Source organism: Pyrus communis, chromosome 17 (genome assembly GCF_041283825.1).
Source record: "Pyrus communis isolate YQ-2024b chromosome 17, ASM4128382v1, whole genome shotgun sequence".
Lineage (NCBI taxonomy): Eukaryota > Viridiplantae > Streptophyta > Magnoliopsida > Rosales > Rosaceae > Pyrus > Pyrus communis.
Window position 1 is genome coordinate 8,732,177 of NC_142581.1, and position 141,509 is coordinate 8,873,685.

At 38.3% G+C, this 141,509-nt stretch overlaps 13 protein-coding genes and 1 pseudogene across 18 annotated transcripts in view; 9 read left to right on the forward strand and 5 right to left on the reverse strand.

Annotated features, from left to right (window-relative positions):
• The first annotated feature begins 915 nt into the window (after positions 1-915).
• Positions 916-9,774, forward strand: LOC137709121 (vacuolar cation/proton exchanger 3-like; annotated as a pseudogene).
• A 595-nt stretch (positions 9,775-10,369) lies between these two features.
• LOC137707634 (uncharacterized) lies at positions 10,370-12,494 on the forward strand. Of its 3 annotated transcripts, none has more exons than XR_015958461.1 (5): positions 10,370-10,537; positions 10,625-10,724; positions 11,488-11,871; positions 11,961-12,066; positions 12,173-12,302. XR_015958461.1 is itself a non-coding variant. In XM_088689168.1 (4 exons), the coding sequence occupies exons 3-4, from the start codon at positions 11,503-11,505 to the stop codon at positions 12,299-12,301; spliced, it is 498 nt and encodes a 165-aa protein (XP_088545294.1). In that variant the 5' UTR covers positions 10,510-10,539; positions 10,625-10,724; positions 11,488-11,502; the 3' UTR covers positions 12,302-12,494. The 3 variants fall into 3 exon arrangements, 1 of the variants encoding a protein (XP_088545294.1); XR_015958462.1 differs by having other exon boundaries at positions 10,377-10,537; positions 11,958-12,066; XM_088689168.1 differs by lacking the exon at positions 11,961-12,066 and having other exon boundaries at positions 10,510-10,539; positions 12,173-12,494.
• Positions 12,495-12,695: 201 nt separating this feature from the next.
• On the reverse strand, positions 12,696-28,783 carry LOC137707795 (uncharacterized). Its single transcript, XM_088689160.1, has 6 exons — positions 28,302-28,783; positions 27,800-27,949; positions 27,619-27,720; positions 22,870-22,950; positions 22,333-22,769; positions 12,696-13,492 (listed from the first exon to the last, which is right to left on the reverse strand). Exons 1-6 carry the CDS (start codon positions 28,588-28,590, stop codon positions 12,884-12,886), a joined length of 1,668 nt encoding a protein of 555 aa, XP_088545286.1. The 5' UTR covers positions 28,591-28,783; the 3' UTR covers positions 12,696-12,883.
• Positions 28,784-38,025: 9,242 nt separating this feature from the next.
• Positions 38,026-43,576, forward strand: LOC137714612 (uncharacterized). The gene is made up of 6 exons (XM_088689158.1): positions 38,026-38,245; positions 38,331-38,395; positions 39,720-42,140; positions 42,232-42,540; positions 42,629-42,734; positions 42,837-43,576. Exons 3-6 carry the CDS (start codon positions 39,874-39,876, stop codon positions 43,527-43,529), a joined length of 3,375 nt encoding a protein of 1,124 aa, XP_088545284.1. The 5' UTR covers positions 38,026-38,245; positions 38,331-38,395; positions 39,720-39,873; the 3' UTR covers positions 43,530-43,576.
• A 2,889-nt stretch (positions 43,577-46,465) lies between these two features.
• On the forward strand, positions 46,466-48,578 carry LOC137744640 (uncharacterized). Its single transcript, XM_088689164.1, has 5 exons — positions 46,466-46,813; positions 46,922-47,140; positions 47,222-47,314; positions 47,421-47,522; positions 47,630-48,578. The coding sequence occupies exons 2-5, from the start codon at positions 46,958-46,960 to the stop codon at positions 48,419-48,421; spliced, it is 1,170 nt and encodes a 389-aa protein (XP_088545290.1). The 5' UTR covers positions 46,466-46,813; positions 46,922-46,957; the 3' UTR covers positions 48,422-48,578.
• Positions 48,579-54,338: 5,760 nt separating this feature from the next.
• LOC148689390 (uncharacterized) lies at positions 54,339-64,661 on the reverse strand. The gene is made up of 7 exons (XM_088688460.1): positions 64,561-64,661; positions 62,163-62,452; positions 61,775-61,789; positions 59,199-59,233; positions 56,128-56,223; positions 54,910-55,416; positions 54,339-54,497 (listed from the first exon to the last, which is right to left on the reverse strand). Exons 1-7 carry the CDS (start codon positions 64,659-64,661, stop codon positions 54,339-54,341), a joined length of 1,203 nt encoding a protein of 400 aa, XP_088544586.1.
• A 7,397-nt stretch (positions 64,662-72,058) lies between these two features.
• On the forward strand, positions 72,059-74,095 carry LOC148689391 (uncharacterized). The gene is made up of 4 exons (XM_088689167.1): positions 72,059-72,234; positions 72,320-72,419; positions 73,126-73,509; positions 73,782-74,095. Exons 1-4 carry the CDS (start codon positions 72,134-72,136, stop codon positions 73,908-73,910), a joined length of 714 nt encoding a protein of 237 aa, XP_088545293.1. The 5' UTR covers positions 72,059-72,133; the 3' UTR covers positions 73,911-74,095.
• Positions 74,096-76,675: 2,580 nt separating this feature from the next.
• On the reverse strand, positions 76,676-78,393 carry LOC148689392 (uncharacterized). Its single transcript, XM_088689171.1, has 2 exons — positions 77,967-78,393; positions 76,676-77,375 (listed from the first exon to the last, which is right to left on the reverse strand). The coding sequence occupies exons 1-2, from the start codon at positions 78,381-78,383 to the stop codon at positions 76,767-76,769; spliced, it is 1,026 nt and encodes a 341-aa protein (XP_088545297.1). The 5' UTR covers positions 78,384-78,393; the 3' UTR covers positions 76,676-76,766.
• Positions 78,394-82,151: 3,758 nt separating this feature from the next.
• On the reverse strand, positions 82,152-83,514 carry LOC148689393 (uncharacterized). The gene is made up of 3 exons (XM_088688461.1): positions 82,998-83,514; positions 82,469-82,618; positions 82,152-82,387 (listed from the first exon to the last, which is right to left on the reverse strand). The coding sequence occupies exons 1-3, from the start codon at positions 83,512-83,514 to the stop codon at positions 82,152-82,154; spliced, it is 903 nt and encodes a 300-aa protein (XP_088544587.1).
• Positions 83,515-89,543: 6,029 nt separating this feature from the next.
• LOC137707720 (glucose-1-phosphate adenylyltransferase small subunit, chloroplastic/amyloplastic) lies at positions 89,544-94,457 on the forward strand. Of its 3 annotated transcripts, none has more exons than XR_015958459.1 (9): positions 89,544-89,895; positions 90,014-90,310; positions 90,435-90,704; positions 90,835-91,014; positions 91,281-91,384; positions 91,502-91,613; positions 91,701-91,900; positions 92,083-92,202; positions 92,465-92,786. XR_015958459.1 is itself a non-coding variant. In XM_088689161.1 (9 exons), exons 1-9 carry the CDS (start codon positions 89,644-89,646, stop codon positions 94,440-94,442), a joined length of 1,587 nt encoding a protein of 528 aa, XP_088545287.1. In that variant the 5' UTR covers positions 89,545-89,643; the 3' UTR covers positions 94,443-94,457. The 3 variants fall into 3 exon arrangements, 2 of the variants coding, with proteins under 2 accessions (XP_088545287.1, XP_068302724.2); XM_088689161.1 differs by lacking the exon at positions 92,465-92,786 and adding an exon at positions 94,290-94,457 and having other exon boundaries at positions 89,545-89,895; positions 91,802-91,900; XM_068446623.2 differs by having other exon boundaries at positions 89,548-89,895; positions 91,802-91,900.
• An 898-nt stretch (positions 94,458-95,355) lies between these two features.
• Positions 95,356-98,091, forward strand: LOC148689394 (uncharacterized). Its single transcript, XM_088688462.1, has 3 exons — positions 95,356-95,693; positions 95,776-96,295; positions 97,865-98,091. The coding sequence occupies exons 1-3, from the start codon at positions 95,403-95,405 to the stop codon at positions 98,089-98,091; spliced, it is 1,038 nt and encodes a 345-aa protein (XP_088544588.1). The 5' UTR covers positions 95,356-95,402.
• A 23,116-nt stretch (positions 98,092-121,207) lies between these two features.
• LOC137708749 (vacuolar cation/proton exchanger 3-like) lies at positions 121,208-124,749 on the forward strand. The gene is made up of 11 exons (XM_088689170.1): positions 121,208-121,663; positions 121,756-121,823; positions 122,045-122,073; positions 122,362-122,558; positions 122,670-122,882; positions 123,037-123,171; positions 123,321-123,437; positions 123,514-123,567; positions 123,729-123,839; positions 123,981-124,083; positions 124,267-124,749. Exons 1-11 carry the CDS (start codon positions 121,208-121,210, stop codon positions 124,293-124,295), a joined length of 1,512 nt encoding a protein of 503 aa, XP_088545296.1. The 3' UTR covers positions 124,296-124,749.
• Positions 124,750-136,895: 12,146 nt separating this feature from the next.
• Positions 136,896-139,557, forward strand: LOC137708599 (uncharacterized). Its single transcript, XM_088688463.1, has 4 exons — positions 136,896-137,177; positions 137,225-137,715; positions 138,583-138,820; positions 139,204-139,557. Exons 1-4 carry the CDS (start codon positions 136,896-136,898, stop codon positions 139,555-139,557), a joined length of 1,365 nt encoding a protein of 454 aa, XP_088544589.1.
• A 675-nt stretch (positions 139,558-140,232) lies between these two features.
• Positions 140,233-141,509, reverse strand: part of LOC137709119 (uncharacterized) — a 7,214-nt gene continuing 5,937 nt past the window's right edge. For both annotated transcript variants that reach the window (XM_068448244.2, XM_088689157.1), the window contains exons 18-22: positions 141,418-141,509; positions 141,060-141,269; positions 140,778-140,972; positions 140,629-140,700; positions 140,233-140,545 (exon numbers count right to left, since the gene is read on the reverse strand). The exon at positions 141,418-141,509 is cut by the window's right edge and continues 67 nt beyond it. In XM_068448244.2, coding sequence (XP_068304345.2) covers positions 140,387-140,545; positions 140,629-140,700; positions 140,778-140,972; positions 141,060-141,269; positions 141,418-141,509 — 728 coding nt within the window. In that variant the 3' untranslated portion in view covers positions 140,233-140,386. The remainder of the gene's footprint in view (positions 140,546-140,628; positions 140,701-140,777; positions 140,973-141,059; positions 141,270-141,417) is intronic.

Here is a 141,509-nt window from a genome sequence, read left to right on the forward strand (position 1 = left end):
AGTTTTTAATAGTATTTTTCTACATCTGTGAGTTGTATGTGTTCGACTCTTAAGAATAACGAGTTGATCAATACAAAACATTATGGTTGCTTAATTATGTGGCTCTGCCAGAAATTTTTAGCTGTTAATGTAAGATATCGTGTATATTGATAGAAAATATAAAATAAAACTGCTTAATATGGCAATTTGAGAGTGGCAAGATTGGTCCGTGTCAACGGTGCAGCCTTTTTTCTGCTATGAAAACGGAATAAATTAAAGTGATTGAGTTGAAAGAAAAACAAAAGAAAGGAAGAAAGAAACCATTGCATTTGCATGTCTGAAAATAGGAAAGGAGAGATACTAATATTTGCTGGGGAGAAAATGGCGGGTTTCCCTCAGATGGTTGTGGATCACATTTCGCGTATCAATATTTGTCAAAGCTGTTTAATTTCCACTTTTATCAAAACCATCAATTTGCAAATTTGCACTTAATAGCTACCTCCTTTGTTTTTATCTTCTGCCTTCCATTCTTTTTGTTTACTTTGGAAGGAATCCCAGAACTTTTCTAGACAAAAAGTACATTTCTCATGCATGTTCTTTTGGGTCTGATTTTTTAGGGTTCACATTGGAGAATCTATATATAAACACGCATATATATATATATATATATATATATATATATATGCAATTCCATTATACCACAAGGTTAGTTCTTTACTTTCCATAATTCTGGTTCTTGTTTTGTTTGTTGGGGTTCTTATCCAAAATTTCATTAGGGTTTTGTTAGAAACAGGTAAAGAATACATACATAAATATACAAATATATATACATATATGTATGTATGTATGTATATTGATGCGTGATATTTTTTTATTAGGGTTGTTAAATTCATGTTCTTGACAAAAAAAAAAAAAAAATCATTTGGGATTTATTCTGATTCAAGGGATATTTTAATCTAGAGTAAAGAACGGGGAGGGGTATTCGAAGTTGAATTTGGGTGCTGAAGGGGAGCACGCTGCACTAATAAACTTGCTTACGCCCAGGTCTGCAATATGGGCTTTATTAAAAACAGGTAGGGTGTATATGCATAGATGTTATGTGTATGTATAGGCATACATTTTTTAGATCTCATGTTAATTGATTTCTATCATTGTATGTATGTGTGTTGATTGTGGAGAATGTGATGAAGTAGCGATGCCCGTGTTCGGAGATGGAATTCTTGTTGATTTCTTGGCATAGAGTTTTTACTTCCACCTCATGGATTCTGATAACCGTTACAACAACAATAACAACAACAACAACAACAACAACAACAACAACAACGACAACGATGGTAGGAACAACGACGCAGCTACAATAAAAATCAATTCCCATGCTGAGGTCAGTTATAAATTCTTTAGCTATATATGGTATCAAAGGCATTTTCTTTTGGTAGCAGTGATAATCTTCGGTAACAAAGATTTCGGCTCCACAGATGGGATCAATACAGCCCAAATCAGTGTTTGAGTTCGAGGATCAGAGCCAAGTTGGGGGTGAGAAACATTCATTGGATGAGGCTCCCCTCAGGGATCTTTATTCTGGTGGTGCAAATGACTGTTGTCCCCATGTCATGAAGAATAGTGTGGTCAATAGCATCAGGATTGTAGTTTTCTCTGCCAAAATTAATTTGCTCATGCCTTTTGGCCCTTTAGCAATCGTGGTTGATAAATTAACCGGCCATCATGTGAGTTTTCACTATCTTTTTCTGCGTGCGAAGGTCTCGGATCATCACACGATTGTATGCCTAGTTTATTTGATTCTTTCAAAGCATTTCAGGGTTGGGTCTTTCTTTTAAGCTTGTTGGGAATCATACCTTTGGCTGAGTGATTAGGATATGCAACGGAGTAAGATTTCTTGCACTCTCTTTGTATACTCTTTGTTTACAAACAGAAATGTTACGAGTGGAATCCAACAGCCATGTCTGAACAGCTATCCAGTTAACTTGATGTATTAGAAAACAACATTTGTTAGTGTTTTAGCGTATTAGGGTTTAATCTGCGAGCACTTGAGACGGAAGTCCATATCAACTTACCTTGCAATCAATATGCATTATTGAGTTCCTAATACAGCTTGGCTTCTTTTGATGCAGGCAACTGGCTTGCTATACTGGACCAACAGGTAAGCATGTTGTTAATGCAAATATCCGTTTTTTCCATTTCATAAGTCTTCATAAAGCTTGAAGCTTGAGTCACTGATCAATGCCAGATTCCACAAGTCTTCATATAGCTTTTAAGTTTGGTTTGAGCACTAAAATTTCCTCATCCAACCGGTACTTCACCTGCATCACATGTTTCCTTTCACATTTAACCCTAAAATTTGAAAGCGGTTGCACTAACTTTACAATTAGTATCCATTTTGTTGATCCAAAAATGTTACCCATAACTCCAATCATGACTTAATTCTGCAGTTGGAGGTCTTTTAAATGCCACCTTTGGAAACGCAACAAAATTGATAATATCAATTTATGCTCTGAAAAGAGGCATGATTCGTGTTCAACAATCCTTACTAGGCTCAATCCTATCGAACATGTTGCTTGTGCTTGGATGCGCATTCTTTGCTGGTGGACTTGTGCATTCACAGAGGGAGCAAGTGTTCGACAAGGTATATTTCGTCTGTGAAAAAAGAGGGCTTTGTTTATTTGGTTTTATTTTTGTATTCGATCTTCCATATCTTTTTCGAGCAACTAAAGTTCAAAGTTTCTATATTCTCAGGCAACTTCTGGAGTGAACTCTGGATTGCTCTTGATGGCGGTCATGGGTCTGCTCTTTCCTGCAGTACTGCACTCTACTCGGACAGAGTTGCACTATGGGAAGTATGAGTTATCTCTTTCGAGATTCACTAGCTGCATTATGCTCGTCGCCTATGCTTCATATCTGTTTTTTCAATTGAGAAGCCAGTAGAATTTATATATTTCAGTTGATAAGGTTAGTACAAGTCTTTGCCAATAAGGACCTCAAACTGTGTTACTAATTCTTTTGCTTTCACTGTTCAAGTGTGTGATGAATTTGATTAAGTGGAGTTTGTGCACTTTCTCCTATATGTGATCTAATGGTTTATATGAATTTGGTACAAAACCAGCCAGAGAATCACACCGAAGAAAATTCAGATGATGAAGAGGCTCCTGAGATCTCTAAGTGGGAATCCATAATATGGCTATCAATTCTAACCGTGGTGATTTCAGTCCTCTCAGAATATTTAGTTAATGCTATAGAGGTAATTCATCTTGTTAGATCATTGTCTTATCGTACTAGAGTTTTCATCCTATTATTTATACCTCCAATTTTAGATGATTTGAAAATTTTATAGTATTTTTGTGGGGTTTGTTGCGAGGAATGTCTTGTGTTTCTGTATTTATACCTCTCCAAACTGTTGGCATCAACGTCTCGGACATCCCTCTCCTACAGCTTCTTCGTTATTTCCTTTTCTCACTCATAAATCTTGTGCTTCAAATAAATGTTTGATTTGTCCATTAGCCAAACAAACCAGATTACCTTTTTCATTAAGTTCCATTTCTAGTCAATCTTGTTTTAAGTTAATACATATTGATATTTGGGGTGGTTACCAAGTTGGGTCTCTTTCAGGAGCCAAATACTTTCTTACTATCGTAGATGACCATAGTAGAAGCACATGGGTTTATTTGATGAAGCATAAGTCAGATACATGCACTTTCTTAGTCCAATTCATTCATATGGTCGAAACTCAATTCAATGCTAAAATCAAGATTGTGCGCAGTGATAATGGTCCTGAATTTAAACTTGCAAGTTTTTACGCCTCCAAAGGCATTCTCCATCAATCTAGCTGTGTTAACACACCTCAACAAAACGGTGTTGCTGAACGCAAACACCAGCACTTACTCAACATGGCTAGAGCATTGCTTTTCCAAGCTTCACTTCCTAAACACTTTTGGGGCGATGCCATTCTTGCTGCGACATACCTTATCAATCGAACACCAACCCCTCTTCTCCAAGGGAAAACACCATATGAAACATTGTTCCATAAACCACCCAACTACTCTCATTTGCGTGTCTTTGGTTGTCTATGCTTCGCCTCCACTCATGCCCAACGACCTTCCAAATTTGATCCTCGTGCGAGCCGTTGTATCTTTCTTGGTTACCCCTATGGTCAAAAGAGTTATCGACTCTTTGATCTCAACCTTAAGAAGGTCCTTGTTTCACGGGATGTTGTGTTCTTTGAGGATCAATTCCCTTATCAGAATCATGAACTTTCCGCTGTGTCACCACCATCCTCTTCACATCCCATATCCACTTTTCCATTGACCATTGATTCCTCTCCTCAACTTCCCTCTTCAGCGTCTTTCTCTGAAGCATTACCTACCAGCCCTAACCTACAGGAACCTACTCCACCATCCCCTACTCCACCCACCAGCCCTCCTTCTCCCTCTTCACCCTCTCCCACCCCTCCTGCTCCTTCTGCCTCTCCTCCTCTCCGACGAGGCACGCGGCCGATTAAACTATCCACGTTTTTGCAGGACTTTCACGTTGAGGCAGCCCTTCCTTCGCGTATAGCCCCCACATCCTCCACGAGCATGGTCACATCCCCAGGTACTTCTCATTCTCTTTCTCATTATTTGTCCTATGATCGTTTGTCATCTCACCATAAAGCCTTCACCACTACTCTTACCCTCCTCAAAGAACCTACTAGTTTTTAGCAGGCTGTTCAGGATCCCATGTGGCGTGCAGCCATGCAGCATGAAATTGCTGCCCTTCAAGCCAACCACACTTGGATTCTCATGCCCTTACCACTACATAAACGTCCCATTGGCTGCAAATGGGTCTATAAAGTCAAGCTTAAACCTGATGGCAGTCTCGAACGATACAAGGCACGTCTTGTGGCGAAAGGATACAGTCAAATTGAGGGTGTTGATTATAGGGAAAATTTTGCACCGGTTGCCAAACTGACCACGGTTCATGTTCTTCTCAGCATTGCTTCGATACAAGGGTGGCACTTGCACCAACTTGACGTGAATAATGTGTTCCTGCATGGTGATTTGTATGAAGATGTTTATATGTCCTTGCCGCCTGGATTTGAAAGAAAGGGGGAGACTCGTGTTTGCAAACTAAATAAATCCATTTACGGCTTAAAGCAAGCTTCGAGGCAATGGTTCATCAAGCTCTCCACTGCTCTCAAGGCTGCTGGATTTCATCAATCACGGTCTGATTATCGTTGTTCGTCCGAAGCCGTCAAGGCAGTTTCATAGCTTTATTGGTTTACGTTGATGACGTAATCCTTGCAGGGAACAATTTGCAAGAGATAGAAGACACCAAGCAATTCCTTTCCTCACGGTTCAAACTAAAGGATTTGGGACAGCTTAAATACTTCTTGGGGATAGAAGTTGCAAGATCAATGAAGGGAATCACTCTATGTCAACGCAAATATGCGTTGGAAATATTGGAAGACACGGGGTTCCTTGGTGCAAAACCCTCACGGGTTCCTTTGGAACAAAATTTATCTCTCACACAAGCAGATGGGGATATATTAAGTGATCCGTCTTCATATAGGCGACTCGTGGGCAGATTAATCTATTTGACCATCACAAGACCTGATCTCACTTATGTAGTTCATGTATTAAGTCAGTTCATGGATAAGCCACGACAGCCACATCTTGAAGCAGCACATAAAGTTCTAAGGTACATCAAGCAAGCTCCTGGACAAGGAATATTTCTTCCTTCCACAGGGTCATTACAACTACAAGCATTTTGTGACGCTGATTGGGCTCGATGTAAGGACACCAGAAGATCGATAACTGGTTATTGCATCTTACTTGGTCAAGCGCCAATTTCTTGGAAGACGAACAAGCAAAGCACTGTGTCTCGTTCCAGTGCAGAAGCAGAATATCGTTCTATGGCAACTACGTGTTGTGAAGTCACATGGTTAAAGAACATCTTGACAGATCTGAGAATAGAACATGCACAACCTGTTACGTTATTCTGTGACAACCAAGCAGCTTTGCATATCTCCTCAAACCCGGTGTTTCATGAACGAACAAAGCACATAGAGATAGACTGTCATGTAGTGCGTGAAAGGATTCAAGAAGGGATGATAAGAACAGCCTATATACGAACTGCGAACCAACCAGCTGACATGTTTACCAAGGCACTGGGTTCAGTCCAGTTTGAAGTCTTACTTACCAAGTTGGGTGTCATCAATATACACTCCAACTTGAGGGGGAGTGTTAAAGAAGATATCCTAGATTGATTAGGTCAACCATTGTAAATTGCTCATTAGTGATTTCTTTCCTTATTTAGTTCTAGTTAGCCTTGATTATAGGCAACGAACTAGGATTGTGATATACACTTTGTATATAAGAATGTAATCCGGGGTTTGAGAATAATAAGAAAGTCAATTACAATACATCTAGTTTCTTTAGAGGGTTTGTTGCGAGGAATGTCTTGTGTTTCTGTATTTTTTTTTTCCAGGGTGCATCTGTTGCAATGAGCATCCCAGTTGCGTTTATTAGTGTTATTTTGCTCCCAATTGTTGGGAACGCAGCAGAGCATGCTGGTGCTGTTATGTTCGCCATGAAAGACAAGCTTGTAAGTGATTGTCCAATCGGTAGAATCACTCATGATTTATCATTCCTTGTTGACTTTGCCTCAATGTTTCGTGCAGGATATAACTTTAGGAGTGGCAATTGGCTCATCAACCCAGATATCTATGTTTGGAGTGAGTACCAAATATCATATGTATTTAGACTGACATTTACTATGATTTGTTTTTTTGGTACATATATGTGGTGTCGTGTTGATTCTGTTCATGCTTTCATATAATTTGTCCGTTCTTCTTTCTTGCTCAACAGTTTTCCGTTTTTCCTGGATTTCTGCAGATTCCGTTTTGTGTGGTGGTTGGGTGGTTCATGGGGTGCCCTATGGACTTAGATTTCCAATTGTTTGAGACAGCGACACTTTTCATAACTGTTCTGGTGGTAGCCTTCATGCTGCAGGTTCGTCATTCAAACAAACCATAAATCTTTTCGTGGCACAAATGCAATAGAAAGACATGAATTTGTTTCCTTGTATCAGCACTGCAGCGACTACTTATCCTATACATAATGCGTATGAATGGATTGCATTTGAACTTGCAGGAGGGAACATCTAATTACTTCAAAGGACTGATGCTCATTCTTTGCTACATTATCGTTGCTGCGAGCTTCTTTGTACATAGAGATCCTAAAGTTCAAAGGACTGATGGTATTCACTAGTCCGGCTCCCAGTTCTTGTGATTTAATTGCAAGTGATTCCTTGTTAAGTAAGTCTCTGAAGCATGATATTTCTCCCATTGGGTTCGACATCGGTGTACCGTGTATGGATTTTTGGCTCACACTCTCAGATGACAGGTTGCAGCTTATGGGCCTTCGTCAGCTGTCCTTGCTTGATACCATGAAAAATGGACCTACGGTGTTTAATCCCTTGCCTGATTGTTTTGCAACTTGGAGGGTTTTCCTTCGTTGGCTCCCACGTGCTGTTTTTTTTAATGATTTCCGTGGGTGGTTTCGTAAGTATCTTGTGGGAAAATTACTTAAATGTATTTTCAGTGCAACTGACCTGTGTGATGAATTGTTGAAGAGCTGTGGTGAGGGCAATCTGGACACTCATTTGGATTTCTTATGTTCTCTCAATAATCACCTGGAATGCAATTTTGGTGCCTTGGATGTTGATCTACATGCTTCATTCATTCACCTATGCACTACTAGGCGTGAATTTCGGCCGGGATGGGATCTGGGAGATTGGTTAGCTAAAACACGAATGGTGAAGCTCTGTTTCCAGTCCCAGGAGAACCATTTTGACGACCACCCTCAATTATTGATCCCACAGCTGCACCCCATCAATCCTGCAGTGCATTCTACTTGTCTACCACTAGTGATACTTGCCATAGGTGTTACTAGAACCATTATCAGGCTTTTGGAAAAATATGCCAACTTGAAATGGCATACTGATGGGAATTTTAGACAAGAAGAGGAAGCATTTGCAGTTCTTATCCGTGGATACATAACTGATCATCTCAAAAACATGGCAGAATCACTTTCTCTTAATTTTCAAATGTTGATTTCTATGGTTCTTTCTCTAGCAGCGGGTACTGAGCAGATTGGTTGCTCTTCTTTTTCTCCTAATCTTGTTGAGATTGAGAACTTCTATTGGATGATCATTCTTCCCAAGTTGCAGCCTCCAAATGAGACTGAGCATCCTAAGCTCATGGATAATGCATTGAAAATTATCATAGCAATCTGGAATGCTACACTGGAAACTATGATATTACAGTTTTGTCTAACTTTGCCTCAATTCTTGGGTGCCGAGTCAATAGTTGTTTATTCAATTGCTATCAATGACCTTGACTAGTCACAAAAAAGCAGGAACAATATTCTCCTGGAGCAATTTGGTGCAAGAAAGGCTAGTTTAGGCATTGCTTACTTCAATTTTCATGACAATGGGATTATTGCTCTTCTCAAACTTAATCTAGATTTTTCTTCAAGGTATTTCTCTGATCTCATTCCTTCAATGGCTAGTGTGGATGTTCTCCATCATCATGATCCATATTCTTTATGGGGAAGGAATACAAACATTACTTTCACGATGTGGACAAGGGTCAAACAAGATAGAGTGGAAGAGAAATACTTATCTGATTCACTTATTCACCTACGCAGTCCAAAGTAATGAGTATGCTGTAATATGGTTCCTCACAAGTGATAGTTCATCTGCAGCTTGGATCAGACATGTTTGCTCTGTAGTAGACCAGATGACAAACCCATTTGATGGTGTGCCAAAATGTTTCGATTATTGGAAGAGTTTTGCTCATTTAGCACTCTTTTTGCAGCATAAGATGGCAATTTATATGATGCTCGGTGCCGATTCGCTGCTCTACGTCAGGGACTATCAAGGCATTCAATCATCCATGGAATCTCTCAATTGGTGGGAGATCTCTTCGACATTTTTTGGTGTATTGCGGAACAACAATTGGCCTTCACTCACTAAGCTTGGGGTATTCTTGTTCACTAAGCTTTGGGTCTGCAATTTATGGGCGCATTTGTTTACGAGCACCAACAGTGATCTCATTGTCTGTAGCGCTACAAGTGGGATTGACCACCCAATGGGAGTTACTAAGCCTAAAAATCTGAACGCCAATATTCGAAGTTGTCTACTCTTGACCACAATTACTGAGACTTGGGTACCAGCTGCACAGAATGCAGAAAACCATTTGGACATTAATTGTCATTCTTTTGGGGAGTTGGTGGTCGGTTATGCAACAAAGCTGATTGTTCTTTTGCTCAATGCTATCAAGATTAGTGTGCTCCAACTCTTTTATTCCATCTCAAAGTATTTGGCAAATCTGCATGATTTCATTTTGGCAGGATATGAGTTAATGATATTTGTTTTTTGGGTGAACACACTGAAGAAGTTTTGGAAGGACATGGTTCGTGATTTAAAGACCATACAAAAGCTAATACTGCATATAAGTATGGTACACCATTGGACAAATTGGCTGGCCTCTTTCCCGACTGCTGCATGCGTCTTTCTCAGTTTGAGAGGCTTGAGGACAAGCCTCATCTTAAGGGGGTGGGATTGATGCGACTCTAAGCTATTGTGCATCAGTTACAACTAGTTAGACCACCTATTGTCATTACTATCCACTAGGCCCATCCATACCTCAAATCCTAGCTATCTTTGGGTGTATTTAAACCTCTTTTATGATGTAAAGAGACTATGAACGAAGATATGAATTTCCTTTGATTTCCTTTTCCATTTCTTGCATTTACTTTCTTTCAATTTCCCTTTTACCATGTCTGATCCTATCAGTGTAGCACATGAAAATGGAGGTGGCAAGAAATATTTGATTATTAAATTACTACTGATCAAACCTTAAACATTACACATCTCTTTCTCATCCTCAATCCGCAATATTATTATAATTTTTTCAGATCATCAACTCCTATTGGAAGTATACATTGGTTTTGGTGAACAAATTTCGCTACTCTAGCATTATTGTTTCGAGAAAGCATCTACATTTGCAAAGATGCATTCTTTGAGTCGATCAATACGAGGTCAATCATTATATGACCCTCCACCATTTGCAGAGAAGATCACAGACGACCCTGTGACAACGAAAACCGCACAAAGCACGGTGACTTGCGTCTACCTTGCAAATATTGCGACATTTTGGCGGAAGGTGACGATCATATGGTGTAAGAACCTCATGAACCATTCCGTCAGCATTCGGGTTGATAGCTTAGACGGCGGTTTTCATTATACGTGCAAAATCGACCTAAAGCCATGGCATTTTTGGAACAATAAAAAAAACCAAAAAAATTAAAATAGATAAAAAAAAAGAAAAAAAATAAGTGGCACTCCTATATATTGCAAGTGCGCGCATCTCCGTGCATTGGTTAGAAGGAAGGGCAGAAAGAAAATCAAGGTTGGTTCGAAGGTAGTGTTTCTGCTGAGAGACTCAGAGGGCTTCGGCGATGCCATCTCAGCTGCTTTCCTCCCAAGTCCAAGCAATTATACTGTGTAAGATCTCTTCCTATCAACCCTTTTAAGTTTGAGATCAAATTCATATTATATCGATTGATTTCGATGCACCAATTTGTTGCAGAGAAGAAAGTTTCGAGCTTTCTTTGGAGCTCTATGGAATCCAAAATTGCAAAGCTTCTGGAATCCTTCGCCACTTCCTCGATCCCCAGGGCCAATATGAGGTTCCCCTTCTCTCTCCCTTTGTCTCTCATGGAATTGTTTAGGACCCAGAAACGGGTTTGTATTAGTATAGATTAGATTCTATGTGGGATTTGGGTGTTCAGAAATGGGTCGTGTATTTTCTAATGGAACGTGTTCTAGTTTTTATGGTGAAAGGTGAAATTTGTGACAATTTGGGGTTTAGATTGTTAGTTTTTCAAAACCATGTGGGGTATAAAATCGACTCGGTTTTATGAAATTGTGAGTGATCTGTGAGGTCTAAAGGGCCTTGATTGCAGGCGTTTTTCAAAGAATGCTTGTAGATTTGGTTTCTATGCCCATAGTGGTAGAAACCCATTAAATTACTTTGTAAAAGTTTTGTTCCTTTTGTGTTTCAGAACTCATGCTGTGACGATAACAGTGGAAGGTTCCACATTATTTTTTTTAATGCAGTAACCCATTAAATTACTTTGTAAAAGTTTTGTTCCTTTTGTGTTTCAGAACTCATGCTGTGACGATAACAGTGGAAGGTTCCACATTATTTTTTTTATGCAGTTTTCTGTTTTTCATAAAGTTTATTGATCTACCACTGCTCTGAAATGCTTTAGTTGTTAGGATGTGAGCCAACAGCTTTGATATTGTGTTGAAGTTTGTCGATTTATTGCTGTTGGGCTTGAGTTACTAGGACAGAGTGAATAACTATTGTATTTATCTTCTAACATATCTTGAAGATAACAAATTAGGGGAACTTTATAAAAAATTTCTCTTCAATTTTGTATTTTTCAGGTGTCTGTGCTGCTTATGGAATACTATGAACCGCCAATACTAGCCTGCGGTATTAATGAAGTTCTAGCACAATTAGCAGGGTGGAATTCATCCTCAGTTTCTACAGTCGTTGCCCCGTTTTTCCTAGAGTCATCCAAGCTAAAGGGGGAAAGTAAATCTGCAACAAAATTTGAAAGCAAATGTTCACTTTATGGTATAGAGATTGGTTCAGAAACAGCCATAAGCAAGGCTATGGCAACCAAAACCCAGAAGCCACCGCCATCCTTGCAGATTCATCATGAACATTTGGCTTGCTTTCTTCAGTTTGTCCGTATTTTGAAGTTGCCAACATATGTTCTTATCAGGCAAATAGGTCAACACATTTCTGATAAAGAAGAGTTTCAGGTATACAGCTTTTTTATTACTTTATCTAACGCAACTGTCAACATTCAGTTTACCTAGAATTGTTGTGACATATGGTTGAATTCAAGTAGGGTTTGGAGGCCATGATAGGATAGTAATTTGTATTTCTACGATTTGCTCAAGAGATGAATCGGAAAAATAGTGTATGCTCAGTTTCTCCATGTTCCACTGCTGAAAGTAAGTCGCTTAGCCTTGTTTCTTTCTCTTCCCTTTAGTTCTCTATCAATCTGTCTGTTTCCCGAGTGTACGTATATTGTCTAACTCTAGATGGTTTCTTTTTCAGATACTTTATGAGATTGGAGAACTTTTAGCAAGCACTTTGAACCTTTCCTTTTCAAGAGACAAGATCACATGGAATCCAACAAGAAAATCAAAAGACGATCGGGAGCCATGGTGTGCATTATATGGTTAAACATCTACTGTCTGTAACATTAGAGGTTGGGACAAGATCTATCGTTGGGTGCATCAGGTTGAAAAAACTTTCAGTTCTTACTGTGATTGATATATCTATGTTCAACATCATAGTGCTTAGACGTAAAACTACTTCATCTGGATTCCCAGTTTGTGAACTGGCCATGAAGGTAATGAAATAGCTTTTGCTACAATTTAAATTTACTTATGGCTTTTCGTTTCCTTTCTTTCTTGGTTTCATTAGTGAACTGGTCTATTGTCTTAAAGATGATGCGATAATCTGAATGAGTTGTTCATGTGCTCATCCTGTTGGGTGCCTTGTGGGGTTCTTATTCGAACCTGTAATGTAGTAACTACAATCATATCATTCATCAAACAACAAAAGCGAATCAGTCAACACACAAAAACAAAGACTTCACTTAGTAATACGGTCTAGTGGTGTTTCTCTTCACTTGTAAGTGAAAGGTCCCTCATAAACCACCAATTTATTCCTTAATACATAATCCATCAAATCAGTTACACCTCTAATTTTAGGATCCCACATAAACAGATACAATAAGAAATATAAAAGATTGAAATAGCTTTACAACCAACATTCCACATTCCTATTAAATATTCCTTTCCCGTAAGTAGAAATGGTAATTCTAACTAGGAGGGGGAATTGCATCCAAGCAAATAAAGTGACTGGAACACTTGAAAGAAGTATGGTTGGAATCACAATCCAAGAATGTCCACGAACTATAATTAGAAGGGCAGCAGAAAACGCAATCATCATGGTTGCAATAGCGAAGAAAAGAGTGGTAAGACCAATTATCATCTGTGTGGGTAAGGACTTTAGGAAATCATCTTCTGCGTAACGTGACGTGAGAATTCCGAGAAACGTCAACGTAGCAGTTGTGGAAGAAAAGAGTGATATAGCATCTGAAATCATAAATAACATAAACAATTTTTCATCGATGAATGCGGGAAAGCCGGTATCTTTGTTTCCTCCAGGAATTGTGATTATTGCAGCAAACATGATGGTAATAATAAGAGCACCTACAACAGTGTAAGAAGTTGCTGTCTCTTTCATCCATTTTTCTCCTTCCTTTAGCAATCCACTGTGACTCTTTGTGAATAGTTCCCTTGGTGTCAAAAATTCATCATCGTTCCTCCACTCAAGATACCTAAGAGGTATCATATCCTCTACTTCCTGCATTGCATTGAACAAGAAGTACTGACTTATGAGAGCATAAATATAATTTTCTATAATCTTTATTATATTAGGATTAACTAGGTACATTTTACATTCCAAGGTTGGTAACATGTGTTAGGTTGTGTTAATTTTAACATTTGTACTGACATATGAGAGCACCTACAATTGGTCACGATGTTCAATTTTAACATTTTACGCATTAAGGCTTTAAGATTGTGTTAAATTTACAACTTGTGTTAGGTTGAACATCTGCTTACAATAAATCGAAAAAGCAAATAACTCTCTTTCAAAATGCAGCACCTTTAATGCAAGAAACGTTTGAGGATAACAAACTAAGATTGACACCTAGGAAGTGGATAATGGGGACTTGTAATTCAGTTGGTTAAGAACATTTCCCCGAAGTGTCGAGTCCAATTCTTCCCTCCCTCCCCCAGTCCCTAATAGTTGATGCTGATTTGGGTGATTATTACAAAAAGGGAAAACAAATTCAGAACCTCCCGAATACTTAATTTGATTCTTTCAGTTTATATGTCTTTGTAGACATCGAAATTTCAGTAAAACAAATGTTCACCAATGCATTAAAGTTTTGACGTGTCAAGGCATACATGGCATACGCCACGTGTTGTACAAATTGTACACATGGCGTGTGACTCAACAAAATAGGAAGAAATACCCTTGAAGGATTAAACAAGTTTTTCTTCTCATTTTGGGCAATGACAAAGCAAGTACATTTCAATCCATTGAGGATCAAAACAAGTTTTTCTTCTCATGTTGGGCAATGACAAGGTAAGCACACTTCAATCCATTACGGATCAAAGCAAGTTTTTCTCATTTGGGCAATGACAAAGCATACACATTTCAAGTTTAAAATGGTGTTAAGTGGGAAATTAGGCCATAAGTTAGACCACTTCAAGTTTAAAATGGTATTAAGTGGGAAATTAGGTCATAAGTTACACCACTTCAATTTCAATATTGCATTAAGTGGGAAATTATGCCATAAGTTAGACCACTTCAAGTTTAAAATGGTATTAAGTGGGAAATTAGGTCATAAGTTACACCACTTCAATTTCAATATTGCATTAAGTGGGAAAATTAGGCAATGGTGCTTGGAAAGGAAAAAAATATTTTGTGGTGGTGATTCATTCTCAAAGCCTATAAATAGGCTTCTCCATCAAGGTATCAAGCATCAACCAATTCACAAATACATTTCTCTACTCCCAAATTGGAAGAGAATTCCCCAAATCCTTGAAGCTTTGAAACTCCAAAGCTTCCAACCATCCAAATTCCCAAGAAAAGCCAACACACACCAAAACCAATTCACAAATACATTTCTCTACACACCAAAACCTTGAAGCCTTAAAGTTCTAAAGCTCTCAAGAAAATCCCGAAGGATCAAGAAAGCACTCTTCGTTTCTTCGTCAAATCTTCCTTCAAGATCAAGCCCCAACGGCCCTTGAAGAACTTCCACCAACTCAAGATCAAGCCCCGACGGCCCTTGAAGAAAGTGTTCATTGTTCATCAACTGTTCATCCTAAGATCAAGCCCCAACGGCCCTTTGGATCAACAACCTCAACAAATCCACACATCCAATCGTTCTTCAAGATTAAGCCCAAAAGCCCTTGAAGATCCGCTCATCCATCAACCTTCAAGATCAAGCCCAAAAGCCCTTGAAGAAATCCACACAACCATTATTCAAGATCAAGCCCCGACGGCCCTTGAAGAAAGTGTTCATCGTTCATCCTAAGATCAAGCCCCAACGGCCCCTTGGATCAACAGCACAAACAAATCCACACATCCAATCGTTCTTCAAGACTAAGCCCAAAAGCCCTTGAAGATCCGCTCATCCATCAACCTTCAAGATCAAGCCCAAAAGCCCTTGAAGAAATCCACACAACCATTATTCAAGATCAAGCCCCGACGGCCCTTGAAGAAAGTGTTCAACCGTTCATCAATTGTTCATCCTTAGATCAAGCCCCGACGGCCCTTTGGATCAACAACTCATCCACAAACCTACACCCTACGAAGATAGAATCAGAGGACCAAATTAGAGAGAGATCGTAACCCCAAAATCATAAACACAAAAATATTATTTCATACACGTTATTCTGGTTTCTTGTTTCAAGGAATCTTTCGTGTTCACAAATTTGGCACGCCCAGTGGGACAATCTCTACCTCTCATCTCTGTCTCCGTTCAAGATATTCAAGCACAGTCCATGTCTTCAAACAAAGAACAAGTCATGACTATCGGCACTACCTCCATTGAAAGACAGCTGGTTCAGATGAAGGAAACAATTGCAAGGCTGATAAAGACTGCAGAGGAGAAAAACTTGCAAACCGCCGGACTCATCAACCGTCTAGAGGCACAGCATGGCGTCAAAGTGAAACCAAGCTCTCTTCCAACTAAGAAGACCGAAGAAGGCTTTAACCCAAATGCCTACGAACTCATGTCAAAGGCTAGGCATGACTTTGCTTCCTCTTCAAATCTTGGAAAGAAGGTTTCAAACACCGTCAACGACAAAGATCGTGACCTCACCAAAACTCAAAAGAAGTTGAAGGAGCAGGGTTACGGAGTTGACAACAACCAAAGCACACCTCCAAAATCAATGGCATCAAGCAAGGGACAAGCCGTTCTTGCAACCACCAAGGGAAGAAGCATAAGCACTTCCGCCACAAATGGAGCATCCATTGGTGCCACAACCACTCCTCAACATGCTGCTGCAAAGTTGATACCGCCAAGCAAGCAAGAGCAGCACCAAAGGCGCGAGTCGGTCATCAACCTAACCATGCTGGTGGCACCAAAACATGCTATTGAGGCGCACAAGATGACACCCGAAAACGGCCAATGGGGTTCTTCATCAGCACTATGGATGTCTGAAGGAAAGTCGTGTCTATTGGTTGCACAAGTCATGACCATCAGCGTCACCTCTGTTGAAGAACAACTGGCTCAAATGAGCGAAGCAATTGCAAAGCTTACACAGACTGTGGAAGAGAAGGATTTGCAGATCGCCGCACTCATCAACCAACTAGATGCGCAGCTCGACATGAAAGTCGACCCTAATGTTGGTCCATTAAAGAAAGAAGTCGACGAAGAAGAGGAGCCTCCAGTGGAGAAAGTCGAAGAGAAGCTGAAGCTAGACCAAGCAACGGCGTTCATGGAATCTCTCTCTATCCAGCAGCTACAGGAGATGATCGCAAGCACTGTCAAGACACAGTACGAAGGAAGCTCGCATGACTCCGTACTGTACTCAAAGCCTTACTCCAAGAAGATTGATGCTTTGAAGATGCCAAGGGGTTATCAGCCCCCAAAATTCATGCAGTTCGATGGAAAAGGCAACCCGAAGCAACATGTCGCCCATTTCATTGAAACTTGCAACAATGCTGGGACAGAGGGAGACTACCTTGTCAAACAGTTCGTACGTTCGCTGAAAAGTAACGCTTTTGACTGGTACACCGACCTCGAACCCGAGTCTATCAACAGTTGGGACCAGCTAGAAAGGGAATTCCTCAACCGTTTCTACAGCACTCGTCGTACTGTAAGCATGCTAGAGCTGACCAGTACGAAACAGTGGAGAGATGAACCTGTCATCAACTACATAAATAGATGGCGCTCCTTAAGTCTGGATTGTAAAGATCGGCTTTCTGAAACCTCTGCCATTGAGATGTGCGTTCAAGGCATGCAGTGGGGACTACACTACATCCTTCAAGGCATCAAACCACGAACATTTGAGGAGTTAGCCACCCGCGCCCATGATATGGAGTTAAGCATCACCCGTCATGGGAAGAAAGAACAGATCGCTGACTACAAGAATGACAAAGTTTTGGGGCCAAAGGTGGATAAGGCTGCGTGGAAACCCACCAAGGAAGCAATGACGGTTAACACAACTCCAGTCAAAACCCATACACGAGGCAAGGCGATTCAAACCGAAGCTTTTCGTGATCAAGAGATACGTAGACGCACTTTGAAGGAGCTTGAGGAGAAGACTTATCCATTCCCCGACTCTGACGTGGTTGCCATGTTGAAAGACTTGCTTGACAAAAAGGTGATCGACCTACCTGAGTGCAAACGACCGGAAGAGATGAACCGTACTGACAGTCTAAGGTACTGTAAATTCCACCGCTTCATTGGTCATCCGACAGAAAAGTGCTTTGTGCTAAAAGATCTCATCATGAAGTTGGCTCAGAAAGGGATCATCGAGCTAGATCTTAATGATGTGGTGAAGTCAAACTATACCACCGTCACTTCTGGCTCTTTGAACTCAAAATCTTCACCTCAACCGCTGGGGGCATGCTCCAAAACCATGTCAGTCACGTCAAGTGAAGTTGAAGGATGGACTTATGTCACTCCAAAGAAAATGCACAAGAAACATAGGTCTCCTCCACAAGTTCACCAATCGGAAAGGGGGCAAAGCAGCTACCGCCAACCTTCAAAGCTACATGAAAATGTTGAGGATGATGAAATTATGACACAAAGATCGTCCGTTGCCATCACGATGCGCGATTTCTTCCCAAAAGACTTCTTCAATCACTCGGTCAAGACTCCTTGCTATAAAGATTGCAAGGAATGCCTCTCTAAGATCGTTTGATAAATTAAAAAAAAAAAAGCTCCTCGTTCGCACGAGCCTAAAAGGTGACAACAAACGCTCCTTGCCTGCACGAGCTGAAACTGCAAACGGCACCAAAAAGCTCCTGGCCCGCAAGAGCATAAACTGTGTACGGCAAAATCATCAAAAAAAAAAAAAAAAAAAAACATCACTCATTTGAACTACGTCATGACTTGATCCCTCCTCAACCAAGGGTACGTAGGCAACTTGAAACTTCAAAACTTCAAGTACAGTCACATCATCAAAAAAAAAAAAAAAAGGGAAATAACACATCTTGGTGATGTATATGTTTTATCTGTATTTAGCACAATACACTAAATAAAATAAAGCATGTTCATTGATCTCCGAGAAATTACAAGTGCGTACAAAAAAAAAAAAAAAAAAAAAAAAAAAAAAAAAAAAGAGAGATGGAGCTTTCATAAAGGTTGTTCACGTGAAGCCCCACTACTTGGGAAAACTACAGAAGCGGGAGGCATCAAAGAAGAGGCCTCAATACTTGGTGGAACGCTAGATGAGCCAGGAAAAAGGTGCCTCTGGAAGAAAGCAGCAAGTCTTTGACGGTCACTTTGAATTCGACCATTGGATTCTTGCAGCTCATCAAGCTTCCTCTTCATGCCCGTCGAATAGTTATTTGCAAGCACATGCAAACTTCTATTCTCGTGCTTAAGCTGTTTGATCTCTTGCTTAAGAGTTTCCACCTCCGCCATCAATGATTCCACTTGGCGGGATCGAGCAAGTAGGCGTTGGCCCATGTTGGACACAGAGCCCGCACACTGAACACTGAGAGCGAGGGACTCTTGAACGGCCAACTCATTTGACCGTCCTGAAAGCAGCCTACTATCTTTGGGAGTAAGGAGGTTCCTAGCTACTATCGTAGCTGTTGTTGCATCCGTCATCACGGAGTCTTCACCTGTAAGAGGGCCATTAGAAGATAAAAAAGATGGGCACCATACCTTACCCTGACGCGGCGCACTGCTGAGACTCAAATCTAAGCAAATGTTAGATGGGTTGGCCATTTTTCAAAGGTGTTAAAAGAGAAGGGTCGGATGGAGAAAAATCTCAAGGGGCTGTTAAAACAAAATACACCGGAGATAATTTTCAGGAATGAGCAACCTTCAAGATGTGGATGTTGGAGGTAATCCATACCTCTATAAAGAGGAGAGGCGACACGACCACTGATTCAAAAATGGAAGAGACACCACTCTTCAAAATCTCAAAAGCCAGATAAAAGGCGTAAGTTAGGCGACGCTTTCTCGGCTTTTCAGAAAACGCGTTCAACTTTGTCAAAAGATCTCTGACAAAGCCGCATCCGCACTACTGTTTGCCATTCAGAAATCAAAGAGGCGCTTGCTCAAAAATCGAAGAAGCGTTTGTTCAGAAATCAAAGAGGTAACACCCTCCGAACCTCAAAAGCTAGGCTGCTTATTCAAGGATCGAAGAGTCATCACTCTCTGAATTTCAAAAGCTGGGCTCTTCCAGATTTGTCATCACCCTTCATATGCAACCCCAGCTTTGCAGAAATCACGGGCAACTTTGTCAAAGATTTCTGACAAAGTTGAGAACGCGTGAATCTTACTGTTCAATTACCCAACAGTTGTCGACAATGGTAAAGGAACAGTACCACACCTGCATAAGGAAATACCACTTCTGCAAAGGGGAGCAAGTAAGGCAAGTAAAAATGATACATCGAAGCATGTGGAGACAAGCACAACAAATATATGTGCTGATTCATTCGCTGCTTCTTCAAAAGCAAAGGTATCTCATATCATGCCTTCTCCATGTCCTTTCCTTTGTCCTTGTTCTTACTCGCATGGCAAAGTGAAGAAGCAATCAGCCGGCACTTGGAGTCAGTCTTCCGATCTGGAACCAACTGCCTGGAATCTATTCCCTGGTTGCTTACCTAGCGTTGCTCTCGAGTAGTCATCTTCAACGGTTGATACACTTCCAGAGAAGGGACCACTTATGCAAAGGGGAGCAAGTAAGGCAAGTGAAAATGATACATTGAAGCATGTGGAGACAAACAACAACTGCATATGTTGAGCTATCCTTTAACCCTCTTCAATACGAATTGGAGAGATTGAACAAAGAAACAGAAAAAAGGAGTAAAGCTCAGACCTTCGGAGGAGACCAAAAGAATCCTGCTGCCCAGTTCAAGAGTAGCACAAAGGAAAATCAAAGATTGGAGGAAACCAGAAAATCTTCCAGTCGAACTCAAGATCAAGCCTCGATGGCCCTTGAAGAAATTTCCAGCCCAGTTCAAGACTAAGCCTGTGGAAAATCAACGATTGGAGGAAACCAGAAAATCTTCCAGTCGAACTCAAGATCAAGCCTCGATGGCCCTTGAAGAAATTTCCAGCCCAGTTCAAGACTAAGCTTGTGGAAAATCAACGATTGGAGGAAACCAGAAAATCTTCCAGTCGAACTCAAGATCAAGCCTCAATGGCCCTTGAAGAAATTTCCAGCCCAATTCAAGATCAAGCCTCGACGGCCCTTGGGTTGACATCTACATTAAGGGACTTCAAAACGCATCTTCTACACGTGACAAGCACATGTCTACGACGCGCCTTGAAGTGGGGGCATTTGTAGACATCGAAATTTCAGTAAAACAAATGTTCACCAATGCATTAAAGTTTTGACGTGTCAAGGCATACATGGCATACGCCACGTGTTGTACAAATTGTACACATGGCGTGTGACTCAACAAAATAGGAAGAAATACCCTTGAAGGATTAAACAAGTTTTTCTTCTCATTTTGGGCAATGACAAAGCAAGTACATTTCAATCCATTGAGGATCAAAACAAGTTTTTCTTCTCATGTTGGGCAATGACAAGGTAAGCACACTTCAATCCATTACGGATCAAAGCAAGTTTTTCTCATTTGGGCAATGACAAAGCATACACATTTCAAGTTTAAAATGGTGTTAAGTGGGAAATTAGGCCATAAGTTAGACCACTTCAAGTTTAAAATGGTATTAAGTGGGAAATTAGGTCATAAGTTACACCACTTCAATTTCAATATTGCATTAAGTGGGAAATTATGCCATAAGTTAGACCACTTCAAGTTTAAAATGGTATTAAGTGGGAAATTAGGTCATAAGTTACACCACTTCAATTTCAATATTGCATTAAGTGGGAAAATTAGGCAATGGTGCTTGGAAAGGAAAAAAATATTTTGTGGTGGTGATTCATTCTCAAAGCCTATAAATAGGTTTCTCCATCAAGGTATCAATCATCAACCAATTCACAAATACATTTCTCTACTCCCAAATTGGAAGAGAATTCCCCAAATCCTTGAAGCTTTGAAACTCCAAAGCTTCCAACCATCCAAATTCCCAAGAAAAGCCAACACACACCAAAACCAATTCACAAATACATTTCTCTACACACCAAAACCTTGAAGCCTTAAAGTTCTAAAGCTCTCAAGAAAATCCCGAAGGATCAAGAAAGCACTCTTCGTTTCTTCGTCAAATCTTCCTTCAAGATCAAGCCCCAACGGCCCTTGAAGAACTTCCACCAACTCAAGATCAAGCCCCGACGGCCCTTGAAGAAAGTGTTCATTGTTCATCAATTGTTCATCCTAAGATCAAGCCCCAACGGCCCTTTGGATCAACAACCTCAACAAATCCACACATCCAATCGTTCTTCAAGATTAAGCCCAAAAGCCCTTGAAGATCCGCTCATCCATCAACCTTCAAGATCAAGCCCAAAAGCCCTTGAAGAAATCCACACAACCATTATTCAAGATCAAGCCCCGACGGCCCTTGAAGAAAGTGTTCATCGTTCATCCTAAGATCAAGCCCCAACGGCCCCTTGGATCAACAGCACAAACAAATCCACACATCCAATCGTTCTTCAAGACTAAGCCCAAAAGCCCTTGAAGATCCGCTCATCCATCAACCTTCAAGATCAAGCCCAAAAGCCCTTGAAGAAATCCACACAACCATTATTCAAGATCAAGCCCCGACGGCCCTTGAAGAAAGTGTTCAACCGTTCATCAATTGTTCATCCTTAGATCAAGCCCCGACGGCCCTTTGGATCAACAACTCATCCACAAACCTACACCCTACGAAGATAGAATCAGAGGACCAAATTAGAGAGAGATCGTAACCCCAAAATCATAAACACAAAAATATTATTTCATACACGTTATTCTGGTTTCTTGTTTCAAGGAATCTTTCGTGTTCACAGTCATATAGGCAACGTAATTAAGAATTATGTCGAATGAGAAATCCTAACCTTGTACCATTGCAGTTCACGCTGCATTTGCAATGCTGCCCCTGGAATACGATTAAGTTGTGCTTGTGCAGATGGGGACAACAGCCCAACCATGTGTAGCTTGGTATTACATTTGCTATCGCCAAGCTGCATCACCCGCTCTTTCGCAGAGATCCCATATAGAAGGTTATAAATCTTTTCTTGACGACATTCGATGGCAAAGGCAAATATGCCCCTTCCCTCACCATTTCTTGCCCACAGAAGTACAGGATTTGCTTTACATATATGAGTAATAAACTCCACATTCCCATTCCTAACAGCGTGGAAGATTGCATAATTCGCAGTGGGATAACTCATTTGAAGCATTTCCAAATCTTTATTTATCTCTTCGCATACGAGCTTCAAAAATGCAAGTGAGTTGACGTGGACAATCTTCATTTCATATATGCGTTTGATTCCTGAGTTCGACATTTAAAACCTAAATATTTAGAACTGAAACTGCTTTGAATAATTGATTTGAATTCCAATTTACAACAAATGAAATTGTTACTAGCATACCAAGTATCTCAACGATTTTCAAAACAAGCCCTTTCTTCTGCTTTTTTGAATGAGAAACAAGCTGTTCCACTAAACCTCCGACTGCAATGGAAAAAATGTTGGTGAAACTCATGGAGCATGTTGTTAGATGTACGACCGACCTAATGGAACTTGCATAATGGAAATCCAATGTTTGTAGACCAAGAAGGGTTTCATAACCAACAGTTGACTTTTTAACCAACATGCTTCAAGCCCTATCCTAGGATACCACTAAATATGACAGTAATTAGACCTCACACATTTAAGTTCTCATTTTTTGATAGTACATTGTCTCGGCCACGGAAACTATGAGAAGTGAGACATGTATACTTTGGCTTGATAACTTTTTGACAGAACATAAGACACAAAAACTTTTGTCTCTAAAAATAGGATCTGTTAAATAGTATATAATGTGTGACAAACGGGCTTTTGTGCCTTTACAGAAGCTACTAAACAAGGCCCTAGCGTTTAGTATATTTAAATAATATGTAAATTTTGTATAAATATATCGTGCCTGTTGTGTAAAATACAATTTATAAAAATTATGAAAAAAAAAAGTTATTAATCCTCTCTCCTCTCACCCCCTTGGAGAAGTCTCTCCTCCCTCCTGCATCCTCGCTTCCTCTTCTCTTTCACGCAACGGCGCTGCGGTCCACCGGTCACCAACGACTGTCAAATTATATCTCCATAATCCTCTTCCCGCCCTCTTTCCAAACCCCATGTTAGTTTCTACAAACTCGTAATCGAATTTCCTCAATTTTCGATCTAAGAAACGTAAGGATTTTGATCGGCTTTTATGTGTTTTGTAGGTATGGGAGCGGCGGGAAGGTGAAGAGCGGTGTTGGGGTGGCGTCGATGTGTGTGATGAGGCCGGAGCAGGCGGTGAAGTCGAGCTTGGGTATTTTCGTGTTTTCAATCTCGATACACTGCTTCAATTTGATTTAGGATTTTTTGGTGTTGTTTTGCTATTTTAATCTGTCACTGGTTGTATAGATTGCAATACAACATCAATTGGGTTGTTGAAAGGTCAAGTTTTCTTGGTGTAATTATTGTTCTAACTAGATGCTAAGAGTGAACATCGATTTGATGCTTGTATATATATATATGCGTGTGTGTATGTGTGTGCGTGCGCGCGTGTGCGTGTGCGTGTGCGTGTGCGTGTGCGTGTGCGCGTGCGCGTGCGCGTGTGCAGGTGGAGCGAAGTTGAAAGTTGACAAAGATTTTCCACAGAGACGTAAGTTGTTTGTCTATTTTCAATATATTGTTCTTAGCTCATCGCATTTTCTTTTGACTATGTTCTATAAAAGCTTTATTTTTCAATTCATAAAAGCTGTGGGACTCTTAAAAGTTATAGGCAAGAAGGGAATGTGGTAAAGTGAGCTTCATTGCATCCAACGCCTGCGAGTATTGCATTGAGTTTTCTTGGTAGTAATGCATTTTTTTTGTTTTTAATGTTTGAAAGTTTTGGTCTTGAACATCACTGGAATATGTGGTAGTTGATATCATATCTCTTCGAAGGCATTTGGCCTTACTTTTGCTAGGGGTGTTGATATCATATCTTTTCAACTGTTTCTTAATTTAAGTTTGTATTTTTTTTAATGGGTTAAACAGCTAATGATGAGAATTGAATTTTTAAGTAGAGTACTTATTTATAGGAAGCAGGGTCTTAGAGAAAATTGTAGTAAATTCAAATTCATTATTGTTATTTTCCTTTTTTCACAGGTTCCTGAAGCTTATGATCGGCCTCTCTTCTCAGGTATTGATATAACTTCATTTTAATGCAGTATGATGCTTTAAGTTTAGAGATTGTTTTGGCCAAACAATTTCTCTGTCCACACTAATAAACTATACTAAGCTTAGAGATTGTTTGGGCTGAACAATTTTTCTTTAATTTATAATGTCGATTTCTTGTTTGAGTTTCACATTCGATTGATCTACCAACAACAGAAACCAAGGTGCGCCTCACTGGTACCGAATTTCGGTCTCGTAGAATTAAATTTGCTAAATTTAAACTTATTCGTTTAATTTCATTCTCATTTTGGAGAATGGATTCAGTTTGAGTGTCCTCCTCCTTGATTCAATTGCACAACTCTTTTTCCTTTTTTTTTTTTTTTTTTTTTGTTTTTTTTTGTTTTTAATTACAGTTCTGGAGATTGGGGTTCAATAATTTGAGATTTGTTTTCTAAAATCAAAGACTGGTATATGTATCAAGAATGAAGGGAGAAAAACCAAGAAAACATAACACCGATCGAAGCTCTGGTTGGAGCTGACGTCGCTCTTCTCCTTCGTGAGGGCAAACAGGTTTCAGCCTTCTTGTTCGTGCCATTCTTTCTCGTTAAATCACAGCCGCATGATCTCATTAAGAGAGATCCAACGGTTGAGCCCATCATTCCTATTTTTTGTGTAAAATGGGGATCCTTCTTCTTAAAGAACTTGTGTGTGTGTGTGTGTGTGTGTGCAGGTGACGCAAAGGTGAAAGCTGACAAAGATGTTCGACAGAGACGTAAGTTCTTTATCTGTTTTTAGTATATTGTTCTTAGCTTAACGGGTTTTCTTTCGACTATGTTCTGTAAAAGCTTTATTTTTGAATTTATAAAAAGTTGTGGGACTCTTAAAAAAGTTAGGCAAGAAGGGAATGTGGTTAAGTGAGCTTCATTGCATGAAAAACTGTGGTCCAATACCTGCAGTGGGAGGATGGGATTCTGAAGAAAGGTTTGGTTATAAATTATGTGGGATGTATTGTGAATAACTGAAATACATGTATATAGCGTGTGCCGTCTTGATTTTATGAAAATTTTGAATTTTTTGTTTTATTTCAAATTTTTTACATTTTTTTTTAAATAAAACCTATTGGTCACGATTTGAAAGCTGTGCGTATAGTTCTGTCATCTGGCATGTTGTCAAAATTAAGGCACAAATAGGTTGCCTATTTGTGCTTAACTCTTTGAGCACAAATAACCTATTTGTGCTTAACTATTTGAGCACAAATAGCCATATTGTGCCTCTCATCAAAGGGCACACCCATAGAGGGCACATATAATAGTTTAGTTGCTGCACTGTTACTATAGATATATGGCACATACGTTGGTTCCAAATTACTTTTTGTGCGCAGTGGCCATATATTTTTTTGTAGTGAAATGAGATATCTATGCATGTTTCAGTTGTTTGTGAATTGAGAGCTAGAGGGTCGATAACATAGTGTCACAAGGTTGGGTGATAGTAAGTGTGCACCATGTAGCAATGAAATACATGTCATCATACCTGGTAAATCCGTATTGTGCGATGACTATGCATGAAGATTTATGTATCATGTAGCACTGAGGTGCATGGGATGTTGACTTGGTAAATTCGTATTAAGAGATCACTACGAATGGGATCATAACCTGGTAAAGTCGTATGTGCGATCAATATTTTCGAAAGATGATTGTGGCATGGTGAATCCAAATCGTGCAATCATCTTCTCGAGTCAGTAAGTGCTATAAAGTCAAAAAGGGTAATCATGACATGATAAATTCGCCAGCAGCCCAAGTGCTGCCAGGTCGAGGAAGGAAGAAGAATATGGGAAAATTTTCATACTTGGGTTTTATTGTGTGAATTCTCTATGCAAACCTTGAATTTTATAAGTAAGGAATTTTCGAGAATTCAAGCAATGCTTATATCCTAAATTATAAATATTCTTGGAGTCCTATTTTAGATAGGTTTAGGATTTGTCTATTATGGACTACAACCTCCCTCCCGGTTGCCTACTAGGGTTTATGTCTATAAATAGTCGTGTCAAATAGGGAAAACGATAATCGTCATTTACGTCTCAGAACTCTCTCAAGTTCATAGTTTCTCTCAAACTACTTTTTTGACTTGGGCATCGGAGGCCTTTTGGTGGATACATTCCCTCCTTTTTTGGGTGTTTGTCAATTAAATTAACGATGTTTCTTGATTTATATGTGGAATTTCGTCAATTCAACTGTACGAAATTTGCATCTATAGTGGCGATGATTATGGTAACATGGGTGAGGGTGTGGTTAACAATAAGGGTGGTGGAAATGGTGGTTATGAGGTAGTAGGATTGATGATGGCGGAGATGGTGGAGGTGGTTATGATCGTGGTGGCCCGGTGATGGGGTGGTGATGGGAGATACTAGTGATGATAGGTGTAGGATCTAGTGGCAATGATGCTGGGTGGTGGAGATATGGCGGTATGGATGCTATTTGCGAAGACCATTGTAAGGTGGTAGTGGGGGAGTACAAGATTTTTTCTCTTTTCTTAAAATTCTGACCTTGTTTTATACTTAGTTTGTGGTTTTTATCTTTTTATTATGTTATTAAATTTCACATGAAAAATAACTTTAATGTTTTACACATTCTAGGCTAATATTGTATTTTATGTTATGCATTTTATGGGTCTATTCTTAAAAACTAACACAAACGCATTTTGTATTTCTCATTACCAAACATGCACTTATGCTCCCAATAATCTCCACAAATGAAGAAAACTCGCCTAATAATCTCTCAAATTTAGCAAGGTAGGGAGGTATTAGTGATAGTAATTTAGTGTCGAACTTGTCATCTATGTGAGTTATAATTGAGACCTTCTACATACAAGTAAAGATAAATATCATGTACTCCCTTGGTTAAAGTTAATCAGGAATTCGAAGTGGATAACCCAAATTAGATCGTACCTTTTATGCAACACTTCCTAACTTGTTAATGATGGGAGAGGAAGGGGATGGCAAACCTGAGCGAATTGACCTCCTTCCGTTATTAGCTTGGGAATTTTCTTCATTTTGAACAGTTAAAGAAATATGGTTGATGCGACGAGGAGGTTGTATGTCTATGCCTATGAAGACAAGAAAATATGTCATAAAAGTGAAAGCAAATAATTAATAGAAAGCGAAGGGAGTATGTTGTACACTAACTGTCATAAATCCGTTGTTGCCAGAAATTGAGCTCCACTCCACTCCGGAGTGAAGAAGCCATTCGAGCCAAAATTTGTAAGAGGTACGCCACTCCGTCCTTCGAAGTAAAGGCCAATTTTGGGCAACGGTTAATTAAATCCCATGAGATATCTGTTTATTTTAAACATTAAGAATTTTTCAAAAATAATTAGTTTGCTATAATAATTTGTAGCTATGGGAAAAAGAGTAAACTGTAGCTAGTTTTGTAATCACGATTTTAATTTGAAAACCAAAAACTTGTTTGATAAATACTTTTAATTTTCAGGTTTCATTAAAAAAAAAAAAAAAACTGAAAGCTATTTTTTCGGTTTTCGAACTTCGAATTTCAGTTTTTTTTTTTTTTTGTTTTTTTGGAAATTTGGAAGTAGTTTACTAACAACTGAAATCATTATTAAAATAACCCTTAATTTTCATTTTTGTAGTCCTCAACAGCATGTTAGTACTCATATTTAAAAACTTTTACCAAATTCTTTGGATGGAAAACAATTGGCGATTATTGTAACGCCATTAAGTCCTTTGTCTGGCATTAAATCCTCAAGTGGAGTGACGGAGTAGAGATATCGAGCCATATGCCAATGACCATACAAATAAGCTAACACAATTGGAAGTTCGTTGTTTGAATCGGGAATGCCGAGTAATTTTTCGTTCTTTGTTACCATGCATTGAGCCATTTCGGTAATCCCCTTAATTGCAGCAATAGCAAGAGCTGTCACATCCCCTGATGCTTTTATTTCCAAATCGTCCTCTTCCATCAACGACACCAATTCTCTGACAATATCCACATGCCCAGCCTCAACTGCAAAGTGAAGAGCTGTCTGCCCGGAGAATGGATGTCTTACTCTTACTGCCTCCGGATGTTGGATGTGAAAGTCCCTTGCAGTTTCCCAACGACCAGCTTGCACAGCCTCAAAGAAAGGTTTGTACTGACTATATTCAAGTCCTGTCAAAATTTATTTTGTTTATTATTATTAATTTCCTCATACTTGTTAAGTTTTATGCTTAGTTAAAAACTTCAATCTACTTATGTCGATATTTTCATAAATTTGTATTCGATATTTCTACTTATGTCGATATTTTAAATACTAGATGACACAAATGTGACATAAAAACATAGTATCTTAGCATTTTCTTAAGAAAAAAGTATAGACGATTATTTAATTAGATAATGAAATAGGAAAGGATTTTTTTTTTTTTTCCTGTTCTTTTGGCAAGGAGAGAGACACACCTGATGGATGTAACACGCGTGACGTGGCCGCCGAAACACCTTGTGCCATGGTCTCCGAAACGCCTTGTGCCATGTTCGACCTGTGATTTGGTGGAGCATATCATATATATTATCTAAACAAACAAAAAATTAGCAAAGAAATTAATGTAGCCTAATTACTACTTATGGATTGAAAGGAATGGAAGCCAACAAACTGCAGCTAGCTAGTCAGTAAACTCTAGTAAGTATGCAAATAAAACAAAGGCTTGCGTTGGCAAACTAATAAGAAGAAAATGGAGGAAAGTGGGAAGCTACTTAGAAATGAAGAGGTGCATGGGCTGTTTTTCCTGGAATAATATTACGGATCAGCTGGACACGCAACTTCCGCTGGAATATTGGTATCATATTCCTAACATAAATGCAAAGTTGGGCAAAGCCTTGTTATTAACTGAAGAGGATTCAATAAGCAAACCTACCTAAAGGTCGAAGGAGTAATCAAATGTAACCAATACAAAATAACAAAAAGAAAAAGGGGGCAATAGCCACGCTCAGAAAGCCAGGAAAGAAAGAAAAGGGAGGTGACTTGAGTCCAGAGCCCTCACGATTGTTCCTTCAGTATTCTTGGGGTTCCTGGCAATCTATTTGTCTGTTTTTTTTAAAATATTATCTCGGTAACCAGTGATCAATGAACGCATGGTTACTTATTTTTAGATTTGATATTAAGAATGAAGAATAAATAGATATGCTTTTAGTATTTTAACCTCTACTCTTAGACCTGGTTTGGTACTGAGGTGATTCTGAAAAAAGCTGCTATCAAAAAAAGCTGGGAGCTGTTTTTGTGTTTGGTAAACACTCAGCTTCAGCTTTTTTTCACGGTTTTGGGTGAAAAAAAGCCAAAAACAAGAAACTGCAAAACCCAACTTTGAAAAACCGGCTTTTTTTCACATCTATTTTACATAAAAGTTTACCAAACACTCTAATACTGCTTTTTTTTTCAAAAGCACTTTTACAAAAAAGTTTACCAAACACTCTGCTGCTTTATTTCACAGCTGCTTATTCTCACAGCACAACAGAATCAGCTTTTTTTCAAAGCACAGCAATACCAAACCAGCCCTTAGTATCACACAGGAGAGTGACCAAGAAATTGAGACTCCAATATTTTTACTTATGTCATATATTCCTAGTTGAAAGTTGACCCATAGAGTTCGTCTTTTTTTATGTAACAATGACTTATTTAAACTAAAATCAGTAAAGGATTTAGTACATAAATTGTCATCCACAAGAGTCAATTGAAGACGAAAACTATTAGATTGTATTTCCAATTTAAAACTTGAAGGTTAAAAGTTATGAAGCCATATTTGACTATAAATGTGGTGCTGCAAGTTATTTTATATACAATGCATATGAAATCAAATTTGACTTTTAACTTTTAACTCTTGTAAATTGGAAGGAGTCTAGTCAAATTTAGAGACAAATATAATTTTTGTATCTTATGTGGTGAGAATCCCACATTTAGGGCTATATCAAATGTCAAATATGACTTTGCACTTGAATCATATATGAGTATAACTTTTCTAATACATTGGAGATATCTTATGGTTTTATTAATATATAGTAATATATATTCTCCACACCTGCAATGGCCCCGATTCATGTTAGGGAACGTTGAAGCAACCCACCTTTTATGAATGGTGTAAAATATGCTCATTGTTCAAGGTTTAATTTACACATCTGATTTGGGGCATTTTGGCCATGATTTGGAGCTTTTCACTCATACTCCCCCTCAACTTTAAATCAATCCTCCAATTAAGTTAATCTTGTACTAGTGATTAAGTTGAAAACAAAGAGGTTACTAAGAAATACAAACGATTTATTCTACTCTTAAGTTTTCATTTCTTTCTTCTTTTGTTATTCTTCTTCTTCTATGTTACTATCATGATGGTATTAACGAGCTAGTCTTGCTTGCGCATTTGATTCTGAAGATTTTGCAGTTGCACTCCAAGTAAAATGTGAGATAAAAACTAATCTTCATCCCAAGAATCTTGTTCTTCAAGCTCCCAAACCTATCGTCACACATGTTAATGATAAAAACTTGTTTTTTTTTTTTTTCATGAATTGAACATGAAATTGAAGTTTGGAGGCACCACATGAGAAATGGCATATTATACAGCCAGTCAAACCATGAGACAATTTTCAGTAGGTTTTGATTTATCTAAAAAAAATATTTAAAGCTTGATATACACTTAGCATTGTATTGATTAGAGCATACGTGTCAAGATGACCTGACCAAAATAAAACCCTGCCTGATCTGTAGGTTTGGGTTGGCTATTTCAGCCCAACAACCTTTAATTTAGTGGACGTCAAATGTTGGTTAATTATGTGGCTTATGATGCCTGGCCTCGTAGTACAACTCATCCTCACCATATCTTGTCAATGTGAATGTTTATTCACATTTGTTGGTTACAATAATGGGCTGGTCGATCGTGGATTCGTTAGTTTATAACTTCATATACATTGACCATTTTCAACTCAAAAGTAACATAATTTAGGGTTTGGTTGTTGAGCTACAGTTTGCTGATTTGGCATGGGATCTGGTTGATCTGGCCCTGTCCTTATTTCTCTGGGAGAATATACATTATCTGACTGTTTTGTGCTGAAATTCGGGTTAAATAAATAAAATCGTTTGCAGAAAATAACAAAACCATGCACAGGGAATGTTGGATGAAATTTTATAAATTTTATAAATTTTATCATATTATCCTTTGTTGGAGGCTGTTTGGTTTATGTGTTTTGAAGGAGGCAAATCCATTTTTTTAGTTTGAACTTGTGAAGCTTTGAGAGCATCTAAAGTGAAGTGCTTAAATAGGGACAATCACCGTATAAAACGAGTATAAAACAAACATAGGGACAAAATAAATCTTTAATAAATCGGAGAATGAGTCCCTAAAGTATAGTAACTCACCGAATGTTTGATGTATGTACTCACATATATTGACTGTATAGGAACTGAAATGGTAGACCCATTTTTGCAATTTGAGTGGAAAAGTTGGTAATGAAAGAACATCTACGTTTAGATGTCGTTAAAATGGCCAAAGTGAATAAATTCAAGGACCAATTCTATCGATTTCAAATCTCATAGACCAAATGCAAATTTCTGAGACCATTTTGACTAAAAAGCTTTCAAACAATAAAAAATAATGCTAAATGCACATGAATATGAATATGAATATGGTTACAAATATATGAAATTTATGGTAAAATTAGACATTATATGTCCTTGAGATAATTTACATTTTACTACAATGTTTGTGATTGATTACGTGTGTGTGATTGCAGGAGACTCATTTACCGTAAAATCTCTATATACTAATAATGTTATGACAAAACCAATTTTATAAGCATAGGAAGATTATTACTTAATAAAGGTGTATTAAAAAAATGATTTAGATATCCTTAATGAAAGTTATATGGATACAAATTAAGAACGACATTAGCAGTAGAGCATACAAATTTTGAAGATGTAGCATTGGAAAAAGAGTCACCTAATCTCTAAAAGCTAGTACATTTATGTAAGAATAAATTATTGGCTTCTTAATTGATGGGGTGTGCTATCCACACATCCCATTTTACTTCTCACACACCCTTGTTAATTTCTGCCGTTTGATATTCTTCAATTCACCAGATCCAACGGCTGAAAATTAAAAGGGTTCGTGAAATTGATTCCCCCTCCCTCCCCCCTCTTCTTCCCCTTGAAACTACCATTTAGTCTTACTTTACCCATTGAAATTGGTTTTGTCTTACTTTGCCTCTGAAACTGCCATTTTATGTCTCATTTAGGCTTAGTTCACTCTATTTTCGTACATATCAAAAAAGGTGTATTTGCAGCCGTTGGATTCATTGAGTGGATTGAATTAAATTTGAAACACAACCCATTATTTGCTTTTGTCGACGGTTACAGCTATAGCTCCACACCAATCCGTAAGAGAGACAGATGGGGTTTAAAATAGAGTTGTCAAAAATGGAATTGAGATTGTTTTAGCAGGCAAGTTGGAGGACCCAGAAACGGGTTTGTATTCGTATAGATTCTGTCTCGTATAGATTAGATTCTATGTGGGATTTGGGTGTTGAGAAATGGGTCGTGTATTTTCTAATGGAATGTGTTCTAGTTTTTAGGGTGAAAGTGAAATTTGTGACAATTTGGGGTTTAGATTGTGTGTGATTGAAATTGAAAATGATGTTAGTTTTTCGAAACCATGAGGGGTATAAAATCGACTCGGTGTTATGGTGTGAGTGATCTGTGAGATCTAAAGGGGCTTGATTGCAGGCGTTTTTCGAAGAAAGCTTGTAGATTTGGTTTCTATGCCCATGGTGGTAGAAACCCATTAAATTACTTTGTAAAAGTTTTGTTCCTTTGTGTTTCAGAACTCATGCTGTGACGATAACAGTGGAAAGTTAGACATTATTTTTTTTATGCAGTTGTCTGTTTTTCAAAAAGTTTAGCCATCTACCACTGCTCTGAAATGCTTTAGTTGTTAGGATGTGAGGCAACATCTTTGATATTGTGTTGAGTTACCAGGACAGAGTGAATAACTATTTTATTTATCTTCTAACATATCTTGAAGATAACAGATTAGGGGAACTTTAAAAAAATCTCTCTTCAATTTTGTATTTTTCAGGTGTCTGTGCTGTTTATAGAATACTATGAACCGCCAATACTAGCCTGCGCTATTAATGAAGTTCTAGCACAAGTAGCAGGTCGGAATTCATCCTCAGTTCCTACAGTCGGTGCCCCATTTTTCAGTCATCCAAGCTAAAGGGGGAAAGTAAATCTACAACAAAATTTGAAAGCAAATGTTCACTTTATGGTACAAAGATTGGTTCAGAAACAGCATTAAGCAAGGCTATGGCAACCAAAACCCAGAAGCCACCGCCATCCTTGCAGATTCATCATGAACCCTTGGCTTGCTTTCTTCAGTTGGTCCGTGTTTTGAAGTTGCTTTTTAATTACTTTATCTAATGCAACAGTCAACATTCAGTTTACCTAGAATTGTTCTGACGTAGAATCTGATTGAATTCAAGTTGGGTTTGGAGGCCATGATAGGATAGTAATTTGTATTTCTACGATTTGCTTGTGAGATGAATGGGAAAATTAGTGTATGCTCAGTTTCTCCATGTTCCACTGCTGAAAGTAAGTCGTTTAGCCTTGTTTCTTTCTCTTCCTTTTAGTTCTCTATGAATCTGTCTGTTTCCCGAGTGTACGTATATTGTCTACCTCTAGATGGTTTCTTTTTCAGATACTTTATGAGATTGGAGAACTTTTAGCGAGCACTTTGAACCTTTCCTTTTCAAGAGACAAGATCACACGGAATCCAACAAGAAAATCAAAAGACAATCGGGAGCCATGGCGTGCATTATATGGTTAAACCTCTACTCTGTGACATTAGAGTTTGAGACAAGATCGATCGTCGGGTGCATCAGGTTGAAAAAAACTTTCAGTTCTCACTGTGATTGATAGATCTATGTTCAACATCATAGTGCTTAAACTTTCATTTATGGATGATATATTAAGGATGATGGGATAATCTGAATGATTAATTCATGTGCTCATCCTGTTGAGTGCCTTGTGTGGTTCTTATTCGAACCTGTAATGGAGTAACTACAATCAAATCATTCATCACACAAGAAAAACGAATCAGTCAATACACAAAAACATGACGTCATTGTAATATGATCTAGTGGTGTTTCTCTTCACTTGTAAGTGAGAGGTTTCACATAAATCACCAATTTATTCCTTAATATATAATCCATCGAATTAGTTACACCTCTTATTTTAGGATCCTACATAAACAGATACAATAAGAAATATAAAATAATGAAATACCTTTACAACCAACGTTCCACATTCCTATTAAATATTCCTTTTCCATAAGTAGAAACAGTAATCTAAACTAGGAGGGGGAATTGCATCCAAGCAAATAAAGTGACTGGAACACTCGAAAGAAGCATGGTCGGAATCACAATCCAAGATTGTCCACAAACCATAATTAGAAGGGCAGTCGAAAACGCAATCATCATGGTTGCAATAGCGAAAAAAAGAGTGGCAAGACCAATTATCATCTTTGTGGGTAAAGATTTCAAGAAATTGTTTTCTGCGAAACGGGACGTGAGAATTCTGAGAAACGTCAACATTGTGGTTGTGGAAGAAAAGATTCTTTGTAAATAGTTCCCTTGGTGTCAAAGATTTTTTGTTCCAACACTCAAGAACATTAGGAGATACAATAGTCTCTACTTCCTGCGTTGCATTGAACAACAAGTACTGACATATGAGGGCATAAAATATAATTTTCTGTAATCTTTATTATATTAGGATTAACTGCCTACATTTTACATTCCAAGATTTATAACTTTGTGTTAGGTTGTGTTAGTTTTAACATTTGTACTGACATATGAGAGCATCTACAATTGGTCACGATGTTCAATTTTAACATTTTACGCATTAAGGCTTTAAGATTGTGTTAATTTTACGACTTGTGTTAGGTTGAACATCTGCTTACAATAAATCGAAAAAGCAAATGACTCTCTTTCAAAATGCAGCACCTTTAATGCAAGAAACTTTTATGGAAAACAAACTAAGATTGACACCTAGTAAGTGGACAATGGGACTTGTAATTTAGTTGGTTAAAAACATTTTTCCAAAATGTCGAGTCCAATTCTTCCGTCCCTCCTCCAGTACCTAATAGTTGATGCTGGATTTGGATGATTATTACATAAAGGGAAACAAATTCAGAACTTCCCGAACACTTAATTTGATTCTTTCAGTTTATATGGCATATAGGCAAAGTAATGAAGAATTATGTCGAGTGAGAAACCCTAACCTTGCGCCATTGTAGTTCACGCTGCATTTGCAATGCTGCCCCTGGAATGCGATTAAGTTGTGCTTATGCAGATGGGGACAACAACCCAGCCATATGTAGATTGCTATTATTATCTCTATCGACAAGATTTCTCACCCAGTCTTTCGCAGAGATCCCATATATAAGGTTATATATCTTTTCTTGACAACATTTGATGGCAACGTGAAATATGCCCCTTTCCCTGTCATTTCCTGACATCAGAAGTTCAGGATTTGCTTTACATATATGAGTAACAAACTCCACGTTCCCCCAACTAACAACTTGGAAGATTGCCAAAAGCACAATGGGATAACTCATTTGTTGCTCTCTTCGCACATGAGCTTTAAAAATGCAAGTGAGCGGACATGGACAATCTTCATTTCATATATGCGTTTGATTCCTGAGTTGACATTTAAAACCCAAATGTTTATGACATAAACTGCTTTGGATAATTGATTTGAATTCAAATCTACAACAAATGAAATTGTTACTAGCATACCAAGTATCTCAATGATTTTCGAAACAAGCCCTTCTTTTGTTTTCTGAATGGGAAACAAGCCATTCCACTAAACCTCCCACTGCAATGGAAAAAATGTTGGTGAAACTTTTGGAGCATGTTGTTAGATGTACGACCGACCTAATGTAACTTGCATAATGGAAATCCAATGTTTGTAGACCAAGAAGGGTTTCATAACCCTAGAGGTGCCCCTTTGACCAACAGTTGACTTTTCAACCAACATACCTCAAGCCCTATCCTAGGATACCGCTAAATATGACAGTCGTTGGCAAGGTTCTAAAAGACGCTAGGCGCTAGTCGGGCAGCGGGCTGGGGCCTAGCGCCTAGGCGGAGCTTAGGTGGATTTAAGTAAATCTACTATATTTCATGTAAATAATGTCTGTTTATACTTAAAATATATGTAATTTCATCAAAAACTACAAAATAGAATGACATATATATTATGAAGTATTGGAACATAATGAAAACATGAGAACAAGCATATAATGTGTGTTTATTTAAGTATTCAACAAGTCTCTTACAATTTATTGAAAAAAATAAAATGCATATGAAAGTTATCTATTTTCTTCTAAGTGAGTAGCAATCTAGGTGGGTCTGGGTTGGCTAGGCCTAGGCGATCTAGGCAGGTGCCTCAGCAGGTTCATGCACCCTTTCTTAATTTTCAAACGCCTAGACATTAATCAGAGTGGTGACTAGCCACCTAGTGTATAAGCAGCGCTAGGCGAAGATTTTTAGAACAGTGGTCGTTGGACCTCACACGTTTAACTTCTCATTTCTTGATAGTATGTTGTCTCGGCCACGGGAATTGTTAGAAGTGAGACATGTATACTTTGGCTTGATAGCTTTTTGTCAGAACATAGACACAAAAGACTTTTGTCTCTCTAAATAGGATTTGTTAAATATTATAGGCTTATTCTATCAACACCCCACATATTATTGATTAAACCCCACATACTTAATACACCCAACATTTGCTTTTTCAATTAAAAATTATCTTAATACACCCCACATACTTTCTCATAATACCCTTACACCCCCACATTCTTCATCTCTTATAATACTCATTTTTAATTTTTATAAATTAAATTGACTTAGTAAAGAGAAGTCTACAATCTGGTTTGTTGAGCTTGAGTTTCATTGGGCCATCATAGCCAATCTCATTTTCTCTGTCTCTTAAGCCTTTTGCTAACAAAAAAAGATTTCTGCTAAAAAATAGCAACTGGGAGTAACCCACTACTACAAAAGGACCTAATAGTGTCACTTCTTGCGTCGCTTTAATATTATATAGTGGCGAAAAAGAGATTTGCGACACTCAGTGAAGATGACGTCGTATTTAGTGTCGCTTATAAGCGTCATAAAATTTCTATGTCGCTTTTAAACCGACGTAAAAATTTAGTGTCGCTTATAATCGACATATATTTTAATATTTTTAAGCAATGGCGTCGCTTTAAATAAAATAGTGTCGCTTTTAAGCGACATAAACTATTAGTGTCGCTTCTAGGCGACACTAATTCTTGTTTTTAATATTTTAAATCTTGCGTCGGTTTTGAGCGACATATATTTTGAAAACCAGTGTCGGTTGTAAGCGACACATTGTTGCTCTTTATACCCTCTCCCCCGTGTTTTCTTTTTCTTCTCTTGCACTTTTCTTATTCGTTCTTCCAATTTTTACAAAGTCTCCCGTGTTCCTCTTTCAGCTATCTCCTTTGGTTTGCAAACTTCATTTGTTCCTCTGTTCTCTCTTTCAGCTTTCTCCTTTGGTTTTCAAAATTCATTTGTTCCTCTTCACAACAGTAAGTTTTTCTTGCTTATAATATTTTTATTTTCACAACAGTAAGTTTTTCTTGTTTAATTTTTAGTTACAATTTATTTTTGTAGGAAAGTTATTGGAGTTGGTTGAGTACATAAAGAATTGTTGACGTCGAAATTCTTCAACAAATCAGGTTTGTATCCCTAACTTCTTTAATTTTTAAATTGTATAATACACAAGTTTATTTATTTAAAAATTATAATTTAAGCACTTAGATAAAATTCTACTATTTTTGTTAAATTAATAAAAATTTAGTCGAATTAATTAATTTTGTCACTCTAATTGTTATTTTAATTTGTTGTTATTTTGATAATTTTTTGTTGTTATTTACTAGAATGAATTAGATGAACATAATTTGAATTGTTATGAGAAAATGGAATGAATAATATTTATAAGCATTTATGTTAAATTAACAATATTAAATATAACATAAACTTATAATATTGAGTAATATAAGAATATATTATGTTAATTTTTTTTTTTGCACTCTAAGTGTTATTTTAATTTGGTGTTATTTTGATAATATTTTGTTGTTATTTACTAGAATGGATTAGATGAACATAATTTGAATTGTTATGAGAAAATGGAATGAATAATATTTATAAGCATTTATGTTAAATTAACAATATTAAATATAACATAAACTTATAATATTGAGTAATATAAGAATACAATATGTTAATTTTTTTTTTTTTTTGCACTCTAATTGTTATTTTAATTTGTTGTTATTTTGATAATTTTTTGTTGTTATTTACTAGAATGGATTAGATGAACATAATTTGAATTGGTATGAGAAGATGGAATGAATAATATTTATAAGCATTTATGTTAAATTAACAATATTAAATATAACATAAACTTATAATATTGAGTAATATAAGAATATATTATGTTAATTTTTTTTTTTTTTTGCACTCTAATTGTTATTTTAATTTGTTGTTATTTTGATAATTTTTTGTTGTTATTTACTAGAATGGATTAGATGAACATAATTTGAATTGTTATGAGAAGATGGAATGAATAATATTTATATGCATTTATGTTAAATTAACAATATTAAATATAACATAAACTTATAATATTGAGTAATATTATAATATATTATGTTATTTTTTTTTTTTTTGCACTCTAATAAGAATATAAGCTAAACTTATAATATTTAGGAATATAAAAATATAAGAATATAACCTTTCATAAGAATATAACCTAAACTTATAATATAAGAATATCCTTTCATATAAGAATATAACCTTTCATATAAGGATATAACCTAAACTTATAATATTTAGGAATATAAGAATATATTAATTAATTTTTTTTGCACTCTAATTGTTATTTGAATTTGTTGTTATTTTGATAAGTTTGATAACTTTTGGTTGTTATTTATTAGAATGGATTAGATGAGCATAATTTTGACAACTTTTTGTTGTTATTTTAATTTGCTTTTACTATAATAGGTGTTGAAAATTAAAAGATTGCAATCGTGATAGAGTTCGAGGGGTGAAAGATAGAAATTGAAAATTTTGATAGTTATGCCTACATGATAGGGATTGAAAGATTGTAGGCATCTTAGTGTCAACATAATATTTTACCTTCGTAAAGTGGTAAAATATGGACAAGAGTTGGTTGACAATACCCCGAAATTTTGAAGCGTATACAACTGGAATTAATTTGTTTTTGGATCAAGCAGTTGCAAATGGTGTTGGTCCTGATAAGTTTAGATGTCCTTGCAAAAGATGTTGTAATCGATATTCTTTTGTTAGGAACACCATTGTTGAACATCTCATATTGTATGATATGGATAAAGATTATAAAAACGCTTGTTGGCGACATCATGGCGAGCAAAACATTGGAGAGCAAAATGTGGGAATTGGAGAAGAAGAAACAGGAGATGAGGTGATTGGCATGCATGATTTTCTTAATGATGTATTTGTCCAACCATTAACAGAAGAAGGTGTTGGGCCATCTACTGAACCCCCTATTGGGGAAGGGCGTCCAGAAGAGGTGCAGACTTTTTTTAAGTTGCTTGAAGAGGCAGATCAAGATTTGTGGCCAGGTTGTAAGGAGTTTAAGAAATTGGAAGCAGTTGTAAGATTGTATCAGATCAAGTGTTTAGCGGGAATGCCTGACGAGATCTTCACCACTTTACTGGAGTTAATTAAAAGAATGTTGCCTGAAGGGGATTGTTTGCCTGAATCCTGTTATAAAGCAAAAAAACTTATAAATGACTTGGGGCTGTCGTATGTGAAAATTAATGCATGTCCCAATGATTGCATGATCTATTGGAAAGATACTTCAGATTTGACCGTGTGCTCAGTTTGTGGTAAATCAAGATATAAAATTACCAATGCAGAGGATAGCTCGAGGAAAAAGGTCGCAGCTAAGGTTATGTGGTATTTTCCTTTAAAACCACGATTGCAACGCTTTTTTATGTCGAAGCATATGGCTGAACATATGAGATGGCATGCAACTGAATGTCCTAAGGATGAGTTTATGAGACATCCTTCAGATTCTCCCGCATGGAAGCATTTGGATAATTTATATCCGGATTTTGCGTCAGAAATTCGAAATGTCCGATTAGGGTTAGCCAGTGATGGATTTAATCCTTTTGGGAAAATGAGGAATGATCATAGCACATGGCCTGTGGTGCTTTCTGTTTATAATTTGCCACCTTGGATGTGCATGAAGCAACCAAATTTGTTATTGTCTTTGTTAATACCAGGACCGCGCAGTCCTGGTAAAGAGATTGATGTATACATGCGTCCATTGATTGACGAGCTGAATGAGTTGTGGGAGGTGGGCATTCCCACTTATGATGCGTTTTCCAACCAAAGTTTTACGATGAAGGCTGCCGTGTTATGGACCATAAGTGATTTTCCGGCTTATGGAATGTTGTCAGGATGGAGTACACATGGTTATAAAGCTTGTCCACATTGCATGCATGATAAAGAATCTATTTACTTGCCAGCGAGTCGCAAGATTTGTTATATGGGGCATCGACGATTTCTTGAAGATAATCATAGGTTTCGAAGGCAAACCATCACTTTTAATGGTCGTCGAGAGCATCGTACTGCACCAAGGCAGTGGACTGGTTTACAATGTCTCGAAGAACTTTCTACATTGAGATTTACTTTTGGAAAACCAAACAAGGATGCTTCAGTTGGGCAACGCAGAAGAAGAGCTTCGAGCAGTACAAGTAGTAACAGTCAGTGGAAGAAGAAATCGATTTTTTATGAACTACCTTATTGGAGGCATCTCTTGATTAGACACAATCTTGATGTTATGCATATCGAGAAGAATATATGTGACAGTGTGGTAGGAACATTGCTAGATATAGAAAAGTCTAAAGATGGATTGGCGGCACGTGCAGATCTTGAATTCTTGAACATAAGACATAGTCAACACCCACGTAGAGGAGGAAATAGAACATTTCGACCTCCAGCATTGTTCACATTGAAAAGAGAAGAAAAAACTGCGTTTTGTAAAGTATTGTCTACTATTCGGGTCCCAGATGGATATTCATCAAATCTGTCACGATGTGTGCACGTGAATGAACGAAAAATACATGGGTTGAAAAGTCATGATTGCCATGTTTTAATGCAGCAGTTACTCCCGCTTGCAATACGCCCGGTTTTGCCTAAAGCTGTTACTATGGTTTTATTAGAGTTGAGTGCAATTTTCAGACAGTTATGTAGTAAGAAGGAGTCTGAGGAAGGATTTAAGCAACTGAATTCAAGAATTGCCTTGACATTATGTCAACTTGAGAAAATATTCCCTCCTGCATTTTTTGATATAATGGTGCACCTCCCAGTTCACTTGGCAGATGAAGCAGCGCTTGCAGGCCCTGTTCAATATAGATGGATGTATCCAATTGAACGGTAATGAATAAATTTTTATAATTTTTTTACAATTGTAGTCATAACTTTAATTAATAATTATAATAATTTGTATTTCGTTTTATAATTGTAGGTATTTGCAAACACTGAAGCGCTATGTTCGTAATAAGGGTCGTCCTGAAGGTTCTATTGCTGAAGCATATTTGGTGGATGAGTGCTTGTCATTTTGTTCCATGTATCTTAGAGACGTTGAGTCTCGTCGTACCCGTAGAGGCCGAAATGAAGATGGGATTGGACGTGGAGTATCTGGTGGGTTATCAATTTTTGACTCGAAAGGATGTTATATGGGTTCAGGAGAAAATGTGGAGCTCAATCTAAATGTTCTTGATCAGTGCCATAGATACATTCTAAATAATTGTGATGAAGTTAGCCCATTTAGAAGGTAAGAATGTTTAATCATACGTCGAAATGTTTTATTGGTTTTCTTAACTTTGAAAAAATAATTATCTAAATTGGACATAATTGTGTAGGCAACATGAAGAATTCTTGAAAACTAAATATCGTCGAGAAAGGTTAACTATGCGACAAATTAAAGAGCTAAGCAAGAAAGAATTTCCAGAATGGTTCAAGCAACATGTGAGTTGATATAATAATCATATTATTTATTTATTGTTTTGCATTTTAATTATAACATGTTTATAGTTATTTTGTCAATATTTATCTTCATACTTATTACAGATGAATTCAAGATATGATGCTAATGACACATTGATATCTCAAGACTTGCATTGGCTAGCTAATTATCCTAGTAGGGTTGTGAGCAGATACAAAAGTCACATTGTTCATGGATTTAGATTTCGTATAAAATCTGTGGATGATAAGCATAAGAATCAAAACTGTGGTGTCTTTGTACCTGCAAATGTTCCTGGAGCAATTGGGCAAGTAAATTGTTATGGCAGAGTTGTAGATATGTTTGAGGTCAAATATTGTGGTCCTACTGAAGCAGGAGATAGGGGTCGAGCTGTGATGTTATTTAAGTGCGAATGGGTTAATAGTGAAAGTCCACGAGGAATGAAGACTGATCAATATGGATTTACTATGGTGAATTTCAATCAATTGGGATTTAAAGAGGATCCTTTCATACTAGCATCACAAGCATTACAGGCATTTTACGTGGAGGACACGATTGAAAAAGATTGGCACGTAGTTGTTCGAACTCAGCCAAGAGATTTATTTGACGTATTAGAGGATAGTGATGCTATTGATGATTATGACACGCCGAACTTGGATGATCGAATTCTTGATAATGAAAATTTTCATACAAGGGTTGGCGTGGAAGAGACTCCCTTTCTTGAATCATTAGCGTTGCCTACCGGGTTCGTTAATCATGCCAATACCGACGAAGAGCTAACAGATGATGACAGGGAATAAATATATTAATTATTTTTTGTATTAATTAGACTTTGTTTTATTTTGTATGCTATGATATCGTATTATAAAATTATATTTCTGTTTTTTTTTTTTTCCTTGACATTCTGTCGCTTTTAACCGACGGCATTTTTCAGGTATGTCAGAATTGGCGTCGGTTTTAACCGACGCAACCCCAGCCTATTTCGACGCAATGTTAAGCTTAGGACATGTGTGTCAGACTTGGCGTCGGTTTTAACCGACGCAACCGTAGCCTATTTCGACGCAATGTTAAGCTTAGGACATGTGTGTCAGACTTGGCGTCGGTTTTCACCGACGCAACCCTAGCCTATTTCGACGCAATATGAGACTATTTCGACGCAAGATACTTGTTGTCAATCATATGCATTACCCCTAATAATAATTATTATATATAATTATTTTTTATTATTTGCAGTTTTATAGCCTAAATATTAATAATTATATATTAATTTAATTGTTTTACACCCCTAAAAACAATAATAATTATATATTAATTTAACTGTTTTACACCCCTATACGAATGCAATGAATGTTTTACACCCTAATAATAATAATTATATATAATTATTTTTTATTATTTGTAGTTTTATACTAATTATAATAATTATAAACTCTAAGTGTTAGCCAATCTATCGTTTTACGAATTCTCCAAAACTAATTTCAACAATCCAAACCGTCAAAATTGTTTGTATATGCTTGGAGATCACATCAGCAAAAAATCACAAAAAAAAAACATTCAGAGATCAAGTGACGGGACAAAGCTTTTCGACGGTTATAAACGAAAAATCACGATTTAACGGTTATTTTAACTCCGATTTAGATGATTTTTTATAACTACACTCCTTGACCCTATATGAATACAATGAATGAATTCGATCTTCAATTTAAAATATTTACACAAGTGGATACCACAAAATCTTACGTTATACTTAATGAAAGTATAAATAAACTCTAAGTGTTAGCCAATCTATCGTTTTACGAATTCTCCAAAACTAATTTCAACGATCCAAACCGTCAAAATTGTTTGTATATGCTTGGAGATCACATCAGCAAAAAATCACAAAAAAAAAACATTCAGAGATCAAGTAACGGGACAAAGCTTTTCGACGGTTATAAACGAAAAATCACGATTTAACGGTTATTTTAACTCCGATTTAGATGATTTTTTATAACTACACTCCTTGACCCTATATGAATACAATGAATGAATTCGATCTTCAATTTAAAATATTTACACAAGTGGATACCACAAAATCTTACGTTATACTTAATGAAAGTATAAATAAACTCTAAGTGTTAGTCAATCTATCGTTTTACGAATTCTCCAAAACTAATTTCAACGATCCAAACCGTCAAAATTGTTTGTATATGCTTGGAGATCACATCAGCAAAAAATCACAAAAAAAAAACATTCAGAGATCAAGTAACGGGACAAAGCTTTTCGACGGTTATAAACGAAAATTCACGATTTAACGGTTATTTTAACTCCGATTTAGATGATTTTTTATAACTACACTCCTTGACCCTATATGAATACAATGAATGAATTCGATCTTCAATTTAAAATACAAAGAGTGACTCAACTCTTCTAAGCTTTCTAGGGTAATTAACTTTCCGATGTGGAGCAACTCTACATATCACCACACTTCCAACTTTGATTTGGGTTCAATGGTGTTTAATCCATTCTAGTAAATAACAACCAAATGTTATCAAATGTATCAAAATAACAACAAATTAAAATAACAATTAGAGTGCAAAAAAAATTAATTTAACATAATATATTCTTATATTCCTAAATATTATAAGTTTAGGTTATATTTAATATTGTTAATTTAACATAAATGCTTATAAATATTATTCATTCCATTTTCTCATAACAACTCAAATTATGTTCATCTAATCCATTCTAGTAAATAACAACAAAAAATTATCAAAATAACAACAAATTAAAATAACAATTACAGTGCAAAAAAAATTGATTCAACTTAATAAATTTATTTATTAAAATATTATATGACATAACATAACTAATTATTTTTAAATTTTGGGTAAATTGATTGGCATGTCTAATTATTTATTAAAATATTATATGACATAACATAACTTAATAAATTTATTTATTTGTTCCTTTTTTTTTGGGAAGTACAAATTTTATTTTTATGTTCGGCGGGAGGTTTCCCGGTATTTTTTGCTTGGAATGGGTTGAATTGATTGGCATGTCAACTTGGACTGGTTTTAATCGAGGCAAAATTATACATTTTCGAGACTAATTGAATGTCAGACGATTCTTATTTCGAAGCAAATGTTTTCATATTTCGACACAAACTTTCTCTTATTAAAAACCTGTCAGGCTAACGTAGGTTAAAACCGACGCAATGTGACCTTATTTCGACGCAAAGGCATTTATGACTGAAACATGTCAGACTTTCAGTCAAAACTATGTCAGGCTATAATATAGGTCGAATCAGATATAGTGGCGGTTTTAAGCGACACAAACCTGTGCTTATTTCGACGCTATGCAAACTAACGTCGGTTTTAAACGACGCAGTAGGCCCTTATTTCGACGCTATGCAAGATAACGTCGGTTTAAAGCGACGCAATAGGCTTGCACTGACAAGTATAGCAGGCTTTATGTCAGGTTACGTGTGGGGAGGTTTAGTCAGTGATTGTGTCGGTTTTAAGCGACGTAATGTATTCATATTTCGACGCTAAGTTGTTATCCATATTTAATTTCTGTCTCCCTTCACTTCCGTGTTCCACTTCTGTCTCTCCTCTCTATCACCCATTTCTGGCTTCCTCTTTCCCCCATTTCTAGCTTCCTCTTTCCCCCACTTCCTTCTCCTTCCATTAAGTTTTGCAATGGATAATTCCCGTGAAGATCAACGTTCTGAGGAACTTCATTTGGAAGAGGACGAGGGTGATGCTGGTTCTTTTTTGAATTGTTATGAGTGTCAGTTTTTTTTTTTTTTTTTTTTGTGTTTGAACGATTATTATTGCTAATCTGAAAATATACATTTGTTTCCTACTTTTTAATTGTGTGTTTGTATTAACAAGGTACATCTCAACGGAGGCGTGGACCCTCAATTCCTAAATGGACGAAACAGCTTTGTTCGTTTGATTCGTCCGGAAAATGCATTAGTGATAACGCTAGTGCTTTTTCAAAACATGTAGCAGCGGAGGTTAGGGACTATAGAAATCTTCCGTTGGAGAAAGATTGGCGTAAGGTTACGGAAGAAGATAAGGAAGCTTTTTGGAATAGAATAAAGGTATATATAGATCTTTTTATTTTTAGTTGAAAATAGAAGAATAGGTCAATGATTGTAATAATATTTGACTAGCGTGATTTTTTTTGTTTTTTGTTTTTATGTATGTAGGGAAGTATCTTTTTTGAAGATGCAGATATAGTAAAAATGCCTTTGATCCGTCATATGACGCTTAAGATTGCGGAGCATGCGCACAAAGAGTTTAGAAATAAGTTAAAAAAAAAGTATTATACTAAAAGAGCAGAACAGGTTCGCAGCGAGCCTCCTCCTGATGTGATTCCTACCCAGTGGAATGATTTGTTGGCATATTGGAATAGAGACAAAACAAAGGTAAACCCTACACGATTTATTTCGTTATAACTTTAAAGTTGCCTAATATAATCTTTTCTTTTTTCGTTCGTTTTTTTTCAGGAGGTTGCTGAAAAAAATAAGATTAATCGGGGATTGAAATCAATGAACCATACTACTGGTACAAAATCCTTTGCAAGAGTGCGGGAAGAATATGTATGGATTGTACATTTTCAAGAGATGATTAATTTTAAATAATTATATTTATTTTTAGTATGAGGTTTGCTTAATTTGTTTGTATGAAATTTTATTTTTGATAAAGCGGAAGAAGCATGGGAAAGAAGCAGATCCTGTAACCTTTTTTCGTGAATGTCATACACGAAAAGATAAATCATGGATTGATGAAACATCGGAGCGTACAGGGGTAATTGATTTTTTCGTGTTAGTATTTGATTTTATTAGTATTTATTATCTATAGCTTATTTTTCTGTTTTACGATTGAATTTTTGTTTTTAAAAATTGTAATGCAAGTCAACAATGGAGAGCAACCTGCAAACATTGATTGAGTCGGGCCAAGACGATAATGAAGATCTTAGGACCCAAGTTTATGTTGATACTATGGGTCCTGAGAGGTATAATAGAGTCAGAGGATACGGTCATGGTGTGACTCCTGATATGGTGTCTTATGCATCTTCTGCATCTTCTACATCAATTTCCTCTAGGAGATCATCTAAGAGTTCAATGGCGTTGCTAATGACTCAAAATAATGAGTTGAAAATGAGAGACGAAAATAATAATAAACGGATTTCGGACCTGGAGAACAAGAAAAATCAGTTGTTTGCATGGTTTTTTCAAAGATTTCAGCCACAACCACCATATAGCCCGGGAACCCAACAATCAGGCCACAGTCAACCTCCTCAACAGTCGGGCCAAAGTCAGCCTTCCCCTGCATATCCGTATGCTGGCAATAATCAGCAACCTCTATATCCTGTGTATCCGATGCCTGCGCAGCCCATGCCATACATGCAGCAGCCGCCCATGCCATACATGCAGCAGCCGCCCATGCCATATATGCAGCAGCCACCTTATCAAGTGCCAGTATATCGACCTGAGATGGCTGCTCCTAGTGGATCTTTTCCTGAAGTTCCAGTTGGGGGGTTTTCTGGAATGCTTGCAGGTGTTGGATTTGATGTGGACTTGTCGAGGATTTTTGGATCAGATGGAGGATCTCAAGAAGGAGGATCTCAAGGAGGAGTATCTCAAGGAGAAGATTCTCAAGCAGAAGGATCTGGACGACGTTCAGGCGCAGATTCGGTTAGGTAGTTTAATTGGTTCTTTTTCTTGTCGGTTAAATACGACAGTATAATTGGTCTATCTTTTTGTTTTTTTATGTTATGTTTGTAATGTCGGATTTAATGTTTGTTACGACGGACGACTTTTTGGATTTTATGTGAAATGTGAAATGTACAGTTTGGCACTATTGTTTTTGTTATTTATTTTCATTAATGTTTATTTTGATCTTAAAATTTATAATTTTTTTTGGTTGGAATTAATTGAAATTGCATGCAGTTGTTCATCCACTTTTATTATTATTAACAAATATAGTGTCGGTTAAGACCGTTACTAGTTTTTATATTTTATTTATTTAATTGTTATCTAACGTCGGTTTAATGAATATTTTATTTATTTCATTTTAATATAATGTCGCTTTAAAGCGACAGTATACTGCATACTTTATTATTAAATAGCTGATGCACGTGTAAGTATGCGTCGCTAGTTTTTATATTTTATTTATTTCATTGTTATCTAACGTCGGTTTAAGGAATATTTTATTTATTTCATTTTAATATAATGTCGCTTTAAAGCGACAGTATACTGCATACTTTATTATTAAATAGCTGATCCACGTGTCAGTATGCGTCGCTTTAAACCGACGTTAGGGTTAGTGTCGCTTTAAAGCGACACTGTGTAGTGGCGGATTAAGCTCAAAAAGCGACGCTGAAGCCCTTTTGCGACCCTAGCAATAGTGTCACTATTGAAAAGCGACATTACATTATGTAATGTCGGATTTGTGCCAAATTTTCGACAGAAAGTTGATTTCTCGTCGGTTTGTCCTCCGCCGGTGATAGCATATATTGTAGTAGTGACCTAACAGAGCAAAAGTAAATCCCAAAAGATGAATAAGAACAAAAAAGGCGTTGCTGGGTTGGCCTCCTATGAAATTGGGTAGTATGGAAAGCAACAGTAGGCCTACATAATTACCGATGTCGTTGAATAATTAAAACAATAACAAATATGAAATTTTACCTCATGTGAAGCTTCTGAAATATTGATATCGTGTTCCATTCGTTAATTTTTTTTCTCAATCAACATGTTTATAGTTTCAATAGTTAGAATTTTATTCAACAATGGAGTGGAGGGTGAGATAGTTTTGATAGTTGAAGAAGATAAATAATAGGCTAAAAGTAATTTGTGGTGTATTTAGAAATTTCTTATTTTCTTTAAACCTTGTAAGGTCGAAATTGTCATTGCATAGTAGGATACATAAGTCACTTAATATTAAATTTTAATATGGGGTGCTAATAAAAAAAACCCATATTATATAGGGAGTTTTAACGAAAAATCTATGATACTGTTCACTTTAATGAAAAACCATATATTTACATTAAAAGGTCAATCCTGGTACTGTTTATTTTACCTTTTATTTTATTCTTATCATTAAAACTCACAATTTTCAAACCCCTTTCCATTAGTTTTCCTTATTATATAATGTGTGACAAACATGGCTTTTGAGCCTTTACAGAAGCTACCAAACATGGCCCTAGTGTTTAGTATATTTAAATAATATGTAATTTTTGTTTAAAAATATCATGTAAAATACAATTTAAAAAAAATATATGAAAAAAAATTTATTGATCCTCTCTCTCCTCTCTCCCCCTTGGAGAAATCTCTGCTCCCTCCTGCATCCTCGCTCCCTCTTCTGTTTCACGCAACGGCGCTATCGTCCACTGGTCACCAACGATCGTCAAATTATAACTCCAGAATCCTTTTCCCATCCTCTTTTCAAACCCCATGTTAGTTTCTACAAATTCGTAACCGAATTTCTTCAATTTCAGATCTAAGATACATAAGGATTTTGATCGGCTTCTGTGTGTTTTGCAAGTATGGAAGCGGTGGGACGGCAAAGAGCGGAGTTGGAGTGGCATCGATATGTTTATATGCAGGTGGAGCGAAGGTGAATGCTCATCACGTTTTCTTTTGACTATGTCCTGTAAAAGCTTTATTTTTCAGGGTGTATTCAAATGAGATTTTAGGGAATTTTAATTCTTTTAATGAATTTAAGAGTATTCAATCAGGATTTTAAGTAATTATTTGAAATTCAAGGTGTCTTCAATTAGAATTTTAAAATAGTTTATTAAAATTCTTAGAAATCCGGGGTATTCAATTATGATTTTAAAGAAGTTTATAACATTCTAGATGTATTCAATTAGAAATTGATTATAAAGATTTTAAGAAAGTTGAAGAATTATAGGGAATTGGAGAGATTTCATAATGTATTTTAAGAATCCACAAATCTCACCTCTTCCCATGATATTTCAAGGGAATTGAATCAAAATTTTATATGGAATCTCTAAAAATCAATTAAACTCAAACCTAAGGAAAGTGAAATGTTTTAAAAATGTTGTATGGGGTTGTAATAGACCTCAAACCTAAAGGGCTATTATGTAATTTACCCATTTAAAAATAAAACAAAATTAAAAATTACAAGGGCCCACCACCTTCTTCTCCACGGAGAGAAATGGCAATGGCATCCACCCACTTTGCCCTGCTCTTGCAGAATGACCTGCTCCATGGATAGGGTCTGAATCTTGCTCTTTGACATTGCGAAGAGGTTCGAAACAACTTTTCTTTCTCTCTATCTTTGCTTAGGAATAGCCTACACATAAGAAAATAGTCTTCTAAATAAAATTGAGATGAAGAAATGGGGTCAAATCCCTAATTGGAAACAACTGGGCATGTCTCATCACCTTGGATCCCTCTGAATTTTTAGGGTAAAGGGTTCTCCATTCTCGTCATCCGCCCATGAATTTCACATGAATTTTAATTTGGGAAAAGTTCTGTGCTTCACGTCCATCAAATTCTTAATGGTGGTGAGAGTGTTGTGAGCGGCGGTGCTCTTGTCGGGGTCCGCGTTGCTTCTAACCTCAGTGGAGCTGTCTCTTCAGGTTTCACTTCGCTCTCGAAATTGGAATCTTTCGAAGTCTTGACAAAAAAATTCATCGTCTTATTCACTTGCACGATTCGCCCAGTTTGTACAGTGACGATTCTTCGGAAAGACTAAGATCTTCAGTTTTCGTCGGTCACACCGCAACTCCATTCCCTACCTTCTCTGTCGATGGTCTTTGTAAACTCCCATACCCTTCCATCGACATCGTCTTACGTATGTGCACATGGTGGAATTGAAGCCGTGCTCCCCTTGGAGAGAAATTGAGAGAAGATGAGAAGATCGCGATCGCTGCGGAGAGAGAGAGGGCAACCCACTAACATGGAAGATGAGATAGAGAAATGCATTCCCTACTCAGACCAAGACATAACTTTTACTTGTTCAAATAATAATTAAGGTGAAGCAGGGTTAGGAACAACGAATCTTTTTATGGTAAAGAGATTCATTTTGAAGTCCTTTTTCTGTGAAACAAAGCCAAGCTTTTTCCGCCTTCCATCTCGTGGTTCCCTGCTTGAGACTGCTTTTTATTAGCCTAGTTATGAACCACCCCAGTCGGTTCACCAAACCCCGACCCATCGTCACAGGTTCTCCAGGTTCGAAGGGAATTGCGTTATCGGAGCCCAACTAGGAATGGCCATTAAATTTGTAATTTTTAATTTTGTACTAATTTAGTTTGATTTTTAAAATTTTAATTATTTTTAATTTTTATGTCATAAAAAACATGTAGGCCTTATATTGTCCACGTCATCACTTAACTAACGGATGTATGAAATTGCAACTAAATGATAATTAAGGTATGAAATTGAAATGTTTTAAAGATGTATAAGGTTGCAATTGCACTCAAATCTAAGAAGGTAAAATGTAATTTACCGCATTTTATTTCTCAGAATATTCCATTCTATAGTCTTATGGTGCAATTGAAATGTTTTGTTTATCATCCAGGCCGCACCAAGCAAGTACATAAGCTCTATAAATACAAAGCGGCACGTAATGTGAAAGGTCCCCCCAAAAACAACACACAATTGCCCAGGCAAACAACATCTCAAAGACCTTGAGATTTTTATTTTCTTTTTTTTTCGCCAGCACATCTTTAGTTTGGATAAATAGCACTATGAAGGCAACTGGTGACATCTTCAGTTTGAATAAATAGCACTGGAGCTGTAGAATCAGCCGACCTAGGAGCACCTAGTTTGGATAAACAGCACTGCTTCGAGACCGACTGGTTATTTATCCAAGTTTCGGTTAACAAGGATTTCTGAGACCTTGTTGGAAGAGGTTATCTCATTAGTCTTCTCGGCGAAGTGAGGTGTTACCAGGCTCAGCACATAGAAAGTCGAGTTTATTTTATGATTGGATACTCGCTAGTACATTTTTGATCTCGGCATTCAGACGGCCGAACCACGTTTACAATCAAGACACTTATCTCTTTTGAGTATTTGTATCTATACAGTTTGATACCGGCTCGGCGTACTTCTATTTGCACAAATATAATTACTGAGACCGAACCCGACGTCAACGATTTGTGAACTTCGTAGAACTAACAGTCTTGTCTTCAGGCTTTAGAACCCAGAGGCCGAGACAAGTTCTTTCCTCGACTGCAATTGCAAGATGCAGAAGTCAGTACTGCGCCCAACGCCACACCAACATTCATTTTTACTCCTCGGTTGAACTCGGCCAATTAGTTGGCACACTTCGCATTCAACCGAATCACGTAGTTAGCTTATTAGTTACTCGGCCTGCATGCCACGTAGACTAGATAGTTTTTAGAGTCAATAGTACTATGGTTGATAGTGGATCTTTGCACGATAGACATCTTGCTTGATGGGTTGTGCTTTTACCAATCCTAATGGTATTATACTTGGATCATGCTGTCTTTTACCTATATACGCAAGAATGTGGTTCAAATTCACTTTGCCAAGAATTGAACCTAAAATCTCACTTACAAGTGAACATAAATACCATTTGACCGTAATACTAAATGACAAACTATTTACACAGATTATTTTCTATTTTTATTTTATTCATTTCCCAATGATTAAATTCTTAACGTATATCACGAGAGAAGCCTCTAAAAAGTGGGGTCTTTCCCCAAGTTAATCTAAAGAAGAGACTAGCTTATAGTCTAGAATATTCATGAATCAAATATGAATACTACTTATTCGATGTATTTTATCAAACGAGTCCTGTAGAAAAGACCTACACTAAAACGAATTCCTTGCAAGGAGTTGAAGGCTTCAACCTAAACCATATTTCATTTGGAATAATTACATATGCACAAAATATACGATTTACCGAAATAATTCAATTAACATGTTACTCAAAGATAATGATGTAGTACCTTTTTACAATAACAATCCATCGAACCAATTACACGTCTAATTTTAGACAAGGTTCTAAAAAACGTTAGACGCTAGTCGGGCGGCGGGCTAGTGCCTAGTGCCTAGGCGGCTAGGCGGGATCTAGGTTGGTGCCTAGATGGATTTAGGTAAATTTCTTATATATTTTATGAATTAATTAAATTTACTATATCAAATGTAAATAATTATTGACTAATATGTTATTTCTTATAGAAGAACATACATATGTGAATGTTTTACGTACATATATAATATGCTTGCCTAGGAAAAAAAACAAAATATTATCTAAATAATTTATAATTTATATAACATATATATATATATATATATATAAAATACATATCCCAAACTTTTTAAAATATAAAAAGCCCACTTAGTGGGTGGTCTTCATTATTAAAACCATTAGCACCTCACCTTTTTCACATCACCCGTCCACCACCTTGGGTGGTTTTCATAGTTAAAACCATCATTGTCCATGGTTTTGATAATTAAAACCATTAGCTTTTTCTTGGATTTGAGATCCCAGTCCTCACCATCACATATTGAAATGTTTCAGTCTCTTTCTCTCTGTCTCTCTCTCTCCGCACTATTTCTTCCCTCATCTTCACAGACGAGTTGTAGAACAGACCACATATTGAAATGTTTAATTGTCTCTCTCTCAGTCTCTTTTCGCACTCTTTCTTCCCTCATCTTCACAGAGACGAGGTGCAGAAATTTGCCAGTAATCTTTCTCTGTCTCTATCTCTCTATCTCTTCGCACTCTCTCTTCCTTCATCTTCACAGAGACGAGCTGCAGGAATTTGTTGGGGCTCTGCTGCTACGTACGAGATCGGAAGTTGTAGATCCATTGCGAAAATTGCAACAAGTTTGGGATTTGCAGTGAGATTCAAATTGCCTAGACTGATGCCTGGCCCGCCTCAGGCGCCTAGCGAGCGCCTAGGCTGCCGCCTAGCGAGCGCCTAGGCTGCCGCCTAAGTCCTCCCCGCCTAACTGAACGTTTTGGTCTAAATCGGGTCGGAGCTCCACTGCCCAGCGCCTAGGTGGCCGCTTAGGCCGATTTTTATAGCACTGATTTTAGGATCCCACATAAACAGATATGGTAAGAAATATAACATACTGAAGTACATTTACAACCAAGGTTCCACATTCATGCTAAATATTCCTTTTCTGTAAGTAGAAACAATAATTCTAACGAGGAGTGGGAATTGCATCCAAGCAAATAAAGTGACTGGAACACTTGACAGAAGTATGACTAGAATCACAATCCAGGAGTTTCCACGAACAATGATTAGAAGAGCAGTAGAAAACGAAATCATCATGGTTGCAATAGCGAAAATAAGAGTGGCAAGACCAATTATCATCTTTGTGGGTAAAGACTTCAAGAAATCGTCTTCTGCATAACGTGATGTGAGAATTCCGAGAAACGTTAACGTTGCTGTTGTGGAAAAAAAGAGTGATATAGCATCTGAAACTATAAACAACATAAACAATTTTTCATTGATGAATACGGGAAAGCCGGTATCACCATTTCCCCCAAGAACTGTGATTACTCCACCAAACATGATGGTAATAATAAGGGCACCTACAACTGTATAAGAAGTTGCCGTCTCTTTCATCCATTTTTCACCCTCGTTTAGCAATTCACTGTGATTCTTTGTGAATAGTTCCCTTGGTGTCAAACAATCACTCCTGTTCAGACTCTTAACAGCCTTGGGAGGTACAATCGCCTCTACTTCCTACATTGCATTGAAGGAATGAGGATCCTCTCTGGATCCTCTACTTACGTCCATTCATCGTATACCGGTCAGTTTTCGTCAGGTACTGTTTATATTTAATTTTGATTTAAAAATTTTACAATGATTTCTGACAGCACGATGTATGATGAACGGACATAATTGGAGGATCCCTGGGATCCTCACAAAGAGGATCCGAAGAGGATTCTCATTCGCATTGAACAAACAAGTACTGACATATGAGAGCATAAAATATAATTTTCTGTAATCTTTATTATATTAGGATTAACTACATTTTACATTCCAAGATTTGGACATGGTATTCAAAATTGGTCACGATGCTTCAATTTTAAAATTTTAAGTATTAAGGCTTGAAGGTTGTGTTAATTTTACAACTTCTGTTAGGTTGACCATCTACTTACAATAATACGAGAAACTTTTTAGGAAAACAAACTAAGATTGAAACCTGGTAAGTGGACAAGGGGACTTGTAACTTAGTAGAGCATGCACCCTAGGTTTCAAGTCCAATTCTTCCCTCCCCCAGTAATGTTTGTATAAATAATAAAAAACTATTTAGCAGACTAATAGTTGATATATACTGGATTTGGATGATTATTTCAAAAAGGAAAAACAAATCGAGAACCTCCCGAAGACTTAATTTGATTTTTTCAGTTTATATTGTCAGAAGAATTATGTCGAGTGAGAAATTCTAACCTTGTACCATTGCAGTTCACGCTGCATCTGCAATGCTGCACCTGGAATACGATTAAGTTGTGCAGATGGGGACAACAGCCCAGCCATATGTAGCTTCTTCTGTTAGACTTATAAGGTTATACAATTAAAACACAACGAATGAGTGACAAACCTGATTCCAGTTGTAATCATAGTACTCGAGCAAGGAAGGAGAAAGGGCACGGCAACACCAATGTCTTCTATAAACTCCTAACTGAATACAACTACTCTATGGGAAGTATTATGTTGTGTGCTCTAGGGCTTATAGGGACCGGTGTTTATATATATAAGCTAAAAGCTAGGGTTTCCATCCATAAAGGAAACCTAAACTTACTTTCTTAACCTCGAAGTTAAGTATCATAATTATAGTCAATTAAGGATTCCATCAATCCTATTTCCAATATAAGACACATGATATAGGATTAAAATCTTTAAGAGATCGAATCACAATCAACATTATTTCTCCAATATTACATTCCTATTACATGTAGTAGACCACTTAAAGGTTGATTTATATTGGATAAATCCAACATTCTCCCACTTGGTCTACAAAATGTAATATTCATGTTTATACTTGAGATTGGAGACTAATGTCTCTTTAGTGGCCATATGTAACAGTGATTACATCTCGTCCTTAATGCAGTTTCTATCAAATGCATTTCTCAACATGGAACTAACAAGGTTGTAGGGTTGACACAATCCAGAACCTTCATAATCACACATGCTAAGATCCTCATTCACATGAAACACAAATTATGATCAAGAGATGAAACTTTAAATTAACCAAAATGTCTTACTTGATATCATCTCAGGTCCATCTTATTGTAACTCATAAGTTACACTTTATGCTTCTTCGAAGCCTTAAATCTGCCAATGCAGATATCCTTCATCTAATGAAACCACCATAACATGTAGGCGTGAATACATTTCAAAACAGTCACGCATCACTTTCATTAGACCAACAACAAGCACACAGACAATGTTTGAAGCCAACGGACACAACTGAAAGTACCAAATAGGCACATGTCCAAGTAAAATACCCAAAAGCTTCATAAAACAAACTAATCCAACACTTATAAGCAGATGAATTAACATGTTTTTGACACTGATCTATGCACTTTACCAATTACTTTAATGGTGATTTCCAACACCTGCGGGCAGATGGAAATCCTCACAACTGACGCATAGACCATGCCATGCCATTTAGTATGCAACTTGATAACAACTTGATATCCAACATATATTTCATCAGATAAATAACTAGCACACAAAAATGTGACTTAATGAATCCAACTGAAGATTAAACTGAATAGATGGATTCTATACATACCTTATAGGTCATCTGCAAATGCAAGGCATTACTAACACGAAACTCAAACTCCCACTGATCTGTAACATCGTCACTTAATTTGCAAATCAATACTTAAATCATATTTTTGAAAATATGCCTTTGGAGCCTTACTCAGTCAATGAATATGTATTACCTCAATGAAAGCATTCACTGCTGTTCCACAAAAAAACATGCATCCAACAACCATCTTATATGTATTAATAAGTCCACATTGGTGCTAAGTCCTTATGAGCCTCAAAACAAATGATCAACCAAGAAATCCAAATGATTGCAAATAACAAAAAAATGTACGCATATATCAAGTATCCATTCGTGCAACTTAAACATATTATAGACATTCAAGTAACACAAATTCATGGAAGATAGAATAACGCTTTAATAGATTCATGCAAGTCCACTTAATGCTCAAAATTTTAGAACAACTCCCACTAAGTTTTCAAAGCTTATACTTGCAAATAAGTTAACGAGTGTGAAGCCCCAATTTTCGTTCACTAATTCTCCCACTTGGGCAAACACTCTTTCAAAGATGTACCTAAATAAAACTGCTTTATATTTTGGATAGAATAAAATAGACATTACAACCAACATAAAATTGTCAAACAGAATTTCAGCAGCGAGTTACACTTACTTTAGAATTAATCATAATTAATTTATAAGCTTCATTGCAACCAAATTTATACTGATCAAATTAGACATACTAGTCTTCATAAAATAAAAATATAGAGCCGTTTTGGGTCAAAATAGTAGTCTAAAGTCACGTCTCAAAAAGACCAACACAATCTGCCAGTAAAACTGTCTATACGAGCATGGGTTACTAGTAAATTCACCATAATTAAAATACATAGCAAAAAATTACGAAAATTTGCAGACACATAGTAGACATCTATATGTTGAACATATAAAAAATTCAGGTCATTTGGTGACCATTAGACGTGTCATTCACCCGATTTAAATCAAGACACGCAATCTGCCAGAAACAATTATGTGCATCTATCATGAATTTTTACATCCAAAACAAATTCAATTTCATATCATTTCAATTTCGATGTCCAAAGGAAACTTTAGTAGTCAAACTTCATCCTCTAAACCGACATCATAGTTCAAATTGAAAAGATTTACAAGCATAAGATTTAAACAATGCGTACCTTAGCAATCCTTGATTAACCTTCATGGGTCCAATACTTTGCATCAACAAGTCTCATGAAGAGACACAAAATTCGTTATGATGCAACCGATTTTCATGCCTTAAAATCACAACCTATTTTGGGGCTCATAGTGGAAATATTTGCAACTGATGGCATGGAACTTTATCCCCAATAAACTTCATGAAACTAGGTTAATTTACACCTATAGGCAGAAAATTAACTAGTTTCTAGTACTAAATTTTATTTCTCAAGAGTACCTTCATGAAAAACTTCAACACCTATGGGCAGATGAAGCTTTCACTACTCTTTTGAAATAAAACCCATACTATGCCATCATAATTAAACTAAAAGAAACAATCCACACCTGCGGGCTGAAGATTATTGCTTTTATTCTAATTAAGATGCAATGTTGATCGAAGTAACTCAAAAACCATAGTCCCAGCATCAACTAAGCCGCTACGGCTTGCTTAGTTGACAAGACATTGATCAACTCTACCTTGAAACAATACAAGAAGTCACATGGATTAATTAACTGTAAGTAACAAAATTATTATAACCTGATTTGAGCTTCGAGTCTTGCCAACAAATGGCACTAATTCCTTCATGACTCCCTTTGACATTAAATTAATCTCAAAAAACCTGACAACATACTTGAAAGACATTAATCACATATAGAACAAGTTTTATTCCACCACAAGAATGTCAATACTTATCATTATGGAGTCAATTACTTAAATTATAAATACTTTATGTAATGTGAAAGAACAATACATTCCTTTAATTTAAAAGCTAAATCGCTCAAATGTTTTCTTAAGTCAAACAAGTTCCTTTCCTTTTATATGTTTCTTTCCGTAGTACAAGATTCCTAAAACATTAGCATCAAAAACGTGCATTAGCCTTGTAAATACCAAATTAATAAAGAACAACCAAAATTCTTTTCTTCCAAAAGAAACATCTCCAATACATGCCATACATTAGCCTTGAATAATTTCTTTTCTTCTCCCCTTATGGCACAAAACAATTGACTGATCAAAACATTGTTTAAATTCTTTAGGCATAAGGAAAAAAAAAAAAAACCATAAACAATAATATAAGTTTGAAAACTCATGCTTATCAATTTAGTCACATGCTTTGAATGGATTACATACCTCATGCCTTCATATGTTCACTACTTCTTTATAAACATATATAATCACATGACCACCATAATTCTCATATAAGAATAAATATAATACAAATGAGAAGTGTCACATAATTACTGCAAACCTCATTCATCTGTATAATGTACTTGTTCTTGCCACCGGATGCTTTCTGTCACTCTCAGTAAATCCACAAGTTATGCATCAATTTTATAGTTAACTAGTCATGTACAATTAAATGACTATACTGAGATAGGAAAGCAAAATTGTAGACAAACCTAATTGATTAGTCATGCATATTTCTTGTGCTATTAATGGCATAAAAGTTCAATCACATCTCGTGGAAATTAGTAGAAACAAAACTACAATCCACTACAGTCCAAAATCCACGACAATATTCAAAATATGTCATCTCATGCTTTAGCCATACAAGTAACACTATACACGCCATTTGCTTAACAAATGTTGCCAAATATGTATGACTCACTTTCATGTATGGGAATTTTATCAAAAAATTCATTAACAAACAAGTATATAGTTGACATGCATAAAACTTGGCATATGCTTCCCTGCAACATAACTGTAATATATGTTACCACAATCATAGACATATAGGCACAGCTCATATACCAATAATAGTATTGAGACAATCTCAAAGTGAACAATTCCGTCACCTACATCCAGAAAGATGTCAAGCAATATTTGAACAGTTACGCCTCTTTCTTAATTCGAAGAATTAGGTTGCAGTTAAAATTGGGTTCTGAATAATCAGTTGGTTATGCTAGTACGAAATGCCACCAAAACAAGGAACCAAAAACATATTATTCCAAATAATAAGGAGATGTCACGGCATAGGTAAGTTATGCAGGAACCAAATACTCACCTTTTAAATCCACCACAAAATCTTGTCAGCAATTAAGACCAAGGGAAAATATTACACCGAAAACGCAAAATCCGAATTGAGTCGATGAAACACAATGCTCTGCTTTGGCAGAGGTCGGCTTGCTAAATGGAGAGGCCGCATCTCTTTTCCAGTGTAAATGTATATTTACATATGCTTACAAAATTGACAAAGACATCCGTAGTACATGGTTAAACATTCCAACCAAAAACATCAGCTTTAAAATTGAAATAGAAAATCTGAAATATGCCGTAGTTTCCAGTCCTAGTTAATCCAATGAACCAACTAATCAATTTTCTTTAACATCCCCTTATCAGAACTATTGGTGGTAATCAAATTTGACTAATCAAATTGGCTAAAAATAAAAACTACATGTGCTAGCTTGATCAAAATACTAGCAATCTCCAGATTTTGATGGTTCGACCAAAGCATATTTTATGCAATAAAGATGCCTGATCAAAATGCTATCAACTAAACCATATTGTTTGTAATTATAATAGGTATAATCTGGAAAACTGTTGGAATTCGAAGCAATCATCACCATTATTTAAATTTCATGCTTCAATTCTATAAGAATATTATATATAAATTATATGCTTCAATTCCATAATTTAATTCATGCTTGATCAAAAGGGCCTATAAGCGTAGTTCAATTTCCAATTGGCAAGCAAAAGCTATGTAATACACCGCATACAATATTGTGGATTCGTGCTATAATCAGGCAACTTGCCTTGCCGTAATAATCAGGGTATCAATTAGCATAGTTCTTAATAAATTTCCCTTGACTGCATCCATAACATCAGTGAAAAATATTCTTGATTAAAACTGAAAAATTATGCAACCTGATCATAATCAACAATTGAACTGATTTAAACAGCATGGTGATGTTGCCGAGTATATGCAATGACAACTTGGATTAAACACGCAGTTCATGAGAATATTATATAATCCAACATTAAACCTAATAGGTTTTAATCATATAACCAGTGGCTCTGACGCCAACTGTTAGACTTATAAGGTTATACAATTAAAACACAATGAATGAGTGACAAACTTGATTCCAGTTGTAAACATGGTACTCGAGCACGGCAACACCAATGTCTTCTATAAACTCCTAGATGAATACAACTACTCTATGAGAAATATTATGTTGTGTGTTCTAGGGCTTAGAGGGACCGGTGTTTATATATATAGGCTAAAAGCTAGGGTTTCCATCCATAAAGGAAACCTAAACTTACTTTCTTAGCCTCTAAGTTAAGTATCATAATTATAGTCAATTAAGGATTCCATCAATCATATTTCCAATATAAGACACATGATATATGATTAATATCTTTAAGAGATCGAATCACAATCAACATTATTTCTCCAATATTACATTCCTATTACATGTAGTAGACCACTTAAAGGTTGATTTATATTGGATAAATCCAACATCTTCTTATTATTGCAATCGACACGAATTGCCATCAAATCTTTCGCAGAGATCCCATATATAAGGTTATAAATCTTTTCTTGACGACATTTGATGGCAAAGTCAAATATGCTCCTTGTCATATCATTTGTTGCCCACATAAATTCAGGATTTGCTTTACATATATGAGTAATAAGCTCCACATTCCCCTTCCTAACAGCAAGGAAGATTGCCGAACGCACAGAGCAAAAACTCATTTGTTGCATATCCCAATTTTTATTTACCTCTTCGCACATGAGCTTTAGAAATGCAAGTGAGTGGACATGGACAATCTTCGTTTGATATATGCGTTTGATTCTTAAGTTGACATTTAAAACCCAATGTTTAGGACATAAACTGCTTTGGAATAATTGATTTGAATTCAAATTTACAACAAACAAAATTGTTACTAACATACCAAGTATCTCAACGATTTTCGAAACAAGCCCGCCCTTTTGTTTTTTTTTATTTTTATTGAGAAACAAGCCCTTCCACTAAACCTCCGACTGCAATGGAAAAAATAGTGGTGAAACTTATGGTGCCTGTCGTTAGATGTACGACCGACTTAATGGAACTTGCATAATGGAAATCCAATGTTTGTAGACCAAGAAGGGTTTCATAACCCTAGAGGTGCCACTTTGGCCGACAATTGACTTTTTTGCCAACATGCCTCAGTCCTACTCAAGAATACCATTAAATATGACAATCATTGTCACTTTGGCCGACAATTGACTTTTTTGCCAACATGCCTCAGTCCTACTCAAGAATATCATTAAATATGACAATCGTTGGACTTCAATGGCCATTAGGGCTCCGGTTAAAATACAATAACGAGAAAGGATGAGAGTCAACCCCCGGGGGGGGGGGATGGATGGGATGGGGGCAAGGGCTCTTTCCCACTTAATAGATTCATTCCTTCGTTATCACTCTGCTTGCTGAGGGGGAAACACTCTTATTTATATTTCTTTCAAAGATCTCCCTGGCACTTTATCCCTTAAAAGGATCAAACAAAAAGCAGTCTCGGGCAAAGTAACTCAACTAGAGCAAGGGGTTACGCAGTTCATGCTTGGACAACGACTCAAGGAAGCTTTCTCTCGTTACGAAGTTCCCTTGCCGGTCTACTGCCTGATGGTTTTACATCGCTAAAGAATCAGTAATTAACAGCAAGAACTACCTACCGTTGCTAAAGCTTTCTCTTTAAGGCTTTTCACTCCGATTAACCATTTCACCAGCAGAACTAGTTTCCCTTCCCGACAAGCTGAACAATTTATTATCCCGCATTCCGCTTTGTTTAAGGGCTAATAAGATGTTTTCCTCATTTTTTGCATGAGTTTGTTGTCGTTCAGGAACAAACACTTTGCCTAATTCTTTTGAATCCCGGTAATGCAACCATCAAATCTTAATAAGATGTTGACCCGTTTTTCTTTTCTTTGCTGATTCCTCTTAATGAAATTGGGGGGGGGGGGGGGAAGGGGAAAAAAGGAAAATTTCTAGGGTTAGGATTCTGCCCAATTACTTCAATTAATGTTGCGTTTAGGTGGTTTCTTGAATTTTTCTTTCTTCTAATTGGAGCTAAGTTACATGTGCAGTAGGAAATTAGGGCTTGAGGGTGAATTAAGTGTTTGCTGTTTTGAGATACTTGGAAGTAGCAATCATGATTAGTTCAAAATAGGTGATTTTTATTATGTGAAAAAGGAAGATGGGGATATGTAGAGGCTGAGGACATTCCTAAGAAATCAATCATGGTTGGTGACATCAAATTTTGATGGCTGCTGTAAGGTGGGTGTTTCCCTAGGATGGGCGTGCAAGGTAAGTTCCCTATCTAATGGGGCTTATTACAACAATGTTAATTATGGTGCTAGAGGGAAGCTAAAGGGTTGCTATTACTTGTCTGGGTTTTCGATATCTTCCGTGAATGGTGACCTACTTATGTTGGTCATGTCTCTTCAAAGCGCCTCGTCAGTGGTTTCGTTACGCTGGAAGTTGCTCAATCGTTTAGAGCCTCTCTACTTTTTCTTGAATTTGCCTTTGTTGGGGTAGCGGAGCTTTCAATTGCCCTCGGTCGTGACATACTGGTCTAGACTACTTTTCTATGTGCTTGGCTCGTCTATGCTGCGATTGCGGTGCATATGGTACGTTCCTAGCAAGCAAGCGAGTTATTCACAAGCTGCTGGTTGAACTTGAGCCGATTGAGTGACTGCTTCTCTCCGTCTGTCGTGTTGCCTACTCCGATGTAATATGGATGATGCTCCTTGCGGGCCTAGTTGCGAATGGACACTTCACCTGGAAGGTTGCTCATGTTGATTATCAGAGTGTGGCCCCAACCATGAATGTATGCTCGTTTGTGGGCCTAACCGAGAGTTCACACTCTTCTACACGATAAGATGAGAGTATACGCTATCTTGGGGGTCTAGTCGGAAGTATACACTGCCAGAGCGCTTGGTTCATGGCTGGTCAATAAGCTGTTTGCCAGGATACGGCTGGAGAGGTTCGTCGTCTGCCCTTGTCCTACATCGGGACACCTCATCTGGGGCATGCTGCAAGAGCTGATTAACCAAGGTCGTCTGCGGCGTGAGGGCACTTGTCAACTCTATGACTTGTTGAGACAAATGTTTTTCGCCATTTGGGGTGGAAGAGCTTGGACCGTATGTGTCTCCTTAATTGGTGTGGACTCTAGATGCAAAATTTTGAGCTTCAATGAGCCAAATCTTTATAAAAAAAAAAAAAAAACTAACAATGGGTCTGAAACGGGTCCGAAACATCAAAAAATGGTTCGAAATAGCAAAAAATAGGCTTTATGGGTGCAAGGAGTCACGGATCTAAGTCATGAGAGCGCGAGCGCGGATCCAGGTCAACTTGACCCATGTTGACTGCAGCTGGGTTGGGCTCGCGCAGATTGGGTTTGCGCGTAGGGAGGGGGCTTTGGCCGAAGAATCTTTGATGCCAAAGTTAGAATTCTAAAACGAATGTGTATAGAAGTTTGTGGGTAGCAAATGACTTCGCTTTTTTGTGGGATAATAGAGCTATTTATAGGGGAGTGGGCGATGAAGAATAGTAGCCGGCCATATATGGTGGGTGAATAATTGCAACATATTATGTGAAACAATATCTTTCAATTAACATGGCAATTAATCCTAAATTAAATAGGAAATTTGGGAGTTACCTTTTGAATAAGGATTTGATGAGTAGGGATTTGAATAAATATCATTTAGATCACCTTTGACTCTTACTTGATTGAGCCGTTATTATCCGTTGCATGTGCGTAGAAATCCCGTTGTGCCTCGAGGGTAATTTTTTATTTTTTGCCAAAAAATTCACATATCACCTCTATAATTTTTTTTGATTATTTTTTACTCCAAAAATTTGGCAAGGGACCTAGTTGACCTGGCCTTGTCCTTATTTTTCTGGGAGAATATACATTATCTGATTTCAAGAGCATAAGAAAGTTAAAGAATTAAAATTCAAAGAAGATTAAGAAAAAAATTGAAAGGTTGTGTACTGGCCGACCAAGGCCTGCATGAAACCACATTACCAATTAAAGACAAAACTGAAAGGCATGTATGCATTCAAATTGGTACAAATTGGTACAAGAAAGAAAATTCAAGTAAGACTAAGACTCTAACTCATGATCAAAGACATGTTGGCATTGGAAAAAAAAAAAAAAAAAAAAAAAACGGTCTATTAGAAGTATTAGGATTTCCAACCAAAATTAAATCATACCTAAGAAATTAGGCGCGACTTCACCTTCACCTCTTTTCTGAGCCATTGACGTTGTTTTACAGGTTTAGTTTCAGTCTTCGCGTTCAAGCTTTTTTTTTATTTTATTTTCTGTAAAATCTAATTTCAGTTAAACCCTAAATTATACTAGATGTCCGTTGAATAAGATGTAATTTGAATTGAAATGATGAATTTGACCCTTCATATGATAGTCACGTACGTTTATTTAACGGAAGACTAACGGAAATTTGGATTTGGATCTTAATTGCTAACAAGGTCCACCACGAGGGTTTAATTAAAAGCTTTTTCACCATGACGTTCACATCGAAAGTGGCGTGTCACCATAGGGATCACAAAAAAAATTTGGCCCTCTATTTATTATTAGCATGCAAGCCGCACATATTAGGATAAAACGGAACTCTCCATTAATTGTTAGCACGTGGAGTTACATGTGAGGCTAACTTTATATTTTTAGTTTCATATGTGAGACTCAAGTGATAACAATTAACGGAGAGGATGAAATTTTTAATTTTGGGTCTAAATCCTAACAGACTTTACCACATGGGCTTAAATTCTAATTTTTTTACCACAAGGGCTATCTTCCAACCACTCTGTCACCATAGACTAATAATCCAATTAAGCCATTTGAGAAATGATGGACAAGAAATGTACTTGCCCAATACCAAATTCCAGTCAGTGGCTTTTAAGTGAGATATTGCAATGTACAATTGATATTGAAAGGAAAGAAGAAAGAATTAAAAAAAGATGGACAAGGTGATTACATGAGGCGGTGGAGATATCTTAGGAAAGAATCTCAAGTCGATTTGATTGGAACTCCTATTTTTTAGCAAACTTGGACGGGAGACACAAATATTAAAGGGAAGATACGAGCAGCAAAGAAGTACTTCTTCTGGCGCGGTACAAGGGAGCGGGAGATCATCAGCAATTTGGTTTCTCTTTTCCTGTTTTATTTTATGTAAATTTCCTTTGTAGGACTACTATGAATTCTTTGTTCATGGGGTTCTAAACTCTTAACTAAGGCTAAGAGGAAGCCCTAATTATGATTACTCTAGTCTTATAAGGGGGCGTTTGTTTGCCCTCACTAACTTGGACTGGACTGGACTGGACTAGCTATTAGTCCAATACTGTGTTTGTTCCATGCTGGGACTAACATTAATGAGACTAAAGGGGACTAGCATGGACAAAACCCTTCACTAAGAGGTCTTAGTGAGACCCCCCAATAACCATGGGACTAGCTAAGACTATCCTCTATTTCTCGTCCTTGTCATGCTTAACGACCACTCCCGACAGACTCCTCGTCATCACCGGTCACCTAGATCAATCATTAACTTCCCGACTCTCTTTCAGATCCATTTCACAACCAACTTTCATATAAAATATACCAAATTGAAGCTGGGAGTGACAAGATTACGATTTTACTTGAATCAAGGCCAAAATGTGGTCGAATGTGGCCAGAAAATGGCCTGGAAGTCTCGGCCTGTTTAGGCTTCTTCAAATCCATGAAAAATTCGAGCATGCAAAGCTAAGATCTCGGTCCAGGGATGGTGATGAATTTTTTTGGCGGTGCCAACTTCATCCAATTTAATGAGGGTTGGCCAAAAAACACATCGGGAAACCTGCAACTCGTCGGGAAAATTGGAGCCGTGAGGTTCCGTTCGAACAACGCATAGCTATAGAGGGAGGGATGATAGAGAAATAAAGACTGGAATCAATAAGGAGTTTGACCAGGAATGAGAAAGAGACATGAATTGAGAGGTCTGAGAGGAAAAAAAGAGGTACAGGGTGGGAGGATGAGAGAAGAGGAAAAGAGTGGGACAGAAATGGTAGGAAAAGATGGAGAAAAAGATAAGATCATAATAAAATATTAATAATTTATATATTAAATAAAATAATATTAGAATTTGTTATTATCCAGCTTCTTAGTCCAATACTGCATCAAACGCTTCACTAAATTAGTTCAGTTTAGTCTAGTCTAAGCCAGTCCAGTTTAGTCCTTGAAGCTAATCCAGTCCGAGATAGTCTGGTGTAACAAACGCCCCCTAATTGTTCAATCCATGGATTTCAGATTGATGATTAATTTTCATTCACGAGTTGAATTGCAATTTTGATATTTGGTACCATTGAGGCTTTCTACAATGCAAACTTGGGGATAAAAAAAATGGAGTTTTAACGAAACATTCTTGGTACTGTTCACTTTTAACAAAAAACCACATTTTTACCTTTCCCAGGTACTATTCACTACACCTTTATTTGTCATTTTTCATTAAAATTAAAATTTTTTTGGATTTTCTTTAGTTTTCTTCAAAAAAAAAAAAAAAAAAAAAAAAACCAGTCCCAGATTTCATGTACCTTTTATTCTTCAACTTGTTTGTATTCCTGTTTTGCTGGGCCAATTGATATGTTATGCTATCAGTTTGATCTCAATTTAATATTCCTGCCTAATTTCGAACTTGTTTGTATTCTTGTTTGTATTCCTTTATGATCGTTCATCCCCAATCTACACCCAGCCTCGGTATTTACCTCCATCCAAAATGCTTGATGTTGATATCACAGATAGTCTGAGGGATGTGTAATAAAGGTAAGCTCTTTGTAGAAAAATTCAGCATTTTGCTAAATTGTTCCAATATGATGTCGTATCCTAGTCCCGTGTTCTCTTCAATTTCAGAAAAACTTGCATCTTGTTAGGAATTGGCTCGTCAAAGATAGTGTCCTATTTTGTTTAGGATTGTATAAGGGAAAGTAAGGGTGCACCGATTCTTCTCCTGCAACGACTAGGAAATAATCAAAGTTTCCTCGTACAAATGGATTAGGAATCCTAAAAGCCTAATTGGAATAGGAAAGAAAGTCTACTTTCTTATTCCATATAGAATAGGAAACTTAATCCTTACAGCATGTAAACCACACTCTATACTTATAAGGTGCGGCAAGGCTAGGGAATTAAGAGAGAAAAGCCAGAGACAGCCGAGAGAGACAAAGAGGAATTAGTTTTAGGGTTTTGCATTGTAACTCTATTATTAATCAAAGAAGTAGTGATTTCTCTACCCTAGGGAAATCATAGCTGGCCATATGCAAAAGTTCTTCTGAACTAGTATAAATCTTGTATGTTTCTCCTTATTCTCTAATTTGCTAAGTTTAGTCAATTGTTGGATATATCAAAGAGCAAGATCCAGAGGGAGTCAAAATTATGACAATTTGTATTCGAGGGCTTGGTTCAACGTGTTATGCGATGTCAAAATGAAAGGCGACCGCGTACCTAGGACCTAAAACCTCTTGATGGAAAAGATGACTTCATGGACTAGCAAAGGATGATGAAGAATGTATTGATAGAGCATGATTTGGATGATGCACTCGTTGGTGAGAAGTCTACGACCATTGCTTGGACCAAGGTTTTTAAGAAGACCAAGAACTCCATCGAGATCCATCTCACAAGATCAGTTAGGTCCCACATCACATAAAAGATGACTACTAAGGAAGCATGTGACAAGTTGGAGAATATTTATATGGGCAAAACCGTGTCCAAGAAACTATTTTTCAAAGATGAACTATTTGGGCTTTGACTAGAAGAGGGAGGTGATATTGCAGGTTCCAGAATTCTATAGCCAATCTTCAGAAGGTCAAAGAAACATACAAGGATGATGATATGGCTATGGTCTTACTAAGGTTTGTACCTTTGTCTTTCAAGCACTTTCGAACAACTCTAATGTTTGAAAAGGAGGCCCTGAAGCATGAAGACGTAATTCAAGCCCTTCAGTCATATGCTAAACTAGATGATATAATTGAAAGCTCTCAAAGTCTTTATGCCAAAGGCAAAGAGAAGGGGCAGAAAAAGACAAAGGAAGAAATGAAAAAGGCATACAAGAGAACAAAATCCAGACCAGCCCTTGTGGAGGCACTTTTATACTAGACAAAAGAAAAAGTGTTTGCCACAAGAGTGATGTTTGATGAGAATAGAAAAGAGCATGACATTGTCGTGGAGAGCTCAACGTCCACCTCAAAAGACCCCGAAATGTCGATCAGCATAGATGGGATTATGTTGATTCATGTCAAGAATTAGCAGCGGAAATTCACGGGGAATCAGACCGTGCTGGAGAACATGCAACCGGTGCAAGTTTTCTAGGACGGTCACAATTGGCTTTTGAGACAGGGCACGAGCTACTTATTTTCAAGCCAGGGCCGCCAAAATCAGGGAGCGATCACGTCAGAGATGGCAACGACGGCATAGACAGTGATAATAGCAGTCCTTATTATTCATTCAACTCAGACTAGTAACTCAACATCTTCTGACTTCTGCCTGTTTCTTCATGCATATAAGATTGATTAAGGGAAACTAGCTTATAGAAAAAAGAAAAAAGAAAAAGAAAAAAAAAAAAAAAAAACAGAAAATGGTTGTAAAATTGTAAATTATGGCCGTATAATTACTTCATATATAAGGGTACTCTAATATTCATTTGATAATTTGTAAATTGAACTTTTTTAATTGTTGGTGTCACCCGTTTAGTGCTGTTATACTGGGTAGCCTTTGGTAGGGCAGGTATTTGGAGGATGATGAATGGTGGGAGGCATATATAATAATGTAAAATTGTATTCAGATTATATATGCAGGAAATTAAGAAAATTAAGGTCTAGAAATGCTATTCCATGATCTCCTACTTATTCTTGCAATTTTTCAAGTGGATTGATTATTATATTCTTGCCATTTTTATTTTCTCAGTGTGGAAAATTGGAGGGGTATTGGTATAATGTGGGCATGGCTAGGGTTTAAGAACCGATATTACTGTTAATTTTTCAGGATAAGAAAGTGAAAAGAAAATGCTTCGAGTCAATATTCAAGTATCAAAAGTTACAACACTGAACGAACATGTTCCAAAATTTAATTGTAGCCCAAACCGTTACAAAAGGGTGGAAATTGACTCATTTTACACTTGTTTCGATAGATTAATCCAAGGCAAGTCATGAATTACTTTTGATTTTCTTATTCACTGGTGTTAAATTGGTTGAAGTGGAAAAAGTTCAACAAGATCAAGTCAAGAGACTCTAGCAAATTAGGGTTTACATATATGAAATTTTAGCAAAAAATTCATCCAAATTTTGAAACCACCTGGAATTCAGACTAGCTAAGCTGCTTCCAATTTCAACAAAACCTCATCTGTCTTAATTTTTAAGCGATGTATGTCAAAACATCATTGTATTAAATTTGAATATTTCCTAATCTAACTTATTTTCATTTTATCAATAAATAATATGTGACGTTTGTATGTTGCTTTGAAAAAGTGTACAATTCTTTCACTTTTTTGGGAAAAAAATGTATAATTTAACTACTCGTTGAAATTGTATGAAAAAATAAAAATATGTATGTATGATCGTAAAACGCGTATTAAATAGCATTGTACTTTCATATCTCATCACCGCACCACAGCGAAGTACTCTTTGTTGGCTCCGATGGACGGAGGAAGCTAGGTTGGCCAAAATATATTTATCAGTTCAAACGTGATGTGCCATTAATTTTTTAGAATAAGAAAAGATGGAGAAAATTTCTCAAGCCAATATTCAAGTATCAAACATATATCACGCGGTGTGCCATTAATTCTACACTTGATTTGTTAGAGAAATTGGTCTGTTCTACTCATTTGTCACTTGAAACAAGATTTGAATCGTACTGTACTTTCTAAAATTGAAAAGTCGTCACTTAACTCCTTAAAAGTTGAATTCTATCTCAATTGGTCTTCTTTTTGTCTATCTACAATCTAATTAAGTTGGGTTCTATGACTTTCAAGGATTAGTGAGAAATTTTTAAAATGATAACGCGAGATTTTACCTTGACGTCATAAACCTTACCCCAGAAAGAAGAAAAAACAAATGCCATTGATTTAGTTAGTCAATATTACGATTTAGTGGTATTACTCTTCACTTGGAAGTGAGAGGTCTTAGATTCGAATCTCGTGGATAGCGAATTCGATACCAAATTAGGCTGCTCATTATGTGGTTTAGCCGAGTTCTCCCTTCATTTAGTGTAAAAATATCAATGTACTAAAAAAAAAAAAAAAGCCACTGATTTTTTTTTAGATAGGATTTTATTATATAAACTCCACACACACACACACAAAAAAAAAAAAAAAAAAAAAAAAAAAAAAAAAAAAAAAACCCCAAAAATTAAAATAGAGAAAAAAGAAAAAAGAAAATAAAATAAGCGGCACTCGATCTCCTATATATTGCTAGTGCGTGCACCTCCGGACATTGGTTAGGAGAAACAGCAGAAAGAAAATGATGGTCGGTTCGAAGGTAGTGTTTCTGCTGAGAGACTCAGAGGGCTTCGGCGAAGCCATCTCAGCTGCTTTCCGCCGAAATCCAAGCAATTCTACTGTGTAAGATCTCTTCCTATCAACCCTTTTAAGTTTGAGATCAAATTCATATTATATCGATTGATGTCGATGCGCCAATTTGTTGCAGAGAAGAAAGTTTGGAGCTTTCATTGGAGCGCTATGGAATCCAAAATTGCAAAGCTTCTGGAATCCTTCACCACTTCCTCGATCCCCAGGGCCAATATGAGGTTCCCCTTCTCTCTCTTCCTCTCTCTCTCATGGAATTGTTTAGGACCCAGAAACGGGTTTGTATTCATACAGATTCTGTCTCGTATAGATTAGATTCTATGTGGGATTTGGGTGTTGAGAAATGGGTCGTGTATTTTCTAATGGAATGTGCACTAGTTTTTATGGTGAAAGTGAAATTTGGAACAATTTGGGGTTTAGATTGTGTGTGATTGAAATTGAAAATGATGCTGGTTTTTCAAAACCATGTGGGGTATAAAATCGAGTCGGTGTTATGGAATTGTGAGTGATCTGTGAGGTCTAAAGGGACTTGATTGCAGGCGTTTTTCAAAGAATGCTTGTAGGTTTGGTTTCTATGCCCATAGCGGTTGAAACCCATTAAATTACTTTGTAATGGTTTTGTTCCTTTGTGGTTCAGAACTCATGCTGTGACGATAACAGTGGAAGGTTCCACATTATTTTTTTATGCAGTTTTCTGTTTTTCATAAAGTTTATCGATCTACCACTGCCCTGAAATGCTTTAGTTGTTAGGATGTGAGCCAACAACTCTGATATTGTGTTGAAGTTTGTCGGTTTATTACTATTTCCAACAGCTTGAGTTACTAGGACAGAGTGAATAACTATTGTATTTATCTTGTAACATATCTTGAAGATAACAGATTAGGGGAACCTTATAAAAAAATTTCTCTTCAATTTTGTATTTTTCAGGTGTCTGTGCTGCTTATGGAATACTATGAACCGCCAATACTAGCCTGCGCTATTAATGAAGTTCTAGCGCAATTAGCAGGGCGGAATTCATCCTCAGTTCCTACAGTCGTTGCCCCATTTTTCCTAGAGTCATCCAAGCTAAAGGGGGAAAGTAAATCTGCAACAAAATTTGAAAGCAAATGTTCACTTTATGGTATAAGGATTGGTTCAGAAACAGCCATAAGCAAGGCTATGGCAACCAAAACCCAGAAGCCACCGCCATCCTTGCAGATTCATCATGAACCTTTGGCTTGCTTTCTTCAGTTGGTCCGTGTTTTGAAGTTGCCAACATATGTTCTTATCGGGCAAAGAGGTCAACGCATTTCTGATAAAGAAGAGTTTCAGGTATACAGTTTTTTTCTTTTTTTTAATTACTTTATCTAATGCAACTGTCAACATTCAGTTTACCTAGAATTGTCGTGACATATGACTGATTTCAAGTTGGGTTTGGAGGCCATTATGTGATAGTAATTTTTATTTCTATGATTTGCTTGAGAAATGAATGGGAAAAAAATTAGTGTTTGCTCAGTTTCTTTCTCTTCCTTTTAGTTCTCTATGAATCTTTCTGTTTCCCGAGTGTATGTATATCGTCTAACTCTAGATGGTTTCTTTTTCAGATACTTTATGAGATTGGAGAACTTTTAGCAAGCACTTTGAACCTTTCCTTTTCAAGAGACAAGATCACATGGAATCCAACAAGAAAATCAAAAGACGATGGGGAGCCTTGGCGTGCATTATATGGTTAGACCTCTACTGTCTGTGACATTAGAGGTTGAGACAAGATCTATCGTCGGGTGCATCAGGTTGAAAAAAGTTTCAGTTCATACTGTGATTGGTAGATCTATGTTCAACATCATAGTGCTTAAACTTTCATTTATGGATTATATATTAAGGATGATGGGATAATCTGAATGATTAGTTCATGTGCTTATCCTGTTGGGTGCCTATTCGAACCTATATGTTGAGCAAAAATTGTACACAATATGTAAACAAATAATTCACTCGACACAATTTCACCCTCGTCCATTTTTTCGAAGAGAGTTTTATTAATTGGAGTTCGACCCATTCTAGGCTACGCGCCTATTAATTACAACCCTTCTTTTGGGAAAGGAATACCCTTTGATTCCAATATGAATAAATCGTAACTTGGGGATTTGAGTGTTTATTTGATTTTGTGACTGCACCTAGATAGAGCCCTAGGTTGCTTATGTACCCTCATTGAGGGATCAGGTCACTCGTAGTTCCTTATGTATTTGTTGGGGTTTGATGTCTTATACAGTTTCAGCTTGTGCAGGTAAGGAGCATTTGATTCCTTGTGTAGTTTTAGCTCGTACGGGCAAGGACTTTGAGCCATTGGAGCGTTTGATGCCTTGTGCAGTTTTAGCTCGTGCGGGCGAGAACTTTAAGCCATTGGAGTGTCAAGTAAAATTAATGGTTATATTTGTGATGAACCCACTAATAATTTGGTATTTGACTTTGTCTTGGTGCAGTGCATCTCAGACTTCATGAATAATTTTAATTTTGATGGAGGCCATATTCATGAAGGCCACATGACTGGCATGGAGGTGTGCTTTTATTTTTCCACTGTAGCTTCTTTCTTTGCACAATGCACTCAAAGAGTCAAAATTGGAGTAGTACTTGAGGGAAAAGAAAACGTTGGCATCTGTTCCCTTTCTCTTTTCGCCGTTGCTTTTATCCATGTGATGCTTCCTTCCATCCTTTTTCTTTCTTGGACAAAAGACGTAGAGGTAGTAATTCAGAGGTTTTTGTCTTGTTTCTTCGTAGGCCAATAGCCTCATTATTTTAAGTATACTTTTGCTGGGACTTTCCTAATTGTAGGAAGACATCATTTTCCTTTTTGGTTTCACCACCGAAGCTTGCTGCAACACCCACGTGATGAACAATACGTTTTCTTCTTTTCCCCTCTATTTTCCATTTTCTACTGTAGCTTTCTTTGTTCTTTTGTTGTCCCAATTTTAATGGGATCTTTACAAAAGACATACAACAACCCAGCAGATATGGTCCTTGAAATCATAGTGGAGATTGCTTTGTTCATCTTCATTACTTTTCACTTCCCATATTTGCACGGGAAGAAAATAAATGAACGACGGTGGGTAAGGGGTCGCCCTCCTCTCATTTGCTGCAGCCATCAGAGTCGGTGGTTTCTTTCCCCTCTTTGAAGACTTGAATTTTCCAAGTCTCGAATAGTACTGCATGGCTGTCGGGTATGGCTGCAGGAACTTCACAGAGAGCTTTTGAGCTTCTGCAATCTGTTTTACGGTGCAACATTAGAGCCACTTCCGCAGCATCCTTGGACCTGGGGACTTTTTCTTTCCTCAAATTCTCGGCTTTCTTGCCTTCGGATGTCCTTCGCATTTTCTGAAGGCTTTGGGTTATTCTCGCCACTGTCGATGGGATGGGAATGGCTCGCAATGATTGGTGTTGCATTTTTTTGCCTTCTTTAACTTCTTCACATTGACCACCGCTGCCATCTTCTTACGTCGAATTTGTTGATGGTCTGGACCCGCGCGCCCAACTACATCGCTTGGTTCACCGTCCTCGGATTGCGGATTGCGGATTGCACTGCCCTTGGGCTTCTTCCGGAGGACTGCCGGAGACAACGGTTGAAGAGCGGCGGTGTTGCAGTTTGGTTGCTGCAGTGCAGTGATCACTTAGACTTGGAACTTTACGGGGTGGTTTAGACCACCCACAAGAAATTCATGGAGTTGACGGTAGTGGTGGGGAGCGGATCACTTAGATTGATTGGAACTTCACGGGGTGGTTTAGACCACCCTGAAGAAATTCATGGGACTAACGGCAGCGGCGGGGATGGGAGAGGTTGAAGAAACAAATTGTGTTTTTGTTTTCCTGCAAAGCCGAGAGAAACCAAAGAAAGAAAGATTTAGAAGGATAGATTTTATACCTTTAAATGCTCTGTAGCTTCTCCTGCTCTTTGTTCTTGCGTGTAGCACATGATATGCTCTCCCTTTTTTTTCTCTGTTTCTCTTTTGCTTTTGTTCTCTTGCTTTGCCTCTCCGACTGTGCCCTTCTCTATTGTCTTTTTTTGTTCTCTTTTGCTTTTGTTCTCTTGCTTTTGCAGTCAATCTCCCCTTTTATAGACAGGGTGACAGGAAGAGTGGGGTGAGAAAGTCGGTTGTTTTTCATCAACTCCCTTTTTCACGTTGGAGGAAATGGACAACTCCTCACACGTTCCAGCAACATGGTTCTTTAATTTTTCTGATTTAATTCATTTTTTATTTGTTTTAAAAAAAACATGAATGGTGTAGATTTTCTTGGTTAATCTTCACCGTGGATTTTAATTGCCAACATCATCTCCACTTTCCTTGAATTGAGGAACCATTTTTTTTTACCCCAACACTGTAATGTAATAACTACAATCAAATCATTCATCATACAATAAAAACGAATCAGGCAATACACTAAAACAAGACATCATTTATTAATACAGTCTAGTGGTGTTCCTCTTTACTTATAAGTGAGAGGTCCCACATAAACCACCAATTTATTCCTTAATATATAATTCATCGAATCAGTTACACCCCTAATTTTAGGATCTCACATAAACAGATACAATAAGAACTTTACAACCAACGTTCCACATTCCTATTAAATATTCCTTTTCCAAAAGTAGAAACGGTAATTTTAACTAGGAGGGGGAATTGCATCCAAGCAAATAAAGTGACTGGAACACTTGAAAGAAGTATGGTCGGAATCACAATCCAGGACTCCCGACGAACTATAATTAGAAGGCCAGCAGAAAATGCAATCATCATGGTTGCGATAGCAAAAAAAAGAGTGGCAAGACCAATTATCATCGTTGTGGGCAAGGACTTCAGGAAATCATCTTCTGCGTAACGTGACGTGAGAATTCCGAGAAACGTCAACGTTGCAGTCGTGGAAGAAAATAGTGATATAGCATCTGAAATCATAAATAACATTAACAATTTTTCATCGATGAATGTGGGAAAGCCAGTATCTCCATTTCCTCCAGGAATTGTGATTACTGCAGCAAACATAATGGTAATAATAAGAGCACCTACAACAGTGTAAGAAGTTGCAGTCTCTTTCATCCATTTTTCTCCTTCCTTTAGCAATTCACTGTGATTCTTTGTAAATAGTTCCCTTGGTGTCAAAAGTTTATCTTTGTTCCTATACTCACGACACTTAGGAGGTAAAATAGTCGCTACTTCCTGCATTGCATTGAACAAGTACTGACATATGAGAGCATAATATATAATTTTCTATAATCTTTATTATATTAGGATTAACTACCTACATTTTACATTCCAAAATTTGTAACTTGTGTTAGGTTGTGTTAATTTAAACATTTGTACTGACATATGAGAGCACCTACAATTGACCACGAATCACGTTGTTCAATTTTAACATTCTACGCATTAAGGCTTTAAGATTGTGTTAATTTTACAACTTGTGTTAGGTTGAACATCTGCTTACAATAAATCGAAAAGGCAAATAACTCTCTTTCAAAATGCAGCTAGCACCTTGAATGCAAGAAACTTTTCAGGAAAACAAACTAAGATTGACATCTGGTACGTGGACAAGGGGACTTATAGTTTAGTTGGTTAAGAGCATTTTCCCGAAGTGCCGAGTCCAATTCTTCCCTCCCTCCCCCAGTACCTAATAGTTGATGATGGATTTGGATGATTATTACAAAAAGGGAAAACAAATTCAGAACCTCCCAAACACTTAATTTGATTCTTTCAGTTTATATTTCATATAGGCAATGTAATCAAGAATTATGTCGAGTGAGAAATCCTAACCTTGTACCATTGTAGTTCACGCTGCATTTGCAATGCTACACCTGGAATACGATTAAGTTGTGCTTGTGCAGATGGGGACAACAACCCAGCCATATGTAGCTTGTTATTAAAATCTCTATCAGCAAGATTTGTCACCCAGTCTTTCGCAGAGATCCCATATAGAAGGTTATAAATCTTTTCTTGACGACATTCGATGGCAACGTGAAATATGCCCCTTACCTTCTCATTTGTTGCCCACAGAAGTTCAGGATTTGCTTTACACATATAAGTAACAAATTCCACGTTCCCCCTCCTAACAGCTAGGAAGATTGCCGAACGCACATAGGGAGAACTCATTTGTTGCATATCCCAATCTTTATTTATCTCTTCGCACATGAGCTTTAAAAATGCAAGTGAGTGGACATGGACAATCTTCATTTCATATATGCGTTTGATTCCTGAGATGACATTTAAAACCCAAATGTTGAGGGCATAAACTGTTTTGGATAATTGATTTGAATTCAAATCTACAACAAATAAAATTGTTACTAGCATACCAAGTATCTCAACAATTTTCGAAACAAGCCCTTCCTCTTGTTTTTTTTAATAAGAAACAAGCTGTTCCACTAAACGTCCCACTGCAATGGAAAAAATGTTGGTGAAACTTATGGAGCATGTTGTTAGATATATGACCGACCTAATGGAACTTGTATAATGGAAATCCAATGTTTGTACTTTGTAGACCAAGAAGGGTTTCATAACCCTAGAGGTGCCTCTTTGACCAATAGTTGACTTTTCAACCAACATGCCTCAAGTCCTATTCTAGGATTCCATTAATAGCTCGTTTACGTAACCGTAATCAAAATAAAAGGAATCAGATTGAGGAGAAACTGAATTGATGAGGAGTTGGAATGAGAAAAAGTCAGAATCAGATTCCTGTTGAGGCTATTTACTTAAATTGGGTGGAATCGGACTAAAGTTGAAACTGAGTTCATATAAGTTGTTTACTAATTCATCTCAATCGGAATATAAATTAATATAATTACTAAAATGCCCATTTCCATAATAAATTATTTTATGGTCTAATTTTTTTCCATTATTTTATATACTAATTAAATTGTTCGTATATAATTAAACTTTAATTAGTTTTATTCATTTTTTTCCTATGCATTTCAAATAAATTATTATTACTCTTTTTTTATTAGTAAATAAGTTATTTTATAGTCTAATTAATAGAAAACATTAATTAATTTCTTATTAAGAGAAAAATAAAAAACAAAAAAAACCTTGTCAAACTTATCTATTACCGTAGCACTCTCCATCTCTCTCTATTCCCCACCGCCACACTCTCTATTCTCCCACCGTAACACTCTATCTCCAATGCATCTCAGGCAACTCCTGATAAAGAACTGAGCCACCACCACACCATAACTCTTTCACTCACTTCCAGTGTTCTGATTACAAAATTCTCTAGAGACAAACAAAGAGAGATGGTTGCGAGTGGTTGCAGTGGGCATGAGATGTGGCCCTGGACGGGGGAGGGTGCGGTGGTGAAGGGATGAAAAATTTGCAGAGCTGAGCAATGTCTCTCTGGTGAGATGAAGGGCCATGTTGGAATACTAAAAACCAACTGATGACACAATTGGTAAAACAAGTCCATTCCAATTACCAACTTCTTTCGGAATCCAAATCCCTCCCTCGTATAGGGAGTCCAAATCCTCCAAAAACAAGAATTGGATTCCATAATTTAGATGGGACCCACATAAAATTTAATTCCTCCATGTTAAGTAAACAAAGAAGTGTTTCGTAATTAGAAATTAATTTCGTATTTTATTTCTGATTATAGGTACGTAAACATGTTATAAATATGAGGGTCGTTAGACCTCACACATATAAGTTTACATTTCTTGATAGTACATTGTCTCGGCCACGGGAACCATGAGAACTGAGAAGTGAGACATGTATACTTTGGCTTGATTACTTTTGACGGAACATGGCTTTTGTGCCTTTACAGAAGCTACCAAACATGGTCCTTGTGTTTAGTATATTTAAATAATATGTAAATTTTGTATAAAAATATGGTGCCTGTTGTGTAAAATAAAATTTTAAAAAGTTATGGAAAAAAAGTTATTAATCCTCTCTCTCCTCTCTCCTCTCTCCCCCTCGAAGAAATCCCTCCTGCATCCTAACTCCCTTTTCTCTTTCACGCAACGGCGCTGTTGTCCACCGATCACCAATGATCGTCAAATTATACATTCAGAATCCTTTTCTCGCCCTCTCTCTGTTATGAACTGAGGATTGTGATTATCTTAATCACAAATTAAGAGTCAAGTTAGTTGTAATTGAGGATCTTACTTGTTATTAGGGAAATTAGTTAGAAATGCCAGCTGGTAGTAGTCACACTACATGTATAAGAGCACTTGCTCTTTGGTTTGTAAGGAGATCAGAATTTACAAACAGAAATACAAAACCAAAAAACAATTCAAGAGCTCTGCTCTCTCTCTCTTCCTTCCCTCTCGATCCCTCTCTATCCTCTGTGACTTGCAGGTTGATTAAGGGGTTAGAGATTTGGATCTATCACTTTCCAAACCCCAGGCTAGTTTCTACAAATTCGTAACCAAATTTCCTCAATTTCAGATCTAAGAAATGTAAGGATTTTGATCGGCTTTTGTGTGTTTTGTAGGTATGGGATAGGCGGGACGGCGAAGAACGGAGTTGGAGTGGCGTCGATGTGTGTGATGAGGCCGGAGCTGGCGGTGAAGTCGAGCCGGTGGTTATGGCGCGAGTTTTGTGTATTTTTGCATTTTCAATCTCGATTTTACACTGCTTCAATTTGAATTAGGATTTTTTGTTGCTGTTTTGTTATTTTAATCTGTCACTGGTTGTATAGATTGCAATACAACATCAATTGGATTGTTGAAGAGTCAAGTTTTCTTGGTGTAATTATTGTTCTACCTAGATGCTAAGAGTGTGAACATTGATTTGATGCTTGTGTGTGTGTGTGTGTGTACATACATATATATACATATATATATATATATATATATATATATATATTTATATTTATATGCAGGTGGAGCGGAGGTGAAAGCAAACAAAGATGTTCCACAGATACGTAAGTTGTTTATCTATTTTCAATATATTGTTCTTAGCTCATCACGTTTTCTTTCAAATATGTCCTGTAAAAGCTTTATTTTTCAATTCATAAAAAGTTGCGGGACTCTTAAAAGTTATAGGCAAGAAGGGAATGTGGTAAAGTGAGCTTCATTGCATGAAAAATTGGGGTCCATCGCCTGTGAGTAATGCATTGAGTTTTTTTTGGTAGTAATGCATTTTTTTTGTTTTGGCCCTTGAACATCACTGGAATATGTGGTAGTTGATATCATATCTCTTCGAAGGGATTTGGCCTTACTTTTGCCAAAGGTGTTGATATCATATCTTTTCAACTGTTTCTTAATTTAAGTTTTTATTTTTTCAATGGGTTAAATTTATCTTACATTTGCCGGTCTCAAGCTCAGATAAAGGAGGAGGAAGAGGGCGTCAGGTAGTTAACAGCCGGCACTCCTATCTTATGTCGAATCCTTGGGATGCGATCATACCAACTCACATGCATCGGATCTCATAAGAACTCCGAAGTTAAGCGAGTCTGGACGAGAATAGTACTAGGATGATGACCTCGTGTTGCATCACCCCACAGCTGACCCCACCTAATAGGAAAAGGTTTTGTTGTGTTGTTATTTTTTTAATGGGATAAACAGCTAACGATGAGAATTGAATTTTTAAATAGAGTACTTATTTATAGGAAGCAGGGTCTTAGAGAAAATTGTAGTAAATTCAAATTCATTATTGTTATTTTCCTTTTTTCACAGGTTCCTGAAGCTTATGATCGGCCTCTCTTCTCATGTATTGATATAACCTGGTAATGTCACAGGTGCGATCAATATTTTCGAAAGATGATTGTGGCGTGGGGAATCCAAATCATGCAATCATCTTCTCTAGTCAGTAAGTGCTATAAAGTCAAAAAGGGTAATCATGATTGTATTTTATGCTATTCATTTTATGGGTCTATAAAAACATGTCAAACGCATTTTATACTCGTTTTGTATCCGTAAAATGAAAAATTATTTTGCAACATTACCAAACATGCACTTATCCTCCCACTAATCTCCACAAATGAAGAAAACTCTCCCAATAATCTCTCCAAATTTAGCAAGGTAGGGAGGGATTAGTCATAGTGATTAAGTACTGAACTTGTGATCTATGTGAGTTATACTTGAGATCGTACCATTTATACAACGTTTTTAACTTGTTAATGATGGGAGAGGAAGGGGATAGCAAACCTGAGCGAATTAAACTCCTTCCGTTACTAGCTTGGGGATTTTCTTCATTTTGAACAGTTACACAGATATGATTGATGCGAGGAGGAGGTTGTATGTATAGACCTATCAAGACAAGAAAATATGTCATATAAAAGTGAAAGAAAATAATTAATAGAAAGAGAAGGGAGTTTGTGGTACACTAACAGTTGTAAACCCATTGTTGCCAGAAACTGAGTTTCGCTCCGCTCGGGAATGAAGAAGCATCCCTAGCTAAATATTCTAAAGGGGTCAACTGTAGGCGGTCCCGAGTAACGGCCAATTTTGGGCAACGATGAATTAAATTCCATGAGATATCTGTTGATTTTTAACGTTACAAATTCTCCATAAATAATTAGTTTGCTATAGTAATTTGTAGCTATGGGAAAAAAGAGTCAACTGTAGCTAGAATAAGCTATTTATTTTTCAAGTTGCGAATTGATAACCATTTCTTTTTTAGTTTTTGTAATCACGTTTTTAATTTGAAAACCAAAAACTTGTTTGATAACTACATTTAGTTTTCAAGTTTCAAAAAAATAAAAATTGAAGGCAATTTTTTTATATAGTTTTCAAACTTTTAATTTCAGTTTTCATTTTTTTTTTTTTTAGAAAATTGAAAGTAGTTTACCAAACAACTAAAATGATTATCAAACGAACCCTCAACAGCATGTTATTACTCATATTTAAAAACTTTTACCAAATTCTTTGGATGTAAAACAATTGGAGATTATTGTAGCGCCATGAGGTCCTTTGTCTGGCATTAAATCTTCAAGTGGAGTGACGGAGTAGAGATATCGAGCCATATGCCGATGCCCAAGCAAATAAGCTAACACAATTGGAAGTTCGTTGTTTGAATCGGGAATGCCGAGTAATTTTTCGTTCCTTGTTACCATGCATTGAGCCATTTCGGTAATCCCTTTAATTGCAGCAATAGCAAGAGCTGTCCGACCATCCTGTGTTGATTTTATTTCCAAGTCGCCCTCTTCCATCAACGACACCAATTCTTTCACAATATCCACATGCCCAGCTTCAACTGCAATGTGAAGAGCTGTCTTCCCAGAAGATGGATGTCTTACTCTTACTGCCTCCGGATGTTGGATGTAAAAGTCCTTTGCAGTTTCCCAACGGCCAGCTTGCACAGCCTCAAAGAAAGGTTTACACTGACATTCAAATCCTGTCAAATTTATCGTGTTTGTTATTGTTAATTTCCCCATACTAGTTTAGTTTGATGCATGAACTATTCTGTAGTTAAACTTCAATCATAGAAACGATGGAAGATAATGTTAAGGGTTCCTTGTTATTTAACTTTTTAATGAAGTTATATGACAACTAGAAAAATTATATGGGATCATTGTGATTAACACTCCAAAGTTTTAGGAAAATAGAGCACTGAAATTTAATCACAAAGAAAACCAAGAAATCATTCATGCCATTAATTAAATACACAGTTTAAATATGTTCAAACAAGGCTTTTTAGCCAAAATAGTTATTGAGATTTGCAAACTTTGGCCCCTGGGATTTAAAATCAATGGAAGTGGGTCCCTAAGATTGTCCATCATTAATCATTTTGGTTATTCGGTGAAAAATCATGTTAAATAAGAATCAAAATGATAAAAAAAAATACCCTCAATTTAATAAATAATAGGTCAAAATGATTTGACAAAATTTGAGGATATTTTTTTCATTTTATCCTTATTTTATTGAGATTTTTCAAGGAATGATCAAAATAATTATTTGTAGATAAATTCAGGGACCAATTCTATGAATTTCAAATCTTAGAGACCAAAGTGATGAGTCATTCAAATCTCCAGGACCATTTTGGCGAAAAAGCCTTCAAACAATAAAAAATAATGCTAAATGCACATGAATATGAATATGAATATGGTTATAAAATTTATATTATAATTACACATTATATGTCCTTGAGATCATTTACATTTTACTACAATGCTCAAGATTGATTAAGTGTGTGGGATTGTGCAAGGGAAAAGTGATCCCAATATGATTGCAGGAGACTCATTTACAGTAAAATCTCTGTATAGTAATAATGTTATGACAAAACCAATTTTATAAGTATAGGAAGATTATTACTTAATAAAGGTGTACTTAAAAAAAAAAGGTTAATCTCAGTTTATTACCCTGGAGTTTTTTTTGTTTTCAACATTTAATACATGAAGTTTTTGTTATCCCAAAGTGGTATATAAAGTCATAATTTTGGACACTTTCGTACATCCATTAAGTTTGCTGTTAAATCAAACATTAACTAGTGACTTGGCGCTCACATGGACAGTGACTAGGTGCCACGTGTCATAGAGGCCCACATAAATATTAAAAAATTAAAAAAAAAAAGTTTTTGGGCCCTACCTCAACCGCTGACCCCCTCCCTCTCTCCCTTCTTTCATCGCTCAGCTCCAAGTACCTCTCCCCCCACACCTTGATCAACACCATTGTCGCCCCTTGCTCCAGCAATCTTCCCTTCCTCCATCGCTACTTCGCCCTTGCTGCTTACTTGATGACAGGAAAGCTAGGGTTAGGGTTTTGTTCTGAGTCGGCGGCACCACCACTGTCACTGTAATCCGACTGTTCTGCCTCTGTGACGCCAGTGACAAGATCTTGTCGTCCTTTTCCATCGATGCAACTGTTATCCCACGCCGATCTGGATCAGTCCGATCTAGATCCAAGACTCGGTGGCAAACTGCGCAGAGGTGTGTTGAATATCACTGATCTAAGAGCTGGGATTGGTTTAGAGGGATTGAGAGTAAGGATATGGTAGGTGCTACCATTCGCTAGAGGTCGTATGATATGAGATATCGGCGATGTGAATTTTAGGTTTTTGGGGAAGGAGAAAAGGCTTGGTGGTAAGGGTGGGTATTAGGGAAGGGGAAGGGTGTCAGTGGGTGAGGGGTGGATGGGATGGAGGGGTGGAGCCGTGGACAGGGTGGAGGGGATGGACGAGGTGGGGAAGACGAAGGGGGTTCTGGGCTTCTTCTTCTTCTTCTTTTTTTATTTTTTTATTTTTTTAAGACTTTTATTTAATTAATTATTTTAATATTTTAAATTTGGGTGAGAAATTTTTTTTTTTTTTTTTGAAATTTTAATTTCCACGTGGACCCCTTAATGACACGTGACGGCCAGTCATTGTCCACATGGGCGCCACATCATCAGTTAACAGGAGACTTAACAACCAAACTAACGGATGTACGAGACTGTCTTAAAATTAACACTTTAGGTATGACTCTGGGACGAAAAAAACTTCATGTATTAAATGTTAAAAACAATAAAACTTGAGGGTAGTAAACTGAGATTTACCCTTAATAAAATGACTTAAATATCCTTAATTAAAGTTATATGGATACAAAAAACGACATTAGTATTGGAGCATACCAATTTTGAAGATGTAATGTTGGAAAAAGAGTCACAGTAATCCCTAAAAGTTAGTACGGATATGTAACAATAAATTATTGGCTTATTAATTGATTCACCCCCCCCCCCTCTTTGAAACTACCATTTAGTCTTACTTTACTCTTTGAAACTGGTTTTGTCTCGCTTTGCCTCTGAAACTGCAATTTTTTGTCCCATTTAGTCTCAGGTCACCGAAATCAATGAGAGTGAACTGAGACTAAATGAGACAAAATCAGAACCAAAATCGCCAAATTAATTCAAGGAGTTAGATTTGTACATTGTATCAAATTAATTCAAGGATTTATATTTCTACATGGAACTAAAATCGCACACATCTGCGGATGGAGGTGAAGATGAGTGTTGCCCTTGCACTACGGCGTAAGTTTGAACCTCATCGACTCCATAATCTAACATCTAATCTATTTGACTCTAAATGTGGTGCTGCAAGTTATGAAGTTATGAAGTCATATTTGACTCTAAATGTGGTGCTGCAAGTTATTTTATATGCAATGCATATGAAATCAAATTTGACTTTTAAGTTTAACTCTTGTAAATTAGAAGGAGTCTAGTCAAATTTACAGACAAATATAATTTTTGTATCTTATATGGTGAGAATCCCATGTTTAGAGCTATATCAAATGTCAAATATGACTTTGCACTTGAATCATATATGAGTACAACTTTCTAGTACATTGCAGATATCTTATAGTTTTATTAATATATAGTAATATATATTCTCCACACCTGCAATGGGCCCAATTCATGTTAGGGAACGGTGAAGCAACCCACCTTTTACGAATGGTGTAAAATATGCTCATTGTTCAAGGTTTAATTTACACATTTGATTTGGGGCATGAAAACAAAGCAGTTACTAAGAAATACAAATGATTTATTCTACTCTAAGTATTCATTTCTTTCTTCTTCTTTTGTAATTCTTCTTCTTCTCTGTTATTATCATGATGGTATCAACGAGCTAGTCTTGCTTGCGCATTTGATTTTGAAGATTTTGCAGTTGTATTCCAAGTAAAATGTGAGATAAAAGCTAATCTGCATCCCAAGAATCTTGTTCTTCAAGCTCCCAAACCTACTGTCACACACGTTAATGATAAAAACTTGTTTTTTTTTTTTTTTTTTTTTTTCATGAATTGAACATGAAATTGAAGTTTGGAGGCACCACATGAGAAATGGCATATTATACAGCCAGTCAGACCATGAGACAATTTTCAGTAGGTTTTGATTTATCTAAAACAATATATTTAAAGTTTGATCTACACTCAGCATTGTATTAGTTAAAGCATAGTATCAAATGAACGGCCCGATCAAAAAAAAACCCTGCCTGGCCTGTAGAATTGGGTTGGCTATTTCAGCCCAACAACTTTAATTTAGTGGACGTCAAAATGTTGCTTAATTATGTGGCTTATGATGCCTGGAGCCCTAGCGGTACAATCATCATCACCATATCTTGTCAATGTGAATGTTTTTTTTCACATTTGTTGGTTACAATAATGGGCTGGTCGATCGTGGACTCGTTAGTTTATAACTTCATATACATTGACCAGCTTTAACTTAAAAAGTAACAAAATTTAGGATTTGGCTGATTTGGCATGGGGATCTGGTTGACCTGGCCCTGTCTTTATTTCTCTGGGAGAATATACATTATCTGACTGTTTTGTGCTGAAATTCGGGTTAAATAAATAAAATTGTTTGTAGAAAATAACAAAACCATGCACAGGGAATGTTGGATGAAATTTTATAATTTTTATCATATTATCCTTTGCTGGAGGCTGTTCGGTTTATGCGTTTGGAAGGAGGCAAATCCATTTTTTTAGTTTGAACTTGTGAAGCTCTGAGAGCATCTAAAGTAGAGTGCTTAAATAGAGACAATCACCGTATAAAACGAGTAAAAAACAAATATAGAGAAAAAATAAATCTTCAATAAATCGGAGAGTGAGTCCCTAAAATATAGTGACTCACCGAATATTTGATGTATGTACTCACGTATACTGACTGCATAGAAACTGAAATGGTAGACCCATTTTTGCAATTTGAGTGGAAATGTTGGTAATGAAAGAACATCTACGTTTAGATGTCGGTAAAATGGCTGGGAAGTAAATATGTCCACTGCAAAGCAACAACTTGCACTTTGTAAAACTATTTATATATTACTCAAGTCTATACAAATTGTGGTTGTCATAACAATTTGGAATTTAGCCAATGGTAGTATGTCATTTTATTCCCCCAACCAGTCAATCCCCAGTCACCCTCCCTGGCCATCGAATAGATCCGCCCCTTTCCCTACTCATTGGTTTGGTGATAGAATATTCTCCACATATTTCTTTTCCTTTGTTATCTATATGCCAAAATGGATATTTGCAAATATATAGTAATAATGAATTTCTCTCACTGTCAGAGTTAAAGGACGAATTCAAGAGATTTGTATGAATAGAACATCCTCAAATAATAAAGTCACACTTCAAAAACTTAAGAACTTATTGAACATTTATATATATTAATCTATACAATTTTTTATACAACATATTGCAATATCTCAATGCGTTTTCAAGTTTTGAAAGCGTTGCATGACAACATTATTACCAATACCATCAAATATCTCTCTAAAACAATCATATTATCATTCATTCATTGATCTCCTATTCGATTTCTTAATTAATTCTTCAAAAATTTCTTGATTGAAAATACTCTTTCAACGACTGCAGTAACAACTGGAAGAGTTAATACTAATGTCACAATCAAATAAACTAGCCGATACACCTTATCTTTTTTGCACTGAACCATTTTTTTTTTTGCAAGATATCAAATCCCTTTTAAACAAAATAATTCAATGCTAAATTGCATATCCACAATATTAAGTCTGAAATTAAATCCTAAGTATCTCCAGGTCATTTATAGAGAAATCCTTAAAATAAAACTGAGCAAGCCGCAGTTAAATTAATTATTAATTTAATTGCCATCACGTGGGCCTTTGGAGGATCCAAACGGTAGAATTATTTTAATTGTATACCCATTTTTTCAATTGTAGTTTAATTAGGGTGGTCATTGGGAAGCAAAACTGTATAATTATTATGTTTAAAAAAAATTTGAGGGGTAATCCACCCCTCCTAGGCTTCATAGTGGATCCGCCCATGATCAGGGCTTCAAAGTAGTTATTTGGCTAGAAGATGCGGTCTCGAGGCTTCCTCTCTCCAAGCTAGTAAGATGAGATTACCGCTTTCCTCAGTTACTAATAACGCATTTTCATGTGTATAATTTTGTCACATCACAAGAGATTATTGATATGAAATATTTGCCACAGCAAAGATACCAAGTGTAAGTAGATCTCAAAACATATAGCATATTATATGATCAAAAGTAATCCTACTTAGTTAACATCGATCAAATATTTACACCATATCAAAAACGGTATATCTTCAATATCCAACACTGTAAATTAATATATGCTACCAACCAATCACAACCCCTAGCTAAGACTGTCAACAAAGATCGTCCTTTGTGAGTTTGAAGGGTTGGCAAGTTTATAATTTAACGTCTCAATTTTATAACCATATAACGAAAAAATAGACGGTGGTAAACAAAAGTGGTGACATGTGACACAAAATCTTAGGCCAAAACCCAAATGCCACGTGTCACTCTTCCATTGATGCATCCACCGTTACCTGACTTTTAATGATGTCCACTTGTTTAAATACTCGCGATTTCTGCAGATTTTTTTGTACTCCTTTACTACCGTCGAATAACTAGTAAATTAACATCTTGTAAAAGGTCCATAATACCCTCACTCCCATGGTCTGAGATTTCACGTTGGGTTGCGTAATTAACACTAAGATGCAAAGGGTAAAGGGTCCCGAAATATCATCAAATCTCAGCTGTCAGTCCCAAACACTCCACTGTCAACCTCTGCAACTCTCAAAATTTCTTGTTACATGGCGTCCTCTTCAATGGCAGCGAGCGGAGTGCTCACGTCGCGATCGTCGGTGTTGCCGAACTCGAAGCAAACCCAGAACATCAGCCGCCTCTCCTTCAGCGGCTCTCATCTCTCCGGGACCAAAATCCCCGCCCCCAGCACCTGTATGAGGAAATGCCCCACTCACAGAGTCCCGCCGCTGGTTGTCTCTCCGAAGGCTGTTTCCGATTCCAAGAACTCCCAGACGTGTCTTGATCCCGATGCGAGCCGGGTAAGTGATTCATTTCTCTCCCTCTCTGTCGCATTTGGTGTTTTTGTTTCTATGCATTCGCATAATGTGTTCTTGTTTGGATTGAAATTTTGGGAATTTTGTTTGTGTTAATGTGTAGAGTGTGTTGGGGATTATCCTGGGTGGGGGAGCTGGGACGAGGCTTTACCCATTGACCAAGAAGCGTGCGAAGCCTGCTGTTCCATTGGGAGCAAACTACAGGCTGATCGATATCCCAGTCAGTAATTGCCTCAACAGCAACGTGTCCAAGATCTATGTGCTGACCCAGTTCAATTCCGCTTCGCTCAATCGCCATCTTTCTCGTGCTTATGCTACTAATATGGGTGGCTACAAAAATGAAGGCTTTGTTGAGGTTCTTGCTGCCCAGCAGAGCCCTGAGAATCCCAATTGGTTTCAGGTGATTAAAAAGCTTATTTCAAATGTGGGGTTGTGTTGGAAATCGGATTTTGATTGGTTTTTTACTTGGATTTTTTGTTTTTATTGGTTTTTGAGTTGGGATATTTGGTTTTGGTGCTTTACAGGGTACTGCGGATGCCGTGAGACAGTACTTGTGGTTGTTTGAGGAGCACAATGTGTTGGAATTTTTGGTTCTTGCTGGGGATCATTTGTATAGGATGGACTATGAGAGGTTTATTCAGGCGCATCGAGAAACTGATGCAGACATCACTGTGGCTGCTCTGCCCATGGATGAGAAGCGCGCTACCGCCTTTGGTTTGATGAAGATTGATGAAGAGGGAAGGATTATTGAGTTTGCTGAGAAACCAAAAGGGGAGCAACTCAAAGCTATGAAGGTGAACGATCCACTTGCAGATTGTTTTTCATTATTTAGTGCATTACGTATGCGTTTCATTTTGAACTTCAAACGCTTGTGGGTTTAGGTGTGTGATTGATTATTGATGCAAAATGTTGTTTGTTATATAGGTTGATACAACTATCCTGGGTCTTGATGATGAGAGAGCTAAAGAGATGCCTTATATTGCCAGCATGGGTATATATGTTGTGAGCAAAAATGTCATGTTAGATCTACTTCGAGACAAGTTTCCTGGTGCAAATGATTTCGGGAGTGAAGTTATTCCAGGCGCAACTTCCATTGGTTTGAGAGTAAGTTTTCATTCATATATTTTGTTCTGTAATTTCTATGAAAGATCAATCAAAAGAGGTGGAAAAGATTGGAATAGTTGTTGGTATTACATAATTGCAAATATCTTTCATTCGAAACTGAACAAATCCCTTTGTACTGAAAAAGATAGTATCCTAAATTGATTTTATATGGTCTGCTAAATATTTCCCGGTTCCACACTTTCTGTCTCCTGCTACCCTTCATCCAGATATTCAGCCCCCGGAATACTAATTATTAATGCCTACAGGTTCAAGCTTATTTGTATGATGGCTACTGGGAAGATATTGGTACCATTGAGGCTTTCTACAATGCAAACTTGGGGATAACAAAAAAACCAGTTCCAGATTTCAGGTACCTTTTATTCTATAACTTGTTTGTATTCCTGTTTTGTTTGGCCAATTCATATATTATGCTCTCAGTTTGATCTGGATTTAGTATTCCGGCCTAATTTTGAACTTTATACTGTAGCTTTTATGATCGTTCATCCCCTATCTACACCCAACCTCGGTATTTACCTCCATCGAAAATGCTTGATGCTGATGTCACAGATAGTGTTATTGGCGAGGGATGTGTAATAAAGGTAAGTTCTTTGTAGAAACATTCAGCATTTTGCTAAATTGTTTCATTATGATGCCACATCATAGTCCCGTGTTCTCTTCAATTTCAGAAAAACTTGCATCTATGTGCTATCGTTGCAAGAAACGGGGATCAGTATAACCTATTTCAGTCCTGCTCTTTAACCCAATCCTATCTTTTACATAAACACAGAACTGTAAAATTCACCATTCAGTCGTTGGACTTCGGTCTTGCATAGCAGCGGGTGCTGTCATTGAAGACACATTACTGATGGGAGCTGACTACTATGAGGTAAAACCTGCTGTAGATTTAGCACTTGCTGCTTTTTATTTTAAGTCAAGACATGACCGTATAAACATTTTTTGTTTGTTTATAGAGATGAATGGACTTTCCTTAGAAATACTGTCATTGTTCATTTGACCTCTCTATGGGTTGGATAGATTATACTGATGCAATTGTTGTGATTGTCCCAGACTGATGCTGACAGGAGGTTCCTTTCTGCGAAGGGCAGCGTTCCAATTGGTATTGGCAAGAATTCCCACATTAGGAGAGCAATAATTGATAAGAATGCGCGAATTGGAGAGAATGTTAAGGTAAGCATAGTATCATCTTAATCTGATTTTTTTCAGTTTTTTATTAATTTTAGGTCTAAATTTTATGGACAGCCAATTTGAAACTTCTTACATGGATACAGAAAACCGCCTCCTATATGTACTACCTATTTCCCGCTTACATTCGATGCAATGTCTGGTTCGACATACATTCAAATTAGAACTTTATTCTTCTTAGCTGATCACTCAAAACATTATACATTTTATCTTTATGAAACTGACCATCAACGAGTATGAACTACAGATTATCAATAGCGACAATGTGCAAGAAGCAGCAAGAGAAACAGACGGATATTTCATAAAGAGCGGGATTGTCACAGTGATCAAGGATGCCTTGATTCCTAGTGGAACAGTAATCTAGCCGCCTCCTTATTTTCCACTCGTTTAATGCCAAGAGCGAAGGTTCTTTTGAGTTACTGGGCTGAGATGCAGCTCTAGCAACTTAGCAAGTACTTTGAGCCGTTCTGTCTACTGTTCATGTAATGTACATTTCACGGTACTACGATGTAGTTAATGAGGAAGAGACGAATTTGCTCTGTAGATAAAGTTTTTTTGCCAATTGTTCACTTCACATCTTACCATGTTCACAGAGTCGATATCTGAAACGTTAACGTGCTTCAAGATTATGACATTGATACATCCCTTTCACAAAATTACACAAGCAGCCCTGAAAATTTGTGGACCCTAGGTAAGCCTTCGAAGTGGGGCATTAGAGTTCTCTGATACTTTATCCTTTGTATGTTGATATATATTAAAAAAAATTCGCTAAGTACATGAAAAAAAATCTATTTCTACATTAAATATTATTAAAAATTAATATAAAAAAATAACGTTACTTTAATATTACACATTTGCATTATTAGACGCAAATGTGTTAATTAAGTTTACATAATCTAATTTTTCAACCAATTCTTTTTCATTTCCCTATGATTTTATTTTTTGATATTTTTATTGAGTTTCAATTTTAAGAAATTATATATAAATTAAGGGCCTCCGAAGTGGAGGCCCTAAGCGGGTGTCTACTTCGGCTATCCTCACGGCCCACCTTGTACACAAGAAGTGAAAAGGTGCTAATGTGATGTACAAAAGGAAATCCTTGATGGCTGAAGCTCCTTGGTTGACAAGAATAAGGGATAGTTTTCTTGAACCTCAATCTTGTAGAATTTACTTCTGTTTAATGGAAGAAATAATTGGTTATGCACTTATCCGTGCCTCTACCACTGTTGTTGAGTTGTACCATTTGAACTAATTTTACTCCACTTAACACGTGTTGTGCCACGAACGCTTGGGACATCCAAGTAGAATAGAATATGATGTGGCATGAAGCGGTGTATAGGACACCCCTTACCAGCAATAAGGACCTCTTACCTGTAAGCGGACCTTGCCAAACATGTTCACCGATGATCTACGTAGTATTTTCCTTTTATATTTCCTCATTCCTAGAATTACCAATTATTCTCAGCTAGCTGTACATGATTTTCAAAATCACTATTACTCCTTCTATGACTAAATTACCAAATGTATATTTAAGCGTAGCCACATTACATAGAGTTTATGTGTTAGACCGTATGCACTTAAGTTTGAATTCTATTCATCAAATTTTTATAGGCTTAAAGTATAATAATATCGCTTGTATAAAAAAAATTACTGCATGATAATTTTGTTAGTAGAATTCAGACCTTCAATTACATGACAACTACTAAGCTCGTCAACATTTTAAACTAAATTCATTGTTATGAAAAATTAAATGTCTTTTCACAACTGTAAATTATTCTAACAAAATTAATTTTATACGTGAATCGATCTATTACCATAATTTTATAAATAAAGAACTAGCTAGCAAATGTACCCGGCCAAAAAATTGCACTAAAGCAAATGTGAGACCTTGTGGATGGTACCTCTAGCTAGCAACTATTAAAGCATGGTTCATCCTAGTGTTTTCACACCAAAATAAAATTTGATTTTCTTCAAATTAACAAGCTATATGTATAGCATGGGTTGGTTCAACGGAGGTACAGTACTGCTGCTAGTCACGCTGGTTTTGTTCACAGTTACCATTTGTGATGCAGTCGAGAGAAAACATGTTAAGATCACAAACTCTTTGGAGAAAGGCCAGACCCTCAACCTTCACTGCAAATCCGGGGACGATGATCTTGGTCTCCAAACGCTTCCACCGAACGCCAGCTTTCAATTCCACTTCAAACCTAGCTTCATCACAGTAACAAAATTCTACTGCAGTTTTGAATGGCCAGGTGCATTTCAATGGTTCGATATATATGATAACTTTAGAGATGGTGACTATTGTGGAACATGTATTTGGGCTGTGTTTGAAGGCCATCCATGCCTGTGGAACTGGGACACCAACGATTACGACAGATGCTATAAATGGAATGATTAGTATAGTCCATTAATCAGTTATCTTTGGTTTGATTGAGTTTGGCTGTTATTAAGTAATGAAAAATAAACTCGGAAGAATTTATATTTTAAATAAATAATAAGAGTTTAATTGTTACTGTTTCTTAACAACATTATTTTACTCTTAGACCATCTCCAACAATGGCTTATAACCTAAAATTCCCCCTTTTTTTCCCCCCAAAACCCACTCCAACCCATGTGCTAAATAAAACCTAAAACCCAAAACTTAAAAGAAGGTCAAATACCAGCCTGTTTTTAGGCCAAAAGTCATTATGGGCCCTACTTGTTGTGAGTGAAACACAGGCTGTGAAGCCCACTTTCCTTTCAGCCACTCTCCCACGCGCCGCACACGCCAAATTTGATCCCCACCCGACAGCCCCATGTGGGCTGTTCCTTGAGCAATAATTCCAATAAGTAGTCGTTGGGCTGCTTTATAGATCTAACGGTGACATTTAACTGGGTCTTTGGTTAATCCAACGGTCCAGGTTCAAATTTTTATTTTTTTTTAGTTTTATATTTATGTATTTATTGAATCCAACGGCTTAGATCAAATATAATTAAATATAACGGTAAAAAAAAAGATCTAACGGTCCAAATTTAAATCCAACGGCTAGAATAATTTATAAAAATTATTTAACTTAAAACTCAACCAAAAACTCTATAAATACCTATGTATTTGTTCAAACATCCACACAAAACTCATTTTTCTCCTACAATTCTTTCAATTTTTCTTTATACCATTTATTTTCATTTCTAGAATTTTCAAGATGGCAAAAGAGCACGTTAGAGGTCGTAATTGGACCTTTGACGAAGATATTGCTTTATGTTTGGCATGGATTTCAATTAGCGAAGATGGTGCCGTCGGCACCAATCAAAATAGAAAGGTTTTATGGGGTAAAATTGTTGATAAGTTCCATGAAAACTCCAACGCCGGTCGAAGGGAAGTTGGTGGTGTTTATGATCGGTGGAAGATTATCAACAAAGCGTGCACTTTATGGAAAGGAAGCTTGGAGAGAGCCATGGTTGACATGCCTAGTGGAAGGGGCGCCTCAGAAATTGTTAGTTTATTTGTTGATATTTTAGTTGTCATGTACATAATAGTATTTTGCAACTAATTGTTTTTATGTATTTGTTGCATAGGGTGACAAAGCAATGGCAATTTACAAGACAAGAACTACACCAAAAAATCAAGCTTTTAAGTTGCATCATGCTTGGAACATCCTCAATGATTGTCCGAGGTGGGGAACCGATGTGAACCAACAATGTGGAAGATTATTTCATAATGAAGCCCCACCCCCAAATGATGTCAATGAAGGTGTGAATTTTGCCGACAATGAAGGTGTCGAACAAATGACCCCAACTTCTTCTTTTGCAAGGCCCCCGGGTAGAGATAAGCAAAAGGAAGCAAAGAGAAAAGGGAAGTCCCAAGATCCGACACGTGCACAATTTGCTAGCGAAATGGCAATAATGAACGAAATCCAGTGCCGTCGGCAAGAAGAATCGGCCCAAATGCTTTTGGCCATGAAGGAACAAGGGGATAGGGAGCAAGAAAGGTACGAAACAAATTTGATAATGGAGGACCTCGACAAATACACTCCAGAGAGGAAGAGATACTTACGTGGTAAGCAAAAGGAAATTTTACGAAGGAATGCTACAAGGAGTATATTTCAAGATGATAATTCATCTCAAGACTATCACCAAGTCCATCACCAAGTCAAGATGGTGAATATCATTATTAAGTTTATGTAGTCTATGAGTTTTCGATTGTATTAAGTTTATGTAGTTTATTAATTGTTTTTTTTATTTTTTAAGTTTATGTGGTTTATTAATTGTCTTTTTTATTTTTTAAGTTTATGTGGTTTATTAAATGTCGTTGGTATTAAGTTTATGTGGTTTATCTTGGTTTTCATGTATTGATTTAGTGATTTTTCAAAATTTATCGGAATTTAAATATTTTTAGGTTAAAATGTTTATAAAATTAATTTAGGATAGTCTACATAATTTTTTTTTTTTTAAAAAGTTAATTTAAAAAAAATAGCCTTAATTCATTCTTTGATAATCTGGGGCTAAAATTTTAAGCCAGAAGGGTTGGAGTAGAAAAGCTGTTTCTGGGCTAAAACCTAAATTTTCTGAGCTAAATATTTTTAGGTTTTAGGTCACCATTGGAGATGGTCTTAAGGGTTATGTTTGTTCTAAACTAAAAGATGGGCTAGTCATAATTAACACAATTTTTGTTTTTTGTTTTTCGTTTTTTGTTTTTTTTGTTTTTGGTAACTTAACACAAATACACCAATTATAGCTAGCAACTGCTTGTTATGGTTAAAAAACAGGGAAGTACGAATAACTAACCAACCTCTAGTGTGATTCCAAATTAGTCCCAACCCTTATGTTTAAAAAATAAGGAAGTACAAATAACTAAAATATTTCAAATAACCACAAAACATTTATAAATATAGACACTCGTTAGGTCATCAACGTAAAGTGATAACATCACTACTGTTAAGTGACAATGTCATCAAATTTAAGTAATGATATGGACAAATGTTGAGTCTAATTTTCATATTTTAGAATTTTGAATCCTCAATTTGAACCCTTTCAGCCAAATTAAACGCTAACTTTGTTTAGTTTAAAGGAATCAATTTGGGGAGTTAGAGCTTTATAAATGACGTCAAGGTAAAATCTCGCTATAACACTTGTCAAGTTCCTCACTTAACGCTTCAATTTTTAAAATGTTAGATAATTATTTGGAAAATTTTAAAAGATTAACACCATTTTAAAATTATCCCTAAACTGGGTAATTATATTAACTTCACCCTATAAAAACATAATGTTTTTGGAGGCACTGAAAAAAAAATGAAACATTGGATTGTTTGAAAGATGTTTAAGTAAAAATTTTGAGTGATGTGATATTTTATTATTTTCTGTTACATGCAAATTAGGGGTGAGTAGAATCGATTGTAAGAACTTGAGTGCGTAGTTAAATGTTCTTAAGCACTTGCTTAAGAATTTTGAGTACGTTTTTGCTCACCCCCTAACACAAGGTAACCGTTGACCAATGTTTTAAAAGGTAAAGGCGTAGGTGAGGCGTTTCATGGATAGCCCCACTTAGGAGAAAGCCTTGAGGTGAAACCTCACGAGACCTAAATTTTAAAAATATATATTATATATCATTTTATATGAAATGTTATAAACTTCTTGTTTAAGTGTGATTGTATAAATCATAGATTAGATTTGATTCCAGATGTCCGCGATGCACTGGATCCCAGCCCCGTGCTGGTGTATCCATGTTCCGCATACACGCGATCCCAGCTTGCAGCTAGTACATTGGTGTACCTGCATCTGATCAATGCCCATTTGGGCCATTGTTTTTTTGACCTGGTTTTTGCAGCCCGGTTGTTGCTAATGGGCTTACAGCTTAAATTGTGTTTGGGGCCTGATCAGCCCATGTCTATCTAAGCCTAGTTTTTGGGCCTAGACCATAGTACAATTTTGCTCAGCCCACCCGTGGACTTTGGTCCATGTTTTTGGACCCCGAGTATTAGTTCTCTATTATTTTTAGACACTTTAGGTTTTATAATTTTTCACCCACACTTTAAATTTGGTCCGAAGTCCAAATAATTAATTCAATTATAATTATAGACCTGAAGTTCTATTTGCATATTTTCTTGTTGCATATTTCTATATATATATTTGCGTTTGTTTGCAGGAACATATGAACCTGAAGTTCATAATTATTTCGAAACCTGAAGTTTCTAGAAACATGCTTTGTTTGAAAACCTAAAGTTTTCCTTAAAAACATCACCCATGACAAACCGAAGTTTTTTCATGCGAATTTAAACCAATAAATGTCTATTAGAACCCAAATATTCTACTCCTATGTGAATGGATTGATTTTTCTCCATTACCAAACCACATCTTGTCCATTATTTTGTGATAGGAATATGTCGAATTTGAACAAACTCAACTTTACAGCTTTGGAGGTTTTTGAAAGATATTACCTCAAGTGGGTCCAAGATGTGAAGCTCCACCTCACTGCAAAGAATTTGCGTCCCGCCATTGAAGATGAGATGGATAACCCAGTTCACGAAGCTAAGAAAGCCACTGCCATGATCTTCATCTGAAGACATATTCATGATGCACTGCAAACCGAGTACCTTGCTAAGGAAGATCCATGAGAACTCTGGGTCGCTTTGGCTAATTGTTTTGATCACCAAAATGACATCTTCTTGCTTGAAACAAGACATGACTAGCATCATTTGCGCTTCCAGGACTTTAAGTTTGTGAATGAATATAATTCTAAACTTTGTTGAATCCGATCACTTCTCAAGTCTTTTAAGACCTTGACCGAAGATGATCTTCTGGACGACCTTTTCTGCTACTAATATTGTCATGCAACAACAATATGGGGCTCAGAAGTTCTTTAAGTTTTCGAATTTGATCTTTGTTTTACTTCTCGCTAAAAAGTAGAATTAGTTGTTGATGAAAAATCATCAAGCTTGACCTACTGGGGCGACTGTTGTGCCTGAAGCACACTATAACACAAACAAACGCCAGAATAGGTGTGGTAGAGGCGGCCAGAAGCCATCCCGTCAAGGCCAGCAGAGCCAAAGCCCATCTAAGGGAGGAGATTGAGCCCAGAAGTGCCCTAACCTCCCTTATAAGGCCCCAAACTTCAAGAATAAGGGCAATGCACCTGAAACCATAGATGCAGACATGTGCTATCGTTGTGGTTCTGTTGACCCTAAAAATTACAAAACCTACGTGGCGCGCAGGCCGAGTAACTAATAAGCTAATTATGTCATTCGGTTGAATGCGGGGCGTGCCAACTCGTCGGCCGAGCCTGGCCGAGGAGTAAAATTTGTTGATGTAGCTTTGAGCGCGTCGCTGACTTCTTTAACTTGCGATTGCGACTGAGGAAGGAACACTCTCGGTCTCTGGGTTCTACAGCCTGAAGACAAGGCTGCTAATTCTGCGGAGTTCACAAATCGTCCGAGCCCGATTCGGTCACTGTGATTATATTCGTGAGAGTATAAGCATGTCGAATCGAGACCAAGGTGTATGGGCACAGGTACTCGAACGTGATGTATGTCTTGATGGTAAACGTGGTTCGGCCGTCAGAATGCCGAACCCTAAAACTCACTTGTGAGTATCCAATCATAAAACCACTCGGCGACTAGTACGCCGAGCAATGTAATTCGTAACACCTAACTATGCCGAGAAGGCTAGCAAGGTGACCTCTGCCAACAAAGGTTCGAAAACCTTTCTCGACCGAGACTTGGATAGATAATCGGTCGACCTCGACGCAGTGCTGTTTATCTAAACTGAAGATGCTTCTCGGTCGGATGATTCTGCGGCAGCAGTGCTGTTTATCCAAACTGAAGGTGCTCGCCGAGCGCTTCCACAGTGCTGTTTATCCAAACTGAAGGTGTGTCGGCAGGAAAAGAAAAGGAAAAATCTCAAGGTGTTTGAGAGGTTTTGCGCAGGGCAATTGTATGCTGATTGTGAAGGTCCTTTCTGTTGCATGATTTCTTGTATTTATAGTGCCCCATTCCTTGAAAACCAATTCTGATATGGATTGGAAGTCCTTGCCCCATTTCGCCTCTGACTCGAACAAACCTATTCCTACTGGGATTCTGAATTTTCCTTCTTTTCGAGACTCCATTCCTTGCCGGTCGAGACTCCTGGTCGCACTAGGACTTCCTCGACCTCTCCTATTCATCCGGACCTCTTAGGATAGGATTTGGCCGACCCTGCCAGCTGATCCGGGATTTATTATTCGGCCCATATTATCTATCATCACCTTGGGCCGAGCACATCCTGCTGCTCGGCCCAGCAATAATATTTTGGGCCTAAACATTGCCCCCTCGCTTCTGAGGTCGCCGACCGTTAACTTTTGGTCGGGCCTCGACCTTGAAGAAGCGAAAACGTTTATTGCTTTTTTGGACTTTACTTCCTTAATGACTGTTATTCCTGCGCATTTATGAGGCATGATTGCACTTTCCTCGTTGCCCCCAACGCGTGGCCACGTGTCGATTCTCCGCCGCTCTTAAAACTTTCAATCGTGGGCCTCGAAACAGTGCACTAACTGGAACGTCTTATCTTCATTAATGCCTTAAAACTGGCGCCGCACGCAATCGTGCATCCTGGATTTTCGACTCCTCGATCCCCTCTTCGCAGGTTCCCAAAATATCCGAAATGATTGAGACTTTCCCGGTTAAATTTCCCCCCAATTTGAACCAGTGCTTTTCGAATCCCAGACGTTTGATATTCATCCTGAAAGGCCTATAAATACCCACATTTCTGCCATTCGCATCTTACGCTTTCAGAAACTCCAAAATCTCCAATTCCTCATCCTTGTTCGCTCAAATCAAACCTTCCAGTTCTTCCTTCTGCAATTCATTTCTCCAGTTCTTCCAAATTCTTCTCCTACCATCTCTATAATGGCCTCCTTTATCTCGAAGCTCTCTGACGAGATCAACAAATGCAAGGATTTCATTGATCGTAGAGCCGTTAAGACGTTGCGATTAGAGACGAGGTGCCGTCGTCTGTTACTAATCTCCTCAAGGAGCAGTGCCTAACACCCCTGCTTCAAGGGTTTGACTGGTCGAAATGGTGTTTGGCTCGGCCTCAAGGAGCTTGGCCCTCGACCACCACAGCCTGGGCCGCCTGGGTGGACCGAATGAGGTCCTTCTTTGGCGAGGAGTGGAAAGCCCTTGGTATCTATGATGTCATCCTGCTCTCGACCATGGAGATTACCATGGACAAGGAGCTGCTTATAGCGGCCCTGACGCTATGGTGTTTGGCCACCAACACTATGGTCCTTCCATTCGGCCTCCTCGGCCCCACGGTCCTCGACATCTCAGTAATTCTTGGGATTTCCCCATCCGGCCTCCCAATCGACGCCGCTCTCTGTGGATACCCTTCCCTTCTTGACCTGAAAGCGCTTTTCGACGAGCGAGCCGTCGAAACGCTCGGCCGAGGCGACCGGGAGACTTCAAAAGAAGAAGTTCAGAAGCTTCATAAGAACTTCTTCAACTACAACACTCTCATCCTCCATTTTGCTGGCCGGGGTGAGGAGAGTCTGAGGAAGGGAGAACATGAAGCTTTCCTTTTCTACTGGTACAACAAATTTATTTGTTGTACCAGGTCGAACAAGTGCTTGGTCGAGAACATGCCGGTGGCCCAGGCCTTGGCCAGTGGTCACTCCTTGGCGCTTAGCCCGGCTATTCTTGCCAACCTCTTCCGTTGCTTGGCCGAGACGACCATCAACAAAATTGACCCGCACCAGAACGGACCCCTCTGGGTGTTTCAACTCTGGATGCAGGTCTATTTCTCCACTCTTCGGCCTGAGGTCCCTGCTTTTCAGCGCTCGGTCGCCCTCAGCCCCCAACTGGCCTCTCGACCGGCCCTTCCGCACCGGGCTGACGAGATTCTTAAACATTTTTTCGGTCTCGACGTCCTTTCGGACGATGAGTTTCTGGTGTGCCGGCGCCAGGAATACCCTGACTCAATCAGGCTCCCGACGGCAGCTTGGGCCGAGTCCGAGGATGCAGGCCTCCGTCAGTCCTGGGGGTCGTTTGTCCTGACTCGCGACCTTCCCCTAGGTTGCGATGCTCGCTGGGCCGGTTGAGAGGTCTACCATCCCCATTTCGTCGCCCGGCAGCTTGGCTACCTCCAAGGCTGCCCCGTGCCCCTTCTCATCTCTCGTTCCCTCCTGAGCCGGGGACGTCTTTCTGGTTCTTCCGATAGGGAGTGCCGGACAAACGAACAAGAGTTTCAGGAACGGTGTAAGAAGTTCCGTCTTCGGCCAACCGTTCCGAAATCCTTGGGCACCGACACTTTCGGCGACTGGTGGGACGCGTACACCTGCGACTTCTTTGGCGTTGCGGCCGAAGATGTGGTGAGCAAAGTCTTTGGCGACCGACCGAGACCAGCGCGCTCGACCCAACCTAAGGAATCGGCCCAAGGTAAGTCTTTCCGCACCTTCTCTGTTTTTTATTATATTTTTCCTGTTATTAATCACTTTGCTCTTCAGGGGGGCGTGGGTCGAGGAAGGCTGAAGTGGTTGCTGTGGTGGCGAGGGCGAAGAAGTTGATGCCCATGAAAAAGACCCTCACCCCCGAGCGGACGGTACCAGCCGAGCGGGAGGATGATGCCCCTCGCCCTTCTAAGCGCGTCAAGAAATTGGCAAAGAAGGGCGACCGGGAGATTCATGTCGTTCCTAGTGATACTACTGGGACGCCTGCTCCTGCCGGCTCTCCTCCTGAGACCACGGCCAATCCCATCACTGCACCAGCCCCTGCTTCGAAGCCGATCGTGGCGCCTGAAATGGGGAAGTCGGCTGCGCCTGCCGAAGCACCCTCGACTCCAACGGTCATTTTGGAGGTATAATTCAGCTTTTACTTGTTTCTTTAGGTTTCTGGTCGTAATGCTAACTGTTCTCTTTTTGTTCAGGATGTCGAGAGCGAGAGTGACGAAGTCCCGCTGTAACGCCGCCGTCGACCAGTCAACTCTCCTCCCGTCCATCCTCCTCCTGTAGTCGAGGCGACCGCTCGACCACGTCCTACTGCGGCGGATCGTGGCAAGAGACCCATGGTCGATCCTGAGGCCTCGGCCGAGTCACAGATCCACCCGCAGGACGAAGACCCTCCCATTCCTCCACAGGAAGTCTCTTCGGCCTTTGTAAGTCTCGCTTTTTGTTGTTTCGATTTTTTTTTTTTTTTTTTTTTACATGTTTTTCTTAAAAAAAACTATTAAATGTCAGGTGCCCGAACATTCATTTCACCGGCAATTTTATGCGCCAAGGGGCGTTCTTTATATTTCCTGGCCGCCATCGTGGCCATCAAATGTAGATGACCTCCATCGGCCGCGTGAATTGCGTAGCGGTCTAAGGCACTGGCTCGGCCATTGAGCTTCCTGGGTTCGAGCAATGACCCAGAGGGCATGGCCGAAGTCTCCTCTCGGCAGGTCTAAAACACTTCCCTTTTTTATGCATTATATCAGGTCTTTTCTTTCCTTCACAAAGTTCTCTTTTTATGTGCAGCCGTCGTGGGAAGTGGAGCTTGACGCTCTTCTTCAGAGCACGACCGGTGAGGTCGGCTCCTCTGCAGCTCCGGCCGAATCGGCGGGAGCCACGCCCGCCGAAGTCTTCGTGAAGCTGCACGAAGTCTTGTCTCTGACTGCTTCCCAAGCTCTCCTATGCAAGGGCCTTGACTCTGTTGGAGAGTGTCTCAATGACCTCGCTAGTGGTGGTCACCTGAGCCCGGAGGGCATCTCTTTCCTAACCAACATTCTGGAGCGGACTCGGCAACACTTTCTTATCTTTGAGCGTGCCCTACAGGCCGATGACGATTTGAAGGTGGCCAAGGTCGCGTATGAGGCTGGCCGAGTAGAGATGGAGGCTTTCAAGGCAAAGAAAGCAAAGCTGACCGAGTTTGATCGCCAGATCTCTGACCTCCAGCGTCAGATTTCTGACCTTCAACGCCAAAGGTCGGCTGCTGCTTCCGAGCTTGAGAAGGATTTTGAGGCTAACAAGGCTCAGTTGACGGCCTTCGCTGCCGGCGCACGGCGTATCCAGCAACTGCAGTGCAACAAGAAGACGCGGCAGGCTGAGATAATTTTGAGCGAGGCGAAGTGGCTGGAGCTGAAAGCTGCCCTTGAGACTTTCCTCCCCTCGACCCCTTAGGAATTTAATCATTGTATTTGTTCTCTTGTACTGATTCTTTTGTTATCAATACAATGGTTATTTTGCTATCAGTACAATGGTCGTTTTGCTGTCAGTAAAATGGACTTACTCTTGCATTTCCCATGTAATTGGGTAGTACTTCTTTAAAAACTTTCCATTAATCGGCAATTTGTGAACTGAACCCGTCCGATCTCGTAAATGATATGCCCCCTTGCCGAGTATTTTGTGAACGATGAATGGCCCTTCCCAATTTGGCGACCATTTACCAAATCTGGGGTCTTTAATCCCAACAGGCAACACAGTTTGCCAAACCAATTCTCCTTCGCCGAACGTTTTTTGTCTTACACGCTGATTATACGCTCGCTCGGCAATTTTCTTTTGTGCTACTAACAAGTTAACTGCATCAATTCGACTTTCTTCTAAGTCTTCTAACTCTTGTCGCATCGCTTGACTATATTTAATACTGTACAAATCACTCTGCTCGATTACTCGCAACGCACTTATACTCAATTCGACCGGTAACATGGCGTCGTGTCCATAAGTTAACACGTAAGGAGTGGTTCCAGTGGCCGACCGAGGTGAAGTTCGGTATGCCCATAATGCTTCACTTAACTTCAAATGCCACAAACCAGGTTTCTCTTTTACCGTTTGCCTGTGGGTAGTACGGCGTAGATTGCTCGAGTCGGATATTCAATCTTGCCGCGTATTCCCTAAACCTATCGGCCGTAAATATAGTGCCATTATCAGTTATGATCGTTTCTGGCACGCCGAATCTGGTCACAATATTCTCCTCTACGAAGTTGCATACCTCTTTAGCCGTTAATTCGGCGTATGACTTTGCCTCGACCCACTTAGTGAAATAGTCAGTTGCTACAATTATCCATGCGTGTTTCGCTGCCCCCGATGATGGCGTGATTTTCCAATTACATCCATTGTCCAACCCCTGAACGGCCACGGTTTAGTAGCCGAGTGTAGCAATTGGGCCGGGGCTCTCTGCACAGGTCCATGAATCTGGCATGATACGCATTTCCGCGCATATTCGATGCAATCCTTTAATATATTGGGCCAAAAATAACCGTGTCGTCGGAGTAACCAGCGCATCTTTCGTCCAGATTGGTGTGCTCCGCAAATTCCTTCATGTACCTCGGCCATTACTTGGGCAACTTCGTGTGGGCCGAGGCACAATAGTAGTAAACCATCTTCGCCCTTGCGATATAATTCATTTTGACACGACACGTAATTCGTCGCGAGCACCTTTGTTCTTCGGTCGTGTTTCCCATTGGGGTTATCGAGGTACCGTAACATCGTCTTTCTCCAATCATCCGGTTCTACTTCGACGGCACATACTTCTATGGGATCTCCTCGTTCTAATAGGGATGGGAGCGACATCACCCTTGTACTTATTACGTGCGCGCGTTGGAGAGTTTGCTGATTAATCAAAACAGGGTACGAGCGTTGACCCGTGTTCGCAATTCCCACAATTCAACTTAGTTTGCCCCCCATGAGTTGTGCTCCGGAGGCGATCTGGGCGAGTTCGTCGGCGTCAGTATTGTGGATACGTGAAATGTGTTCAAATGTAATTTGGTCGAACGACTCGGCCAGGTAAGTGGCGACCATGTGATAGGGAGCTAAAGTACAACTCATGCAACGAAACACGCCGTTCAGTTGGTTAATCACAAGTTCGGAATCACCAAGGACGAGAACGCGGGGGGCCCGCAGATCATGTAAAACATGGAGGCCGATAATGAGGGCTTCATACTCGGCCTGATTATTGGTGCAGCTGAAATCTAACTTGAGAGAAAAATACCATCGGCAGTGGTCAGGCGACTGAATTGCGATACCGACACCTGCCGAGGTCCAAGTACTGGAACCATCAAAATGCATAGTCCAATGGTTATCGCGTGTGGTGACGAAACCGATGTCGACGTCGCCTCCCTCAAAACCATAAGGGGATGGGTGTTGTGCCAGGAAGTCGGCGAGGGCTTGCCCCTTGACGGCCTTTTGGGGTACATACTGAAGGCAGAACTCGGATAAGGCGAGTGTCCATTTCCCAATTCGGCCTTTGACGATAGGCCGAGTCAGCATGTAACGAATTACGTCGGTTTGGGCGATGACCTGCGTAACTGTGGGGAGCATGTAATGCCGAAGCTTGGATGCAGCAAAAAACAACGCTAAGCAAAGTTTTTCGACGGGGGAATAGTTAAGCTCTGGTGAATTCAGGTTTCGGCTAAGGTAAAAGATAGCTTGTTCGCGTCCGACGTTGTTATCTTGTGCAAGGAGGCATCCAATGGATTCAGCAGCTGCCGAAATGTACAATTTAAGGGGTTTGTTGCGACAAGGTGGAACGAGCACCGGTGGGGTGGAAAGGGCTACCTTGATTTGCGTAAATGCAGCTTGATGCTCTTCGCGCCATTCAAATTGGTCGGTCTCCTTCAGTTTAAGGAGTGTAGAGAATGCTTTCATCTTACCGGCCGAATTGGCGATGAAACGACGGAAGAAATTTATCTGCCCGAGTAACAACTGGAGCTGTTTCTTTGTCGTCGGAGGTGGGGCGCTAATGATGGCGCGGCTTTATTTTCATCGACCTCGATGCCGCGATGGTGCACCAAAAATCCTAGGAAATTACCGGCCAAAACACCTAAAGCACACTTGGCCGGGTTCATCTTGAGGTTGTTCTTGCGCATGCGAATGAACGCTTGCCTCAGGTCGTCTAGGTGTGTTTGACGACGTTTGGATTTTACGACCACATCATCGATATAAACTTCGACGATTGTACCGATTAAGTCGTGGAAGATCATATTCATGGCTCGTTGGTATGTGGCGCCAGCATTCTTGAGGCCGAAAGGCATAACTACCCATTCGTAAGTACCAAGTGCCCCCGGGCAACGGAAAGCCGTCTTGTGGACGTCAGCTTCGGCGATGAAAATCTGGTTGTAACCCGCATGACCGTCCATAAAAGATAGCAGTTCATGATTAGCTGCGGCATCAATTAATAAATCTGAGATCGGCATCGTATATTCGTCCTTGGGAGTAGCCAGATTTAGATTACGGAAATCGATGCAAATGCGAAGGGCACCGTTTTTTTTTAACACGGAGACGATATTGGCCAACCATTCGACATACCGAGCGGTCCTAATAAACCCGGCTTTTAGAAGCCGAACTAATTCTTCCTTAATGCCGAGTTGTACTTCGTTCGAGAATCGGCGAGGAGGCTGTCGAAAAGGCTTACACCCCTCCTTAATGCGTAGCTCATGCTCTTCAAGGTTTCGGTTGAGGCCTGGCATTTCATGATAGCTCCACGCAAAGCAATCTTTAAATTCGTGGAGTAGCTTACGGAGTTCGACCTTCATGGACGGTGGGAGTAACGCACTAATAAACAATGTGCGAGGATCCTCGGCCGTGCCTACGTTAACTTCCTCTAACGGGTCCTTAACTTGAGGTCAATGGTCTTCGAGTTCGGCCGGCGCAGCCTGAACTTTATCGAAAGATAGAACGGGGCCGTTATCTGCTTCGGCCAGAAATTCGATTAAATTGACGCCAGAATGTGGTTGCTTGGTAATGGCGTACCAATGGGCCAGCAGACGTTCCATTGTAGATGAAACCGCGGCCTGACGCCGTTCTTGCGTGGTGTGCTCAATCATCGGCATTGATGACCAAGTTCGCCAAGCCAAGTCTCGCCGAATCCTGTTGGACAGTCTCGGCGCCGACCTCAATCACTTTTTGTACTGAAATTCTCGTCGGCCGTCCATCCTCGTTAAGGCCTTGGAGGGTGATGTAGCCGACGTGATCATCATAATAGTGAGCCTGAATCATGTTGGTTTCAAATGGTTGGTTATCGGCTGGGTGAACTACGACCGATTTGCCATCCCAAAAGATGAGGACTTGGTATAATGATGAAGGAATGCAACTGGTTTGTTGGATCCAGTCGTGGCCAAGTAATGCGTTATAATCCGTCTTGGAATCAATGACAAAGAATGCCGTCATGTGTTGACGACCGGCAATGCTAACTTCCAACGGGAGCACCCCTTTGGTCTGAGATTTGTCACCAACAAAGCTGCTCATAGTGATCCCTGACGGAATGAGTTCATTATCAGAACGGCGTAAAGCCTTCATGACGGATATTGGCATAATGTTGACTGTGGCTCCACAGTCGACAAATACTTTAGAAATGGGAAATCCTTCGATGTGAGCCGTGACGTACAACGGCTTCAGGTGTTAGAGATTAACCGAGGAGGAGCGGGGAAATAGCTCGGCTAAAGCTGCCTTAAGGTTATCTCCGCTTTGGTTTTCTGGGTCGTTGTCGTTTGCGACGAAGTCTACTTGTGTGGCTTCCTCGGCAACTACGTCCCCGTCCAAGAAACTTGACTGGTGGGTACTCGGTTGGAATTTAGCGGGTAGAACGTGTACCATACTAATCTCCATATGTTCGAGGACCGATGGGCCCATTGGGTCATGGTCGTCTTCCGAAGAACTATCCTTTGTAGCAGTCGTCGGAAAATCCTCGATCAGACTTTTGAGTTCCTCGGTAAGAGCCGGTATCCGAGACGTGGGAACCAAATCGAGTGCGGGTGAGCCATTTCCTTCGACGATGCGGACTGCCGAAGATTTACGTTGGTCCTTTGTTACACGGGCTCGTTCTTCATATGCAATACGGGCGTTCCTCGTGTCTAGATAGGTATCCAATCGTGCTATCCGTTTTTCCTCGTCGGTCGTGAGGCCGAAGAGCGATACAGCCGAGAAGACTTCGAAATGATAGCGTAAATGCTGAAGGTCTTCGAGTGAAAAGGGTAATTCGACGGCGTCGATATCTGTATAAGGATCGACCTCAAAACCAAGGACCCGAGCCTCCCTTATATGTTGGAACCTAGCTTTAATGGCTGGATCAGAAGTTTTCTGGATAATTTGCTCAGCATCAGGACAAGTTAGCGCTAAGTCGAGGGCTTCCTGACATGCCTTGGGGAGTCCGTACAAGTCATTTGCGGAGTATTTCTTATGAAATTCTCGCATGTATTCCATGGATGCACCGAGGAATGGAGGGTGTAAGTTGCGCCGTATTTTGATAAACGGCTCGCGCGGTGGTAACAGAGAAAGTTTCCTTTCGGCCTCTTGTGTAAAGTACTCTAGACGAGCTCTCGTTTCCCCAGGCCGGAGAAGGATCTTAATACGTTTCTCAGCCTCCTCAATGGTGGTTTCGAAATCAGCATCCGCTACTTTCTTCCCTTCGGCTAACTCGGTCATGATAGTCGGGGTTGGCCTTTCGCTAATATCTTCCACGGCTTTTTTTGGTTGCCATTGGTTGGCCGAGCTAGCCTGCGCTTCTTGTCGCCGAGCCATGCAATCTATCCGTTGGCGGCGACGTTTTTGAGATTTAGATAGCGCCGTATACAAGCCAATTGGAGAGTTGTAACTGTACCATCGTTGATCCGATGTCCGGGGTGGCTTGAAAGTTTTGCGATCAGCTGGCGAGCCTGAACTGTTGGTATTGCGTGAATAATAATCCTCATTATAGAATGGTGCGTCGAAGTCAAGACGCCGCCTGACCAAGGTCTGTTCTTTCGGTTTTACTTGTGGGCCGAGTCGATCGAACACTTGACGTCGTGGACCTAATTCCTTTGATGACGCCGTAGGGGCCGTTGGTGTTGAAGATTTCTTCTCAGGTTCAACTGGTGTTTTACAATGGTCACATAAAACCTTCGATCCACAAGTTTCGTCGGAATTTGTCCTCGTCATCGGTTCATCGGCGGGTCGCACCGATTGTTCCGTTGGTGGTGCATTTGAAAATATATCAAGCTTTAGTCTTGTTCGACCATTCCGTTGATGGATATGCTGCACCGGGACATATTCGGCCTTCCCTTTGTTTCTGGGAAGGTGAGCATCCACCATACCAATCGTTGTTGAAGGGAAAGGATTAACATCGACCGCCATCTTTTCCGGAAATTTCAACTTTCCTTTTTCGATCCAACTTTGAATTGTGTCCCGGAACACAACACAATTATTGGTTGCATGCTTATTAGAATTATGATACTTGCAGTATATCTTTCCTTTTAATTCATCGGCCTTAGGGATAGTATGTCCCGGCCGAAGCTTGATGATTTTTGCTGCCAATAATTGATCGAAAATTGCATCAGCTTTGGTGATATCAAAAGTGTATACTTTTGATGACTTACTCGTTTCCTCGGCGGCCAAACGGGTATTGGCGTCTTTGGTATTTACTTGCGCCAAAGCCTTGCAAACATAGGGTTTGTTTATTACTATCTCGGCCGCATCCACACTAGCATACTGAGGTTCTTCACTTTCAGCCGATGCATAGCTAACCGTGGGGTTCTTATACAACGTCCCTCGGGATGGTGACTTTGATATCTTTTCTTCTCGGAGCAGATAATCATATTGTTCGACGTGTTAAGCAAGTTCGTACATATCTCGAATATTTGCCCCCAGGAACTTCTTTTTGTAATCCATGTCTAATCCGTTGAGGGCGATCCTGACGAATTCCACTTCGGGGAGTGGCACTCGGCACCAATTCCTGGCCGATTTAAACCTTGTTAGGTATTCCATTGGAGATTCGTCAGATGCTTGAGCCATCCTGGCCAACGATGATACGGACATCTCCATCCCTGGCCGATAGAATTGTTCATGGAACTTTTCGACCAACTCTTCCCAACTCTGCACGGAGTTGGGTGGAAGATTAATGTACCAGGCGAAAGCTGAGCCTGTCAGTGAAAAGTTAAACAGCCGTAGTTTGTAGAAATCGCTATTAACGTCCCCACACTGTGTTGTGAATCGAGCCACATGTTCTAGTGAGGATAAAGATGATTCCCCGGCGAAGAGGCTGAAATCGGGGATCTTAAATCCTCGTGGGTATTCAAACCTTTCCACATAAGCCGGGTATGGGTGAATGAATTTTGGAAACTTCGGCCCCTTTTTTTAGGGCCGAATCAATCATTCTCTGGACTTCGGTCACGTTTATGGAAGCGATTTCTTCTCCCTGGCTTGGTCCCTCGGCTCTATTTCCTGGTCCTCTTCTTTCTAAGGGGACTAGTTGCGGCCGAGAGGACCCTCTCTCGGCTGGTATAAGCACATTAGTCGGGAGCTGCCGAGGTTGGCCGACCTGGCCATCTTCGAAGGCTTTACTAACCAGTAGTTCAAGCATTCTGGTTTGTGTATCGCTGTTACTACGTATTACGTCTAGCAAATCATTCATCTTCTGACCAATCGACTGCTCGACCTGACGATATTGTTCATCCAGTCGTCTCCGAAGGAATGTCCTAGTTGGTGGATCGGAACCTTCCCCACCATCGTCATCATAATCTTCCACAATCCCTTCCATGAACATTCCAGCTGTTTGATTCGGGACTGCGGGGTTGTAAGGTTGCCCGCCGAGACAGACTTCATTCTCTCGGCGTGTTACACTTGTGGCCTCGGGCGGCGCAATTATGATCGGATTTTTTGTAGAGTGCAAATCCTGCCCAAGGCCTTGTACTGGTAAGTCAGTCGTTAACTTTCCCATGGTTGTTTTCTGCTTCGTAGACCGTGTCTCAATGGTCATGAACTCCGAAGGTTTAGCACAAATGGTCCCACTGGGCGTGCCAAAATGTTGACCCTAAAAATTACAAAACCTACGTGGCGCGCAGGCCGAGTAACTAATAAGCTAACTACGTCCTTCGGTTGAATGCGGGGCGTGCCAACTCATCGGTCGAGCCTGGCCGAGGAGTAAAATTTGTTGATGTAGCTTTGAGCGCGTCGCTGACTTCTTTAACTTGCGATTGCGACCGAGGAAGGAACACTCTCGGTCTCTGGGTTCTACAGCCTGAAGACAAGGCTGCTAATTCTGCGGTGTTCACAAATCGTCCGAGCCCGATTCGGTCACTGTGATTATATTCGTGAGAGTATAAGCACGTCGAATCGAGACCAAGGTGTATGGGCACAGGTACTCGAACGTGATGTATGTCTTGATGGTAAACGTGGTTCGGCCGTCGGAATGCCGAACCCTGAAACTCACTTGTGAGTATCCAATCATAAAACCACTCGGCGACCAGTACGCCGAGCAATGTAATTCGTAACACCTAACTATGCCGAGAAGGCTAGCAAGGTGACCTCTGCCAACAAAGGTTCGAAAACCTTTCTCGACCGAGACTTGGATAGATAATCGGTCGACCTCGACGCAGTGCTGTTTATCCAAACTGAAGATGCTTCTCGGTCGGCTGATTCTGCGGCAGCAGTGCTGTTTATCCAAACTGAAGGTGCTCGCCGGGCACTTCCACAGTGCTGTTTATCCAAACTGAAGGTGTGTCGGCAGGAAAAGAAAAGGAAAAATCTGAAGGTGTTTTAGAGGTTTTGCGCAAGGCAATTGTATGCTGATTATGAAGGTCCTTTTCTGTTGCATGATTTCTTGTATTTATAGTGCCCCATTCCTTGAAAACCAATTCTGATTTGGATTGGGAGTCCTTGCCCCATTTCGCCTCTGACTCGAACAAACCTATTCCTACTGGGATTCTGAATTTTCCTTCTTTTCGAGACTCCATTCCTTGCCGGTCGAGACTCCTGGTCGCACTAGGACTTCCTCGACCTCTCCTATTCATCCGGACCTCTTAGGATAGATTTGGTCGACCCTGCCAGCTGATCCGGGATTTATTATTCGGCCCATATTATCTATCATCACCTTGGGCCGAGCACATCCTGCTGCTCGGCCCAGCAATAATATTTTGGGCCTAAACAGGTTCAAAGGACTATTGGTCCCGTGTTTGTCGTGCTTCCCAGAAGGTTGTAGCTGAATATCATTCACGTTGTAAGAAGTTTAAATTAAACTCTGTGCAAGTGGATGAACCAGAGAGTACCAAGATGGAGGTTTCTAACTTTCAAGGGGCTATTACCCCTATGGAAGTTAGAATCTTAGACATAAACTATTTTTCTAGTTGAAATTTAGACAATGGGGCCAAATTCCACCTAGTGGCCAAACCCTCCTTGTTTTTTGGTTTAATTTTTGAACAATTTTCTTTTATATTTGGATTATTTGTTGGTGATTTGTTTTTGGATATTAAGTTTATTAATTACCATCCTTGAATACTTAAATTATTTTGAATGGATATTTATTTTTAGAACTTTTATGCATATGGCCAATTCAAATTAATTTTTATTCTAGGTATGACTAGTGGGAAAGTTAGTTGTCTGGTAGATAGTGCAACCACACACACCGTTTTACGTGAACGCATTTATTTCACTAACTTCATACCTAAGAATGCACCTCTGACAACCCTCTTAGGCCCATCCAACTTGATCGAAGGATATGGTAAGACACGTATAATGTTGTCCAATGGTATAATTTTGACCATTGATAAGACATTTTATTCTCCACGTTTCGAAAGAACGTTGTTGAGTTTCAAAGACATTAGAGATAATAATTACCATACTGAAACCTATGTAGAAAATGAAGTTGAATTTATATGCATAATTTCCTACGAATATGGCCAGAAGCATATTCTAGAGAAGATGAAGCGTATCCCGAGTGGTCTGTATACTACAACTATACGCCCTATAGAAAGCCACTATATGGCCGGCCCTACCTTTAGGACTGCGCATGAAATTACACTTTGGCATGATCATTTGGGACACCCTGGACGAACAGCAATACGTCGTATCCCCAAATCTTCACATGGGCATCTATTAACCGGAAGCTCAAGTTCGATTCAAGGAATCGCATGTTAAACCTGCTTTATGGGAAAACTTATTATTAAGCCTTCTTATGATAAGATTCGTTCGAATCCTCATATTTTTCTACAAAGGATTCATGGGGACATTTGTGGACTAATTCACCCTCCTTGCGAACCATTTAGATATTTTATGGTTTTGGTTTACACTTTCACATGTTGGTCACACGTGCACTTGTTGTCCACAAGGAATGCTGCATTCTCCAAACTGTTGGCTCATGTTATTAAGCTCAGGACTCACTACCCTGATTATCCTATCAAATCTATTCGATTAGATAATGCTAGAGACTTCACATCTAAAACTTTTGATGACTATTGCATGTCGGTTGGGGTTGATCTTGAACATCCAATACCCCATGTTCATACCCAGAACGGCCTGGCAGAGGTATTTATTAAGCGCTTACAAATGATTGCTTGATCATTGGTCATACGTACCAAGCTTCCCGATCGCTGCTTGGGGCCATACAATATTGCACGCAGCTATGTTGGTCAACTTGAGGCATGTTGCAACCCAACCATATAGCGCCCTTCAGTTGGTTAACGGATACGAACCCGACATATCGCATCTGCTTGTTTTTTGGTTGTGCGGTCTATGTGCCGATTTTGCCATCCTTACGTACAAAAATGGGGCCTCAGCAAAAGATGGGTATTTATGTCAGATACGATTCTCATTCGATCATTCATTACTTAGAACCTTTGACAGGCAATCTGTTTACCAGTCGTTTCACGGATTGTCATTTCTACGAGACAGTCTTCCTGTCGTTAGAGGGAGATAAGAACGTCAACGTTCCTGAAGAACAATGCGAATTATCGTGGATGACTCCTACTTTGTCTCATTTAGATCCCCACATCACTCAGTTCGAGACTTATGTGCAGCACATATTAGATCTCCAGATCATAGTTTAGAGCATGCCAGATGTTTCACCGATTTAGCGCGAGTGACAAGATCATATATTCCAGCTGCGAATGTGCCTGCAAAGATAAATATACCAAATGTACGATGAACTTTCCTCCTGGCGGCTTGGGACTCCACCTTGATCAATCCACATACATTATCAGCTAGCCAATCTTCTGCCCTTACACAAAAGTTTGGCAAACCTCTTGGTTTAAAGGATTCACACCTCCGAAAGAGGAAATCCACAGAACAGGCACCTAAAGAGTCTACTGTGAATCCGAATGTCACCTACTCATTCTATCCAACTCATAAGGAAATTCTAGATTATGGAAGTGTCCTTAAAGAGACGAATCCACCTCCCAAGAATCGTGAGATTTTAATCCATTATGATAGCTTGGATGATGTTTGGTGTAAAAATGAGATGATCGTCGACGATGCATTAGCATATGCAGTAGCTACTGAGATAATGTTGAGCGATGACATTGAATCCCCTTTCGTTAATGAATGTCGATGTAGAACTAATTGGTTAAACTGGAAACAAGCAATCCAAGTTGAACTCGATTCGCTTACGAAATGTAAGGTTTTTGGACATGTAGCTCCTACTCTTTCATATGTGTAGCTCATAAGCCAAGTGGGTTTTCATTTGAAAACATAATGAGAAGAACGAAATTATGCATTACAAAGCTCGTCTTGTTGCGCAAGGCTTCTCATAATACCCCGAGATTGACTATGACGAAACATATTCACCCGTTATGGATGTGATTACTTTTCGCTACCTTATCAGTTTGGTAGTTTCTAAAAAACTAAGTATGCAACTGATGGACGTAGTAACTGCGTATCTCTATGGGGATCTTGATACAGAAATTTATATGAAAGTTCCCGAATGACTTACATTGATTGGATCAAATATTTCCAAACCCCAGAACACGCTCTCAATTCGGTTAAAGCGTTCGCTCTATGGTTTGAAGCAATTTGAAAGAATGTTATATAATCATTTGAGTGAGTATTTGACTAGTTAGGGATATGTGAACAACAAACTACGCAGAATGCGATAGTTGCAGTATATGTCGATGACATGAACCTCATTGGAACTCCTCAAGAACTCGTGAGAACTGCCGCACACCTGAAGTCAGAATTTGAGATGAAAGATCTACGAAAAACTCGATATTGGCTTGGTCTCAAGATAAAGCACCATTCGGATGGAGTCTTAGTACATCAAACGAATAACACCCAGAAGGTGTTGCACCATTTTAACAAGGATAAAGCGAAGCCTTCGAGTACTCCTATGGTCGCTCGATCGCTAAATGTAAAACAACATCATTTCCGTCTGAATGAGGATGATGAAGAGATTTTGGAGCCTGAAGTTCCTTATCTAAGTGTGATAGGCGTTTTATTATACTTAGCTCAATACACTAGACCCAACATCTCATTCGCTGTTAATCTTTTAGCATAATACAGTAATGTACCAACATCCAGACATTAGACTGATGTCAAAGACATCTTCTACTACCTTAAGGGTACTACAGATGTGGACTTGTTTAATCTACTACCTTAAGGGTACTACGGATGTCAATTCTCGCCTTGTTGGTTATGCTAACGTAGGATACTTATCTGACCCGCACAAGGCGCACTCTCAAATAGGTTATGTCTTTACTGTTGGAGGCACTGCAGTCTCTTGGAGGTCAACTAAACAGACCTTATTTGCCACTTCGTCTAATCATGCTGAAATTCTTCCTTACACGAAGCAACTTGAGAATACTTTTGGTCAAAGCTCCCATATTCAAAGCTCATGCGATCATTACCCCATCACTGTTGTCTTGACGATGATTCATGAAGACAACGCAACATGCATCAAACAACTTAAGAAGAGTTACATCAAAGAAGACAACATCAGGCACATTGGGCCGAAATTCTTCTTCTTACATCAACAACAAAAGCATAAGAACATTGAAGTCACACAAATCCGTTCACAAGATAATATGGCCAACCTTTTCACCAAATCACTACTGAAGATTACGTTTCAGAAGCTTGTTCAAGGAGCTGGTATGCGTAAACTTTCTAAGTTGTAACATTGCTAGTTCTCTTTGGAATTATGTCAAACTCAAGGGGAGTATCCTTGAGTATACATGATTGATCTTAATGTACTCTTTTTCCTATGATTAGGAGCATTTTTCCCACTGGGTTTTTGCTACCTAATGAGATTTTGACAAGGCACCCACCTTGGGTTGATCATATCCCTGATGATGTCCCATAGACATTTCATTTGACTTTGCATTACTCAAGCATTTTTCCTTAGACTATGGGTTTTTTCCCTACTTGGGTTTTAACCATAGCCATATGGTTTTTTGTGAGACTCACTTCCTTATACAGGTTCCTACCTTATTGAGAATAGCGTGTTCCCAGAATCAGTCAACTTCCTCAACCTCTATATGATGCTGAATCTACTTTAGTATTTACACACTCAAGGGGGAGTGTTATAAACTTCTTGTTTAAGTGTGATTTTGTAAATCCTAGATTAGATTTGATTCTAGTTATTCTTCCCTATTAGGACTTGTATTCCTTGGAAGAAAAGGATTTATTCTCCCTCTTATTACTATAAATAAAGGCATTGCATAGAGGGATAACAACATCTCATAATTAAATCTCTCTTCTCTTTCTTGCCATCGGCTTCTCTCCCTCTCTAGTCCTAAATACAGTTCAGTCAAATAGGCCTACCACATGAAAAATATAATAATTTGTAAACAAATATCCATTGTCATTCAAAAGTGCACAAGTGATAAACAAATTTAAGTCCCATACAATAAATAAATCATTCATCCAAATATGGTCCACATACATTAAAAAAAAAAAAAAAAAAAAAGGAGATAGTAACAAATAGTTTCTTTCACTTGTTAATGTCTACTCATTTTATTACATTAATATGTTGTACAAACATTATCCATCCACTCTCTTTCCCTCAGTACGCTTGCCCTTACTCTCACTTTCCCTCATTTCTCTCGTTAATATCCACTCATTTTATAACATTAATACGGTTCACATACATCCCTGCTCACTTTCCTTCCATCGGTACACTCTCCCTCACTCTCACTTTCCCTTTTCCCTCTCCTTTCGTTAATATCCACTTATTTTACATATTAATATAGTCTACATACATCCCCCACCCACTCTTTCCCTCACTCTCACTTTCCCTCTTCTCTCTTTCTTTTACTAATATTCACTCATTTTACAACATTAATACGGTCCACATACATCCCTTACCCACTCTCTCTCAGTACACTCTCCCTCACTCTCACTTACCCTCTTCTTTCTCTCTCTCTCTCTGTCTTTCTCTCTCTCTCATTAATATCCACTCATTTTACAACATTTATATGGTCCACTTACATCCCCACCCACTCTCTTCCTCTCAGTACAATCTCCATGACTCTCATTTTCCCTCTTTGTTGGGTGGTGGCGGTGCTGCTCGATTGGTGGTGTCGTGCGAAGAAGAGAAAGGAGGCCCTAAGGTGCGCCTTGACCACATCTAGGTGAGTTTTTGCCTATGTACACTGGGCTGAGGTGTTTTCACTTCTGCCCCGCCTCTAAAGTCGCCTAGGTACACCTCGGATGTGTTTTTAAGACATCGTTGCTTACCCTCCCAGAATCATGCCTTGTGTCTATTTAACTGACCATAGTTTTTTATGCATTTAATTGAATCTCTTGTAAAAGACAATTTAAACCTTACAATAAAACTCTATAAGAGCATCTCCAAATGAGATGTCAAATTCAAAACATCAAATTGAAATATGATGGCTGACTTGGTATTTTGACATATTGTCAATATTTCCTTCCACTCGATATGCCAAAAATTTATTGCTTCATTTATGTTTTTTTTTTTTTAACAAAATAATAAAAGTTGGGTTGTAACATCCCACATCGCACAGGGGAGTGGATCCTATAAGCCTTATATGTATATTCCCATTTCTACCTAGCACGAGACATTTTGGAAGCTTACTGACTTCAGATTCCATCAAAACTCCGAAGTTAAGTGAGTTCACACGAGAGCAATCCCAGGATGGGTGACCCACTAGGGAGTTCTTGTGTGAATTCCCAAAAACAAAACCGTGAGGGCGCGGTCGGGGCCTAAATCGGACAATATTGTGCTACAGTGGAGTCGAGCCCAGGATGTGGTGGGGGCTCGAGCCGGGATGTAACAATTTGGTATCAGAGCAACTCTGTCGTGTGGTGCGAGTGTGTCGACGAGGATGTCGGCACCCTAAGGGGGTTGGATTGTAAGATCCCGCATCGCCCAGGGGAGTGGATCCTGTAAGCCTTATATGTATATTCCCATCTCTACCTAGCACGAGGCCTTTTGAGAGCTCACTAGCTCTGAATTTTATCGGAACTCCGAAGTTAAGCGAGTTCGTGCAAGAGCAATCCCAGGATGGGTGATCCACTGAGAAGTTCTCGTGTGAGTTCCCAAAAACAAAATCATGAGGGCATGGTCGGGGCCTAAAGCGGATAATATCGTGCTACAGTTGAGTCGAGCTCGAAATGTGGTGAAGAGCCCGGGATGTGGTGGGGGCACAGGCCGGGATGTGACATGGGTTGTTGTTGGTTTAAAAATACTAAAATAATACTTAAATATGCTAACATTTTAAGATAAGACAAGTGGAATGCCTTTGGAAATAACAAAAACCACATTTGAAGGCAGCATCAATTTTGACATTTCTTTGTCTTTGTCAGCTTAGTTTTCTTTTTCATGTCAGCTTTGACATCTCAGTTGGAGTAAATGGTATGTCATTTGTTACTGTATTATGTCAATATGGCATTTTTGACATCCCCTTTGAAAATGGTTTAAGAGTTTTTTTATCGAACCAGTATGAATAAGATCGAACAACTAAAAATCCTGATGTATCAGTTCAAATCTTCAATTCGTTGTAACCTACGTTTTTTGCTCTGGAGTTGGAACTTGCATTTTAGCCATAGTACTAGCTGGTGACAATGGATAGTCAATTAGGAAGTACATAAACTTTTCTTGAAAAATGAAAAGTTAAAATTGTTGTCAATAGTATTGCATTTTAATAGTATTTCTCCACATCTGTGAGTTAAATGTATGTGTTCGACTCTTAAGAATAACGAGTTGATCGATACAAAACATTATGGTTGCTTAATTATGTGGCTCTGCCAGAAATTTGTAGCTGTTAATGTAAGATATCGTTTATATTGATAGAAAATATAAAATAAAACTGCTTAATATGGCAATTTGAGAGTGGCGAGATTGGTCCGTGTCAACGGTGCAACCTTTTTTCTGCTATGAAAACGGAATAAATTAAAGTGATTGAGTTGAAAGAAAAACAAAAGAAAGGAAGAAAGAAACCATTGCATTTGCATGTCTGAAAATAGGAAAGGAGAGACACTGATATTTGCTGGGGAGAAAATGGTGGGTTTCCCTCAGATGGATGTGGATCACATTTCGCGTATCAATATCTATCAAAGCTGTTTAATTTCCACTTTTATCAAAACCATCAATTTGCAAATTTGCACTTAATAGCTACCTCCTTTGTTTTTATCTTCTGCCTTCCATTCTTTTTGTTTACTTTGGAGGGAATCCCAGAACTTTTCTAGACAAAAAGTACATTTTTCATGCATGTTCTTTTGGGTCTGATTTTTTAGGGTTCACATTGGAGAATCTATATATAAACACGCATATATATATATTATATGCAATTCCATTATACCACAAGGTTAGTTCTTTACTTTCCATAATTCTGGTTCTTGTTTTGTTTGTTGGGGTTCTTATCCAAAATTTCATTGGGGTTTTGTTAGAAACAGGTAAAGAATACATACATGAATATAAATATATATATATATATATATATATATATATATATGTATGTATGTATGTATATTGATGCATGATATTTTTTTATTAGGGTTGTAAAATTCATGTTCATGACAAAAAAAAAAAATCATTTGGGATTTATTCTGATTCAAGGGATATTTTAATCTAGAGTAAAGAACGGGGAGGGGTATTCGAAGTTGAATTTGGGTGCTGAAGGGGAGCACGCTGCACTAATAAACTTGCTTACGCCCAGGTCTGCAATATGGGCTTTATTAAAAACAGGTAGGGTGTATATGCATAGATGTTATGTGTATGTATTGGCATACATTTTTTAGATCTCATGTTAATTGATTTCTATCATTGTATGTATGTGTGTTGATTGTGGAGAATGTGATGAAGTAGCGATGCTCGTGTTTGGAGATGGAATTCTTGTTGATTTCTTGGCATAGAGTTTTTACTTCCATCCCATGGATTCTGATAACCGTTACAACAACAATAACAACAACAACAACAACAACAACAACAATGACAACAATGGTAGGAACAACGATGCGGCTACAATAAAAATCAATTCCCATGCTGAGGTCAGTTATAAATTCTTTAGCTATATATGGTATCAAAGGCATTTTCTTTTGGTAGCAGTGATAATCTTCGGTAACAAGATTTCGGCTCCACAGATGGGATCAACACAGCCCAAATCAGCGTTTGAGTTCAAGGATCAGAGCCTAGTTGGGGGTGAGAAACATTCATTGGATGAGGCTCCCCTCAGGGATCTTTATTCTGGTGGTGCAAATGATTGTTGTCCCCATGTCATGAATAGTGTGGTCGATAGCATCAGGATTGTAGTTTTCTCTGCCAAAATTAATTTGCTCATGCCTTTTGGCCCTTTAGCAATCGTGGTTGATAAATTAACGGGCCATCATGTGAGTTTTCACTATCTTTTTCTGCGTGCGAAGGTCTCGGATCATAACATGATTGTATGCCTAATTTATTTGATTATTTCAAAGCATTTCAGGGTTGGGTCTTTCTTTTAAGCTTGTTGGGAATCATACCTTTGGCTGAGCGATTAGGATATGCAACGGAGTAAGATTTCTTGCACTCTCTATGTATACTCTTTGTTTACAAACATAAATGTTACGAGTGGAATCCAACAGCCATGTCTGAACAGCTATCCAACATTTGTTAGTGTTTTAGCATATTAGGGTTTAATCTGCGAGCACTTGAGACAGAAGTCCATATCAACTTACGTTGCAATCAATATGCATTATTGAGTTCCTAATACGGCTTAGCTTCTTTTGATGCAGGCAACTGGCTTGCTATACTGGACCAACAGGTAAGCATATTGTTAATGCAAATATCCGTTTTTTCCATTTCATAAGTCTTCATAAAGCTTGAAGCTTGAGTTACTGATCAATGCCAGATTCCACAGTCTTCATGTAGCTTTTAAGTTTGGTTTGAGCACTAAAATTTCCTCATCCAACCGGTACTTCACCTGCATCACATGTTTCCTTTCACATTTAACCCTAAAATTTGAAAGCGGTTGCACTAACTTTACAATTAGTATCCATTTTGTTGATCCAAAAATGTTACCCATAACTCCAATCATGACTTAATTCTGCAGTTGGAGGTCTTTTAAATGCCACCTTTGGAAACGCAACAGAAGTGATAATATCAATTTATGCTCTGAAAAGAGGCATGATTCGTGTTGTTCAACAATCCTTACTAGGCTCAATCCTATCGAACATGTTGCTCGTGCTTGGATGCGCATTCTTTGCTGGTGGACTTGTGCATTCACAGAGGGAGCAAGTGTTCAACAAGGTATATTTCGTCTGTGAAAAAAAAGTGCTTTGTTTATTTGGTTTTATTTTTTGTATTCGATCTTCCATATCTTTTTCTAGCAACTGAAGTTCAAAGTTTCTATATTCTCAGGCAACTTCTGGAGTGAACTCTGGATTGCTATTGATGACGGTCATGGGTCTGCTTTTTCCAGCAGTACTGCACTCTACTCGGACAGAGTTGCACTATGGGAAGTCTGAGTTATCTCTTTCGAGATTCACTAGCTGCATTATGCTCGTCGCCTATGCTTCATATCTGTTTTTTCAATTAAGAAGCCAGCAGAATTTATATATTCCAGTTGATCAGGTTGGTACAAGCCTTTGCCAATAAGGACCTCAAATCGTGTTACTAATTCTTTTGCTTTCACTGTTCAAGTGTGTGATGAATTTGATTAAGTGGAGTTTGTGCACTTTCTCCTATATGTGATCTAATGGTGTATATGAATTTGGTACAAAACCAGTCAGAGAATCACACCGAAGAAAATTCAGATGATGAAGAGGCTCCTGAGATCTCTAAGTGGGAATCCATAATATGGCTATCAATTCTAACCGTGGTGATTTCAGTCCTCTCAGAATATTTAGTTAATGCTATAGAGGTAATACATCTTGTTAGATCATTGTCTTATCATATTAGAGTTTTCATCCTATTATTTATACCTCCAATTTTAGATGATTTGAAATTTTTATAGTATTTTTGTGGGGTTTGTTGCGAGGAATGTCTTGTGTTTCTGTATTTTTCTTCCAGGGTGCATCTGTTGCAATGAGCGTCCCAGTTGCGTTTATTAGTGTTATTTTGCTCCCAATTGTTGGAAATGCAGCAGAACATGCCGGTGCTGTTATGTTCGCCATGAAAGACAAGCTTGTAAGTGGTTGTCCTATCGGTACAATCATTCATGATTTATCATTCCTTGTTGACCTTGTCTCAATGTTTCGTGCAGGATATAACTTTAGGAGTGGCAATTGGCTCATCAACCCAGATATCTATGTTTGGAGTGAGTACCAAATATCATATGTATTTAGACTGACATTTACTATGATTTGTTTTTTTTGGTACATATATGTGGTGTCATGTGGATTCTGTTCATGCTTTCATGTAATTTGTCCGTTCTTCTTTCTTGCTCAACAGTTTTCCGTTTTTCCTGGATTTCTGCAGATTCCGTTTTGTGTGGTGGTTGGGTGGTTCATGGGGTGCCCTATGGACTTAGATTTCCAACTGTTTGAGACAGCGACACTTTTCATAACTGTTCTGGTGGTAGCCTTCATGCTGCAGATTCATCATTCGAACAAACCATAAATCTTTTCATGGCACAAATGCAATAGAAAGACATGAATTTGTTTCTTTATATCAGCACTGCAGCGACTACTTATCCTATACATAACGTTTATGAATGGATTGCATTTGAACTTGCAGGAGGGAACATCTAATTACTTCAAAGGACTGATGCTCATTCTTTGCTACATTATTGTCGCTGCGAGCTTCTTTGTACATAGAGATCCTAAAGCGATACGTGAGTCCTCCCCTCAATTTTCTCTCAAGTGACCAGTGGATAATTTATCCGACTTTCCATAGTTTTGAAGGATTGTTTTTTCTGCTTGCATAGTCAATATAATGCATAACAATTGGCCTCCTTTCTTATCAGCAAAAGTCTAGTATTTTCTTACTTGTGACTTCATGCACATTCTCTCTGCAGAGGATAAGCCCCAAAACCCGAAGCAGTAACTGAACCATCGAAGCGAATGATCAAGGACGAATGCTCATAGTTCATGTCATGTACTGAAGAAGCAGAGGTTTTGCCGGCAGGCCTCCCGAAATCATGATGATTAGGATTAACTTTTTTGGTCACGCCGGATAGTTTTGCACATCGAAATAGTACACCTGATGCTGGAAAATGTGTTGCTAGTTTCCTCACTTTGCCTAGGCAGCCAGTGGATGTATGTATTTCTGTTCCAATGCAACATTGGAGCAGAGGAGAGAGAACTGAATATTATAGGATTAAAATTTTAATTTGTTGTTCATTGCTAAAGAAAAAAAGGAATGTTATGTAAAAGATTCAGCAAATTAACTGTTGAGAATTAAGCTGCATACTAGCTTAAATCCAACCTGCATATGATAATCCTGCAGCTGGACTTGAAGAGGAAGATGAAATCAAAGAAATGACAAAGAACTTACTATTTTTAGTAGTAGCCGTTAGTCTTTAAATTGTAACGGCTAGTTTACTTTCTGTTTTTAGTAAGTTTCACAGCTGGTATTCCTATCCTTTGGAATCGTACTATGTCACAGGATCCATTCCCAAGTGGAAGGATCGTAGCCTCCGATGGCTTGAATGTGACCAAGTTAGGATTTTATAACCGTTTAATAGCTTCTTTGATTTCAATCAAGAAAGATACTTTTTCTCCTCTCTCTTTCTACATTCAAATTTTTTGCAATATTATCAAATCTTTGTGTTCAAAGTTTCAATCTTTATCTTTGTTATCAACCTAAACCACATGCCTGGTACCATTTCAACATGGTATCAGAGCTCTAGGTCTGATTCCTAAGAAGGGACGACACTATGAATTTCTTTCCTGGAAAAACAAATCCCATAAAGGGTTAAAGGTGGTTCCTTTATCATCATCTCAGTGCTGCGTTACCTAAGAACATGGCTAGATCAAGTTCCTCCGGTGGTGACTTACGAACACCACAGTTTAATGGCCCAAACTATGATTTTTTTGGCTGTCAAAATGGAGACCATTCTCATAACTTACGATTTATGGGATGTGGTTTAAGTTGGCATCCTTGAGCAGCAAATTCCTAGAGAATAAGGCTCTGAGGAAGAAGAAGAAAGCGAAACTAAACGTTCTAGTTGAAGCTCTTGCTGTCTCAAAGGCAGATAAAATAAAAAATGACAAGGCTTTTAGCTTCATCCAAGGATCAATTTCAGATGAACTTTTCCCACGTATGAGGAATGAGAAATCAGCAAAGGGAGTCTAGATCATTTTGAGAAGAGAATTCATAGGACATAAAAAGGTTACAACTGTGAAATTACAAGTCATTAAAGCTGATTTTGAATATTTAGGAATGAATGATGTTGAAACTTTGGATGATTATTTAGCTCGGTCTTTGAAATAGTGAATAACTTGAAATCACTAGGAGAGGATGTGTGTCACAACCCGTCCCGGAATTTTAATTCCGAGGACGTGAAGTTATGAAAATGCCCTTAAACGGGACTAAGGGGCGTAAAATATGTTGTAGCTTGATGATTTGGGGATTGGGTAGGATCCCACCTCCCTCAAATCTCTCCCTCATTCCCGTACCTTGTCTCTCTCTCTCTCCTCCCTCACCAATCTCTCATTCTCTGTCAGTTCTCTCTCTCTTTCCTTCGAACTCACACGGACCACCCACAAACCACCCTAAAACTATACCAATGAAGGATCTAAGACCACCATCGTACTCCTGAAGACCACACGATCACGATGGTACCAATTTCAGGTGAGTTTCACTTCGGAAAACATGGATTTCAATTTCACCGTGTGTGTGCACTGTTCATGCACACGTAAAACTTGATGTTTTTGGGATTTTGAAGCTTGTAGGAAGCTTGGTGAGGTCCTAAGGAAGCTCGGAGTGCTTCGTTTGAAGAAATTGGACGTCGGGATCACCGTGGTCAAAGTTGGCCGGAGCTTTCGAGGCTTTTTCCGGCGAATTCACGGCAAGTTAGGGGTCAAGGCAGGTATGGATGTGTTCGTCTCGTCAATACCTTCATTTTGATATATAGTACGTCTAAAATGGTTAAGAAATGAAGAAGTTATGACACTTTGAAGTTTACCCATAAATTCCGACAAAACACCCACCTCCGGCGAAACCAGTCCGGCGACGCGAGGAAGAAGACGCGCGCGTGGGCAGCGCGTGAACAGGGCGCGTGGGGGCGCGTGAGAGCTCCAAATTGAGTTCTGAAAATTGTCACGTGTTCGTGACGTCGTGTAGATCACCGTGGTATATTCATACACCCAAATTGAGCAACGTATGAGAAAGTTATGGACGAATGTTTGTGTATGTGCGTTTAATTGATGATTTTATAATTATTCTTTTATAGGTGAAACTGGTACGAACAATGAATGTAACCAAACTAGGCGTGAGGGTTACGAGCCGACTACTTATCAGTGAGTGGGCTTTTGTTTTCCGTATATACCTATATACATTTAAATTCCCAGAAATAGATTAAAAAGAGTAATTGATTTATGCCATGCACTTTATTATTATCGCTTATGCATCATCACATGCATTAGTAGCGGCATACATTTATATATATGTATTTGGTGCTGTGGACGCACAGGTAAGTGCCAGGTAAGTGGTATTCATGTTGTTATGCAGTAGTAATTTGAGATGTTTAGAGAGCTCATAATCTGCACCCCCGGTGTTAGTGCTCCCGCCCGTGGCCGTGGCACAGCCTTCACGTGTATGTTCACCTCCCGCACCACACGCTCAGCTTGGATCCAAGTTAGGTGCAAGCCTGTCGTACAGACCACATTAGGTGGTTCCGACTTGTAGGTGACCCGCGATTTATCGCCCAGCTTCACGTGATCGTAGCACTAGAGCATACATATATATATTACACCAGCCTGTCGTACAGACCACGTTAGGTGGTTCCGACTCGTGTGCAGATTCAGATGTTGAGTTGAGATTTGAGCTCTATATGCAGCGGTACATGTCACGTTAGGTGACTCCCGGCTGCCAGATTATATGTTATTGATGTGAATTATGCTTGAGCATTTACATTTATTATGAGATTCTAATGTGGCATATTCTCAAGCATGAATGGCATATTCTCAAGCATGAATGGCATATTTTGGAGCATGTTTGGCATATTTGTACATACGTATATATGTTTATTTTCTGGGAAATTATACTTGTTTTACGGCGAGGGGTTACAAAGTTTTGAGAAGTATTTGGATTTGGAAAAGAATTGTTTTGCTGACCCACTCAACCTTGTTTTGCGCCCCTCCAGGTTCAAGAATTGCAAAGGTGTGGTGACTACGAGGAAATTCAACGGTGTTCTGACAGAATGGACCAAATGAGGACTCACCTTCGGGTGTTTCATTTTAGAAGTTGTATATTTTAAAGCTTCTGAACTGTGCAAATGGTTACGTCACTCTCACGTGACGGCCAGCATGCCCTCCTTCGGGACGGGGTGTGTCAATGTGACTGAGAAAAGAATTGTTCAAAAATTGTTAATGAGTTTGAGCAGGAGATATAAGTCCATTGTTTCTATTATAGAAGAAACTAGAGATCTTGACACAATCAAAATAGAAGAAGTGTTAGCCTTAGTTAAGGTCTATGACAAAAGAGAAGATTTGTTTGATGAAAGAGACAAATGTTTAGGCATTGAAAGAGCATTTAACAGTCTTAAAGTTGGGGGAAATGGATGTTGTAGGAAACTTCAAAGGGTCACAAGGCAAGCCAAACCATAAATGGGGGCAAAACAAAAAAGGAAAAAATTAGCCTCAGGGCAAAACAAAAAAGGAAAAAATTAGCCTCAAGGAAATAACTGGAACAATGGCAGTGGTAACAATTGGAACAACTCTGGTGGAGGAAATTGGAACAACAAATTCAATTCTTACAACAAGAAACCTAGTGGCAGCCATGGAAATAGGAAACTACCATGCCCAGTATGTGACAAGTATCACTTTGGTGTATGCAGATAAAAAGGGAAGCCTAAATATATGTGGTAAGTGTAACCGATTTGGTCATTTAACCAAATATTGTGATAATAGTAAGTAGGATGCAAATTATGCAAAAGAAAAAGATACTATCACCGAAACAATGTTGTATGTTTGTCATGCAACTTCAATTGCACCAAGCAAATCTGCATGGTTTGTTGACAGTGCTTACAACAATCATACGACTTCTCAGGAAGCTCTACTTATCAATCTTGACAAGTCAATGACTTACAAAGTGAAAATGGGCACTGGTGATCTTGTTCAAGCCATAGGAAAATGAACACTTTTTGAAACAAAAAAAGGAAAAAGATACATAAATGAAGTGTTGCTGGTTCCAGGTATAAATGAAAATTTGTTGAGTGTAGGTCAAATGATGGAACATGGATACTATGTTTTATCTGGAGGAAATGTTGCTGTGATATGTGATAATAGCAGTCTTGACAATGTTGTTGCCAAAGTTATTATGAATGGAAATAGGTGTTTTCCTTTGTCATTGGAATCAGTAAACTCAGCGGCAAGAAGAGCATCAATAGAAGAAGATTCAAGATTTGGCATTGAGACATTTGAACTTTGGAGGCTTAAGGAAGATTGCAGCAAACCAATATGGTGCTTGGACTACCTGAGTTCTCATAAAAGAAAAAAGTATGTGAAGGATGTCTGTATGGTAAAAGTCACAGAGAAAAGCAATCCACTTGAGCTTGTGCACACAGATATGTGTGGTCCAATGCAAAATGAGTCTATAAGTGGAAACAGGTACTTCATCACATTCATTGATGATTATTCAAGAATGTGTTGGGTATATTTTCTTAGAAACAAGTATGATGTGTTGGATGTTTTCAAAAAGTTAAAAGCATTTGTTGAACTGCAAAGTGCATTCCAATTGAAGAAACTAAAGAGTGACAGAGATGGAGAGTACACATCACATGAATTTCTAAACTATTGCAGTGATATTGGTACAGAGAGGCAGTTGACTATTGCCTACTCTCCTCAGCAAAATGGTGTTGCTGAGAAGAAGAATATAACTATTGGAGAAATGGCAAGATCCATGATGGCAGAGAAGAAGATTCTTGTGAGATTTTAGGTTGAAGTAGTTGGCACTGCTATGTACTTGCAAAGTAGGCATTACACTACTAAAGGAAATGACAAAACTCCATTTGTAGCCTTTATAGAAAGAAAACCAGGTATAAAACACCTGAGAGTATTTGGAAGCATCTGCTACAGTCACATTCCCTCAAATCTTAGACAAAAGCTTAATGGGAAAGCTAGTACGGGAGTTTTCATGGGTTATGACAGTTGTGGAAAAGGTTACAGGGTCTATAATCTTCAATCTAAAAAGATTGTTCTCTCAAGAAGTGTTGTATTTGATGAGAACAAGTCCTAGAATTGGGAAAATAGGCAGGTTGAAACAATCACCCTACCACTCAATCTTGGAAATGGTAATTTTGAAGTTAGTGAAGCTATTGGGTCATCTTTTGAAGCTCAGAGTAATGACTCTCTTAGTCTAAATCAATTAAACTCTTATGATGAGCATGTTTCTATGAGTAACAATGGAAGCTCAAGTTCAAGTTCAACACCAAGAAACACACCTGTGAAGCTGAAAAGCTTGGAAGAAATATATGCTAGGTGTCACATGTGCATAATTGAACCTGAAACCTATCATGAAGTTGTTAAAGATAAAGCATGGCAGGAAGCAATGAATGCTTAGATGGAAACAATTGAGAAAAATGGAACTTGGGAGCTAGTAGAGAGGCCTGCAAACAAGCTAAACTTGGATGAGACTGTCCAGAAGCACAAGGCTAGGCTTGTAGTAAAAGGGTATGCACAGAAACCTGGTATTGACTACAATGAGACCTTTGCCCCAATGGCAAGGTTAGATACAATTAGAACCGTCATTGCACTTGCAGCACAAAACGGTTGGAGGTTGTTTCAGTTAGATGTTAAATCAGCTTTCTTAAATTGAGTGCTTAAGGAGGTCTACACAGAGAAGCCAGAAGGTTTTGAAGTGAAAAATGCAAGTCATAAGGTTTACAAACTGAAGAAGGCTTTATATGGCCTAAAACAGGCTCCTAAAGCCTAGTATAATGAGATTGATACCTACCTCACTAGCTGCAATTTCAAAAGAAGCACCAGTGAAGCCACTTTGTATACCAGAATTGATGGAGAAGGGAAAATGATCATTGTCTCTATCTATGTTGATGATATTGTCTATATTGGTAACAGTGATGTGTTGCTCAGTGATTTCAAAAAAGAAATGATGCTAAGATATGAAATGACAGATTTAGAACTCATTCATGATTTCTTAGGAATGGGAGTACTACAATTTGATAAGGTGTTTATTCATCAAAGCAAATGTAAAAGTGAAATTTGGACTTGAGGAAATTGAAGAAAGTTGATGGGAGTGAATTGGCTGATGAAGGTTTGTTTAAGAAAGTTGTTGGCAGCCTGTTGTACTTGATAATAACTAGGCCATACATTATGTTTGCAGCCAGTTTATTATCAAGACTCATGCATGGTCCCACAAGGAAACACATGGGAATAGCAAATAGGGTCCTCAGATACATTTAAGGCACTCTCAGCTATGATATTGAATTTGCAAGAGACAAAGATGCATTTCTAATTGGATTTTGTGATTCAAATTGGGCTGGAAGTGAAGATGACAGTAGAAGCATATCTGGATATGCATTTAGTTTGAAGTATAGTATTCTCATGGGCCTTAATGAAACAAAACATTATTGCTTTATCAACTGCAGAAGTTGAGTATATATCAACAGCAGAAGCAACAACTTAAGCCATTTGGTTGAGGTTTGTTTTAGATGATTTTGGTGAAATGCAAAATGATGCAACTCCACTATTTTGTGACAACATGTCTGCAATATCCATTTTCAAGAATCATATCCTTCATCAAAGAACAAGGCACATAAATAGGAAGTATTGCTTTATAAAGGAAACATTACATGAATGATCAATTGATGTGCAATATTGCAGGAGTGAAGAACAACTTGCAAATATTTTTACAAAAGCTTTGCCCAAAGACAGGTTCCATTACTTGAGAATGGAACTTGGAGTGAAGCCAGTAAGCAGCTTTGGAGATACTGTTGAGAATTAAGCTACATACTAACTTAAATCCAACCTGCTAATGATAATCCTACAGTTGGAATTGAAGAGGAAGATGAAATCGAAGAAATGAAGAACTTACTATTTTTAGCAGTAGTTGTTAGTCTTTAAATTGTAACGACTAGTTTACTTTCTGCTTTTAGTAAGTTTCATAGCTGGTATTCCTATTCTTAGGAATCATACTATGTCACTGGATCCATTTCCAAGTGGAAGGATCATAGCCTCCAATGGCCTGAATGGCTGGAGATGAGTCTTGGTTCCCTAATTTGTAGGATCTGAGTTTCTGACCAAGTTAGGGTTTTATAACCGTGTAATAGCTTCTTCGATTTCAATCAAGAAAGATACTTTTTCTCCTCTTTCTTTCTGCATTCGAATTCTCTGCAATTTTATCAAATTTGTGTGTTCAAAGTTTCAACCTTTATTTTTGTTATCAACCTAAACCACATGCCTGGTACCATTTCAACATTAAAGACGTATTATTTCCCTGATATGGCTGTTATTCCAAAAAAAGAAAAAAATAGAAAGAAAGAAAAAAAACTTGTACATTAGTCGAATTTTTTTTATTTTATTATTTATTTATTTCAAAATTTTGATTTTTTGTTTCATTTGGATATTCATATCATGTGGATGAGTATAATTGTGAAGGCAAGATTTCGTGGCAAATTTCTTCCCTCTTGAACGATATTTAGCCTTACGAGAGTCTAGAATGGATTTCTCATTATTTGAGACATTTTTGTATGATATTGTAATTACACCAAAACTTGAGAACATAAATCGTGGTTAACCCTTTGGAAGTTTACATGTTGGATTTAGGATAATTACACGATTTAGAAAATGAAAATTATATAAGGTTTTGCCTCGAGGGCTTTTATATAAGCCCTTGACGACATCACAATATATAGAAAAACATTTTAAACTCAATACTTGATTTGTAACATCAAAATAATTTCACACTAAAAAACAATTAGAGCGTGGCACATTGATAGATGAGGGTTTTTTTTTACTACAATTGAGCTATTGAAGTGTTTTTTTTTTAATATAACATATAGTTATTACAGTGTTTAGTGTAATACAACAGAAGAAAGAACTGGACTTAAGTATTGCTCGAACCAAATCAAACCAAACCTTCCAAAATTAGTTGGTTTTGATTTCCCTAGTGATATTTGTTTAAATCAAATCCAACCAAAATTATTGCAATCGATTCAGTTGGGATTTTAAAATATGTCCGAGCCAACTCCTACTCAAACTTAAAAAATACAAAAAATAATAAAATCGACAAACGGAAAGCACACAAAACATTGAAAAGCCAGTGGTTTCGTAACAAGGCTAATTTTCAAACACTATTTTTAGCATCACGTAAATTTTTTTTATTTCCGGCTATCCGATTAAATAAATCAAAATGAAATTAATAGACAAATCAAGAGGGGATGCTTAGGGAGAAATTTTTAGTTGTAACGGGAACACAGATTATACACTACGTGTTTTTATGTAAGTGGTGAGAAATTTTATTTTTTAAGTTATTAACATTTTAACATACGTATCCCACCATTTATATAGCAACAGATAATGTAACATTTCGTGTGATTGTCACACTGAAAAATCTCCCAATGCTTGGGAGTTTAGCCTTATTTATCAATGGCCCCAATTGGTCCCTTCTTAGTAAAAGGACAAATGTTTGGGTAACGACGTGCCCAATCATAATCACCCGCCTTACCGCGGGAATCTAACCCATCAAAGTCACTGCAATCTTTCACTGCTCCAAGTAGAAACGGGAAAGCATTGAATTTGGATCGCTTCACGCTTCACACCTCACACGTTCCCTCCAAAAAGCGTTGCTGGAATCACTTTAAATTTCACTCAAAAGTTACTATGGTAAGTGCTTCGATCAATTCACTATCACAAACCCTAGAAAATTCGATTGCTTTTCAGATGAAATCATCTTATTAGGTCATAGTTCACTGTGATTGGGGTTTGATTTCGAATTCGTTTTTTGTTCGGGTTGTGGATGATTAGGCGGGTCGAGGAGGAGGAAGGGACCGGTTTTGGATGAGCACCCACTAGAGAGTCGCGGTGGGCGTGGGCTGCGGCGTTTGGACTCCAAAAACGGGAAAGCTCCGCCGTCTCGGAACCTCTGGCTTGGTAACCTTTCACATAGAATCATAGGGACGACCTCATTAATCCCTTTCTGCAGTTTGGAGAGCTAGAAAGCGTGGTATTCCATGCCGATCGGAGTTATGCCTTTATTAATTTCAAGAGGGAAGACGAAGCAATCTCCGCCATGGAGTCCCTCCAGGGTCTGACTGTTGCAGGCAACCCGCTGAGGATCGAGTACCTAGGCGGTTAGTTACTTTATTTTCGAGATAAATCTTTTCTATCTTTGTTGTAAGTATATGCAATGTTGTAAGTATGCACTGAGGATATGTGTGTATAATATAAGTTGTTATCTGAATTGAACGCCACAGTAGCTGTCTAGTTCCATTGTCTTTGAGTTTGTGCAAGAATGTATTCCACAGTTCACCAAATCATAATATCTAATTAACTAATGAGAAATGCATAACTATTATAACAGTGCCACATTCAACGAAATACATTAATAGATAAGATACTCCAATCCAGCATAATCACTAAACTGGCAAGCAATGTTAATGTCTACAACAATTAACAACAAAAAATTTAAGTCCATTTTTAATGGGGAGCACTTCTAAAGGCTAAAGCCATGTTCTTTGCTCTCATTCCACGGTTTTCAGCATGATCATTCCTAGCATTACACATTTCATACTTTCATGATTAATTCTTTGAAGGTGAAACACATGCAAGGGGATGCAACCCAATCACGCTTTTCTTTCCATGTGTTTAATGACAAACCTTGTGACTAAACATAATAATTATGGGTTGCTTGCCTATCTAAGAAGGTTGAACAGCCACAGGAAATTCTTTTTCCTTGTATCCTTGCATAAGAGTAGCCGGAAACCATTTACAAGTTGGACACATTGAGGTTTAGCTTCAAAATATGTAAAATGGCAGGGGCATTTATGCCATGGCTAGTATATCCTAAACCTACCAGAAGTAATTTATTGCTACTTAATAAAGAAGGGTAAATCACACCATTTTTTCCCTTTTAATTCTTGTTGTCATTCTTGACTAACTGGAGTCACAATGCACATTTTATCAACAATGCCGGGGTTGATAGTTTTCTCACTGCAAATCATAATTGGGTCGGGTTGAGTGCTAAACTACCAATGTTCAAAGTAGTTGTGATTGTTAGCCCATTTACTCAAGTGAAATTAACAGTTTTCAGGGGTTTATATGTTTGGTAGGAATAGATCCCACACTAGAGAAAAGTTATAGGAATCAATCTGTTTTACTACTCTAGTGTTAGAGCTTTGAGCAAATAGCATTAGACCATGCTGTTAGATCTTTGAGAGGGCAAAGGAACAGCTTACGTTATGCTATTTATGGAGACAACTGGACTTTAAATACGCATGTTTGAATTCTCCATTTGTTACTTTCTTTGTTATCTGTTAATTTTCCTCTCTTGTTCATAATTATTTGCAATCCACCTTGCAACCTAGGAAATTTGTAATGACCTTTTCAAAATAGTTGTGACTATAGATATTAGACAATAGTTTTGGCCTATTGAAAAGAGAGATTGAATATGCCTCCTTTTTAAAAAAGAAAGCATACAAAATTGGAAAGCGGTAAGATATTCATCAAAATCATTTAATTGCCTCATCAATAAGTTCATAAAGGAAAAAAAAAATTGATTTGACAGAAATAACAGAATATGGAGTTGTCACTGGAGAAAAATCAGAAGCCTTTTATCAGATTAAAAGAATTCCTTACTAGGTAAGAATTCAACCTTATCTCCAGATGTTGGAGTATAATAAAAGGAGACCATTTTAGCATAAAGATTGGTGATGTGAATCATATATCATATATCAACATTTCTATATGCTTTGTATAAGCTCGTTCTGTTCTTACTTTTATGAATCCTTAATCACAGGATAAATCATCAGCACCATCGCGTGAAGAAGGTTACTCCTAACGTCGAGATGAACAGCGTTCAGCTCCAAGAGGATCACCTTTCTTGCAAAGGGAGTTTTGAGCACGCCAGAATAGTCCTGAGCAATTTTAGCCCATCAGTACAGCTGGAGAACGTTTAAATCGCGTTGCAGGTTGGAACATCTGAGCACATTAATGACTTCCGCAGATAAAAGCATGTCCTGAGAGATGTTTGCCTATGTTTACAATCTTTGCCTTGGGAGGCCAGTGCAGTTTAGAGCAGTTTTGTCTTTCCTCCAATTGTTCACTTGTTTAATCCAGGTCAACAGTGTTATATTCCTGCAGTTGGTTTCACAATATTGATTCTTGCACTCATTGAAAAATCTGTAGCAGTTATTGACCAAGTGTTTGCTTACTCTTGCTAGCATGATTTACAGTGTTTCGAGTCATAAAATGTTATTCACAGCGCCCGGATGTAATTTGTTCTAGTTGATTCTTGTGCTGACATATCTATTCTGATTTGAATAATTAGACACATTTAGCAGTTACCACAGCATGTTTAAATTTTGTAGGATGTGAACCAGCATTGTTTTAAGTGTTTCTAATGTCTGAGTGCATCTCGTAGTACGTTGTCCGTCAGCCTTTGGTTGAACTTTTGTGTGTACGTGTCACGTGTGTTTTCTACACGAGACTGTCTGGATAATTTGTACATATATAGAAGTAAGCAGAATATTTGGAGTACAAATTCAGTGGGGATGTCTAAAATAGTATTAGTTTAATCCAAAAAGAAAAAGGGAAATTGAATAGCAGCATTACTAATGTTGAATATATTTAGATGCACTGTGGATGGGTTATGAAAGAACACTTAATGCATGAGCTGGTCGAAAAGGATGTTCAGCATACATTGGTCGTTGGAGTAACCTTTATAAGACTGAACCCGTTGGTTTCATTTGGCAAGTTGGTAGTAAACTCACATATGAGAAACACTACGGAATTAATGGTTCAAAGTTAGAATCAACATTTATATATGAGTTGTATAAGCTTGTTCTGTTCTTACTTTTATGAATCTTTAATCACAGGATAAATCATCAGCACCATCTCGTGAAGAAGGTTACTCCCAACGTCGAGATGAACAACTTTCAGCTCCAAGAGGATCATCTTTCTTGCAAATGGAGTTTCGGGCAAGCCAGGATAGTCCTGAGCAATTTTATCAGGAAAAATCCAATATGAGTGATAAGAATGTAGAGCCTGGTGCGCTGTTTTATGGATAGGTTTTCCTGCTTTATTGAAGGTGGATGAAATGATATTAAGGAAAGCTTTCTCACCAGTTGGTGAGATTGAGAAGATCTCTGCATTCCCTGTTCGTAGTTATGCGTTTGTGCTATTTAGGAGTGAAATGTTAGCATGCAGAGCAAAAGAACCTCTTTAGGGAAGATTATTTGGAAATCCTCGGATATATATTTACTTTGCAAAGAGACAGGCTCAGCAAACAGAGGAAGGAATTCAATGAATGTCCCTCCATAGTCCATCCCCACAGTTTCAGGTGAATGGTCGCTCAGGATCATCTGAGTATTTTTGGGAGGACACGAAATTTGGGAGCTTCACAGGGAATCCCAGCATCAGATCCCCTCAGTATTTCCCAGATTTTGATGCTGGTGATTCTGATCTGATCCCTGTGGTTTTAAGAGGAAAGGGAATTTATGGAGAGGTGAAAGCAATACGTTTGAACAGAGGAGTTACGGGGAAATGGGGTCTGAACTACGACTATCAGAAGATATGTATGATCATCAGGGTAGTCCTAAAGGAGAGAAATATGCTTATTTACATTATTATTCACAGAGATTTCGTCAGACAAGTCAACCTTATGAAGAACCATGGGATTTGCCAGAAGATATTCATTACTTTCGTGGGGCGAAGAAAATGAAGACAGAGTTTTTTCTTTCGAACAAAGAGCTTCCAGAGTATCCCCAATCTGACTGCAACCCAGAAAGACATGGATTTTCTAGGTCATACTCTGATTTTTCCCAAGCTGACAGTTCCAATAGAAACTTTGAGGGTGGGCCTTTTGGTTACAACCAGTTACCTTATCAACCAATGAATCTACCTCTAGCTCTAGGAGAAAGGGGTGACCGCTGGAAAGAATCTTATGACGATTTTGAGGTAAGCTTGGGTTCTCAGATAGCAAATCCTGTTGATAGGAGAAGGTTCACTCCTGAATCAGATGAGCCTTCTTTCAACGTGTGGAAATGGGAAGGGACTATAGCAAAGGGAGGAACTCCTGTCAGTCATGCTCGTTGCTTTCCTGTGGGCAAACTCCTTGACATCACTTTGTAAGTAGTAAATTTTTTTGTTCCGTAACTCAAATTTTCTGCTCACTTTCATGATTAATTGAACAGAATCACTGGCTGGTAGAAAAAAAAAAAAAAAAAAAAAAAAAAAAAAAAAGTGGAATGAATAAAATCAAGAATGTGAAAGGGCTATATTTACCTTTTGCCTGTTGTCTTTTATCTCCAACAGTAGCTGATTACTATAACGTCGTGATTGTTGCCTGTCTGTTAGTAACATGCCATTTTTATTAAATGCGCAATATGCATTTTTTATCAACTTTTTTACTCTTATCAAATTACTTAGTTGCAGTGTATTTTGTTTTATCAGAAATGGAAGAGTTCCAATTTATTTTTTATGCATTTGAGAGTTCACAGGACTCTGGCTGCATGATATTTTGGTTCATGTATCAAATATTCAACCATTAGCTGCAAGGGATTTTGTTTTCCGTTGTTTTTTCCCAGTAAGGAAAGGACTATCCTTAGGTGACCCAATTTTATTGAAATTCAGCAATATTGATTGATTAACAGACTACACAATCAAATTATTTTTGTAATTTTATTGAGTGGTTTGCCTAATTCCGCTGTCAATTCAGTTCCTGATTATACTTTATTGATATTCCTCATTGTACACTCCTCATAAGTGTATTTTCCTTTCCTAATATAGAAAGTTTGGAGTGTAGAATGAGATTTTTGGAGTGTTAATAACAATTCCCTTCAAGTGTGTCTAATTCAGAATTACACGATGTAATCTAGATAGACTAGTTTCCACTGCTCTGAAGACAAAATACATATTTTCAAACATTTTGTAACGAATGATAGTTATCAAAGTTTTGGATCTAAATCATTATTATCACCAATGTTCTGCTGCAGGCCTGAATTTTTGGATTGTACTGCAAGGACTGGTCTAGACATGCTTTCGAAGCATTACTATCAAGCAGCAAGTGCTTGGGTTGTGTTCTTTGCCCCTCAAAGTGATGCTGATTTTAGATACTACAATGAATTTATGCATTATCTTGGGGAAAAGCAACGAGCAGCCGTTGCGAAGTTAGATGACAAGAATACCTTGTTTCTTGTGCCCCCATCGGACTTCTCAGAGAAAGTGCTGAAGGTACCAGGGAAACTCAGCATCTCCGGTGTTGTTTTGAGGTTAGAGAATCCTAGTTCCAATTTTCGATCCCCTCATCAAGAACCTGAAAGAAAAGATATGAGATTATTGTCATTGCCTCAGGACACATCATAGACAAAGCCATCAACACCTTCAGAATCTATTCATTCATTTACATCAGCTCCACGGGTGCCATTTTCAGGTTCAGCTCATGGTGTTGGAAATGGATCTGATTCTTACAATGAGAACAGGCATGAGTATCCGCATCATATGGAAAGCCCTGCATTGGGGCCAAACTGGTCTTCACTCAACACACACAACTCAATTACAGATACGAGAAATAGACCAACCCAATGCCCAATAGTGTCGCTGATTCTAATTTTCAGGAGCATAGGGTCATGCAAGGGGAAGCACAACAGTTGAGCATTTCAGGTGGAATTTCTCGTATTCGAAACCGCAATTCGTCGCAGCAGGAAATCCAATCTTCAGGTTCTTTATCTATGCTGTCTGCTGCCCCGCAACCAGAGCAACTTGAACAATTGCCATCATCTCTTATTGGGCAGCAGCAGAGGCAGCCTGGGAGAACTCCAAATCCATCTACCGGAGAAGATTTAAGACGGAGAAACACAATGAATGAGTCTGATAACATTCCAAGGACATCCCAGACATTTGGTATGCAGAATAATCAGGTGAATTTGCAGCTGTCAACGTCTCAGTTTGGTCAAGTCCAACAGTTGTAGCAGCGGCAACAGCATGTATCAACTGTGTCTGCAACGCCTCACACAGTCCAAACAGCAGTTCAGGGAAACCAACAGCTGCAAAGTACTAGCACAAATGAAGCAATAGAAACAGATCCACAGAAACGCCTGCAAGCAACATTACAGTTGGCTGCAGCTCTTCTTCAACAAATCCAAGGGAAAGGAAGTTTACCAGTACCTGATTATGATCGTGCTGGTCATCATTTTTTGAGAGTGAGTGACAGACAAAATTCGAAATTCAACACCCGCAACGAAGTGCAGTTGCACGAATTTTGCTTTCCCTACAGTTTGATGTATATCCTCCTCTCTTTTCCTAGTTTTACTGTTGGGGTTCATGCGGTTGGATGTTTATTGGTTTTTGTTGTCCAATGGTCATGCTACTCATCTACGTTCTATATTGACTAAATAGAAGAAAGTTACCCGCTAGAATTTGATAGCAACTTTATGCTCCTTTTTCCTTCATATGATAGTTTATATATATTCTTCGGCGGCATCTCTCTGTCACCTATACAGAAGCCCTGCAAACATGACTGAATTGTGCAGGAACACTTGTAAACTTGTTTTAGGTAATAATTTTGTTAATCGCGGGAATATCCCCTTCTATTTTTTTCGATTTACGTAGTGAGAAACTAAAAAGGAATGAAGAACAAGGCAGAATTTGAAGAGAAACTCTGAAAATTATATTGCTTTTATTAATATGAAGAATTTTAATGCAAAGTTATATTACAAAATGAATAAGATTGAATGAATACTATAGGAATTGTGCACTATACATTTTGTGCTACAAATATAGACATTCTGACACTTCCTGCTAAGCATAGAAGAAGGTAGAGGCATCGGTAGCATTTTCTGTGTCTCTGCAGAGAATTGATCGGGCTTCAATTATTGAACGAGGGGGCTCAAGATCTTTCTCTTGCAGTGCATTGCCTTGTAAACGCTGCATCTGGGAAGCAAATGTATCGTCCAATATCTGCAGACAAAGTGAGATTCGAAGGTACTTCAGCGTGTTGCCTCTAATTATGTTAATTATGGTTTCAATCTGAAGCCACTTACCCCAAGAGCATAGTAAGATCCATTGTACCAAACTCGATTTTCCTTCCTGCCTTCGAGGAACTTCAAAACGATCTAGTACATAATAATCGAAATGTGTCAGCATTGAGAAGATTTGGAAATTAATTGTTGTGTGAAATACTCTAATTTACCTGTCCCATTCTATCCCAGAATCCGCGACAAATTGTGATGAATATTTTGCTTGTAAAGACCTCATGCAAGTTGGAGATGGAGTCTACAAGCTGCGAACTCAGTGGATGCATTCTTTCGCGGACCTCAGCCTCTCCATCTTCTTCCTTTGTTTCCTCTAGAATCCTTTTCAGCCTTGTGTTACGGTTAGCTTGCACCTGAAACAATCATATATGAGAAACCGTTGCTAATTTTTACCTGTTGGACAGAAGTTCGAGTATTTGAACCAGAAGAAAAGACTTTACATTGCTGATAAGCTTCCCTACAGTTGCCTGCAAGTAATTTTTGTATTTCGTTCTCAAGAGAACCGTGATTCCATTCATCTGCTCCCCAAACAGCGACTTCTTGTTATCACCCATGACAGGCAGAAAAGATGCCCATGACTTTAAGATGTCTTCTAATGTACAATGAAGGACATCAAGAATTCTCTTCATGGTGTTTAAAAAGGTTCCAAGCTGACAAATAAAAGATATTTATAAGATATACAAACAAATTAACATATGCAATTGCGACATACAAATGTATCTGTGCGCATGAGGGAGAGAGTTACTACATCTGATTTCATTACATTGTATGGGAAAATTTTGCAACGGCAGAACTCACCTGATTAGGAACGGTGTAGATTGCGACTGATTGTCTTCTTGTCAGCTTCTGGACCTGCATATTAAGCCTCTTTTGGATACCATCTTTCAATG

Coding starts and splice junctions, on each gene's coding strand:
- LOC137707634 (XM_088689168.1), top strand. CDS start 11,503: ATGGAATACTATGAACCGCCAATACTAGCCTGCGGTATTAATGAAGTT. Junction 11,872..12,172: donor CTGATAAAGAAGAGTTTCAG/GTATACAGCTTT, acceptor TTTCTTTTTCAG/ATACTTTATGAGATTGGAGA.
- LOC137707795 (XM_088689160.1), bottom strand. CDS start 28,590: ATGGAAGAGGACGATTTGGAAATAAAAGCATCAGGGGATGTGACAGCT. Junction 27,950..28,301: donor TTTTCCATCCAAAGAATTTG/GTAAAAGTTTTT, acceptor TAAAATAAACAG/ATATCTCATGGGATTTAATT. Junction 27,721..27,799: donor GCAACAACGGATTTATGACA/GTTAGTGTACAA, acceptor TTGTCTTCATAG/GCATAGACATACAACCTCCT.
- LOC137714612 (XM_088689158.1), top strand. CDS start 39,874: ATGGACAAGAGTTGGTTGACAATACCCCGAAATTTTGAAGCGTATACA. Junction 42,541..42,628: donor GAAGTTAGCCCATTTAGAAG/GTAAGAATGTTT, acceptor ATAATTGTGTAG/GCAACATGAAGAATTCTTGA. Junction 42,735..42,836: donor CAGAATGGTTCAAGCAACAT/GTGAGTTGATAT, acceptor TACTTATTACAG/ATGAATTCAAGATATGATGC.
- LOC137744640 (XM_088689164.1), top strand. CDS start 46,958: ATGCCTTTGATCCGTCATATGACGCTTAAGATTGCGGAGCATGCGCAC. Junction 47,141..47,221: donor GGAATAGAGACAAAACAAAG/GTAAACCCTACA, acceptor GTTTTTTTTCAG/GAGGTTGCTGAAAAAAATAA. Junction 47,523..47,629: donor AAACATCGGAGCGTACAGGG/GTAATTGATTTT, acceptor TTGTAATGCAAG/TCAACAATGGAGAGCAACCT.
- LOC148689390 (XM_088688460.1), bottom strand. CDS start 64,661: ATGAGGTGTCCCGATGTAGGACAAGGGCAGACGACGAACCTCTCCAGC. Junction 56,224..59,198: donor AGACTCGAAGCTCAAATCAG/GTTATAATAATT, acceptor GTCTAACAGAAG/AAGCTACATATGGCTGGGCT. Junction 54,498..54,909: donor TACTTCTGTCAAGTGTTCCA/GTCACTTTATTT, acceptor TCTCGTACGTAG/CAGCAGAGCCCCAACAAATT.
- LOC148689391 (XM_088689167.1), top strand. CDS start 72,134: ATGATGGTCGGTTCGAAGGTAGTGTTTCTGCTGAGAGACTCAGAGGGC. Junction 72,235..72,319: donor AATCCAAGCAATTCTACTGT/GTAAGATCTCTT, acceptor AATTTGTTGCAG/AGAAGAAAGTTTGGAGCTTT. Junction 72,420..73,125: donor ATCCCCAGGGCCAATATGAG/GTTCCCCTTCTC, acceptor TGTATTTTTCAG/GTGTCTGTGCTGCTTATGGA.
- LOC148689392 (XM_088689171.1), bottom strand. CDS start 78,383: ATGAAGATTGTCCATGTCCACTCACTTGCATTTTTAAAGCTCATGTGC. Junction 77,376..77,966: donor GTGAACTACAATGGTACAAG/GTTAGGATTTCT, acceptor AATGCAATGCAG/GAAGTAGCGACTATTTTACC.
- LOC148689393 (XM_088688461.1), bottom strand. CDS start 83,514: ATGGGGAAATTAACAATAACAAACACGATAAATTTGACAGGATTTGAA. Junction 82,619..82,997: donor TTTTACATCCAAAGAATTTG/GTAAAAGTTTTT, acceptor AAAAATCAACAG/ATATCTCATGGAATTTAATT. Junction 82,388..82,468: donor GCAACAATGGGTTTACAACT/GTTAGTGTACCA, acceptor TTGTCTTGATAG/GTCTATACATACAACCTCCT.
- LOC137707720 (XM_088689161.1), top strand. CDS start 89,644: ATGGCGTCCTCTTCAATGGCAGCGAGCGGAGTGCTCACGTCGCGATCG. Junction 91,015..91,280: donor CAACTTCCATTGGTTTGAGA/GTAAGTTTTCAT, acceptor TAATGCCTACAG/GTTCAAGCTTATTTGTATGA. Junction 91,614..91,801: donor GCGAGGGATGTGTAATAAAG/GTAAGTTCTTTG, acceptor ACATAAACACAG/AACTGTAAAATTCACCATTC.
- LOC148689394 (XM_088688462.1), top strand. CDS start 95,403: ATGGCAAAAGAGCACGTTAGAGGTCGTAATTGGACCTTTGACGAAGAT. Junction 95,694..95,775: donor GAAGGGGCGCCTCAGAAATT/GTTAGTTTATTT, acceptor TTTGTTGCATAG/GGTGACAAAGCAATGGCAAT. Junction 96,296..97,864: donor ACGAAGGAATGCTACAAGGA/GTATATTTCAAG, acceptor ATCATAGATTAG/ATTTGATTCCAGATGTCCGC.
- LOC137708749 (XM_088689170.1), top strand. CDS start 121,208: ATGGATTCTGATAACCGTTACAACAACAATAACAACAACAACAACAAC. Junction 121,664..121,755: donor ATAAATTAACGGGCCATCAT/GTGAGTTTTCAC, acceptor AAAGCATTTCAG/GGTTGGGTCTTTCTTTTAAG. Junction 123,568..123,728: donor CCCAGATATCTATGTTTGGA/GTGAGTACCAAA, acceptor GGATTTCTGCAG/ATTCCGTTTTGTGTGGTGGT.
- LOC137708599 (XM_088688463.1), top strand. CDS start 136,896: ATGTCCCTCCATAGTCCATCCCCACAGTTTCAGGTGAATGGTCGCTCA. Junction 137,716..138,582: donor AAACTCCTTGACATCACTTT/GTAAGTAGTAAA, acceptor GTTCTGCTGCAG/GCCTGAATTTTTGGATTGTA. Junction 138,821..139,203: donor TCTCAGAGAAAGTGCTGAAG/GTACCAGGGAAA, acceptor TCTAATTTTCAG/GAGCATAGGGTCATGCAAGG.